General features: G+C 38.1%; 1 non-coding gene across 1 annotated transcript; it reads left to right on the top strand.

The window, feature by feature from the left end:
• Positions 1–104,634: 104,634 nt before the first annotated feature.
• On the top strand, positions 104,635–104,740 carry LOC122033175. The gene has a single exon (XR_006126423.1). It is a non-coding gene; the product is annotated as a small nucleolar RNA R71 (small nucleolar RNA).
• Positions 104,741–144,179: the final 39,439 nt, after the last annotated feature.

Raw genomic sequence — 144,179 nt, 5'->3', positions numbered from 1 at the left:
TCTTCATGATTAGAATTGCCCCCACGGTTTGAAACTTTTTCTCCTTCAAGTCGGTCCATCCTTTCATGTATTTCTTCAAGTTGTCTTTGAAGTATTCTCTCAAATTGTTGAGTAAGTGCCTCCATTTGAAGCCTATTAAGATCTCGCCTAGGGGAATTAGGTGATTTTCCCCCACTCATGCTTGCAACAAAAAAAATAGAAGATGACAAGGAAAATTACAAAAGAAATGTTAGACGGACCTCACCACTCTACTCACGTGGTTGCACTCAAATTTATCCACTCAGCTTCCTTTATAAGCTCTTAAGGAAAGAACCTTATCAATATCTTTCTCAAGACAACAAGTAGACAATCAAGTGAATAAGAAACCAACAAAAGAATTATGAGTAGAATAGAGAATTAAACGGATAAAACGAGAAATTCAGCAATGATCAAGAGCAATGAAAGGAATATATCTTTGAATTCAGATTTCACAAAGAAAGAATATTGAGTCCTTTCAATTCACAAATCCTCCTCCTTTTTTTTTTCTTTTTTTTTTTCAATCAGAAATCAATGACTCTAATGATTCTTTTTTTTTTCTTTTTGTTTTTTTTTGAATTTTCCTTCTTTTTTTTTCTAAGTTGAGGACCCAAATAGTGAATAGAAATTTGCGACAGATAGGGATGGAGAGATCAACAAAGATGGACAAGAACAAAGATTAAAACAAAACACAAACCTGAAAAATCAAGGAGCCAAGGCTCTAATACCAAATGATAAAGAAACCTTGTAAATGGATTACCTTGAAATTCAGTTTGGGGAAGGGTATTGACGCCACACTCAAGCAAGATGAGAAGGTGAGTGATAAGTCATGAAGTTTTGATCGCCACAAGTTGCCTTGATAAGATCGAAATTAGTTCTTTGCCTAAGAACAAGAAGGAAACTCTCACAAAAGAGGAACTCAAATTTTTATTCAAACTTACATGATTTGTCATACAAGAGTTTCTCCTATTTAATATCCCTTAAGATCCCCTATGTACTAATTATGCAATAAATATCATGCTTGCATGCATGGGTTTTATTATCCACTAATGTAACCACTAATCCCTAATACTAGCTTAATGCAACCATGCATGCATGGTATTTGTTATACTAGCTTAGGAACTCTCAAAAATGCATTAAAACCCCACAAATGACATCAAAAGTCACTTTAGAAAAACCCCCCCATGCATGCACACGAAAATGGTCCTCATGTTGGTCCAATTTCACTTTCAAATTGAAGGAATGTGATCCACTTAGTTGTTGCCTCCATTGTGCATTGATCATCCTTTTCCTTGAGCCTCATTATTAAGCCTTCCAAAGCTTGCTTCATTCTCTTAGTCTTGGACCTTGTCATGGGTCCCCCAATTCCCTTCAATGCTTCTTCTTGGCTCACATCAGTTCCCCTGCTGATTCATCAGAGCATTAATTACTTACTGCTGTTCTGTAACCTGACGCTAGAGTTCAGTAACTACATGCATCAGATCAGGTGGGGCTACTTTCTCATCGACTCGGTTATTGCATCTCTTAGCCATGCTTATCTTCATATATGACAACAAACTAGCATAAGTTATCATCATTCCTAACAAGGCTAGCATAAGATTATTATCATTCCTACTTACATTCATGCATACTTAGACTAAAAACATTTCTTTATCATACATAAAAGAAATAAAGTAGGCATAGAAGTTCTTACTTGGAGCGGCAGGATGGAGGCTCGATGTGTGTATAGTGGAAAGGCAGACCTGCTCTGATACCAAATTGTAACACCCGCCCTTCCTCTTGCCCTGGCACGACAAGGGCGGTGCTACGCGAACATACATACATGCATATGAAATCATTGCAGCGGAAGAAAAATTTCTATTTTAATTTTAAAACTTAATCATATAAACAAAACATGTGAACATGCTAGCATTCAGGCATATAAAATTTGACTTTTACTATCTATTACTTGAAACATGATACATGCTCGTTTAACTAGATCATAAAGCTTACTAAATAAGGGGAAAACTAAACATGTATATTGTTCTCTAGAGTTCATGATAACTAACAATTCTCTAATTAAACAAGTATTTAACATTTCAAGATTTCATGGAACAAAAGAGAGTATAAGTTTACATTAAGCATTCAACTATCCAAACAAGTTCAAGTTAATATCAAGTGGCAACCATCAAAAAGTATCAAATAGGAAAAATAAGTTAACATGCAAAACTTAGAATATGCATAAGTTCTGAAACGCAAAACAGATCTCTTCCACCATGACACTGCCACACACATCTTTGCCCTTCCTGCTGCTCCCTTTAGTTTAGCCATGCTTTATCCTTTTCTGCAGTACAAGGAAAATAAAACTATAAGTACATAGGCTTAGTAAGATCCTTTCCTACTCACAAAAGCCATAAATCATGAATTAAACATGGAGTAATGATATATTCATTTAACCACATCTAGATTTCACCATTCATGTTAGCATGAGGTAGTGTCATATTCATTAAGGCAAAATCATAACATAGTATAAGAGAGCATAAGCATAAAGTAGTAGTATGTTTTTTTAGGTATCATAGACATATCTCAAGAGAGCATCTTCCTAAAGCATAATAATCACATAACATGAAATCACATATATATGCAAGATGTTATTTTGAAAACATATATTATATAAATACTTAAACATAAATCTCAACATGAGGGCCCGACATTGTACCACATACATGAATTGCGCGCATCCTAAATAAATCCGAGGTAGCTAATCTCGAACCTACTAGGAACTAGGCCCGTGCTTTGACCTACGGGCAACTTAGGAGCCCATCCCATGGACCATTCTTAGGGTCCGGTACAAGCCATACAAAAGTAAAATAGTATATCATGTTTCTTGTCATATCATGAAGAGTGCTCTTAATCCCAACTTATAGGGATGTTACTTGTCATATCATGAAGAGTGCTCTTAATTCCAACTTATAGGGAAGCAACCCTTAGGCATTTCCTCATACATAAGCCTTGCATAAGCATAACATGGTAACATAAAGTCCACATATCACATAACATATCATAAAGAGTCATTATCATGCATAATTGGGGTTTTGATCTTTCTACAAACTCTAATTCCCTGTCTTGGCCGAAACCTATAAGCATGATTCTAGGGTTCTTATAAGCAACTTTAAGCATGAAACATTAAATTAATATCACATGATACATGGCATAACAAGTGAGACTCTAAACAAGCATACATAAAATTTCCAACCCTAATTCCAAGTCTTGGCCGAAACCTATAGAGCATGAATCTAGGTTTTCTTTTAAGCAACTTCAAGCATGAACTCTTAAACTAATGGCATATGATACATAGCATGACATAGAAGAAAACCTAAGCAAGTCTAGTTGAAGTTCAACTTCCCTAAGCCTTTTCATTTTCTTCTTGGCCGAAACTTACAAGGCTTGTTCCTAGGTTTTTAAGCAACATAAATCATGAATAACATCTTAATAGCATCACATAACTTATTAGGTATCATGAGAAAAAGCATAAACAAATCTAATTGGAGCTTAACTTTCCTAGGCCTTTTCATTTTCTTCTTGGCTGAAACTTCAAAGCATGATTTCTTGGTTTTTAAGCAACATAACTCATGAATAACATCTTAATAACATCACCTAACTTATTAGGCATTATAAGAAAATACATAAGCAAACCTAAATGGAGTTTAAACTTTCCTAAGCCCTTTATCTCTTCTTGGCCGAAACTACTAGGCATGATTTCTAGTTTTTTTTTAAGTAACATAAATCATGAATAATATCTTAATAACATCACCTAACTTATTAGGAATCATAAGAAAATACATAAGCAAACCTAAATGGAGTTTAAACTTTCCTAGGACCCTTATATCTTCTTGGCCGAAACTTCAAAGCATGATTTCTAGGTTTTTAAGCAACATAAATCATGAATAACATCTTAATAACATCACCTAACTTATTAGGCATCATAAGAAAATACATAAGTAAACCTAAATGGAGTTTAACTTTCCTAAGCCCTTTATCTCTTCTTGGCCGAAACTACTAGGCATGATTTCTAGGTTTTTAAGCAACATAAATCATGAATAGCATCTTAATAACATCACCTAACTTATTAGACATCATAAGAAAATACATAAGCAAACCTAAATGGAGTTTAAACTTTCCTAGGCCCCTTATCTCTTCTTGGCCACAACTTCAAAGCATGATTTCTAGGTTTTTAAGCAACATAAATCATGAATAACATCTTAATAACATCACCTAACTTATTAGACATCATAAGAAAATGCATAAGCAAACCTAAATGGAGTTTAAACTTTCCTAGGCCCCTTATCTCTTCTTGGATGAAACTTCAAAGCATGATTTCTAGGTTTTTAAGCAACATAAATCATGGATAACATCTTAATAACATCACCTAACTTATTAGGCATCATAAGAAAATACATAAGCAAACCTAAATGGAGTTTAAACTTTCCTAAGCCCTTTATCTCTTCTTGGCCGAAACTACTAGGCATGATTTCTAGATTCTTAAGCAACATCAAACATGGAAAACACTCGTAAACTACTTGTACTGCAGGTGACGGAGATACTTACATCCTCTCGCTTAGTTTACTAAGAAAATACCCTTGGTGGAGAAGAAGAAGAAGACCCTTTTCGTTTCTAGAATTCCCTTTCCCTTATTTTTTCTTGTAATAAGAAGTATGTTTCAAGAACTTCCCTTTGTGAAGTTTCCTTAGGAAGAAAAACCCTTAGCTTGAATTCAGCAATGGGAGAGAGGAAGTTGGGTTTCGGTGGAGGACGAAGAAGAAGAAGAAAAGAGAAACTAAATTCCCTTGCCCTTTTCTTCCTTCTTATTCTACATGAAAAGGAAGAAGAAAGAATGAACTTTTCTTTCTCTTACCCTTTTTATTTCTATTTATTTCTAAAAAGGAAGAAGTAAAATGAATTTTTCCACTCTAAGTGGTGGGAGAAAGAAAAGATAAACTTTTCTTCAAAGTGAAAGGCGTCCCTTCACCCTCCCTACCCTTAACTACAACTTCCCTTTCCTTCCTAACAATACTTCCTCTTGGGCTATTGGTTATTCCATTCTACTTAAAGCTTTGTCACTTACTAAAAGGTTCAAGGTTCGAATGAACCTTGGCCATGCTTCTTTTTGGTTCTATTTTTTTTTTATAAGGAACCCACATAAAACCCATTCTAATCATGCAAAAACTACATAAAATTTACTAGAGACTTTATGGGTGTTACAAAAACTTCTAGACCCTTTCTAGAAGATCCATGCGAAGGTAAATACAAATACATATACTAAGTTTCATGATAGGCATACCTTTGATGTGTGCACTCGAACTCCCGACAACTTGGATCTCAACATGATCATGTGTCCGTGCCTCTAGCGGTATCCACACCAACAGGCGTCTCATCCGTCTCATAAACTCAAGAAGTGGAGAAGAAAACTACCTAAGGTTGTGGTAGCAACCAAGCAAGGTAATTTAGGTGGAGAAAGGAAGAGAGGAAGAAGACAATGAACACCTTACAATCAATGGCCAAAATTCCTTCTTTTGTATTCCCATGGAATACCAAAAGTCCATTTGGCTCTTGATCGCCCTTTTGCCTCTTGATCTTCTTCATGAATTGACAAGGTCATCTTTCATGAAGAGTTTTTTGGTCAAGTCAAAATTGACCTTTCCCCTTCCCTTTTTTGGTCAAGTCAAAATTGATCTTTCCAATTCTTTGGTGAATTCAAGTGTTGGGTTATTCGAGCAGCAAAAACCTCATTTTGCGTTGCAGAAACCCCGAATCCCATGCCACCGGATCCGTACGAAGTTATAAAATTTCGTAAAAACTTCGAATACGAGTTTCTAGCCTAGATCTAAACTAGATCCACAAAGGAGAAGAGCTTTACCCTTGATGCGATGCCCTTCACTAATCCCGCTCGTCCAAGGTTCGCCGGATCTCGAGAGTATCAAAGTAGATGCTCCTCTATGTGTATCCACACAAGCAAGAGATGGAGAAACTAAACAAAAGGTGTGCTAGCACCTTTGAAAGGTTCGGGCAAGGTGGAGGAGAGGGAGAGAAGAGACAAGGAAGAAGATGGAGGTTACACACACAAAATGAAACTCCCATAATCACTAAAGTGGCCGACCACTTCCAAGAAAGGCTTTTAAACCTCCATGGTGTTGGGTTTTTCGGGCAGCGAAAATCACTTTTCGCGTCACGGAAACCCCAAAACCCCCAGCCACGGATCCGTGCGAAGTAAAAACTTTCGAAAACAAAATTACGAGTACGAGTTTACCTTCCTATAGATCTACACTAGAACTCTATGTTAAGAGATTTTACCCTTGATGCATGCCTTTCGCGAATCCCGCTCGTCCAAGGTGCCGGATCTCAAGTTGTCAAGGTAGACAACTTTCTATGCGTATCCACACGAACATAATAGGTAGAGAAACCAAACAAAGGTATGCTAGCACCTAGAGTGTTCGGCCAAGAAAGGAGGAGAGGGAGAGAAGAATTGGAGCAAGGAAGAAGATGAAGGAATGAATGAGAATTACTCACAAAATGAAACATATTCATCCATTGATGTGGCCGACCACATTAAGAGATGTAGTAACCTCCATGGAATACCAAGAGTCACAACTCTTGGTAACTCCCATGAGGTGGCATCCCAATTAAGCAACCATGATGATGTGGAGCATCATCATTGGCCCACTCAATGCCAAATCACCAATGAGGTGGCATAAAGTCAAGTCAAACTTGACTCTTCATTTTCCTCTCAAGTCAAGTCAAACTTGACTTAATCTCTCTCATGGTGATCTAATCCAACCATTTAATTCAAGCCAATTTAATATAATGAATCTAATTCATTTAATTAAATTGATTCAATGAGTCATAATCTAAATTAGACTCATTGAACACATGAATCAACTTGAGTCCAACTCAATTAGCCCAATTAGGATTACTCTTAATCCAATTTGATTCATCAAATGAATCTAATCCTCTTGGTTCATCATATGAACCTAATCTCCATATAATTGTCCTTAGTGTGTGACCCTATAGGTTCTTGTAACGTTGGCAATGCCCCTCAACCCATTTAGTGGTATAAGTAATGAGCGGTATCTAGCAATACATCATTACTACCCAAGTTACAAGAATGTTGAGATCCAACATCACCTTGTGACTACTAATTGTGACTCCTCACAATAAATGACAAGTGACCTTCTATTCTAGACATCTAAATTGATCAATGTGAGGCATAGACTGTGTCATCCTCTGACCAATCTAAATCTTGAACTCCAAGTAGACTCACTAAATCAAATGAGCTGAATATCTCATATTGACTCATTTGGGCATGGCCATGCACTTCGTGGTCTCACTCTATCAAGAATATCGATGTCTCTCCTGTCATATAGGAGGGATAGATCCCATCTACATCACTCACATCCCTCTGCATAATTCGTTACATACCCGGTAATCACCTTTATAGTCCACACAGTTATGGGTGACGTTTGACGAAACTAAAGTACATAACTCCTTATGTAGGGATCCATGGTGACTTCAGGTCTAAGGACTAGTAGTCATACTAATAGCCACATGAGAAAGGATATGACACTCATATAACGATCCATGATACTTTCTCATGGCGGGTCATTCAGTATACATTCTCTAATGCATACCCATGTGTCAACTTGATATCTCTATATCCATGACTTGTGAGATCAAGTCATCGAGTTGACCTACATGCTAGTCTTATTGCATTAATATTGTCCCTGAATGTTAATACTCGACTAGAAATGATTAAGAGTAGTGTTCCCTATATCATCTCACTATCGGTTCATCTAACCGATTGATATAGGTGAGAACCTTCTATTCAAGGACGCTATTATACTTAGTTTATTTGGCACCAATACAAGTAAGTATAATAACCAAAACAAATGCCTTTATTTATATATAAGATTATGATACAATAAGTCCATAATACAATCATCAAATGATTGACTGTAGGGCTCTAACTAACAATCTCCCACTAGCACTAGTGCCAATCAGTATAAGCTCTAAGCCCCAATGACCTAGTGTGACCATCATGCTGCCTCTGTGCCAAAGCCTTGGTCAAGGGATCTGCGATGTTAGCCTCTGTAGGTACTTTGCAAATCTTCACATCTCCTCTCTCGATAATTTCTCGAATGAGATGGAAGCATCGTAGTTTGTGTTTGGTCCGCTGGTGTGAGCGAAGTTCCTTCGCCTGTGCTATAGCTCCATTGTTGTCACAATAGAGCTCAATAGGGTCAGCGATATTGGGAACCACCCCAAGTTCAGTGATGAGCTTGCGGATCCAAACTGCTTCTTTTGCTGCCTCTGATGCAGCAATGTACTCGGCCTCTGTCGTAGAATTAGCTACTGTGTCCTGCTTCGAACTCTTCCAGCTCACAGCACCACCATTTATGCAAAATACAAACCCTGACTGCGATCAATAATCATCCTGATCGGTCTGGAAGCTGGCATCACTGTAACCCTTTACAGCTAGCTCATCATTGCCTCCATATATCAAGAAATATTCTTTAGTCCTTCTTAAGTACTTAAGAATATTCTTGACAGCTATCCAGTGACTTTCACCTGGATCTGACTGGTATCTGCTCGTCATGCTCAAAGCATACGAGACATCAGGTCGAGTACATAGCATGACGTACATGATAGATCATACTAAGGCATAATGGATCTGATCTATGCGGTCTCTCTCCTCTCTAGAAGAGGGACATTGAGTCTTCGAAAGACTCACGCCATGTGACATCGGCAGAAATCCCTTCTTGGATTTCTGCATGGTAAACCGAAGGAGTACCTTGTCAATGTATGTACTTTGACTTAGGCCAAGCAATCTCTTAGATCTATCTCCATAGATCTGTATCCCTAGAATGCGGGATGCCTCACCTAAGTCCTTTATTGAGAAGCAACTCCATAGCCAGGTCTTGACAGACTGAAGCAAAGGGATGTCCTTCTCAATGAGTAGTATGTCATCCACATACAATATGAGGAAGACAACTATATCCCCTACAATCTTCTTGTAGACACAAGGCTCATCTTCGTTCTTGATGAAACCAAACTATTTGATTGCATCATCGAATCGAAGATTCCAGCTCCGAGAAGCTTGCTTTAGTCCATAAATGGACCTATGTAGCTTGCATACTCTGCTAGTATGCTGTGGATCTACAAAACCCTCAGGTTGTGTCATGTACACATCCTCGAGTAGGTTTCCATTCAGAAATGTGGTCTTGACATCCATCTGCCATATCTCATAGTCATGGTATGCTGCAATAGCAAGCATGATCCGAATGGACTTAAACATCGCTACTGGAGAAAAGGTTTCATCATAGTCAATACCATGAATCTGCTTGAAACCTTTAGCTACCAAGCGACCCTTAAAGATAAGTCCACCATGTCAGTCTTTCTCTTAGAGACCCACTTACACCATATGGGTTTTATCCCTTCAGGTGGATCAACTAAAGTCCATACTTGGTTGGTGTACATGGATTCCATTTTGGATCTCATGGCCTCTAGCCATTTCTCGGAATCTGATCTCATCACAGCTTCCTGATAGGTGATAGGCTCATCCTCTTGGAGCATAACATCATCATGGTCAGATAAGAGAAATGAGTATCTCTCAGGCTGACGACGTACCCTATCAGACCTGCGAAGAGGTAGGTCTACTTGAACTGGTTGTTGTTCCTCAACTCCTTGTGGAACAACATCATCCACAACACTTTGTGGTTCCAGTTCTACTTCCATCGAGGCTTCAATGCTATGGTCCGCATCTTGAACTTCTTCAAGATCAAACTTACTCCCACTAGTCTTTCTAGAAACAAAGTCCCTTTCTAAAAAGACCCCAGTCTTTGCCACAACTACCTTGTGCTGACTGGGAATGTAGAAGTAATATCCCTTAGTTTCCTTGGGATATCCAATAAAGTAGCACTTGTCAGATTTGGGTCCGAACTTGTCTGAGACTTGATGTCGAACGTAAGCCTCACAACCCCAAATCCTCATGAAAGACACCTGGGCATCTCTCCCAGTCCATATCCTATATGGTGTCTTTATCACGGCCTTGGATGGAAGTCGGTTGAGTATAAAAGCTGTCGTGTCTAGAGTATAGCCCCAAAGGTATGTCGAAAGATCTGTGTGACTCATCATAGATCGTACCATATTAATAGAGTACGATTCCTCATTTCGGATACACCATTCCACTGTGGTGTTCCAAGAGGAGTGAGTTGGGATAGAATCCCACACTCAGCTAGGTAGTCACGAAACTCATGGCTAAGGTATTCTCCACCTCGATCTGATTGAAGTATCTTAATACTCTTGCCAAGCTGGTTCTGTACTTCATTCTTGAATTCTTTGAACTTTTCAAAGGATTCTGACTTATGTGTCATCAAGTACAGGTAACCATATCTACTGAAGTCATCAGTAAATGTGATGAAGTACCTATAACCACCTCTAGCAGCGACATTGAAAGGGCCACATATATCACTATGTATGAGTGCTAACAAATCAGTCACTCTTTCGCTGTGCCCACTAAAGGGAGTCTTGGTCATCTTGCCTAGTAGGCATGACTCGCACGTCTCATAAGATTCAAAATCAAATGAGTCCAATAAACCATCCTTATGGAGCTGGGATAAGCGCTTGTCATTTATATGACCTAAGCGAAAGTGCCAGAGATAGGTTTGGTTCAGGTCATTTGACTTGAACCTCTTGGTATTTATGTTATAGATAGGGGTTTCAAGGTCTAGAATGTAGAGTCCGTTCATCAGAGGTGCACTACAATAGAACATATCTTTTAAATAAATAGAACAACATTTGTCCTTAATTATAAAAGAGAAACCTTTCTTGTCCAAAAAAGAAACTGAAATTATGTTCTTAGTTAATGTAAGCACATAACAACAATCATCCAACTCTAATACAAGCCCAGAGGGAAGAGATAGAAAATAAGTCCCTACAGCAACAGCAGGAACCCGTGCTCCATTGCCTACGCGTAGGTCCACCTCGCCCTTCGCCAATGCCCAGCACCTGCACATTAGTACAAATGTGAGATGCACATCCGGTATCTAATACCCATGATAAAGAAATAGATAGATTGATTTCTATAACATATATACCTGAAGTGGAAGTCTCACTTCGCTTCTTCTTAAGATCTTCCTCTTCCAGTGCCCGGTCTGACCGCAGTGGAAGCAGGTAGCATCCTTAGCGACCCCTCCTTTAGGCTTAAGTGCCTTGCCTTTGCCCTTGGCTTGGGACTTTCCTTTGCCTTTGGGCTTCCCCTTGCCCTTATGTTTCTGAACCATCAGAACAGAGTGGGGCTTTGCCTTCTTAAGGTTCAGCTCAACAATTCTTAATATGCTAAGCAACTCGGGCAGTGACTTGTCAATTTCATTCATATTGTAGTTTAGAACTAACTGACTATAGCTATCTAGAAAGGATTGCAAGATCAGGTCAGTGATCAGCTCTTGGCCAAGCGGGAATCCCAGTCTCTGTAGGTTTTCTATGTACCCAATCTTTTTGAGTATATATGGGCCTACGGGAGCCCCATCTGACATCTTGCACTAAAACAGTGCCCTTGAGATCTCAAATCTCTCATGCCTCACATGTCCTTGATACAGTTGACGAAGTTGTTCAACCATATCGTCAGCACCCATTAACTCGTGTTGCTTCTGAAGCTCAGAGTTCATGGTCGTGAGCATTAGACAGGACACATCTAATGCGTCATCTTGATGCTTCTTGTAAGCATCTTTATCTGCTCGCGTGGCAATGGTAGGAGGAGCCTCCGAAATAGGCTCCTCTAGAACGTACAGTTTACGTTCCTGGGTGAGAACTATTCTCAAGTTTCTGTACCAGTCCAGGAAAATTTGCTCCGTTGAGCTTGTCCTTCTCAAGGACTGAACGCAGGGAGAAGGAGTTCGTATTCGACGTCATGGTTATCTACAACAGAAAAATGCAGAAAATAAATATCATATTCTTTTAAATCATTTAATTAGGCCTTTAACTAAATGATGCTCCCACTGAATTCTATAATTCATGTGGGACAAGATCCACATCATACTAACCCTTGAGTTAGCTTTGGCTAATACGCACAAGAATTAATATAAATGTGATTTATGTCCTATCTTTCCAACCATTGGAAGAATGCCTATAGTTGTACTCGATCCAACCGAGTTAACTAGGAATACTCAATCTAATTGAGTTTGTATTCGCCCATGCGTTGATAAGCGGGACCAAGATTGTCCCTCTGTACCCTACCAAGATAATATGTGTTGCTCTGCTTTGGCAGATTCAACAACACATGTGATCGAGGTAGTGATAGGTATCACGACACGGTAGGCATTAGAGTTGATGTGATTTAGATCTAATCTAAACGATGATGCGTATCATATACTCGATAGATCTAATCTAATCGAAAGGGTGCATCATGTGCATGACTTATATCTAATCTAATCGTTAGGCACTAATTAATTACTTAATCATGCATCACATATACACAAGTAATTAATTAAATTAATTTGTGATTTGTCATGGCCCTACTACGATCTTCTCAAGTCAATGAGAAGATCGGATGGTCAACCTTGGGTCAACAGCTTTTCAAGCTCCTCCCTTTGACCACCTTGTGTTGCTCGTGCCCTCCTCGTAACTCCGTCTCGAGTGGACCTTCCACGGCTCCAATTTTGTACATTACAATTTTGAAACTCGAGTTACATTCGAGTCTAAACTAATTTACAACAAGAATAAATAGAGAAAGGCACGACGCGCAGGTCGCGTATCAAACAATACAGCACACACAATCACATGACGACACGTAGGCTGTATTATGAATTACAACACAAAATATACCAATCCAATTAGTTCTTTTAGGCCATGACTATCAAAAATTATACATAATTCTAAATTATGTAATTTTCATAATTTTCTGTAATTTTAATACTAATTTTTTACAATTTTTGCGAGTAAAATTTCTCGGCGGTCCCGTTTAGCGGTTTTCAGGCGCAATCGCGGACCGAATCCCCTTGCGGGGCCAGGGGCAGCACCCCTACCCGAGATCTAACCATCGCGAGCGTCCCTAAGCGATCCTACAGCACCTTAGTCCACTGTCCCAAAAAGTTTTGGGGCGAAACCTTGCCGTTTCGGAAAAATCTTCTTGGTAGTCGAAGCCTACAAGTGTCGAAACACTTGTGCTTCGCTTCTACGAGAAAAATACCCATAAAAACTCTAAAAATCAGAAATTTATAGAATGTTACAGTACTAAATTTTTGTCATAAAAATAAAAACTAAACTCGTACAAGCTTCGTACGTGGCTCTGATACCACTATTGGGTTTTTTCGGGCCACGAAAATCCCTTTTCGTGTCACGGAAACCCCGAAACCCCCAGCCACGGATCCGTGCGAAGTAAAAAACTTTCGAAAACAAAATTATGAGTACGAGTTTACCTTCCTATAGATCTACACTAGAACTATATGTTAAGAGATTTTACCCTTGATGCGTGCCTTTCGTGAATCCCGCTCGTCCAAGGTGCCGGATCTCAAGTTGTCAAGGTAGACAACTCTCTATGTGTATCCACACGAACACAATAGGTGGAGAAGCCAAACAAAGGTATGCTAGCACCTAGAGTGTTCAGCCAAGAAAGGAGGAGAGGGAGAGAAGAATTGGAGCAAGGAAGAAGATGAAGGAATGAATGAGAATTACTCACAAAATGAAACATATTCATCCATTGATGTGGCCGGCCACATTAAGAGACGTAGTAACCTCCATGGAATACCAAGAGTCACAACTCTTGGTAACTCCCATGAGGTGGCATCCCACTTAAGCAACCATGATGATGTGGAGCATCATCATTGGCCCACTCAATGCCAACTCACCAATGAGGTGGCATAAAGTCAAGTCAAACTTGACTCTTCATCTTCCTCTCAAGTCAAGTCAAACTTGACTTAATCTCTCTCATGGTTGATCTAATCCAACCATTTGATTCAAGCCAATTTAATATAATGAATCTAATTTATTTAATTAAATTGATTCAATGAGTCATAATCTAAATTAGACTCATTGAACACATGAATCAACTTGAGTCCAACTCACTTAGCCCAATTAGGATTACTCTTAATCCAATTTGATTCATCAAATGAATCTAATCCTCTTAGTTCATCATATGAACCTAATATCCATCTAATTGTCTTTAGTGTGTGACCCTATAGGTTCTTGTAATGTTGGAAATGCCCCTCAACCCATTTAGGAGCATAAGTAATGAGCGGTATCTAGCAATACATCATTACTACCCAAGTTACAAGAATGTTGAGATCCAACATCACCTTGTGACTACTAATTGTGACTCATCACAATATATGACAAGTGTCCTTCTATCCTAAACATCTAGATTGATCAATGTGAGGCATAGACCGTGTCATCCTCTGACCAATCTAAATCTTGAACTCCAAGTAGACTCACTAAATCAAATGAGCTCAATATCTAATATTGACTCATTTGGGCATGGCCATGCACTTCGTGGTCTCACTCTATCAAGAATATCGATGTCTCTCTTGTCATATAGGAGGGATAGATCCCATCTACATCACTCACATCCCTCTGCATAATTCGTTACATACCCGGTAATCGCCTTTATAGTCCACCCAGTTACGGGTGATGTTTGACGAAACCAAAGTACATAACTCCTTATGTAGGGATCCATGGTGACTTCAGGTCTAAGGACTAGTATTCATACTAATAGCCACATGAGAAAGTATATGACACTCATATAACGATCCATGATACTTTCTCATGGCTGGTCATTCAGTATACATTCTCTAATGCATACCCATGTGTCAACTTGATATCTCTATATCCATGACTTGTGAGATCAAGTCATCGAGTTGACCTACATGCTTGTCTTATTGCATTAACATTGTCCCTGAATGTTAATACTTCACTAGGAATGATTAAGAGTAGTGTTCCCTATATCATCTCACTATCGGTTCAACTAACCGATTGATATAGGTGAGAACCTTCTACTAAAGGACGCTATTATACTTAGTTTATTTGGCACCAATACAAGTAAGTATAATAACCAAAACAAATGCCTTTATTTATATATAAGAATATGATACAATAAGTTCATAATACAATCTTCAAATGATTGGCTCTAGGGCTCTAACTAACACATGGGATATCAAGAGTCACAACTCTTGATCTCCCTCATGAGGTGGCACACACATGTGCTAGCCTTGATGAAGTGGCACATCATAATTGGCCCACTTAATGCCAACTCACATATGAGGTGGAAAATGGTCAAGTCAAACTTGACCCTTCATCTTCCTCTCAAGTCAAGTCAAACTTGACTTATATTCTCCCATTGGTTGATCAAATCTAACCATTGATTCAAGCCAATTTAATATAATGAATCTTTATTCATTGATTAAATTGATTCAATGAAATATAATCTAAATTAGATCCATTGAACACATGAATCAAATCGAGTCCAAGTCAATTAGTTTAATTTGGATTACTCTTAATCCAATTTGGTTCATCAAATGAACCTAACCCTCTTTGTTCATCAAATGAACCTAATCTCCATCTAATTGCCCTTTGTGTGTGACCCTATAAGTTCTTATAATGTTGGCAATGCTCCTAAACCCATTTAGAAGCATAAGTAATGAGTGGTATCTAGCAACCCATCATTACTACCCAAGTTATAAGAATGTTGATATCCAACATCACCTTGTGACTACTAATTGTGACTCTTCACAATATATGACAAGTGTCCTTCTATCCTAGACATCTAGATTGATCAATGTGAGGTATAAAACGTGTCATCCTCTAATCAATCTAAATCTTGAATCCCAAGTAGACTCACTCAATCAAATGAGCTCAACATCTCATATTGACTCATTTGGACATGACCATGCACTTAGTGGTCTCACTCTATCAAGAATAATGATGACACTCCCGTCATAAGGGAGGGATAGATCCCATCTACATCACTCACATCCCTCCGCATAATTTGTTACATACCCAGTAATCACCTTTATAGTCCACCCAGTTACGAGTGACGTTTGATGAAGCCAAAGTATGTAACTCCTTATGTAAGGAACCATGGTGACTTCAGGTGCAATGACTAATAGTCATACTAATAGTCACATGAGAAAGTATATGACACTCATATAACGATCCATGATACTTTCACATGGCGGGTCATTCAGTATACATTCTCCAATGCATACCCATGTGTCAACTTGATATCTCCATATCCATGACTTGTGAGATCAAGTCATCGAGTTGACCTACATGCTAGTCTCATCGCATTAACATTGTCCTTGAATGCTAATACTTGACTAGGAATGATTAAGAGTAGTGTTCCCTATATCATCTCACTATCGATTCAACTAACCGATTGATATAGTTAAGAACCTTCTACTCAAGGACATTATTATACTTAGTTTATTTGGCACCAATACAAGTAAGTATAATAACCAAAGACCAAATGCCTTTATTTATATAGAATATGATACAACAAGTCCAAAATACAATCATCAAATGATTGGCTCTAGGGCTCTAACTAACAATCTCCCTCTAGCACTAGTGCCAATGAATATAGGCTCTAAGGCCCAATGACTTAGTGTGACCATCATACTTTCTCTGTGCCAAAGCCTTGGTCAGGGGATCTGCGATGTTAGCCATAGTGGGTACTTTGTAAATCTTCACATCTCCTCTATCGATGATCTCTCGAATGAGATGGAAGCGCCGTAGTATGTGTTTGGTCCGCTGGTGTGAGTGAGGTTCCTTAGCCTGTGCTATTGCTTCATTGTTGTCACAATAGAGCTCTATGGGATCAGCTACGGTATGAACCACCCCAAGCTTAGTAATGAACTTGCGGATCCAAACTGCCTCCTTTGCTGCTTCTGATGCAGCAATATACTCGGCCTCTGTTGTAGAATCAGCTACTGTGTCCTGCTTCGAACTCTTCCAGCTCACAGCACCACCATTTATGCAAAACACGAACCCTGACTACGATCGATAATCATCCTGATCAGTTTGGAAGCTACCATCACTGTAACCCTTTACAGCTAGCTCGTCATCGCCTCCATATATCAAGAAATATTCTTTAGTCCTTCTCAAGTACTTAAGAATATTCTTGTATCTGCTCGTCATGCTCAAAGCATACGAGACATCAGGACGAGTACATAGCATGGCGTACATGATTGATCCTATGGCTGAAGCATAAGGGATCTGATCCATGCGATCTCTCTCCTCTCTAGAAGAGGGACTTTGAGTCTTCGTAAGACTCATACCATGTGACATTGGCAGAAATCGCTTCTTAGAGTTCTGCATGGCAAACTGAAGTAATACCTTGTCAATGTATGTACTCTGACTTAGGCCAAGCAATCTCTTAGATCTATCTCTATAGATCTGTATGCCTAGAATGCGGGATGCTTCATCTAAGTCCTTCATTGAGAAACAGGTCCCTAGCCAAGTCTTGACAGACTGCAGCACAGGGATGTCTTTCCCAATGAGTAGTATGTCATCCACATACAATATAAGGAAGACAACTGTGCTCCCTACAACCTTCTTGTAGACACAAGGTTCATCTTCATTCTTGATGAAACCAAACTGTTTGATTGCATCATTGAATCGAAGATTCCAGCTCCGAGAAACTTGCTTTAGTCCATAAATGGACCTATGCAGCTTGCATACTCTGCCAGTATGCTGTGGATCTACAAAACTCTCAAGTTGTGTCATGTACACATCCTAGAGCAGGTTTTCATTCAGAAATGCGGTTTTGACATCCATCTGCCAGATCTCATAATCGTGGTACGCTGCAATAGCAAGCATGATCCGAATGGACTTAAACATCGCTACTGGAGAAAAGGTTTCATCATAGTCAATACCATGAATTTACTTAAAACCTTTAGCTACCAAGCGATCCTTATAAATAAGTCCATCTATCTCAGTCTTTCTCTTAAAGACCCACTTACACCCAATGGGTTTGATCCCTTCAGGTGGATCAACCAAATTCCATACTTGGTTAGTGTACATGGATTCCATCTCGGATCTCATGACCTCTAGCCATTTCTTAAAATCTGGTCTCATCACAGCTTCCTGATAGGAGGTAGGCTCATCCTCAATGAGCACAATGTCATCATGGTCAGACAAGAGAAATGAGTATCTCTCAGGCTGACGACGTACCCTATCAGATCTGCGAAGAGGTAGGTCTACTTGAACAACATCATCCACAACACTTTGTGGTTCCAGTTCAACTTCCATCGAGGCTTTAATGCTATTGTCCACATCTTGAACTTTTTCAAGATCGAACATACTCTCACTAGTCTTTCTAGAAACAAAGTCCCTTTCTAGAAATACCCCAGTCTTAGCCAAAACTATCTTGTGTTGACTGGGAATGTAGAAGTAATATCCCTTTGTTTCCTTGGGATATCTAATAAAATAGCACTTATCGGATTTGGGTCTCAATTTGTCCGAGACTTGACGTCAAACGTATGCCTCACAACCCCAATCCTCATAAAAGACACCTGGGCATCTCTCCTAGTCCATATCCTATATAGTGTCTTTATTACAACCTAAGATGGAACTCGATTGAGAATGAAGGCTGCTGTGTCTAGAGCATAGCCCTAAAGATACATGGGAAGATCTGTGTGACTCATCATAGACCGTACCATATCTAATAAGGTACGATTCATCCTTTCGGATACACCATTCCACTGTGGTGTTCCAGGAGGAGTGAGTTGAGATAGAATCCCACATTTAGCTAGATAGTCACGAAACTCATGGCTAAGGTATTCACCACCTCGATCTGATTGAAGTATCTTAATACTCTTGCCAAGATGCTTTAAACTTTTCAAAGGATTCTGACTTATGTGTCAGCATATACACATAACCATATCTACTGAAATCATCAGTAAATGTAATGAAGTACCTATAACCACCCCTAGCAGCGACATTGAAAGGTCCACATACATCATTATGTATAAGTCCTAACAAGTCAGTCGTTCTCTCGCTGTGTCTACTAAAGTGAATCTTGGTCATCTTGCCCAGTAGGCATGACTCGCATGTCTCATATGATTCAAAATCAAATGAGTCCAGCAAACCATCTTTATGGAGCTGGGATAAGCGTTTATCATTTATATGACCTAAGCGACAGTGCCATATATAGGTTTGGTTCATGTCATTTGACTTGAACCTATTGGTACTTATGTTATAGATAGGGTTCTCAAGGTCTAGAATATAGAGTCCGTTCATCAGAAGTGCACTACAATAGAACATATCATTTAAATAAACTGAACAACATTTGTTCTTTATTTTAAATGAAAAACCTTTCTTGTCCAAATAAGAAACTGAAATTATGTTCTTAGTTAAAGCAGACATATAACAACATTCATCTAATTCTAATACAAGCCCAGAAGGCAGAGATAGATGATAAGTTCCTACAACAACAGCAGCAACCCATGCTCCATTGCCTACTCGTAGGTCCACCTTGCCCTTCGTCAATGCCCTACAATTTCTCAGCGCCTGCACATTAGTACAAATGTGAGAAGCACATCCGGTATCTAATACCCATGATGAAGAAATAGATAGATTGACTTCTATAACATAGATACCTGAAGTGGAAGTCTCACTTCTCTTCTTCTTAAGATCTTCCAGGTAAACTTGCAGTTCCTCTTCCAGTGCCCGGTCTGACTGCAGTGGAAGCAGGTAGCATCCTTGGCAACCCCTCCTTTGGGTTTCAATGCCTTGCCTTTGCCCTTAGCTTGGGACTTTCCCTTGCCTTTGGGCTTTCCCTTGTACTTGTGTTTCTGAACCATCAGAATAGATTTGGGCTTAACCTTCTTAAGGTTGAGCTCAGCAGTTCTTAACATGCTAAGCAGCTCAGGCAATGGCTTGTCAATTTCATTCATGTTGTAGTTCATGACAAACTGACTATACCTCTCTGGCAAGGACTGTAAGATCAAGTCAGTGGCCAACTCTTGGCCAAGGGGAAATCCCAACCTCTGTAGGTTTTCTATGTACCTAATCATCTTGAGTACATATGGGCCTACGGGAGTCCCATCTTGCATCTTGCATTGAAACAGTGCCTTAGAGATCTCGAATCTCTTGTGCCTCGCTTGTCCTTGATATAATTGACGCAGATGTTCAACCATATCATAAGCACTCATCAACTCATGTTGCTTCTGAATCTCAGAGTTCATGGTCGTGAGCATTAGACAGGACACATCTAATATGTCATCTTGATGCTTCTTGTAAGCATCTCGATCAGCTCGCATGGCAGTGGCAGGAGGTGCCTCGGGAATGGGCTGCTATAGAACGTACAATTTTCGTTTCTGTGTGAGAACGATTCTCAGGTTCTTGTACCAGTCCAGGAAGTTAGCTCTATTGAGCTTGTCCTTATCGAGGACAGAATGCAGGGAGGAGTTCGTGTTTGACGACATGATAATATATAACAAAAAAATACAGAAAATAAATATCATATTCCAATTAATCATCTAATTAGACCTTTAATTAAATGATGCTCCTACTGAATTTTATAATTCATGTGGGACAAGATCCACATCATACTATGCCCTGATTTAGCTTTGGCTAAATCGCCCAAGACTTAGTATGATTGGTAGGTAACTAATTACCAATTACATCTCTATGCAACTCTTATATATAGGATCAAGATCCGCATTTATATTAAAACTCGAGTTAGCTTAGGCTAATATGCCCAAGAGTTAATATAAACTTGATTTTGTCCCATCTTCCAACTATTGGATAAATACCTACAGTTAAACTTGATTTAACTAGTTGTACTCAATCTAATTGAGTTTTTACTCACCCATACGTTGATAGGCGGGACCAAGATTGTCCCTCCGTACCCTACCAAGATAATATGTGTTGCTTTGCTTTGGCAGATTCAACAACAACATGTGATCGAGGTAGTGATAGGTATCACGGAATGGTAGGCATTTCGAGTTGACGCAATTGAGATCTAATCTAATCGACAATGTGTATCATATACTCGATTTAGATCTAATCTAATCGTTGAGGTGCATCATGTGCGTGACTTAGATCTAATCTAATCATTAAGGCACTAATTAATTACTAATCTAGCATGCATCACATATACACACACAAGCAATTAATTAATTTTGTGATTAGTCATGACCCTACTACGATCTTCTCAAGCCAATGAGAAGATCGGAGGGTCAACCTAAGGTTAACAGCTTCTCAAGCTCCTTCCTTTGACCACCTTATGTTGCTCGCACCCTCCTCGTAACTCCGTCTCAAGTGAACCTTCCATCGCCTCATCTTGTATATTACAAAAGGTGAAACTCGAGTTACATTCGAGTCTAAACTATTTACAACAGGAATAAATAAATAGAAAGGCACAACGCATAGGTCGCGTATCAAATATACAACACGCACAATCACATGATGGTACGCAGGCCATATTATGAATTACAACACAATTTCCAATCAAATTGGGGTCTTTTGGGCCATGACCATCACAAAATAATACACAATTCTAAATTATGTAATTTTCATAAATTTTTGTAATTTTTGTCTAATATTTTTATGATTTTATGAGTAAACAATTTCTGGCGGTTCAGTTTAGCGATTTTCGGGCGCAATCGCGGAACGAAGCCCCTTGCAGGGTTAGGGGCAGCACCCCTACCCGCGATATAACCATCGCGAGTGTTCCTAAGCGATCCTACAATGTCTTAGCCCGCTGTCCCAAAATGATTTGGGGCGAAATCTTACCGTTTCGGAAAAATTTTCTCGGTAGTCGAAGCCTACAAGTGTCTAAATTCTTGTGCTTCACTTCTACGAGAAAAATACCCATAAAATCTATAAAAATAGTAAATTTACAGAATATTACAGAACTGATATTTTTCATAAAAATACTAACAAAAACTCGTACGCACTTCTCACATGGCTCTGATACCACTGTTGGGTTATTAGGGCCGCAAAAACCGCTTTTTGCGTTGCAGAAACCCCGAATCCCATGCCACCGGATCCGTGCGAAGTTATAAAATTTCGTAAAAACTTCGAGTATGAGTTTCTAGCCTAGATCTAAACTAGATCTACAATGGAGAAGAGCTTTACCCTTGATGCGATGCCCTTCGCTAATCCCGCTCGTCCATGGTTCGCCGGATCTCGAGAGTATCAAAGTAGATACTCCTCTATGTGTATCCATACAAGCAAGAGATGGAGAAACCAAATAAAAGGTGTGCTAGCACCTTTGAAAGGTTCGGCCAAGGTGGAGGAGAGGGAGAGAAGAGACAAGGAAGAAGATGGAGGTTACACACACAAAATGAAACTCCCACAATCACTAAAGTGGCCGGCCACTTCGAAGAAAGGCTTTTAAACCTCCATGGGATATCAAGAGTCACAACTCTTGATCTCCCTCATGAGGTGGCACACACATGTGCTAGCCTTGATGAAGTGGCACATCATAATTGGCCCACTTAATGCCAACTCACAAATGAGGTGGCAAATGGTCAAGTCAAACTTGACCCTTCAACTTCCTCTCAAGTCAAGTCAAACTTGACTTAAATTCTCCCATTGGTTGATCAAATCTAACCATTGATTCAAGCCAATTTAATATAATGAATCTCTATTCATTGATTAAATTGATTCAATGAAACATAATCTAAATTAGATCCATTGAACACATGAATCAAATCGAGCCCAACTCAATTAGTTTAATTTGGATTACTCTTAATCCAATTTGGTTCATCATATGAACCTAACCCTCTTGGTTCATCAAATGAACCTAATCTCCATCTAATTGCCCTTTGTGTGTGACCCTATAGGTTCTTATAACATTGGCAATGCTCCTAAACTCATTTAGAAGCATAAGTAATGAGAAGTATCTAGCAACACATCATTACTACCCAAGTTATAAGAATGTTGAGATCCAACATCACCTTGTGACTACTAATTATGACTCTTCACAATATATGACAAGTGCCCTTCTATCCTTGACATCTAGATTGATCAATGTGAGGCATAGACCGTGTCATCCTCTAATCAATCTAAATCTTGAATCCCAAGTAGACTCACTCAATCAAATGAGCTCAACATCTCATATTGACTCATTTGGGCATGGCCATGTACTTAGTGGTCTCACTCTATCTAGAATATCGATGTCACTCCTGTCATATAAGAGGGATAGATCCCATCTACATCACTCACATCCCTCCACATAATTTGTTACATACCGAGTAATTGCCTTTATAGTCCACCCAGTTACGGGTGATGTTTGACGAAGCCAAAGTATGTAACTCCTTATGTAGGGAGCCATGGTGACTTCAGGCCCAAGGACTAATAGTCATACTAATAGCCATATGAGAAAGTATATGACATTCATATAATGATCCATGATACTTTCTCTTGGCGGGTCATTCAGTATACATTCTCCAATGCATACCCATGTGTCAACTTGATATCTCCATATCCATGACTTGTGAGATCAAGTCATCGTGTTAACCTACATGCTAGTCTCGTCACATTAACATTGTCCTTGAATGCTAATACTTGACTAGGAATGATTAAGAGTTGTGTTCCCTATATCATCTCACTATCGATTCAACTAACCGATTGATATAGGTAAGAACCTTTTACTCAAGGACGCTATTATACTTAGTTATTTGACACCAATACAAATAAGCATAATAACCATAAACAAATGCCTTTATATATATAAGAATCTGATACAATGAGTCCATACAACAATCATCAAATGATTGGCTCTAGGGCTCTAACTAACATCAAGTTCACCCAATGAGTCTAACGCATTGATTCTCATGAAATTTTGAATTCAATGAAACACCATTTCATTAATTCGAATTAACTCCATGAGTCTAGTTTGAATTAGACTTAATCCAATAATTAGATCCAATTGGGTCTAACACAATAAGTCCAATTCGGATTAAACTTAATCTAATGATTCATCATATGATCCCATCTCTAAATCTACTTGTTCTTTGTGTGTGACCCAATAGGTTCTTGTAACATTGGCAATATATCCAAATCAACATTTAGATACATAAGCAATGAGTTGCATCTGGCAAGACATCATTGCTACCCAAGTGATGAGAAAGTCGAGATTCGACCTAACCTCTCTGTGGCTATTATCTTGTATGACTTGGTCCTTCTATCCTTGATATCTTGATTGATCAATGAGGCATAGATTGTGTTATCCTCTTATCAATCTTTGTGTTTCTTGCACGCACCAACCAAAGAGTCAGATTCTTTATATCCCCCTTACTAATAGATCGAGTTGAACTAGAATATTATATCTCAGCAAAGCGGTTTATTTGTTCATAGTGATTCTTTTCACTTCTCTTTTCGACTTCGCATTGGGATTTGATTGGGACCTATGAAGGGGGAGCTGACCAACTCAATTTATTCCACTTGCGTATGCCTTGGTTGAAGATTCTAGTGCCACTGACTCAGAGTTAGAGAAGGAGGTCTAAGACGAAGAGAAGGTGTGGAGAACCCCAAAGAGTTCAGGGTCGTGCTCCTTTAGTTCTCTTCCGGGTAGGGTCTTCCTGACTATATTAATAGCATGAATAATAGCATCTGGTGCGGCTAAGAGGGAAAAGATGAAGAAAATATTAGCGCGAACTATGGTGCTTCATTCAATTATTGTCAACAAAGATCAATTTGTGCGTGCGCCTAGCCCATTGAAAGGTTCCGAGTGGGAGAGAAAGAAAGCATCTCTTCAATCAAGGAGGGGGCCTGAAAGAGTATAGCATTGTCTGTACCGAACTCTAGAACAGAAAGAGAAGTCTCAAACTATGTGGTAGCTACAGGAAGACGAAATGAGGAATTCCCCAAGAGTATAGGTACCTTCCTAGGTCTCCCTGGCTTCTTCATCCAGCTTAAGTCAGAACTCCTGGAATGATCTTAGCAATGAGGGCTGGGATGGAAGGGTGGGAAGAGGCAGGCTGGACACTTGAACCTGAAAGAGAGTACTGAACCCTTGTTGTGGGCATCTTCTTAAAGCTTCAAGCCGAAGCGGATCTCTTCTGAATAAGAGAGGTCGAGCAATATCCATAGGTATAGAGAGAGGAAGGGCTCACTGAGGAGGAGTGATTTGTTAGAGTGTATACTAAAAGCCTAACTTTTTGTAAACATTTATTTTGAAATAAAGAATCACATTGGTCAAATGTCTAAATTTATACTAAGTGTAGTTGTTCAATTAATTTATATTGTAGATAACATGGTGTGTGGTGTCACACACAGAAGATCATGTTATCAATTCCTTATAAATTATAAACAGTAGCTCACGACTAAGATAGAAAGGAACAAACTATTGAAATAGTCATAGTGTAATTTGGTATTAGTTTATCTTAACTATAAAATTACACGAGTACACTCTGAGTGTATTGAGCAGGACCATTTAAGGTAAGTTTTTTTATACTAACTGAATAAAAGAATAAGACCTTGTTATTGTGGAAGTGTGTGCTCTTAATCCTGATATAATTGTTAGAGTGTATACTAAAAGCCTAGCTTTTTGTATAAATAATTATTTAGAAATAAGAATCACATTAGTCAAATATCTACATTTATATGCTAAGAGTAGTTGTTCAATTAATTTATATTGTAGATAACATAGTGTGTAGTGTCACACATAGAAGATCATGTTATCAATTCCTTATAAATTATAAACAGTAGCTCACAACTAAGATGGAAAGGAGCAAACTATTGGAATAGTCGTAGTGTAATTTGGTATTAGTTTATCTTAACTATAAAATTACACTAGTAGACTCTGAGTGTATTGAGCAGGACCATTTAAGGTAAGTTCTTTTTATACTGACTACATAAAAGAATAAGACCTTTGTTATTATAGAAGTGTATGCTCTTAATACTGATATAATAACAAGCACATATATCTAGTATTTATTTCATGACTTATCAAAGGGTGTGATTTTGTTCGATAAATCAATAGGCCCGATAAGTTGGGAAATGATATTATTTATAGTGTGTGTTGTTAATTATAGAAGAAAACTGTGTCCTAGTAATCTAGGTTGATGATGTCCCCAAGAGGAGCTCATAAGGATTGTCATGTAAACCCTGCAGGTGGACTTAGTTCGACATGACGATAAAGTTGAGTGGTACTACTCTTGGAGCTAGATATCAATTAAGTGAGTTGTCAGTAACTCATTTAATTAGTGGGCATTCTATATCTTAAACAGAAGGAGACTAACACACTCATGATAAGAAGGAGCCCATATAGTAATATGGGATTGGTGCGGTAGTTCAATAATAACTCTTTAGTGGTATGAGTTATTATTGATGAACTCGAGTTGTGTGTTCAGGGCGAACACGGGAACCTCAAGTTCATTGGGAGACCAAAACCAATTCCTCCTCCCGGTCCCTGTCGTAGCCTCTTATTTATAAAGTATTATACCCACTCATACCCACCTTCTTACCCACCTTAAGGTGGCCGGCCAAGCCTAGCTTGGAGCCCAAGCTAGGGTCGGCCAAACCAAGGTGAGTTGGCTCCATTGGGTGGCTGACCCTACTTGAACCCAAGGCCGACCAAAATAAAATAAAAGGGATTTTATTTTTTAAATTTTTTCTTATGTGGAAGGCATGGTTTTAAAAGAGAGTTTAAAATTTAAAATTTTCATTTTATAACTTTCTACAAAAGATTAAGAGAAAGGTTTGATATCTTTCCTTATTTGTAGTTAAAAGGAAGATTTTAATTTTTGATAAAACTTTCCTTTTTTGTAACCATCTTCATGATTTAAAAGAGAGTTTTAAAATTAAATCTTTCCTATTATAATTTCTACAAAAGATTAAGAAAAGATTTGATATCTTTCCTTATTTATAAATTGAGAGGAAGATTTTAATTTTAGAGAAACCTTTCCTTTTTGGAAATGATCCACATGTTTTAATAGAGAGATTTTAATTTATAAAAGTTTCCTTTTATGACCAACCATGAAGGGAATTTTCAAAAGAGAAATTTTTATTTAAAAATTTCTGGAAACAAATTAGGAAGTTTTAATTTTGTGTTTCAAGCTTTCCTTGTTTGGAGGGATTAAGGTGGCCGGCCATTAGAGGTTTAATAAGGAGATTTTAATTAAATTTTCCTTCTTAAACAATGGCAAGGAATATAAGGAAGTTTTTATTTATAAAACTTTCCTTATTTACTAAGACCAAGGAATATAAAAGAGAAGGTAGAGGTGCCTCACCTCATAACATATCTTCTATTATTCCTCTCTCTTTTCTTCCTTAGTGTGGCTGACCCTATTCCTCTTCTCCTTTTTTCTTCTTGTGGCCAAGCCACATAATCTCTTGGAGCTCTTATGGTGGCCGGATTTTGCTTGGAGAAGGAGAGAAAGGAGGCTTTGTTTCTAGCATCCCTTAGAGCTTGGTGGTGGTGGCCGAACCTCATCCTTTCTTGGAGTTATTGAGGTGGTTGAATCTTGCTTCGAGAGGAAGGTAGCTTGGTTGGATTCTCGTCTCGGTATATGGTCGCCTACACGACGTCTGAGATAAGAAAAGGAATACGACAGAAGATCGTGAGGTCTATAAGCTATAAAAGGTATAACTAGTTATTAGTGTAACACCCACGAATTTTTATAAATACATGAGTATTATTCTCATTAAGAGCATGGAAATAAATAAAAAGGATAAGAGAAAAAGAAGAGTAAGAAACAAAATAAAAATAAGAGGTAAGAGGTGGAGGCCAAGGATTGAACCTCGAACCTCCCACCAATAATAGGGAAAGATTAATGACATGATCACCACTAGGATAGAGAGTAACATATGAATAGGAAGGAATAAAAATGTTAGTTAAAGGAGAGAAGAAAAAAAAATAAAGCAAAGAGCAAGAGAAAACCAAATTGCTCACCTCTTCACCCTCTTGGTTAAGAGAAGGAACAAGAAGAAGGCAAGTTGTCTTCCTCACCCTTCCCTCTCCTCATTTTCGTGGGAATCAAGAGAGGAGTAATGGATGAATTAAGGGAAAGATTAATGAAGGCATAAATTCCTCTCAGGATGAATAAATAGAAAAATGAGAAGTAAATCTCTCATTTTCCTCATTCTTCCTCCTCCTTCCTCCCTTTCTTTTCTTCACCGAGACTAGGAGATCCTCCCACTCTTTGATCCGAGCACTAAGTCAAGTTCTTCTCCAAGGAAGCTAATTTCCAAGAAGAAATCTTCAAGTTCTAGCCCTCCCAAGCAAAGGAAATCAAAGGAGGCACAAGAAGAAGAACCTTCTTCCTTCCTTAACAACTAGAACACTTTCCTCCTTAAGAAAAAAAAACCACAAGCGAAAGGATGTAAGTTCCCCTCACCTGTGGTACAATAGCTATGTGATTTTTATGTAAAAATATTGCTTAAAAACCTATGGTTGTTTCATGATGGTTTCGTCCAAACAAAAAGAAAGAGTTTAAAGAACCTTGAAAACCAACTAAGATATGTTCATGATGTTGCTTATGTTATGTACCTTATGGTAGGAGGGTTAAACTAATATTTTCATGCTAGAATGTTTGGTTAGAACATAAATTTATGAACTTAGATTTTCGGCATAGAAGGAACAAAAGAACTAGAAGAGCTCTAAACCTAAACCAAGCATGTTCCCTTGTTCTTATGATGTGTACCTCATGATAAATGCTGTTGTTAATGTTTTTACACCTTGTATGTCAATTTAAACTGGATTCCATATTCATGTACATTCGGCCATGATAGAGTTGGGGGCCTAGAAGGGTTTTAACCTAAAAATTTAAGCATGCTATGATTCTCATAAGACAAGATATGAAGCTAATATGACATGCCATGATCTTAGGTTAAGTTGAACAATATTTCTTATGTATATGATGGTTCGGCCATTTTAAGACTTGAACCCTAGGAAAGTTTAAATCAAGTCTAAGATACTTATGATCTACTTGATGAAGAGATATGAAATAAATTAATGTTCACATGTTGCTTGAAACTTGAATCCTTGTTCTTTAGCATTCGGCCACAATTGTTTTTAAGACCTAGGATGCTTAAATTTCTAAACTAAGTGGTCCATGTTATTCTTTGAAATGAATGCTGGGAAAGATCTTATGGTCTTCATGCTAATATGCCACTAGAAACTTAATTCCCATGCTTACAAGATTCGGCCACATTAGGTTAAAAGGCTTGAGAAGCTTGAAACTTAGACTAAAAGTACTTATGGTGATTCTCATGATATGTATTGATATGTTAGTATAAAGATCAACCTTTTCATGTTGCTTGTAACCTAGAAACATTTTGCTAGGGTTTCGGCCATGTTAGGGTTGAAGGCTTAGAGAACTTGGAACCTAAATCAAATATGCTCAAGTGGTTTCTTATGGAATATGATATGAAAATTGTTAGGGTTGTTCATGCTTGTATGTTGTTAATAACCCAAAAGGAGGCTTAATGAGTTTCGGCCAGGTTATGAAAAGGGACCTAGAAAGCTTGGAACCTATACCTAACATGCTTAAGATGCCTCTTATGTCATAAGAAATGATAGATGTTTAGGGTTCACATGTTCTTTTGTTGCTTGATAACCTAAACCATCTCTACATGTTTCGGCCACCACTTGTTACTAGGGTTAGAGACCTAATTGTGTTCTTCCATGAACTTCACATGCAATGCTTTATGATATGTGGAGAGTATGACATGCTGTGATGTTCATTTATATATGTTAGGTCCTATTCATGACATGCTGTGTGCTTGATTTCATGATATGTTATATGCTCATTTTCATGATATGCTGTGTGCTAAATTTCATGATATGCTATGTGCTTATTTTCATGATATGTTGTGTGCTCAATTTCATGATATGCTATGTGCTCAAGTTCATGATATGCTGTGTGCTTAAACTCATGATATGCTATGTGCTCAAATTCATGATATGCTATGTGCCTAAACTCATGATATGCTATGTGCTCAAATTCATGATATGCTGTGTGCTTAAACTCATGATAGGTTGTATGCTTAATTATGCATGTGTTCATGATATACTGTGTGCTCAAAATCATGATATGCTGTGTGCTCAAATATACATGCTTTAAGCTATGCCTAAAAGAGTTGCTTCCCTATAAGTGGGATCAAGAGCACTCTTCATGACATGAATATGACATGAGTGATATGGACTATGTAAATATGACATGCTATTTTACTTTTAAGGCTTGTACCAAGGGTGGGCTCCATAAGTGCCCCGGGGTCGATGGACTAAGAAACGAGCCTCGTTAGGGATGAACTCCTAAGTGCCCCTAGGTCGATAGACTAAGAAACGAGCCTAGTATATGCCTTGTAGGGTTCAAGACTTGCTACCTTGGACCTACTAGGATGTGCGTATTTATGTACGTGGTACAAGCCGGGATCCCCTCTTATGTTGAGATTATGTTTAAGTATCTATACTATACGTTTTAAACAAGACATGATGCATGTTTTAAAAGTTCACCTTGCATATACTTTATGAATATGCCATGATGAGTATGATGATCATGTTATGTTATGCCATGCTACCTTGTGTTTATGCCATGCTACCTTGTGTTTATGCCATGATATCTATGATTGTGCTCATGATACGTATGATGATCCTGTATGATATGCTATGATGCTTTATGCTTTGATATATGCTTTGTGATTGTTGACATGCTATATGGATTTTGTGAGTAGGAAAGGAACTTACTGAGCCATGAGTGCTCACAGCTTACTTTCTTGTACCACAGATAAGGGCAAAGGTTGGATGAACTAGGGGAGCAGCAGGAGGGGCTAGCAAGATGTGTGGGGTAGTGACTGGCTAAAGAAGAAAAGACCTGCTTTCATTAAATATGAATTGTGCTTAGTTGATATTTATTTTATGATTTTAACTCCATGACATTTTATAATGTTAATTCCTATATGTCTTGAAATAATGTAAAGTATGACATATGGATTCTATGTTTCAAAAATTTACAAGTAAGACTTTCGCTGTAATAAGTTAATAAGTTGTTAAGTAGGGTAAAGTAACCCCCGTGGCCTTAGCAAAATTAGTTTCTGCATCATAACTAGTTCATCCTTTTATTTAGAATTTGAAATACCAAACACAAGAGGCTAATGAATCTAGGTAATCAAATTTATGTTTTCGATTTTGTGTTTCTTTTATTTTTTTTTTCAAATTTATGATTCGATTGTTCTTTTTTGTTAAACCTAGGGTTACTATAAGGAAATTAAATATTAAATTTCTTTAAAAGGCTTTGACTATGCAATGGTGGATGATCCCATACCCAAGAAGGTCTAGTACCTCGCCATGTAGTCCTGGAAGCTAATTTTAGAAATTATATTTAATTGAATTTGTAACATGGGTGGGTTTGGATCAATAATGTTAAGCATCATTTGCGAACCAAGTCTAAACCACTAAGAACAGATAAGTTAAATTTTAAATCAATGATGTTAAGTTCCGTTTGCGATTCCTAATTTAATTTCTAAAGAACACAATAGGTTGTTAGTAAAGGTTCAGGACTTGTACAAAATTTTTGTACAGGGAACCGGCATGATATTCCGCATAGCAACCAACAATAGGTATTACCTCTGTGTGTTTGGTTTTCAGTTTAATTATGCACATGTCATATATAATTTAGGCAGGATAAAAGTAGGATGTGCTAACTCTGTGGTTGTAGGCTCCTACTATTATGGCTTATAGATATTGTGTGTGATTGGACCCTTGGACATGTCAAGGGTATTTTTGTGTATGCATGATTGTATGTATTAAATACAGCAGGAGCTGTATTAGTTTTAGGATTTTACATTTTTGTTCCGATCTAGATTACATGTATATTCCTTTGTGTAATATAGGATCGATATATGTAAAATTCTATTTTTGTCGCGGATTGCGAGGTGTGGTATTATTTGTAGACCAGAGGCACAACGGAAAAGAAACAAGATAGATGCAGCGACTAGATCCGATTGCGCTGGCTAAATATGGCAGCAGTTAGGGTTGGCAGCACACGTAGGATAATGATGGAAAAATCCATAATAGTTGGAAAATTAATTTCCATATTTATTTCTTTTATTTACTATGATGTGTGTGTGCATGTGATGTATGCTTGCATAGTTTAACATTCCTCACCTTAAATAACTAAGTGGGAGAGGGATTAGTATATAAATTCTACGGTCTCCATTACTGGTTTGTAAGTGATGCAACAAACTTGCGTGTTGGCTCTGAGTTCCTCCCTCCCCATCGGATGAGTTTGTTTGCAGATCACTAGATCAAACTTCCTTTATGGATGGTTATAGGAAATTATTTAGGAGCGTGTGATCTTCTCCATCTGAAGGGGCATAATCCTATTTAATGGACTAAGTATCAAGTAATGGTATACACTTAGGAACATTTAATAGTATCATCCCCATCGGAGTCACTGCTATTATTTGTGCGACCAAAGGAAAAACCAACTATTAATTTTATTTTGTCATAAAGTTAGGTTGACAAGAATAAAATTAATGGGTAAAACCTCCTCTTATAAATGTTTGATTTTGTATTCGTCCACACTATCGTGGCATGCAAATTTCACGGTGTTTGAGGTGTTAATAAATTTAAATAATATTGTCTGAGAAATCAATATTATTCTAAATTTAGAGTCTGACCAAAGTTTATTTTGTGATTCTTAGGATGACTTTCAACCCACTGGCCATTATACTGAAAGAGAACAAACTTACTGGTCCCAGCTACATAGATTGGAAAAGAAACTAGACATTGTCCTAACTGCTGAAGGCTATAAGTTTGTACTATTAGAGGTCTGCTCTAATGTGCCTAATAGCAATTCTAGTGAAGAGGAGATTGAGTATCATAGGAAATGGGTCAAGGCAGATGAGATGGCGCGGAGTTACATTTGGCTTTTATATCAAATTTGCTGCAACATCAGCATCAGACCATGCCTATTGGCCAAGACATGATATACAATCTCAAAGAACTCTTCAGATATTAGAATCGGGCTAACATGCAAGAATTTATGATCTCTAGGTACTGGACTAAAAGCAGGAATGAAGAAGTCGAAAGGCAAGTTCTTCATTTACAAGCAGTCTGGACATTTGTAGGCAGACTGTCCTCGTAGGAAGATAACAATATAGGTATATCTTATTCTCTGGTATTTGGAACATGATTAGTGGTGTTATCTACCAGTACCTAGCGTGTAGATATGATAACCACTGATCATGTCAGCAAATCATTGCAGGGGTTCCAAGAAACCCGACAACTACACGAAGGAGAAATCACTATTTACATGGGCAATGTTACAAAGGTAGCAGCTGTTGCAGTGGGAGATGTTTATAGGAATAAAATATTGATTTTAAGAAATTGTCTTTACGTACCAAGTTTTAGAAAGAACTTGATTTCAGTTTCTAAACAATATAAGGATGGATATTTTGTCTATTTATGATAGCAAAGGTGTTATCAAGATAAATAGGGAAGTTATCTATTCTGGTATGTTGGTTGACAATTTATAATCCAATAACTCCCACGATGCAACAAATGGAAATTAATAACACATCCTCCAACTCTATTAAGAGAAATAAACCTTCAGAAATGAACCAACATATCTTTGGCATATAAGGCTAGGTTATATTAACTTGAGTAGGATTCAAAGGATAATAGCCGATGAACTTTTGGGTTCATTGGTAGTGAAAAACTTTTCAACCTACGAGTCTTACTTTGAAGGAAAAATAACCAAGAAGCTTTTTAAGTCGAAGGGGTATGGAGCCAAAGATGTGCTGGAACTAGTTCATTCTGATTTATGTGGTCCTATGTCTGTCCAGGTAAGAGGTGATTTCGAATATTTTGTCTCTTTTATAGATGACTATTCGAGATATGAGAACATTTACTTGATGCGCCACAAGTCTAAGTTCTTTGATAAGTTCAAAGAGTACAAGACTAATGTGGAAAAACATCAAGGTAAAAGTATCAAGACTCTACTGTGAGATCGTAGTAGCAAGTACCTCTTAGGAGAGTTTAGGAGTCACTTATCAGAAGGCGAGATTCAATCCCAACTGACTGCAGCTGATACACCCCAACATAATGGTGTGGCAGAACAAAGGTATATGACTCTTATGGAAATAGTTAGATAAATGATGAGTTATTCAGAATTACCAAATTCGTTTTGGAGATATGCTCTGAAACAGCAATGTACATTCTGAATATGGCACCTTCTAGGCCAGTACCCTCTAGTCCCATAGAATTATGGAATGGGCATAAGCCTAGTCTGAGTCATATTCAGATATGGGGTAGTCCAGCACATGTGCTGAAGGGAGATACTGACAAGTTAGAATCACGTACAGAAGTTTGTCTGTTTGTAGGATATCCTAAGGGAACGAAAGGTGGTTTGTTTTATAATCATAAAAATCAGAAGATCATTGTTAGCACCAATGCTCTATTTTTAGAGGAAAATTATGTAATAAACCATAAACCCATGAGTAAAATTGTTCTAAAAGAGATGCGAGAGGACACACCTACTTTAGTACCAATAGTGCAAGATGAAATATCACAAGAAACTGCAACACGTATCACAAATGATACACAACCACAGACAGTGCCTCATCGTAGTGGGAGGGTTGTAAGGCAACCTGAGAGATTCATGTTTTTGGGAGAGTTGTCGGACTTGGTCCCAGGTAAACATGAACCTGATCCCCGAACATATGACGAGACACTCCAAGATATAGATGTAGAATCTTGGCAAAGAGCAATGAAATCAGAAATAGAATTTATGTATTCTAATAAAGTCTGGGAGCTTGTAGAACCACCAAATGGTGTAAAAGCCATTGAGTTTAAATAGGTCTACAATAGAAAAAGAAGGACAGACGGGAAGGTGGAAACTTTCAAAGCAAGGCTTGTTGAAAAGGGTATCAATTATAAGGAAACCTTTTTACCGGTAGCCATGCTTAAGTCTATCCGAATTCTTTATTTTTCGCTACTTATATGGATTATGAGATTTGGCAAGTGGATGTCAAGACAGCTTTCCTTAATGGAAGTCTTGAAGAAAACATCCATATAAAGCAACCAGAGGGGTTCATTGCAAAGGGTAAAGAGCATCTAATATGTAAGCTCAATCGGTTTATTTATGGACTGAAGGAAAGCTTCAAGGTCTTGGAACATCCGGTTGTAATATAGTCTTATGGATTTATTCAATGTCCGGATAAATCTTGTGTATACAAGAAGGGTGATGGAAACGTGGTGGTATTTCTTGTACTATATGTAGATGACATTTTTGATAGTTGAAAACAATATCAAAGTGTTGTCGGAAGTAAGGGTATGGTTGTCTAAGCAATTTGATGAGAATGCGCACAAATTCATAGGATCAAAGTAAAGAAAAGGATGTTGTGCTTGTCCCAAGCTTTATATATCGATACAATCCTTGCTCGTTTTAGCATGCAAGACACCAAGAAAGGTTTTCTACTTTTTAGGCATGGAGTAGCTTTATCTAAATAGATGTCTCCGAAGACATCAAAGTAGATAGAAGACATGAAGGCAGTTTCTTATGCTTCGGTTGTCGGAAGCCTAATGTATGCTATGTTATGTACAAGATCGGATATCTATTTTGCCATGGGCATGGATAGCAGATATCAAAGTAACCCAACATAGGGACACTGGACTACCGTAATGTTAGTTAGAGCTCTAGAGCCAATCATATGATGATTGTTGTATGAACTCGATGTATCATATTCCTATATACTTATAAAGACATTTCTTCATGGTTATTATACTTACTTGTATTGGTGCCAAATAACTAAGTATAATAGCGTCCTTGAGTAGAAGGTTCTTATCTATATCAATAGATTCAGGATATAGAGAACACTACTCTTAATCATTCCTAGTCAAGTATTAATATTCAGGAACAATGTTAATGCGATGAGACTAGTATGTAGGTTAACTCGATGACTTAATCTCACAAGTCATGGATATAGAGATATCAAGTTGACATATGGGTATGCATTGGAGAATGTATACTGAATGACCCACCATGTGAAAGTATCATGGATCGTTATATGAGTGTCATATACTTTCTCTTGTGACTATTAGTATGACTATCAGTCCTTGGACCTGTAGTCACCATGGTTCCCTACATAAGGAGTTGCATACTTTGGCTTCGTCAAATGTCACCCGTAACTGGGTGGACTATAAAGGTGATTACTGGGTATGTAACAAATTATGCGGAGGGGTGTGAGTAATGTATATGGGATCTATCCCTCCTATATGACGGGAGTGACATTATGATTCTTGATAGAGTGAGACCACTAAGTGCATGGTCATGCCCAAATGAGTCAATATGAGATATTGAGCTCATTTGTTTAGAGTGAGTCTACTTGGAGTTCAAGATATAGATTGATTAGAGGATGACACGGTCTATGCCTCAATTGATCAATCTAGATGTCAAGGATAGAAAGACATTGTCACATATTGTGAGAGTCACAATTAGTAGTCACAAAGGTGATGTTGGATCTCAACATTCTTATAACTTGGGTAGTAATAATGTGTTGCTAGATACCGCTCATTACTTATGCTTCTAATGGATTTAGGAGCATTGCCAACGTTACAAGAACCTATAGGGTCACACACAAAGGGCAATTAGATGGAGATTAGGTTCATATGATGAACCAAATTAGATTAAGAGTAATCCAAATTAAACTATTTGAGTTGGACTCAATTCGATTCATGTGTCAAATGAGTCTAATTTAGACTTGGATTCATTGAGTCAATTTAATTCAATGAATAGAGATTCATTAAATTAAATTGACTTGAATCAAATGTTAGATTTGATCAACCATGGGAGATAAAATGTCAAGTTTGACTTGACTTGAGAGGGAAGATGAAGGGTCAAGTTTGACTTGACCAAATGCCACATCATTTGTGACTTGGCATGGGGCTGGCCAATGATGATGTTCCACATCATCAAGGCTACATCAAGTGTGTGCCACCTCATGAGGAAGACCAAGAGCCATGACTCTTGGTATTCCATGAGTGGTCGACAACTTAAAAGAGGAATAAGTGCAAGTGTGTGCTAACTTTAATTCTCTCTTCTTCTTCCTCTCTACTCCTCTCTCCCTCTCCTCCATTGCCGTGACAATCCAAGAGTGCTAGCACACTCTAAGTGGTTTTTCTCGATCTCTTGTCAGTTTGGATACGTGTATAGGAGTGTACGCTTGACACTCTACGAGATCCGGCTACCATTTGGACGAGCGGGATAAGTGAAGGGCATCACTACAAAGGTATAACTTCTATCATGTATATCTAGTGTAGATCTAGTAGAAAACTATGTATATGTAAATTTTTATCTTCGCACGGATCCATGGCAAGAACTTCGAGGTTTTTTGCAATGCAAAAGGTGGTTTTTGCGGCTCGAAAGTTCCAACAGTGGTATCAGAGCCAGGTGCGAAGCATATAGTAGTTTTATTTGCAATTTTATCTAAAATTTACAAATCTATAAATTTCTATAGATTTACTAAATTTTAACATTTTTATGAGTATTTTTCTCTTGGGAGCGAAACAACAAGTGTATAGTCACTTGGAGGTTTTCGACCACTAAGTAAAATTTTTCGCAACGAGTTGGTCTCGGCTAAATCGGTGATCTAATTGATTTTAGGTGCTGTAAGGTCTATGTAACACCCACAAAAATTAATTTTTGTGAGTAGGGGCGCTGCCCCTAACCCCGCAAGGGGAATTGTTACTTGACCTCGGTTGAAAAATCAACAAGCGAGATCGCCGCGAAGTTACGGCTCATAAAGGATTGTTAGAATGGTAGTAAATTTATGAAAATTTATATAAAATGCATATTTTGAATATGTGTGTGATGTGTTCATGGTTATGGCCCAAAAGACCCAATATGATTAGAAATTATGTGTTGTAATTCATAATACGGCCTGTGAGCCGTTATTTGGTTGTGAGTGTTGTATTTTGTTACACGACCTGTGTGTCGTGCCCTCCTTCTTTTAATATTCTCGTTGTAAAAGAATTTTAGACTTGAATGTAACTCGAGTTTCACTTTTGTAATGTACAATTGAAGATGGAATTACAAGAAGGAAGCCGACGACACAAGGTGAACAAAGGAAGACCTTAAAGAAGGTGCTATCCCTTGGTTGATCATTCGATCTTCTCATTGGCTTGAGAGGATCGTAGAAGGGCCATAACCATGTCACGTTATCTTTGTATATTGATATATTCTTTGTGTGTATGTGATGCATGCTAATGTAGGGTAATTAGTGCCTTAATGCGTATATGATACGAATTCATGATTAGATTAGATCTTAATCAAGTCAACTCGATATGCCTACCAAGTTTTGATACCCATCACAACCTCGATCATTTGTAGTTGTTGAATCTGCCAAAGCAAAGCAACGCATATTATCTTGGTAGGGTGTGGAGGGACAATCTTGGTCCCACCTATCAAAGCTTGGGTGAGTACAAACTCAATTAGATGGAGTATAACTAGTTAACTCAATTGGATCGGGTATAACTATAGGCATTTCCCAACGGTTGGAAGATAGGATAAAAAATCACGTTTATACTAAATCTTGGGTGATTTAGCCAAAGCTAACTGAAGTTTTAATATAAATGAGGATCTTGATCCTATATACAAGAGTTGCATAGAGATGTAATTGATAATTGGTTATCTACCGATCATACTAAGTCTTGGGCGATTTAGCCAAAGCTAACTCAAGGCGTATTATGATATGGATCTTGTCCCACGAGAATTATAGCTAGTTGGTATGAATCTAGTAGTGTGGTTTGATCACATCCATGACTTGATTCTATAAAATTCCTATAATTTAGTAGGAGCATCATTTAGTTAAAGGGCTAATTAAATGATAAATGAAATATGATATTTACTTTTTGCATTATTTCTGTTGTAGATTGCCATGTCAACAAACACGAACACTTTCTCCCTGTGTTCTGTCCTTGACAAGGACAAGCTCAATGGAGCTAATTTCCTAGACTGGTACAGGAATCTGAGAATTGTTCTCACATAAAAAAGAAAATTGTACATCCTGGAGCAATCCATTCTGGAGGCACCTCCTGCCACTGCCACGCGAGCCGACCAAGATGCTTATAAGAAGCATCAAGATGATGCATTAGATGTGTCATGCCTCATGCTCGCGACCATGAACTCTGAGCTTCAGAAGCAACACGAGTTGATGTCTGCTTATGATATGGTTGAACATTTTCATCAACTATATCAAGGACAAGCGAGGCACGAGAGATTCGAGATCTCCAAGGCACTATTTCAGTGCAAGATGCAAGATGGGACTCCCGTAGGTCCATATGTGCTCAAGATGATTGGGTACATAGAAAACCTACAGAGGTTGGGATTCCCACTTGGCCAAGAACTAGCTACTGACTTGATCTTGCAATCCTTGCTAGAGAACTACAATCAATTTATCATGAATTACAACATGAATGAAATTGACAAGCCACTGCCTGAGCTACTAAGCATGTTGAGAACTGCTGAGCTCAACCTTAAGAAGGTAAAGCCCAACTCCATTTTGATGGTGCAAAAGCATAAAGGCAAGGGCAAGCCTAAAGGTAAGGGAAAGTCCCAAGCCAAGGGCAAAGGCAAGATAATGAAACCTAAAGGAGGGGTTACCAAGGATGCTACCTGCTTCCATTGTGGTCAGACCGGGCACTGGAAGAGGAATTGCAAAGGATACCTGGAAGATCTTAAGAAGAAGAGAAGTGAAACTTTTACTTCAGGTATATATGTTATAGAAGTCAATCTATCTATTTCTGCATCGTGGGTATTGGATACCGGATGTGCTTCTCACATTTGTACTAATGTGCAGGCGCTGAGAAATAATAAGGCATTGACGAAGAGCGAGGTGGACCTACGAGTAGGCAATGGAGCACGGGTTGCTGCTGTTGCTGTAGGATCTTATTTTCTATCTCTGCCCTCTAGGCTTGTACTGGAATTAGATGAATGTTGTTATGTGCCTGCTCTCACAAAGAACATCATTTCAGTTTCTTGTTTAGACAAAAAGGCTTTTCGTTTATAATAAAGAACAAATGTTGTTCCATTTACTTAAACGATATGTACTATTGTAGTGCACCTCTGATGAACGGACTCTACATTCTAGACTTAGAGAACCCCATCTATAACATAAGTACCAAAAGGTTCAAGTCAAATGATATGAACCGAACCTATCTCTGGCATTGTCGCTTAGGTCATATAAATGAGAATCGCTTATCCCAACTCCATAAAGATGGTTTGCTGGACTCATTTGATTTCAAATCATAAGAGACATGTGAGTTATGCCTACTGGACAAGATGACCAAGACTCCCTTTAGTGGACACAGCGAAAGAGCGACTGACTTGTTAGGACTTATACATAGTGATGTATGTGGCCCTTTCACTGTCGCTGCCAGAAGTGGTTATAGGTACTTCATCACATTTATTGATGATTTCAGTAGATATGGTTATGTGTATCTGATGACACATAAGTCACAATCCTTTGAAAAGTTCAAAGAATTCAAGAATGAAGTACAAAACCAGCTAAGCAAGAGTATTAAGATACTTCGATCAGATTGAGGCGGTGAATACCTTAATTAGTCATGAGTTTCGTGACTATCTAGTTGAGTGTGGGATTCTATCCCAACTCACTCCTCCTGGAATGCTACAGTGGAATGGTGTATCCGAATGGAGGAATCGTACCCTATTAGATATGGTATGGTCGATGATGAGTCACACAGATCTTCCTATATCTTTTTGGGGATATGCTCTAGACACAGCGGCCTTCACACTTAACCGTGTTCCATCCAAAGCTATGATAAAGACACCATATAACATATTGACTGGGAAATATGCCCAGATGTCTTTTACGAGGATTTGGGGTTGTGAGGCTTACATTCCACGTCAAGTCTCGGACAAACTAGGACCCAAATCCGATAAGTGCTATTTTATTGGATATCCCTAGGAAACGAATGTTAGTTAGAGCCCTAGAGCCAATCATTTGATGATTGTATTATGGACTTGTTGTATCATATTCTTATATAAATAAAGGCATTTTGTTTTGGTTATTATACTTACTTGTATTGGTGCCAAATAAACTAAGTATAATAGCGTCCTTGAGTAGAAGGTTCTCACCTATATCAATCGGTTAGTTGGACCGATAGTGAGATAATATAGGGAACACTACTCTTAATCATTCCTAGTCGAGTATTAACATTCAGGGACAATGTTAATACGACAAGACTAGCATGTAGGTCAACACGATGACCTGATCTCACAAGTCATAGATACAGAGATATCAAGTTGACACATGGGTATGCATTGGAGAATGTATACTAAATGACCCGCCATGAGAAAGTATCATGGATCGTTATATGAGTGTCATATACTTTCTTATGTGGCTATTAGTATGACTACTAGTCCTTGGACCTGAAGTCACCATGGATCCCTACATAAGGAGTAATGTACTTTGGTTTCGTCAAACGTCACCCGTAACTGGGTGGACTATAAAGGCGATTACTAGGTATATAACGAATTATGCAGAGGGATGTGAGTGATGTAGATGGGATCTATCCCTCCTATATGATGGGAGAGACATCGATATTCTTGATAGAGTGAGACCACGAAGTGCATGGCCATGCCCAAATGAGTCAATATGAGATATTGAGCTCATTTGATTTAGTGAGTCTACTTAGAGATCAAGATTTAGATTGGTCAGAGGATGACACGGTCTATGCCTCACATTGATCAATCTAGATGTCTAGAATAGAAGGACACTTGTCATATATTGTGAGGAGTCACAATTAGTAGTCACAAGGTGATGTTGGATCTCAACATTCTTATAACTTGGGTAGTAATGATGTGTTGCTAGATACCGCTCATTACTTATGCTTCTAAAAGTGTTTATTAGCATTGCCAACGTTATAAGAACCTATAGGGTCACACACAAAGGGAAATTAGATGGAGATTAGGTTCATTTGATGAACCTAAAGGATTAGGTTCATGTGATGAACCAAATTGGATTAAGAGTAATCCAAATTAGGCTAATTGAGTTGGACTCAATTTGGTTCATGTATTAGATGAGTCTAATTTGGACTTAGACTCATTGAAATAATTTAATTCAATGTATAGAGATTCATTAAATTAAAATTGACTTGAACCAATTGTTAGATTAGATCAACCAAGAGAGAGAAGTGGTCAAGTTTGACTTGACTTGAGAGGAAGATGAAAGGTCAAGTTTGACTTGACCATTTGCCACCTCATTGGTGAGTTGACATTGAGTGGGCCAATGATGATGCTCCACATCATCATGGTTGCTTATGTGGGATGCCACCTCATGGGAGTTACCAAGAGTTGTGACTCTTGGCCTTCCATGGAGGTTACAACTCCACCTAAAGTGGCCGGCCACTTTTATTCAAGTAGGGAGTTTTATTTTTCTTGTGTAACTCCATCTTCTTCTTCCTCTAGAGTTTTCTTCTTGCTCTCCCTCTCCTCCATTACTGATCTCTAAGGTTGCTAGCACATCCTTAGAGATTCTTCTCCATCTCTTGCTTGTGTGGATACACATAGAGAAGTGTCTACTTTGACACTTTCGAGATCCAGCGAACCGAGGACAAGCGGGATTGCGAAGGGCTTCGCATCAAGGGTATATTCCTTCTCCTTTGTAGATCTACTATAGATCGAGGTTTAGAAACTCGTACTCATAGTTTTTCGAAAGTTTTATTCTTCGCACGGATCCGGTGGCAGGGTTTCGGGATTTTCGCGACGCGAAAAGCGGTTTTCGTGGCCCGAAAAACCCAACAGTGGTATCAGAGCCACGTGCGAAGACTTGTACGAGTTTAATTTTGATTTTTATGAAAAATATAGCTTCTGTGATTTTCTGTAAATTTAAGTTTTTATGGATTTTTATGAGTAATTTTCTCGTAGAAGCGAAACACAAGTGTTTCGACACTTATAGGCTTCGACTACCGAGAAGATTTTTCCGAAACGACAAGGTTTCGCCCCAAAACTTTTTGGGACAGTGGGCTAAGGCGCTGTAGGATTGTTAAGGAACCCTCGCGATGGTTAGATTGCCGGTAGGGGCGCTGCCCCTGACCCCGCAAGGGGATTCGTTCCGTGATTGCGCCCGAAAATCGCTAAACGGGGCCGCCGGGAATTTTTACTCGTAAAAATTATAAAAATTGGTATTAAAATTACAGAAAATTATAGAAAATACATAATTTAGAATTATGTATAATTTGTGATAGTCATGGGCCAAAAAGACCCAATTGGATTGATATATTTTGTGTTGTAATTCATAATACGGCCTGCGTGCCGTCATGTGATTGTGTGTGCTGTATTTTTGATACGGGACCTGCGTGTCGTGCCCTTCTGTATTTATTCTTGTTGTAAATTAGTTTAGACTCGAATGTAACTCGAGTTTCAAAATTGTAATGTACAAAATTGGAGCCGTGGAAGGTCCACTCGAGACGGAGTACGAGGAGGGCTTGAGAAGCTGTTGACCCTAGGATGACCATCCGATCTTCTCATTGGCTTGAGAAGATCGTAGTAGGGCCATGACTAATCACAAATTAATTTAATTAATTGCTTGTGTATATGTGATGCATGATTAAGTAATTAATTAGTGCCTAACGATTAGATTAGATCTAAGTCGTGCACATGATGCACCCCACGATTAGATTAGATCTAAATCGAGTATATAATACACATCATCGTTTAGATTAGATCTAAATCACGTCAACTCTAATGCCTACCATGCCGTGATACCTATCACTACCTCGATCACATGTGTTGTTGAATCTGCCAAAGCAGAGCAACACATATTATCTTGGTAGGGTACGGAGGGACAATCTTGGTCCCGCTTATCAACGTATGGGCGAATACAAACTCAATTAGATTGAGTATTCCTAGTTAACTCGGTTGGATCGAGTACAACTATAGGCATTCTTCTAATGGTTGGAAAGATAGGACATAAATCACATTTATATTAATTCTTGGGCGTATTAGCCAAAGCTAACTCAAGTCTTAATATAACTGTGGATAATGATCCTATAAACAAGAGTTGCATAGAGATGTAATTGGTAAATCGTTACCTACCGATCATACTAAATCTTGGGCGTATTAGCTAAAGCTAACTCAAGGGTTAGTATGATGTGGATCTTGTCCCACATGAATTATAGAATTTAGTGGAAGCATCATTTAGTTAAAGGCCTAATTAAATGATTTAAAAGAATATGATATTTATTTTCTGCATTTTTCTATTGTAGATAACCATGACGTCAAATACGAACTCCTTCTCCCTGCGTTCTGTCCTTGAGAAGGACAAGCTCAACGGAGCAAATTTCCTGGACTGGTACAGGAACTTGAGAATAGTTCTCACCCAGGAACGTAAACTGTACGTTCTGGAGCAGCCCATTCCGGATGCTCCTCCTGCCAATGCCCCGCGAGCTGACAAAGATACTTACAAGAAGCATCAAGATGACGCATTAGATGTGTCCTGTTTAATGCTCGCGACCATGAACTCTGAGCTTCAGAAGCAACACGAGTTAATGGGCGCTTACGATATGGTTGAACATCTTCGTCAACTGTATCAAGGACTAGCGCGACATGAGAGATTTGAGATCTCAAGGGCATTGTTTCAGTGCAAGATGTCAGATGGGGCTCCCGTAGACCCATATGTACTCAAAATGATTGGGTACATAGAAAACCTACAGAGGTTAGGATTTCCGCTTGGCCAAGAGCTGGCCACTGACCTGATCTTGCAATCCTTGCCGGATAGCTATAGTCAGTTCGTTCTAAACTACAATATGAATGAAATTGACAAGCCACTGCTCGAGCTTCTTAGCATGTTAAGAACTGCTGAGCTGAACCTTAAGAAGGCTAAGCCCCACTCTGTTCTGATGGTTCAGAAACACAAGGGCAAGGACAAGCCCAAAGGCAAGGGAAAGTTCCAAGCCAAGGGCAAAGGCAAGACACTGAAGCCTAAAGGAGGGGCCACCAAGGATGCTACCTACTTCCACTGCGGTCAGATCGGGCACTAGAAGAGGAACTACAAGGTGTACCTGGAAGATCATAAGAAGAAGTGAAGTGAGACTTCCACTTCAGGTATATATGTTATAGAAGTTAATCTATCTATTTCTTCATCATGGGTATTAGATACCGAATGTGCATCTCACATTTGTACTAATGTGCAGGCACTGAGAAATAGCAGGGCATTGGCGAAGGGCAAGGTGGACCTACGCGTAGGCAATGGAGCACGGGTTGCTGCTGTTGCTGTAGGGACTTATTTTCTATCTCTGTCCTCTGAGCTTGTATTAGAGTTGGATGATTGTTGTTATGTGCCTGCATTAACTAAGAACATAATTTCAGTTTCTTGTTTGGACAAGAAAGGTTTCTCTTTTATAATTAAGGACAATTGTTGTTCTATTTATTTAAAAGATATGTTCTATTGTAGTGCACCTATGATGAACGGACTCTACATTTTAGACCTTGATAGCCCTATCTATAACATAAATACCAAGAGGTTCAAGTCAAATCACCTGAACCAAACCTATCTCTGGCACTGTCGCTTAGGTCATATAAATGACAAGCGCTTATCCCAGCTCCATAAGGATGGTTTGCTGGACTCATTTGATTTTGAATCTTATGAGACGTGCGAGTCATGCCTACTAGGCAAGATGACCAAGACTCCCTTTAGTAGGTACAGCGAAAAAGTGACTGATTTGTTAGGACTCATACATAGTGATGTATGTGGCCCTTTCAATGTCGCTGCTAGAGGCGGTTATAGGTACTTCATCACATTTACTGATGACTTCTGTAGATATGATTATGTGTACTTGATGACACATAAGTCAGAATCCTTTGACAAGTTCAAAGAATTCAAGAATGAAGTACAGAACCAGCTTGGCAAGAGTATTAAGATACTTCGATTAGATCGAGGTGGAGAATACCTTAGCCATGAGTTTCGTGACTACCTAGCTCAGTGTGGGATTCTATTCCAACTCACTCCTCCTGGAACACCACAGTGGAATGGTGTATCCGAAAGGAGAAATCGTACCCTATTAGATATGGTACGATCTATGATGAGTCACACAGATCTTTCGACATACCTTTGGGGCTATGCTCTAGACACGGCAGCTTTTATACTCAACCGAGTTCCATCCAAGGCCGTGATAGAGACACCATATAGGATATGGACTGGGAGAGATGCCCAGGTGTCTTTTATAAGGATTTGGGGTTGTGAGACTTACGTTAGATGTCAAGTCTCAGACAAGTAAGGCCCCAAATATGACAAGTGCTATTTCATTGGATATCCCAAGGAAACTAAGGGATATTACTTCTACATTCCTAGTCAATACAAGGTAGTTGTGGGAAAGACTGGAGTCTTTCTAGAAAGGGACTTTGTTTCTACAAAGACTAGTGGGAGCACGTTCGATCTTGAAGAAGTTCAAGATGCGATCAATAGTACTGAAGTCTCGATGGAAGTTGAACTGGAACCACAAAGTGTTGTGGATGATGTTGTTCCACAAGGAGTTGAGGAACAACAACCAGTTCAAGTAGACATACCTCTTCGCAGGTCTGATAGTGTACGTCGTCAGCTTGAGAGATACTCATTTCTCTTGTCTGACCATGATGACGTTGTGCTCATAGATGATGAGCCTACCACCTATCAGGAAGCTGTGATGAGACCAGATTCCGAGAAATGGCTAGTGGCCATAAGATCCGAGATGGAATCCATGTACACCAACCAAGTATGAACTTTGGTTGATCCACCTGAATGGGTAAATCCCATTGGGTGTAAGTGGGTCTTTAAGAGAAAGACTGACATGGATGGACTTATCTATACGGGTCGCTTGGTAGCTAAAGGTTTCAAGCAGATTCATGGTATTGACTATGATGAAACATTTTCTCCAGTAGCTATGTTTAAGTCCATTCGGATCATGCTTGCTATTGCAGCTTACCATGACTATGAGATATGGCAGATGGATGTCAAAACTGCGTTTTTGAATGGAAACCTACTCGAGGATGTGTACATGACACAACCTGAGGGTTTTGTAGATCTACAGCATACTAGCAGAGTATGCAAGCTGCATAGGTCCATTTATGGACTAAAGCAAGCTTCTCGGAGCTGGAATCTCCGATTCGATGATGCAATCAAATAGTTTGGTTTCATCAAGAATGAAGATGAGCCTTGTGTCTACAAGAAGGTTGTAGGGGATATAGTTGTCTTCCTTATCTTGTATGTGGATGACATACTACTCATTGGGAAGGACATCCCTATGCTTCAGTCTTTCAAGACCTGGCTAGGGAGTTACTTCTCAATAAAGGACTTAGGTGAGGCATCCCGCATTCTAGGAATACAGATCTATAGAGATAGATCTAAGAGATTGCTTGGCCTAAGTCAGAGTACATATATTGACAAGGTACTCCTTCGGTTTGCCATGCAGAACTCCAAGAAGGGATTTCTGCCAATGTCACATGGCGTGAGTCTTTCGAAGACTCAAGGTCCCTCTTCTAGAGAGGAGAGAGACCGCATGGATCAGATCCCTTATGCCTCAGCCATAGGATCTATCACGTACGCCATGCTATGTACTCGACCTGATGTCTCGTATGCTTTGAGCATGACGAGCAGATACTAGTCAGATCCAGGTGAAAATCACTGGATAGCGGTCAAGAATATTCTTAAGTACTTAAGAAGGACTAAAGGATATTTCTTGATATATGGAGGCAATGATGAGCTAGCTGTAAAGGGTTATAGTGATGCCAGCTTCCAGACCGACCAGGATGATTATCGATCGCAGTCAGGGTTCATGTTTTGCATGAATGGCGGTGCTGTGAGTTGGAAGAGTTCGAAGCAGGACACAGTAGCTAATTCTACAACAGAGGCCGAGTACATTGCTGCATCAGAGGCAGCAAAGGAGGCAGTTTGGATCCACAAGTTCATCACTGAACTTGGGGTGGTTCCCAATATCGCTGACCCTATTGGGCTCTATTGTGACAACAATGGAGCTATAGCAAAGGCGAAGGAACCTCGCTCACACCAGCGGACCAAACACATACTACGGCGCTTCCATCTTATTTGAGAGATTATCGAGAGAGGAGATGTGAAGATATGCAGAGTACCAACAGAGGCTAACATCGCAGATCCCTTGACCAAGGCTTTGGCACAGAGGAAGCATGATGGTCACACTAGGTCATTGGGGCTTAGAGCCTACACTGATTGGCACTAGTGCTAGTGAGAGATTGTTAGTTAGAGCCCTAGAGCTAATCATTTGATGATTGTATTATGGACTTGTTGTATCATATTTTTATATAAATAAAGGCATTTTGTTTTAGTTATTATACTTACTTGTATTGGTACCAAATAAACTAAGTATAATAGCATCCATGAGTAGAAGGTTCTCACCTATATCAATCAGTTAGTTGAACCGATAGTGAGATGATATAGGGAACACTACTCTTAGTCATTCCTAGTCAAGTATTAACATTCAGGGACAATGTTAATACGACGAGACTAGCATGTAGGTCAACACAATGACTTGATCTCACAAGTCATAGATATAGAGATATCAAGTTGACACATGGGTATGCATTGGAGAATGTATACTAAATGACCCGCCATGAGAAAGTATCATGGATCGTTATATGAGTGTCATATACTTTCTCATGTGGCTATTAGTATGACTACTAGTCCTTGGACCTGAAGTCACCATGGATCCCTACATAAGGAGTTATGTACTTTGGTTTCGTCAAACGTCACCCGTAATTGGGTGGTCTATAAAGGCGATTACTGGGTATATAACGAATTATGTATATGGATGTGAGTGATGTAGATGAGATCTATCTCTCCTATATGACGGGAGCAACATCGATATTCTTGATAGAGTGAGACCACGAAGTGCATGGCCATGCCCAAATGAGTCAATATGAGATATTGAGCTCATTTGATTTAGTGAGTCTACTTGGAGATCAAGATTTAGATTGGTCAGAGGATATGGTTTATGCCTCACATTGATCAATCTAGATGTCTAGGATAGAAGGACACTTGTCATATATTGTGAGGAGTCACAATTAGTAGTCACAAGGTGATGTTGGATCTCAACATTCTTATAACTTGGGTAGTAATGATGTGTTGCTAGATACCGCTCATTACTTATGCTTCTAAAAGCATTTAGGAGCATTGCCAACGTTATAAGAACCTATAGGGTCACACACAAAGGGCAATTAGATGGAGATTAGGTTCATTTGATGAACCTAAAGGATTAGGTTCATGTGATGAACCAAATTGGATTAAGAGTAATCCAAAGTAGGCTAATTGAGTTGGACTCAATTTGGTTCATGTATTAGATGAGTCTAATTTGGACTTAGACTCATTGAATTAATTTAATTCAATGAATAGAGATTCATTAAATTAAAATTGACTTGAACCAAAGGTTAGATTAGATCAACCAAGAGAGAGAAGTGGTCAAGTTTGACTTGACTTGAAAGGAAGATGAAAGGTCAAGTTTGACTTGACCATTTGCCACCTCATTGGGGAGTTGGCATTGAGTGGGCCAATGATGATGCTCCACATCATCATGGTTGCTTAAGTGGGATGCCACCTCATTAGAGTTACCAAGAGTTGTGACTCTTGGCCTTCCATGGATGTTACAACTCCACCTAAAGGTGCCGGCCACTTTTATTCAAGTAGGGAGTTTTATTTTTCTTGTGTAACTCCATCTTCTTCTTCCTCTAGAGTTTTCTTCTTGCTCTCCCTCTCCTCCATTACTGATCTCTAAGGTTGCTAGCACATCCTTAGAGATTCTTCTCCATCTCTTGCTTGTGTGGATACACATAGAGAAGTGTCTACTTTGACACTTTCGAGATCCGGCGAACCGAGGACAAGCGGGATTGCGAAGGGCTTCGCATCAAGGGTATATTGCTTCTCCTTTGTAGATCTACTGTAGATCGAGGTTTAGAAACTCATACTCGTAGTTTTTTGAAAGTTTTATTCTTCGCACGGATCTGGTGGCAGGGTTTCGGGGTTTCCGCGAAGGGAAAAAGCGGTTTTCGCGACGCGAAAAAGCGGTTTTCGCTGCCCAAAAACCCAACAACGAAGGGATATTTCTTCTACATTCCCAGTTAGCACAAAGTGTTTGTGGCTAAGACTAGGGTATTTCTAGAAAAACTAGTGGGAGTACGTTCTATCTTGAAGAAGTTCAAGATATGGAGCATAGCACTGAAGCCTTGATGGAAGTTGAACTGGAACCACAAAATGTTGTGGATGATGAGATTGTTCCACAAGGTATTGAGGAACAACAACCAGTTCAAGTAGGCCTACCTCTTCACAGGTCTGATAGGGTACGTCGTCAGCATGAGAGATACTCATTTCTCTTGTCTGACCATGATAACGTTATGCTCGTTGAGAATGAGCCTACCTCCTATCAGGAAGCTGTGATGAAACCAGATTCTAAGAAATTGCTAAAGGCCATGAGATCCGAGATGGAATCCATGTACACCAACCAAGTATGGACTTTGGTTGATCCACCTAAAGGTGTCAAACCCATTGGGTGTAAGTGGGTCTTTAGGAGAAAGACTGACATGGATGGACTTATTACCTATAAGGGTCGCTTGGTAGCTAAATGTTTCAAGCAAATTCATGGTATTGACTATGATGAAACTCTTTCTCCAGTAGTGATGTTTAAGTCCATTCGGATCTTGCTTGCTATTGCAGCATACCACGATTATGAGATCTAGCAGATGGATGTCAAAACCGCGTTTCCGAATGGAAACTTGCTCGAGGATGTGTACATGACATAACCTGAGAGTTTTGTAGAACCATTGCATTCTGGCAGAGTATGCAAGCTACATAAGTCCATTTTGTTAGCTAGAGCCCTAGAGACAATCATTTGATGATTGTATTTTGGACTTGTTGTATCATATTCTATATAAATCAAGGCATTTGGTCTTTGGTTATTATACTTACTTGTATTGGTGCCAAATAAACTAAGTATAATAACGTCCTTGAGTAGAAGGTTCTTAACTATATCAATCGGTTAGCTGAACCGATAGTGAGATGATATAGGGAACACTACTCTTAATCATTCCTAGTCGAGTATTAACATTCAGGGATAATGCTAATGCAATAAGACTAGCATGTAGGTCAACTCGATGACTTGATCTCACAAGTCATGGATATAGAGATATCAAGTTGACACATGGGTATGCATTAGAGAATGTATACTGAATGACCCGCCATGAGAAAGTATCATGGATCGTTATATGAGTGTCATATACTTTCTCATGTGGCTATTAATATGACTACTAGTCCTTAGACCTGAAGTCACCATGGATCCCTACATAAGGAGTTATGTACTTTGGTTTCGTCAAACGTCACCCGTAACTGGGTGGACTATAAAGGCGATTACTGGGTATGTAACGAATTATGCAGAGGGATGTGAGTGATGTAGATGGGATCTATCCCTCCTATATGATGGGAGAGACATCGGTATTGTTGATAGAGTGAGACCACGAAGTGCATGGCCATGCCCAAATGAGTCAATATAGGATATTGAGCTCATTTGATTTAGTGAGTCTACTTGGAGTTCAAGATTTAGATTGATCAGAGGATGACACGGTCTATACCTCACATTGATCAATCTAGATGTCTAGGATAGAAGGACACCTGTCATATTTTGTGAGAGTCACAACTAGTAGTCACAAGGTGATGTCGGATCTCGACATTCTTGTAACTTGGGTAGTAATGATGTATTGCTAGATACCGCTCATTACTTATGCTTCTAAATAAGTTTAGGGGCATTGCCAACGTTACAAGAACCTATTGGGTCACACACAAAGAACAAGTGGATGGAGATTAGGTTCATAGGATGAACCAATTGGATTAGGTTCATATGATGCACCAAGGATTGGATTCGAAATTAGACTTATTGAGTTAAACTCAATTAGATTCAATTGTTAAATAAGTCTAATTTAAATTTGATTCATTGAGTCAATTTATATTAATGAATTGATATTCATTAAATTCAAATTGGCTTGAATCAAAGGTTGGATTTAACTCAACAAGGAAGAAAATTTGGTCAATTTTGACTTGACCAAAAAGGGAAGTTGAAACATCAAGTTTGACTTGATGAATTGCCACTTCATGGAGGATGACTCATCCTACATGGCAGCCACATCATCACCACCTCATGAGGTGTGCCACCTCATGGAGGTTACACCTCCCATTCCATTTAATGTGGTCGGCCACATTAAATGGGGAGGTTACAATGGTGTGGCCGGCCACACTAATGCAAAATGAGTTTTGGTTTTGTGGCAATTGATGTGTGCATTCATTCCATCTTCTTCCTTGGTTTTTCCTCTTGGTTTGCTGCTGTTGCCGTGAGATTTCAAGGGAGGAGAAGGTGGTTGAGTGAATTCCAAGAGTAAAGGGTGAAGTGAAGGTCACAAAGGAGGGTACCTAGAGGATTATGTGAGATCCCTTTTTCCTTCTCTCCTTTCTCCCCTTTTAAATCCTACCCGAGAGCCCTAGAAAGTGCTAGCACACTTGGGTGCTCTCTTCTCCATCCTTGAGTGTTAGAGAACACCTATTGTTCGTGTGGATATCGCTAGAGAGTTGTCTACGTTGACAACTTCAAGATCCTGTGTACCGTTGGACGAGCGGGATATGCGAGGGCACGCTTCAAAGGTATAAGGCTTTCCCTTATGTAGATCTACTGTAGATCAACCTTTAAACTCGTACTCGTGTTTTTAAAATTTTTCTTCGCACGAGATCCAATGGCTAGGGTGATTCGGGGTTTCCGCAACGCGAAAAAGCGGTTTTTACGGCCCGAAAAATCCAACAGTGGTATCAGAGCCACGTGCGAAGCTTGTACGAGTTTAGTTTTTATTTTTATGAAAAATAAACATTCTGTGAATTTCTATAAATTTATGATTTTATGGTTTTTTATGGGTATTTTTCTCGTAGAAGCGAAGCACAAGTGTCTCGGCACTTGTAGGCTTCAGCTACCGGGAAGGATTTTCAAAAACGGCTTTGTTTCGACCCAAAACTTTTTGGGACAGCGGGCTAAGGAGCTCTTGGATCGCTTAGGAGCAACTTGCGATGGTTAGATCGTGGGTAGGGGTACTACCCCTAACCCCGCAAGGGGATTTGCTCCGCGATTGCGCCCGAAATCGCTAATCGGGACTGTCGGGAAAAATTTACTCATAAAATCTGTAAAATTATGAAAAAATTACAGAAAATTATAGAAATATATAATTTTGAATTATATATTAATTTTGTAATAGTCATGGCCCAAAAACCCAATTTGATTGGATAAAATGTGTTGTAATTCATAATACGGCCTGCGCGCCGTGATGTGATGTGCATGTTGTATCTTTATTTTATTATTTTTTTCTCGTGACCTGCGCATTGTGCCTTTCTTTTATTCTGGTTGTAAATTAGATTTAGACTCGAATGTAACTCGAGTTTCAAAATTGTAATGTACAAAATTGGAGCTGTGGAAGGTCCACTCGAGACGGAGTTACGAGGAAGGCGCGAGCAACACAAGGTGGTCAAAAGGAAGACGCTTGAGAAGTTGACCTTAGGTTGACCATCCAATTTTCTCATTGGCTTGAGAAGATCGTAGTAGGGCCATGGCATAATCACAAAATAATTTAATTAATTGCTTATATGTATGTGATGCATGTTTAATTAAGTAGTTAATTAGTGCCTAGCGATTAGATTAGATCTAAGTCGTGCACATGATGCACCCTTCGATTAGATTAGATCTATCGAGTATATGATACGCATCATCTATTAGATTAGATCTAAATCACGTCAACTCATAATGCCTACCGTGCCGTGATACCTACCACTACCTCGATCGCATGTTGTTGTTGAATCTGCCAAAGCAGAGCAACACATACTATCTTGGTAGGTCCCGCCTATCAACGCATGGGCGAGTACAAACTCAATTAGATTGAGTATTCCTAGTTTACTCGGTTGGATCGAGTACAACTATAGGCATTCTTCCAACGGTTGGAAAGATAGGTCAAAATCACATTTATATTAACTCTCGGGCGTATTAGCCAAAGCTAACTCGAGTTTTAATATCAATGCGGAGCTTGATCCTATAAAGAAGAGTTGCATAGAGATGTAATTGGTAATCGTTACCTACCAATCATACTAAATCTTGGGCGTATTAGCCAAAGCTAACTCAAGGGTAAGTATGATGTGGATCTTGTCCCACGTGAATTATAGAATTCAGTGGGAGCATCATTTAATTAAAGGCCTAATTAAATGATTTTAAAGAATATGATATTTATTTCTGTAAATTTTTTCTGTTGTAGATAACCATGACGTCAAATATGAACATTTTCTCTCTGCGATCTGTCCTTAAGAAGGACAAGCTCAACGGAGCAAATTTCCTGGACTGGTACAGGAACCTGAGAATAGTTCTCACGAATGGAGCAGCCCATTCCGGAGGCTCCTCCTGCCACTGCCACGCGAGCAGACCAAGATGCTTACAAGAAGCATCAAGATGACGCATTAGATGTGTCCTGTCTTATGCTCGCAACCATGAACTCAGAGCTTCAGAAGCAACATGAGTTGATGAGCGCTTATGATATGGTTGAACATCTTTGTCACCTATATCAAGGACAAGCAAGGCACTGGAAGAGGAACTCCAAAGAATACCTGGAAGATCTTAAGAAGAAGAGAAATAAGATTTCTACTTCAGGTATACATGTTATTGAAGTCAACCTCTCTATTACTTCATCGTGGGTATTAGATATCGGATGTGCTTCGCACATTTGTACTAATGTACCAGCGTTGAGAAATAGCAGGGCATTGACGAAGGGTGAGATAGACCTACGAGTAGGCAATGGAGCACGGGTTGCTGCTATTACTGTAGGAACTTACCATCTATCTCTGCCCTCTGGGCTAGTACTAGAATTAGATAATTGTTGTTATGTGCCTGCCTTGACTAAGAACATAATTTCAGTTTCTTGTTTGGACAAGAAAGGATTCTCGTTTATAATAAAGAACAAATGTTGTTCCGTCTATTTAAACGATATGTTCTATTGTAGTGCACCTCTGATAAACGGACTCTATTTTCTAGACCTTGAGAGCCCTATCTATAAAATAAATACCAAGAGGTTCAAGTCAAATGACCTGAACCAAACCTATCTCTGGCATTGTCACTTAGGTCATATAAATGACAAGCGCTTATCCCAGCTCCATAAGGATGGTTTGCTGGACTCATTTGATTTAGAATCATATGAGATATACGAGTCATGCCTACGAGGCAAGATGACCAAGACTCCCTTTAGTGGGCACAGCGAAAGGGCGACTGATTTGTTAGGACTCATACATAGTGATGTATGTGGCCCTTTCAATGTCACTGCTAGAGACAGTTATAGGTACTTCATCACGTTTACTGATGACTTCAGTAGATATGGTTATGTGTAATTGATGACACATAAGTCAGAATCCTTTGAAAAGTTCAAAGAATTCTAGAATGAAGTACAGAACTAGCTTGGCTAGAGTATTAAGATACTTCGATCCGACCGAGGTGGAGAATACCTTTGCCATGAATTCCGTGACTATCTAGCTGAGTGTGGGATTCTATCCCAACTCACTCCTCCTGGAACACCACAGTGGAATGGTGTGTCCGAAAGGAGGAATCGTACCTTATTAGATATGGTACGGTCTATGATGAGTCACACAGATCTTCCGACATTCCTTTGGGGCTATGCTCTAGACACGGCAGCTTTCATACTCAACCGAGTTCCATCCAAGGCCGTGATAAAGACACCATATAGGATATGGACTGGGAGAGATGCCCAGGTGTCTTTCATGAGGATTTGGGGTTGTGAGGCTTACGTTAGACGTCAAGTCTCTGACAAATTAGGACCCAAATCTGACAAGTGCTATTTCATTGGATATCCCAAGGAAACTAAGGGATATTCCTTCTACATTCCACGTCAGCACAAGGTAGTTGTGGCAAAGACTGGGGTCTTTCTAGAAAGAGACTTTGTTTCTAGAAAGACTAGTGGGAGTGCGTTCGATCTTGAAGAAGTTCAAGATGCGAACAATAGCACTGATGCCTCGATGGAAATTGAACTGGAACCACAAAGTGTTGTGGATGATGTTGTTCCACAAAGAGTTGAGGAACAACAACCAGTTCAAGTCGCAGGTCTGATAGGGTACGTCGTCAGCCTGAGAGATATTCATTTCTCTTGTCTGACCATGATGACGTTGTGCTCATAGAGGATGAGTCTACCACCTATTAGGAAGCTGTGATGAGACCAGATTCCAAGAAATGGCTAGAAGCCATGAGATCCGAAATGGAATCAATGTACACCAACCAAGTATGGACTTTGGTTGATCCACCTGAAGGGGTAAAACCCATTGGGTGCAAGTGGGTCTTTAAGAGAAATACTGACATGGATGGACTTATCTATAAGGGTCGCTTGGTAGCTAAAGGTTTCAAGAAGATTCATGGTATTGACTATGATGAAACCTTTTCTCCAGTAGCGATGTTTAAGTCCATTCGGATCATGCTTGCTATTGCAGCCTACCATGACTATGAGATATGGCAGATGGATGTCAAAACCGCGTTTCTGAATGGAAACCTACTCAAGGATGTGTACATGACACAACCTGAGGGTTTTGTACATCCACAGCATACTAGCAGAGTATGCAAGCTGCATAGGTCCATTTATGGACTAAAGCAAGCATCTCGGAGCTGGAATCTTCGTTTCGATGCTGCAATCAAACAGTTTGGTTTCATCAAGAACGAAGATGAACCTTGTGTCTACAAGAAGGTTGTAGGGGACATAGTTATCTTCCTCATATTGTATATGGATGACATACTACTCATTGGGAAGGACATCCCTATGCTTCAATCTGTCAAGACTTGGCTAGGGAGTTGCTTCTCAATGAAGGACTTAGGTGAGGCATCCCGCATTCTAGGGATACAGATCTATAGAGATAGATCTAAGAGATTGCTTGGCCTAAGTCAGAGTACATATATTGACAAGGTACTCCTTCGGTTTGCCATGCAGAACTCCAAGAAGGGATTTCTGCCGATGTCACATGGCGTGAGTCTTTCGAAGACTCAAGGTCCTTCTTTTAGAGAGGAGAGAGACCGCATGGATCAAATCCCTTATGCCTCAGCCATAGGATCGATCATGTATGCCATGCTATGTACTCGTCCTGATGTCTCATATGCTTTGAGCATGACGAGCAGATACTAGTCCGATCCAGGTGAAAGTCACTGGATAGCGGTCAAGACTATTCTTAAGTACTTAAGAAGGACTAAAGAATATTTCTTGATATATGGAGGCAATGATGAGCTAGCTGTAAAGGGTTACAGTGATGCTAGCTTCCAGACCGACCAGGATGACTATAGATCGCAGTCGGGGTTCATATTTTGCATTAATGGTGGTGCTGTGAGCTGGAAGAGTTCGAAGCAGGACATAGTAGCTGATTCTATGACAGAGGCCGAGTATATTGCTGCATCAGAGGTAGCAAAGGAGGCAGTTTGGATTCGCAAGTTCATCACTGAACATGGGGTGGTTCCTAGCATTGCTGACCCTATTGAGCTCTATTGTGACTGTTGGGTTTTTTGGGCCGCGAAAACCGCTTTTCGCCTCGCGGAAGCCCCGAATCACCCAAAGTCGTAGATCCGTGCAAGGAAAAAACCGAATGAAATACAAGTACGAGTTTCAAAAAGTTTAGATCTTCTCCTAGATCTACATGTTAAGAATTTTACCCTTGAAGCGTGCCCTCGCAAATCCCGCTCGTCCAACGGTACGCCGGATCTCGAGAGTGTCAACGTAGACACTCCTCTAATGATATCCACACGAACAAGGAGTGTCTCTCACACTCAGAGGATGGAGAAGAGAGCCCCAAGTGTGCTAGCACTTTCTAGAGCTCTCGGATGGGATTGGAAAGGAAGAAAAGAAGAAGATACAAAAGGAAATCTTATACACTCACTAGTAGTATCATCCTTTGTGCTCTTCACTTTCCTTTATTCTCTTGGAACACAACTCATACACCTTCTCCTCACCATGGAAGTCACGGCAACAGCAAGGAGAAGCAAGCATCCAAGGAAGAAGAAGCTAGAATGAATACAAATCAATTGCATTCACCCATCATCAAGTGTGTGGCCGGCCACACAAATGTAACGCCCTCATTTAATGTGGCCGGCCACATTAAAAGGAATGGGTGTGTAACCTCCATGAGGTGGCACACCATTATGAGGTGGTGATGATGTGGCAAGGATGTGTCATGCCATGTAGGATCAGTCAACCTACATGATGTGGCAATGCATGAAGTCAAACTTGATGTTTCAACTTCCATTTGGTAAAGTCAAAATTGACCAATTTCTTCCTTGTTAAGTTAAATCCAACCTTTGATTCAAGTCAATTTCAATTTAATGAATCTCAATTCATTAATATAAATTGACTCAATGAATCAAATTTAAATTAGACTCATTCAACAATTGAATCTAATTGAGTCTAACTCAATAAGTCTAATTTGAATCCAATCTTTGGTGCATCATATGAACCTAATCCAATTGGTTCATCATATGAACCTAATCTCCATCCACTTATTCTTTGTGTGTGATCCAATAGGTTCTTGTAACGTTGGCAATGTTTCTAAACCCCTTTAGAAATATAAGCAATGAGCGGCATCTAGCAATACATCATTGCTACCCAAGTTACAAGAATGTTGAGATCCAACATCACCTTGTGACTACTAATTATGACTCCTCACAATATGTGACATTGTCCTTCTATCTTAGACATCTAGATTGATCAATATGAGGCATAGACCGTGTCATCCTCTAATCAATCTAAATCTTGAACTCCAAGTAGACTCACTCGATCAAATGAGCTCAACATCTAATGTTGACTCATGCACTTGGTGGTCTCACTCTATCAAGAATACCGATGTCTCTCCCGTCATATGGGAGGATATATCCCATCTACATCACTCATCCCTACATACCGTTATATACCCACTTTATAGTCCACCCGATTCTGGTGGCGTTTGTGAAACCACATAACTCCTTAGGGATCCATGGTGACTTCAGGTCTGGACTAATAGTCATACTAATAGCCACGAGTATATGACACTCATATAACGATCCATGATACTTTCTCATGGCGGGTCATTCAGTATACATTCTCCAATGCATACCCATGTGTCAACTTGATATCTCCATATCCATGACTTGTGAGATCAAGTCATCGAGTTGACCTACATGCTAGTTTTATTGCATTAACATTTCCATGAATGTTAATACTCGACTAGGAATGATTTAGAGTAGTGTTCCCTATATCATCTCACTATCGGTTCAACTAACCGATTGATATAGGTGAGAACCATCTACTCAAGGACATTATTATACTTAGTTTATTTGGCACCAATACAAGTAAGTATAATAACCAAACAAATGCCTTTATTAATATAAAAATATGATACAATAATTCCATAATACAATCATCAAATGATTGGCTCTAGGGCTCTAGCTAACAGTGACAACAATGGAGCTATATCACAGGCGAAGGAACCTCGCTCACACCAGCAGACCAAATATATACTACGGCGCTTCCATCTCAATCGAGAGATCATCGAGAGAGGAGATGTGAAGATTTGCAGAGTACCTATAGAGGCTAACATCGCAGATCCCTTGACCAAGGCTTTGACATAGAGGAAGCATGATGGTCACACTAGGTCATTTGGGCTTAGAGCCTATACTGATTGGTACTAGTGTTAGTGGGAGATTGTTAGCTAGAGCCCTAGAGCCAATCATTTGATGATTGTATTTTGGACTTGTTGTATCATATTCTATATAAATAAAGGCATTTGGTATTTGGTTATTATACTTACTTGTATTGGTGCCAAATAAACTAAGTATAATAACGTCCTTGAGTAGAAGGTTCTTAACTATATCAATCGGTTAGCTAAATCGATAGTGAGATGATATAGGGAACACTACTCTTAATCATTCCTAGTCGAGTATTAACATTCAGGGACAATGTTAATGCAATAAGACTAGCATGTAGGTCAACTCGATGACTTGATCTCACAAGTCATGGATATAGAGATATCAAGTTGACACATGGGTATGCATTAGAGAATGTATACTGAATGACCCGCCATGAGAAAGTATTATGGATTGTTATATGAGTGTCATATACTTTCTCATGTGGCTATTAGTATGACTACTAGTCCTTAGACCTGAAGTCACCATGGATCCCTACATAAGGAGTTAGGTACTTTGGTTTCGTCAAACGTCACCCGTAACTGAGTGGACTATAAAGGCGATTACTGGGTATGTAACGAATTATGCAGAGGGATGTGAGTGATGTAGATGGGATCTATCCCTCCTATATGACGGGAGAGACATCGGTATTCTTGATAGAGTGAGACCACGAAGTGCATGGCCATGCCCAAATAAGTCAATATAGGATATTGATCTCATTTGATTTAGTGAGTCTACTTGGAGTTCAAGATTTAGATTGATCAGAGGATGACACGGTCTATGCCTCACATTGATCAATCTAGATGTCTAGGATAGAAGGACACTTGTCATATTTTGTGAGGAGTCACAACTAGTAGTCACAAGGTGATGTCGGATCTTGACATTCTTGTAACTTGGGTAGTAATGATGTATTGCTAGATACCGCTCATTACTTATGCTTCTAAATGTGTTTAGGGGCATTGCCAACGTTACAAGAACCTATTGGGTCACACACAAAGAACAAGTGGATGGAGATTAGGTTCATAGGATGAACCAATTGGATTAGGTTCATATGATGCACCAAGGATTGGATTCGAAATTAGACTTGTTGGGTTAGACTCAATTAGATTCAATTAGATTCAATTGTTGAATAAGTCTAATTTAAATTTATTTCATTGAGTCAATTTGTATTAATGAATTGAGATTCATTAAATTCAAATTGGCTTGAATCAAAGGTTGGATTTAACTCAACAAGGAAGAAAATTTGGTCAATTTTGACTTGACCAAAAAGGGAAGTTGAAACATCAAGTTTGACTTGATGAATTGCCACTTCATGGAGGATCACTCATCCTACATGGCAGTCAAATCATCACCACCTCATGAGGTGTGCCACCTCATGGAGGTTACTCCTCCCATTCCATTTATTGTGGCCGACCACATTAAATGGGGAGGTTATAATGGTGTGGCCGGCCACACTAATGCAAAATGAGTTTTGGTTTTGTGGCAATTGATGTGTGCATTCATTCCATCTTCTTCCTTGGTCTTTCCTCTTGGTTTGCTGCTGTTGCCGTGAGCTTTCAAGGGAGGAGAAGGTGGTTGAGTGAATTCCAAGAGTAAAGGGTGAAGTGAAGGTCACAAAGGAGGGTACCTAGAGGATTATGTGAGATCCCTTTTTCCTTCTCTCCTTTCTCCCCTTTTAAATCCTACCCGAGAGCCCTAGAAAGTGCTAGCACACTTGGGTGCTCTCTTCTCCATTCTTGAGTGTTAAAGAACACCTATTGTTCGTGTGGATATCGCTAGAGAGTTGTCTACGTTGACAACTTCGAGATTCGGCGTACCGTTGGACGAGCAGGATTTACGAGGGCACGCTTCAAAGGTATAAGGCTTTCCCTTATGTAGATCTACTGTAGATCAATGTTTAAACTCGTACTCATGTTTTTGAAATTTTTCTTCGCACTAGATCCAATGGCTAGGGTGATTCGGGGTTTCCGCGACGCGAAAAAGCGGTTTTCGCAGCCCGAAAAACCCAACACATTTATGGACTAAAGCAAGCTTCTCGGAGCTGGAATCTTCGATTCGATGATGCGATCAAATAGTTTGGTTTCATCAAGAATGAAAATGAGCCCTGTGTCTACAAGAAGGTTGTTGGGGACACAGTTATCTTCCTTGTATTGTATGTGGATGACATACTACTCATTGAAAATGACATCCCTTTGCTGCAGTCTATAAATACTTGGCTGGGGATTGTTTCTCAATGAAGGACTTAGGTGAAGCAGCCTGTATTCTAGGCATAAAGATCTATAGAGATAGATTTAAGAGATTACTTGGCCTAAGTCAAAGTACATATATTGACACGGTATTACTACGGTTTGCCATGCAGAATTCCAAGAAAGGATTTCTGCTGATGTCACATGGTGTGAGTCTTTCGAAGTCTCAAAGTCCCTCTTCTAGAGAGGAGAGAGACCGCATGGATAAGATCCCTTATGCTTCAGCCATAGGATCTATCATGTACGCCATGTTATGTACTCGTCTTGATGTTTCGTATGCTTTGAGCATGATGAGTAGAAACCAGTCAGATCCAGGTGAGTGTCACTGGATAGCGGTCAAGAATATTCTTAAGTACTTGAGAAGGACTAAAGAATATTTCTTGATATTTGGAGGCAATGGTGAGCTAGCTGTAAAGGGTTACAATGATGCCAGCTTCCAAACTGACGAGGATGATTATAGATCGCAATCTGGGTTCGTGTTTTGCTTGAATGGTTGTGCTGTGAGTTGGAAGAGTTTGAACCAACACAGAGTTGCTGATTCTACAACAGAGGCCGAGTATATTGCTTCATCAGAAGAAGCAAAGGAGGCAGTTTAGATCCACAAGTTCATTACTGAGCTTGGGGTGGTTCCTAGCATAGCCGATCCTATAGATCTCTATTGTGACAATAATGGAGCAATTGCGTAGGCTAAGGAAGCTCACTCACACTAGCAGACCAAGCACATACTACGACGCTTCCATCTTATTCGAGAGATCATCGATAGAGGAGATGTGAAGATTTGCAGAGTACCCACAGAGGCTAACGTCGTTGATCCCTTGACCAATGCTTTGGCACAGAGAAAGCATGATGGTCACACTAGGTCATTGGGTCTTAGGGCCTACACTGATTGGCACTAGTGCTAGTGGGAGATTGTTAGTTATAGCCCTAGAGCCAATCATATGATGATTGTTGTATGGACTCGATGTATCATATGCCTATATACTTATAAAGGCATTTCTTTATGGTTATTATACTTACTTGTATTGGTGCCAAATAACTAAGTATAATAGCGTCCTTGAGTAGAAGGTTCTTATCAATATCAATCAATTGGTTAAACTGATAGTGAGATGATATAGAGAACACTACTCTTAATCATTTCTAGTCAAGTATTAACATTCAGGGATAATGTTAATGCGATGAGACTAGCATGTAGGTCAACTCGATGACTTGATCTCACAAGTCATGGATATAGAGATATCAAGTTGACACATGGGTATGTATTGGAGAATGTATACTGAATGACCCGCTATGAGAAAGGATCATGGATCATTATATGAGTGTCATTTATTTTCTCATGTGACTATTAGTATGACTATCAGTCCATGGACCTGAAGTCACCATGGTTCCCTACATAAAGAGTTGCATAATTTGGCTTCGTCAAACGTCACCCATAATTGGGTGGACTATAAAGGCAATTACTGGGTATGTAATAAATTATGTGGAGGGATGTGAGTGATGTCGATGGGATCTATCCCTCCTATATGACGGGAGTGACATTATGATTTTTGATAGAGTGAAACCACTAAGTGCATGGCCATGCCCAAATGAGTCAATATGAGATATTGAGCTCATTTGTTTAGAGTGAGTCTACTTGGAGTTCAAGATATAGATTGATTAGAGGATCGCACGGTCTATGCCTCAATTGATCAATCTAGATGTCAAGGATAGAAGGACATTGTCACATATTGTGAGAGTCACAATTAGTAGTCACAAAGGTGATGTTGGATCTCAACATTCTTGTAACTTGGGTAGTAATGATGTGTTGCTAGATACCGCTCATTACTTATGCTTCTAATGGATTTAGGAGCATTGCCAACGTTACAAGAACCTATAGGGTCACACACAAAGGGCAATTAGATGGAGATTAAGTTCATATGATGAACCAAGAGGATTAGGTTCATGTGATGAACCAAATTGGATTAAGAGTTATCCAAATTAAACTAATTGAGTTGGACTCAATTCGATTCATGTGTCAAATGAGTCTAATTTAGACTTGGATTCATTGAGTCAATTTAATTCATGAATAGAGATTCATTAAATTAAATTGACTTGAATCAAATGTTAGATTTGATCAATCATGGGAGATAAGAGGTCAAGTTTGACTTGACTTGAGAGGGAAGATGAAGGGTCAAGTTTGACTTGACCAAATGCCACATCATTTGTGACTTGGCATGGGGCCGGCCAATGATGATGTTCCACATCATCAAGGTTACATCAAGTGTGTGCCACCTCATGAGGAAGACCAAGAGCCATGACTCTTGGTATTCCATGAGTGGCCGACCACTTAAAAGGGAAATAAGTGCAAGTGTGTGCTAACTTTAATTCTCTCTTCTTCTTCCTCTCTACTCCTCTCTCCCTCTCCTCCATTGCCGTGACCATCCAAGAGTGCTAGCACACTCTAAGTGATTTTTCTCCATCTCTTGTCCGTGTGGATACATGTAGAGGAGTGTACGCTTAACATTCTACGAGATCCGTCTACCATTTGGACGAACGGGATAAGCGAAGGGCATCGCTACAATGGTATAACTTCTATCATGTGGATCTAATGTAGATCTAGGAGAAAACTATGTATATGTAAATTTTTATCTTCGCGCGGATCCGTGGCAAGAACTTCGAGGTTTTCCGCAACGCAAAAAGTGATTTTTGCGGCTCTAAAGTTCCAACACGTAAAGCATATATTAAAGTACCTTAGAGGCACTAGAGGTTATATGCTAGTTTACAAGGCAGATGATTTTCTCCCTATGGGATACACGGATTTTGACTTCCAATCAGATAGGGACAATAGTAAGTCGACCTCAGGGTTTTTTGTTTACTTTAAGGAGGTGAAGCCATAACAATGAAGGAGGCTTAAGCATAGATGCTTTCGAGACTCCACCATGGAAGCCGAGTATGTGGCAGCCTCTGAGGTAGCCATAGAAGTTGTATGGCTTAGAAACTTCATGATGGACTTAGATGTGATTCCTAGTTTGCCCAAAATTATTACAGTGTATTGTGATAATAAGTGGTGCAGTAGCAAACTCGAAGGAACCACAAGCCCATAAAGCAAGTAAACACATAGAGCGCAAGTACCACCCAATACGAGACATTGTATAACAAGGAGAAGTTGTTGCCACCTAGATTGCATCAGATGATAACCTAGGAGATCCTTTCACTAAGGCCCTTAAGGCAAGAACTTTTGATGGGCATATTGAAGGGTTGGGAATCAGATGTATGGCAGGGAATATGACAACATAGTCTTTTAGTATAAGTGGGAGATTGTTAGAGTGTATACTAAAAGCCTAGCTTTTTGTATAAACATTTATTTAGAAATAAGAATCACATTTGTCAAATATCTACATTTATATGCTAAGTGTAGTTATTCAATTAATTTATATTGTAGATAACATGGTGTGTGGTGTCACACACAGAAGATCATGTTATCAATTCCTTATAAATTATAAACAGTAGCTCACGACTACAATGGAAAGGAGCAAAGCATTGGAATAGTCGTAGTATAATTTGGTATTAGTTTATCTTAACTATAAAATTACAATAGTACACTCTGAGTGTATTGAGTAGGATCATTTAAAGTAAGTTCTTTTTAAACTGACTACATAAAAGAACAAAATCTTTGTTATTATGGAAGTATGTGCTCTTAATCCTGATATAATAACAAACACATATATTTAGTATTTATTTTTTTGACTTATCAAAGGGTGCGATTTAGTTCGATAAAGCAATAAGCTCGATAAGTTGAGAAATGATATTATTTATAGTGTGTATTGTTGATTATATAAGGAAACTGTATCCTAGTAATCTAGGTTGATGATGTCCACAAGAGGAGCTCATAAGGATTGTCATGTAAACCCTATAGGTGGACTTAGTCCGACATGACGATAAAGTTGAGTGGTACTACTCTTGGAGCTAGATATCAATTAAGTGAGTTGTCAATAACTCATTTAATTAGTGGGCATTCTATATCTTAAACATAGGGAGACTAACACACTCATGATAAGAAGGAGCCCAAAATGTAATTTGGGATTGGTGCGATAGTTCAATAATAACTCTTTAGCGGTATGAGTTATTATTGATGAACTCAAGTTGTGTGTTCGGGGTGAACATGGGAAGCTCAAGTTCATCGGGAGACCAAAACCAATTTCTCCACCCGATCCATGTCGTAGCCTCTTATTTATAAAGTATTATACCCACTCATACCCACCTTCTTACCCACCATAAGGTGGCCGGCCAAGCCTAGCTTGGAGCCCAAGCTAGGGCCGACCAAACCAAGGTGAGTTGGATCCATTGGGTGGCCGACCCTTGCTTGAACCCAAGCTTAGGTGGCCGGCCAAAACAAAATAAAAGGGATTTTATTTTTTAAAAAATTTGTTATGTGGAAGTCATGGTTTTAAATGAGAGTTTAAAATTCTAATCTTTCCTTTTATAGCTTTCTACAAAAGATTAAGAGAAAGTTTTGATATCTTTTCTTATTTGTAGTTAAAAGGAAGATTTTAATTTTTGATAAAACTTTCTTTTTTTGTAACCATCTTCATGATTTAATGAGAGTTTTAAAATTAAATCTTTCCTATTATAGTTTCTACGAAAGATTAAGAAAAGATTTGATATCTTTCCTTATTTATAGATTGAGAGGAAAATTTTAATTTTAAAGAAAACTTTCCTTTTTGGAAATCATCCACATGTTTTAATAGAGAGATTTTAATTTATAAAAGTTTCCTTTTATTACCAACCATAAAGGGAATTTTCAAAAGGGAAATTTTTACTTAAAAATTTTCGGAAACAAATTAGGAAGTTTTAATTTTGTGTTTAAAACTTTCCTTATTTGAAGGGATTAAGGTGCCCGACCATTGGAGGTTTAATAACAAGATTTTAATTAAATTTTCCTTCTTAAACAATGGCAAGGAATATAAGGAAGCTTATTTATTAAACTTTCATTATTTGCCAAGACCAAGGAATATAAAAGAGAAAGTAGAGGTGCCTCACCTCATAACATATCTTCTATTATTCCTCTCTCTTTTCTTCCTTGGTGTGGCCAGCCCTATTCCTCTTCTCCTTTCTTCTTCTTGTGGCCGAACCACATAATCTCTTGGAGCTCTTGTGGTGGCCGGATTTTGCTTGGAGAAGGAGAGAAAGGAGGCTTTGTTTCGAGCATCCTTGGAGCTTGGTGGTGGTGGTCGAACCTCAAATGTACGTCAAAACATTACACTATAATCTCTAATATTATAGCACAATCCCCAACAACGACGCCAAAAACTTGTTGACCTTCGTAAGTATACGAAAATATCGTAAGTAATAATAAAAGATATTGTATCCACAGGGATTGGAATAAGCACCAATGATGTCGCAACGCGAGTTAGCTAAACAACTAATCAATGGGTTGACAAGTGTAAAGTAAAACTATGAAAAGTAAGATAGAAAATGAAAGAATAAGAAACAAGAATAAGGCGACGATAATGGGAATGTTCTAGGAGTTTTGGTTTCTTTGTAAGGATTGTTCCATGTAAATGATCAACCAAATCTTATTTCTCAATTGTCCATCATTTGTAGAAGATTGTCGGTTCTCTCTTGCAATAGACAACCGGCCTAGGATTGAAATCTATACCTAAATGTGATCGATTAGGAATGAACCTATATTGTCCTTATGTAACACCCACTAAGCTCTTAAGATAAATATGAGAATGATGAACTTGCCTTAGAAAAATATTAGTAGAATGTTAAACCAAAAAGAAATAAAAAAAAAAAAAAAATAGGGAGTGGTCAAGGATTGAACCTTGAACCTCTCATGATGTAAATGATAGGATTAATGGGTAATAACCAGTTGGGATAGGAATAATATATTTATAGCAAAGGAGGGAAACTCATGATAAGGGTGAGAGTAAAAGCTAGCCAAAAGAAAACAAGAAAAGAGCAAGAGAAAGGCAACTTGCCTTCCTTCCTTTCCCTCCCTCTTCTTCATCTTTTGTCGTGACGTAAAGAGGGGAATTAAGGGGATTCATGTTGGAGTGTATACTGAAAGCCTAAGCTTTGTAAACATTCATTATGAATAAAGAATCACATTTGGTCTAATTATCTACATTTGTTCATTTAATTTATATTGTAGATAACATAGTATGTGGTGTCACATACAGAAGATGATGTTATCAGTACCTTATAAATTATAAACAGTAACTCACGACCAGAATGGAAAGGAACAAACCATTAGAAGGTCGTAGTGTAATTAGGTATTAGTTTATCTTGACTATATAATTACACTAGTACACTCAGAGTGTATTGAGTAGGACCATTTGAGGTCGTTTCTTTTATACTGACTTTATAGAGGAACAAAGACCTCGGTTATTATGGAAGTGTGTGCTCTTAATCCTAATATAATAACAAGCACATATATTTGATATTTATTTCTTTAATTTATCAATGGGTGAAATTTAGTTCGATGAATCAATAAGCCCGATAAATTGGGAAATGATATCACTTATAGTGTGTGTTGTTGATTATAGAAGGAAACTGTGTCCTAGAGATACTAGGTTGATAATGTCCCCAAGAGGAGCTCATAAGAATTGTCATGTTAAACCCTGTAGGTGGACTTAGTCCGACATGACGATAAGGTTGAGTGGTACTACTCTTGGACTTAGACATTAATTAAATGAGTTGTCAGTAACTCACTTAATTAGTGGACATTCGATATCTTAAACACAGGGAGACTAACACACTCATAATAAGAAGGAGCCCAAAAATGTAATTTGGGATTGGTGCGGTAGTTCAATGATAGTTCTCTAGTGGAATGAATTATCATTGATAAAATTAAGTTGTGTGTTCGGGGCGAACACGGGATGCTTAATTTTATCGGGAGACCAAAACCAATTCCTCCTCTCGGTCCCTATCGTAGCCTCTTATTTATAGAGTTCTATACCCACCTATACCCACCTTCTATACCCACCCAATAGGGGCCGGCCAAGCTAGCTTGGGATCAAGCTAGGGCCGGCCTAGGTATGAGATTGGGTGGCCGGCCCTAGCTTGAACCCAAGCTAAGTAGGGCCGGCCAAATAAATTTAAAAGGAGATTTAATTTTAATTTTTATTATTATGTGGAAGATATATTTTAAAGAGAATTAAAATTAAAATATCACTCTTGTAAAAGATCTACAAAAGATTAAAGAAAGAGATTAGATCTCTTTCCTTATTTGTAGATTGGAGAGATGTTTTATTTTTTTCTTTAAAAATTATTCACATGTTGATAAAATTAAAATTATAGAAATTTCCTTTTATCAACCATGAAGAGATTTTAAAGAGAAATTTTATTTTTAAAATTTCCGAAAACAAATTAGGAAGTTTTAATTGTTGATTAAAACTTGTCCTCTTTTGTTTTCCAATGATGTGGCCGGCCACTTGAAATTAATTGGGAAATTTTATTTTATTTCTCTCAATTAAATCATGTCAAGGAAATTAAGGAAAATTTATTGTAATTAAATTTCCTAATTTGCCTAGGCCAAGGAATATAAAAGAAGGGGTGAGGGTGCCTTCACAAGACACAACATCTATTATTCCTCTCCCTCTTTTGTTCCTTGGTGTGGCCGGCCAACCTCTCCCTCTCTTCCTCTTGTGGTGGCCGAACCCTACCCTTCTATTGGAGCTCTTGTGGTGGCCGGATACTACTCGGAGAAGAAGAAGAAGAAGGAGAGAAAGCTAGCATCTCTTGGAGCTTGGTTAGTATTTTGTTTTCTTCCTTGGTGAAGCTTCCTCTTTGTTGGCGAACCTAGCTAGGAGGAGAAGAAGGTGATTGGTGGTTTCTCATCTCGGAAGATCGTTGCCCACACAACGTCCGAGGTTAGAAGAGGAATACGGTAGAAGATCAAGAGGTTTTTCTACAAGGTATAACTAGTAAATTTTATTTCCGCATCATGCTAGTTATTTATGGAAATAATACCAAATACAAGAGGCTTACGTTCTAGTATTTCGAATATGTTTTTTTTCGAAGTTGTGTTCTTTTGTTTCTTTCTTTTCCTTGTGATTTGATTGTTCTCTTTGGTTAACCTAAAGTTATTTTAGGAAATTAAATATTATCTTTCTATTAAAGGTTTTGTCTAGTCGGTGGTGGTTGCTCCCATATCCAAGAAGGCCATGTGCCTCGCCACGTCAGTACTGGGAACCTTTTATGGAAATTAATATTTAATGGAATTAGTAACTTAAGGAGACTTGGGTCGAACGTGTTAAGTTCCGCAGGAGATCCAAGTCAAAACCTAAAAGAACAAATAGGTTAAGTTTTGGATCAAACGTGTTAAGTTCCGCAGGCGATCCAAAATTTAATTTAAAAGAACACATGGTAGCTAGGAAAAGGTTCAGACCTTTGTACAAAATTTTTGTACAGTGGAACCTATAGGTTTTCCGAGTAGCAACCAACAATATGAGAATGATGAACTTGCCTTAGAAAAATATTAGTAGAATGTTGAACCAAAAAGAAATAAAAATAAAAAAAATAAAAATAGGGAGTGGTCAAGGATTGAACCTTGAACCTCTCATGATGTAAATGATAGGATTAATGGGTAATAACCAGTTGGGATAGGAATAATATATTTATAGCAAAGGAGGGAAACTCATGATAAGGGTAAGAGTAAAAGCTAGCCAAAAGAAAACAAGAAAAGAGCAAGAGAAAGGCAACTTGCCTTCCTTCCTTTCCCTCCCTCTTCTTCATCTTTTGCCGTGACTTAAAGAGGGGAATTAAGGGGATTCATGTTGGAGTGTATACTGAAAGCCTAAGCTTTGTAAACATTCATTTTGAATAAAGAATCACATTCTCTCCTCTCCATCACCGAGAACCTCAGCCCCCTCTCCTCCATTTTCGGCCCCCAAAAAACAAGGTTCCTCCTAGAATACAAGGAAGGCTACCAAGGGAAATCAAAGGAGGAGAACAAGAAGAAGAGACATCTTCTTCCATCACCACACTTTAGAACCACAAGAGAAAAGGATGTAAGCTTCCCCTCACCTGTGGTACAAGGGATTTTAATGTATTTTTGGATTTTATGAGGATTTTAAAACCTAGAAACAAAGTTGTGAAAACTTATCCAAAGAAAGGACTTGTTGATCCTAGGAATGTTTAATATAAGCTTTGATTCATGATAATTTTTCTATGCTTTGTAGGAAGGTTTTCTCTCATATTTTTATATATATGTGATGTTGGATTAGGGATGTATCTAACCCTAGAGTTTCGGCCAAAAAGGTTTTGTAAGGGCTAGGGAATTTAATTGTTTACCTAACTTGCACAAAACCCTCTAAATAAATGGTTAAGGATCCATTATCGTTTTTCATACTTGAAGGTTACTTGGAACCAAAAGTATCCCACTCACAAGTTTCAACCAAGGAAGGGTTTAGGGTTAGGAAGACTTGAATTTAAACTCACCATGTTTATATGATAGAATATAGAGTTTCTTAAAGAGTTGCATGCTTGTATGTTGATAGAAACTCATGAACATCACTTTTAATGTTTCGGCCATGGTAAGGTGGATGGTTTAGAATAGCTTAAACAGATTTTTAACATGCTCAAAACCTCCATGACAATAAGATATGAAAGTTGTTTGATGCTCCCATGCTTAATTAGAGTATAGGAAAATTGGTTGCATGATATATGTTAATTAAGACCACAAGGGTCCTAGCTTGTTTGTGAACCAAACTTGTATGTATAGTTTCTTTGATATTTTTGCCATAAAACATGTTTAGGTTTTCCATACTTTAGGCCACCTAAAACCTAGTTTAAAGACTTGGAAGGTTTCGGCCAAACATATGCTATGAGATAAAGAAAGGAAAAACCTAGGAAACCTAAGACACAACTTGAATGTATGCTTATAGTGCTTGACTTTTATACATGTTATGAAATGTGTTATGACTTTCTATGCTTTTATACCATTTGAACAAATTCCATGCTTGATGAGGTTCGGCCATGTAGGGTTTAAAGACCTAGAAACCTTAAAATTTAGACCTCATGTGTTAAAGATGCTTATTATGAAATTGGGATAACATGTTGATTGTGTTCACATGCTTATATATTTAACTATGATTCAAATGGACACCTTTAAGTCTCGGCCATGAAGGGAATACATGCTTTAGAAACCCTAGAACTTACATTGAATATGCTCATGTCACTCTCCATGAAATATGAAATGTAGAAAGCTAAAATTTACATGCTATATGTTGTTAGTGACCTAAATTGATGCTAAGGGAAGTTTCGGCCATGACCACTTGTATGAGGCCACTTATGAATTTATACATGATGTTAGAGTAAGTTCACATTCTTGTATGCTTGCTTGAAAACCTAAATGAGTACCTGTAAGTTTCGGCCATGACATAATTTTAAGGGCTTAAAGGATTTAGGAACTAACTCAATTGTGCTTACCATATTCCTTGAAACAAATGCTATAAATATGGTTAAGGTTTCCATGCTTTATGTCATTTAGAACCTTGTTTCACACTTGTTAAGGTTCGGCCAAATGAGGTTTAAGGACTTGGAGAACTTAGAGTCCAAGTAAAACTTGTTTATAATACTTCCTATGAGAATGATATGTGGATGAATTAGGTTCTACATGCTTGGATGTTGTTAAAACCTAAATTGACACCTAAGAGGGTTTCGGCCAAGATAAGAACCCAAGGGATTAGGAAGCTTAGTACCCAAATTAATCATGATACATTGTTCCTTATTATTGGATAAGCACATGATACACTTTTATGCTTAGACTTGTATGCTTGTGAGCTATACAAGATGAGAATTTCTATGATATGTTATGGGTTCAAAATATGCATGTTTTATGTTATGATATGTGGGTAAATTTTACATGCTTTGATGATATGATATGAGCTGAAAATATGCATGCTTATGTTTTGATATGTGGTTAAATTATGCATGCTTTGATGCTATGTTTAGTGCTTAAAATATGCATGCTTTCATGATATGCTATGTGGTTAAATTATGCGTGCTTTGATGCTATGTTTAGTGCTTAAAATATGCATGCTTTCATGATATGCTATGTGGTTAAATTATGCATGCTTGATGATATGCTTTATGCTTAAAATATGCATGTTTTTATGATCCATGCCTAAGTGATGCATATTGTTATGATAGGATGTATGCCTAAGTGATGCATATTGTTATGATATGATGTATGCCTAAGTGATGCATACTTTTATGGTATGATGTATGCCTAAGTGATGCATACCTTTATGACATGATGTATGCCTAAGTGATGCATACCTTTATGATATGATGTATACCTAAGGGATGCATACTTTTATGACATGATGTATGCCTAAGTGATGCATACTTTTATGATATGATGTGTGCCTAAGTGATGCATGCTTTTATGATGTATGATATGTATAAGTATGACATGTACTTTACTTTATGTGGCTTGTACCAAGGGTGGGCTCCATAAGTACCCCGGGGTCGATGAAATAAGACTCGGGCCTCGTTAGGGATGGGCTCCTAAGTGCCCCTAGGTCGATGGAGTAAGACTCGAGACTAGTATGTTTGCCTTGTAGGGTTCAAGACTTGCTACCTTGGACCTACATAGGTTGCGCGCAATATGTAAGTGGTACATAGCCGGGATCCCCTTTAAGTTGAGATTATGTTCAAGTATATATATATGTAAGAAGAAATGGTTTAAAGATCATGAGACATACATATGTTTTTCGGATACATGTTTTTCAAAATCATATGCATATACCTTATGATGATTTATATGCCATGGTTAGATATGATTATGTTATGTTCCATGATATGTTCATGTGTATGATATGCCATGACTCCTTATGATGATATGCCATGATTAGATACGATTATGTTATGCTTCATGCTATGCTTTACGCTATGATATGCCATGACTAGTTATGATTTCTTCATGTTGCATGATATGCTTAAAAGAGTATGTTACATTATGTCATGACTAGTTGAAGTGATGCCATGTTGAGACATTCTTTGATTATACTATGATTTTCGGTTTTAGTGAGTAGGAAAGGAACTTACTGAGCCATGAGTGCTCACAGCTTACTGTCCTTGTACCACAGATAAAGGAAAAAGCTGGATGAGCTAGAGGAGCAGCAGGAGAGGCAAGGAGATGTGTGTGGCGGTGGCTAGGCAACCAAATAAGAACCTGCTTTAAAACTTTTAAAGAACTACGCTTTGGTATCATGAATTGTAGTACCATATGTGTGACTTGATGTTATGTTTCTACTAAATTTGTTATCATGTTATTGAGGCACTGATAGTGTAGTTCGGATTTGATAAAAAGGAAAACAAAAGAAAAGTTTTTATTAAACTAAAAAAATTATTTTAAGTCTTCCGCTATTATTTGTACATAGAGTATCGTAGCCCCGTCCCTTAGGGTTAGCAGGGAGGGCGGGCGTTACACCTTACACGGGCTTGCCTGTCACGTGTGTCCCTCTAATAATCAACATACGAATTCATCACTCATCAACTGCATCAAGATATAAAGATTAATGCACACAATCTATTCTACCTCCTTGAATTATCCTATTTCACCCTCAAGATCGTTCCTCAAACGTCCTTACACGGGCATGCTCCTATCACGAACATCCCTCGGAAAATCGAATGAGATACAATCTCTACAAGATCCACAAGATATCCAAACATCCAATCAAGCATGATAATTAAACCCTAATCACAACAATCCATATAAGATAGAATGAATACAAACAGGGCAAAATCATAGAAATAGGAAATTGGCACATCCACAAGAGTTTTACATCAAATCATCCTTACAATTACTCTCTCCAACCTAGAACAAGAAATCTACTCCATAAAACAAGGAAAGAAACCCGAAGAAAAGAAAATTACAAGCATTCTTAATCCCCTCAAATCCAAGAAAAGAGAGAAAGAAAACTTATCTACAAAGAAGAACGTCTTCAGATCCAATCCTTGCTTTCCTGGAGTCGATTCGGTGAAGATCCGCCCTTAGATCGCCAGAAATCCCTCTAAGAATGGTAAGGAATGCCCCAAATCTTATTTTCCCCCCAAAAGAGGGAAGATCCCCTCTCAAATCATAAAGGAGGCTTTATATAGAGATGAGGTTTGGGCGCCACACAACCCCGAGGCACGACCGTGTGAGGTTCACATGACCAAAGTCATTCCCTTCTCTGCCAACCTTACACGACCATGTGTGGTACATGGCCTTGACATGCATCTTCCATGACCCCCTTGCATGTCCATGTAGATCTACACGGCCTGGACTGCTTCTGCCTCTGGAAACCTGGCACGGTCGTGTGGTGTACACGGCCAAAGCCATCTTGCTCACTGGAAACCCTCCACAACCATGTGGTGTACACGGCCAGGGCTTCCATGGTCTCTGGAAATCTTACATGGTTGTGTGGTGTACACGGCCTGAGTCCATTTGGCTTCAAATCTTGGCACGGTCGTGTGAGGTTCACACGACCAAGCCATCTTCCTTTCCTACTGCAGCTACACGACCAAGATCTCCACACGGCCTGGGCAACTCCCCATGGCTGGGCCATGTGAGGTTCAGGAATGATTCCTTCCTCCTTTGCTTCACTTGTAGATTTGGCCTTTGAACATGAAACCTTCACCAAATTCGACTCCTGTGTATAGAAAATGCACAAAAGCAGATCTCCGAACAAAAAGAGTAAATATGCTAAAAGGAAAGTTGGAAGTACGAAAATACGTAGACAAAGTATGTGCAAAGTATGTGAATGTGCATCAAAACATGCTAAACAAAGGTATATAATCTACTCACATCACATTTCTAGACTTAAACCTTTGCTTGTCCTCAAGCAAAATGCTGCAATCTAAATTCATATGTTTTACAATGCTTTCATATCCCTAATGCATTCTCCTAACTCTATCAAAAAGTTTCATTAACAAGCATGATCATGGGAACAAGTTAAGTATGGCTCAAGCATAAGTCTCTTGTGCACAATGCAAGATAACTCAAAACTCTTCAAGTTTCAATTTATGTCCAAGTCAAGTCGTCATCAAGTTTGAATTCCTAATATTTCCAGTGATAGACAAGTAACTAGTGATAGACACTTACTTGCCACACACTTGGTTCATCTTTCTCAATCAACCCAAGGTCTCAAAAGCATGCTCAATCTCAACAGAAGCTAAGCAGTTATTTCCCCAGTAACCTAACTCGGTTTCAAAGGGGTGACTTGCTAGATTTCACTCACGACAACTGTTGTTTATATCTCTTATTCACTTTTTATTTGTTTTTGACACTTTTTTTCATAAGTATTTGCATTGTGCAACACTTATTCACAAATGTACTTTTAGTATAAATGTTGGGATATTTTGATTTATCCTAATGAGCTTACATGATTTGAGCCTCATCCAGTAACCAAAATGAAGTTTGAGAAATCACCATGGAAACCAAGTACTAAATAAACAAGATGAATCATGACTATTTCAATGATATCAACTACCCTAGCTCAAGTATAGTGAAGTGAAGGTAAGATCCTTAAGGTCAAGCGAAAACTAAAACCTATCTCCATATGATACTTAGCTTATGTCATGCTACCCAAGATAGAGAAAAGAGGTACATTAAGCATACTACTAGCATCACTTAAAACATCATGAATCTAGATATTGAACGTGCTAACATTTAATCTTGAAGACAAGAAAGCATATAGGTGATGTTTTGATGTTCTCAAGATGTATGCCACAAAATTTTCAAAAGATAGTCAAGTGACTATCAAAAATCAAGCAATCAAAGCAAGACAATCAAAATAAAATGCAGAACAAAACTAAACATGCAGAAAACAAGCAAAAACTGAAAACTAGAATGCATAAAGAAAAATCAGGTTCGACACCCCCCTAGACTTAAACTTTTTATCGTCTCGATGAAATCAATATGGTGGAGGAGATGGAGGTGGACGAGGGAAAGGAGGCCTATGACGTGGTTGGCCAATGGGAAAACTTGGAGTTTCGCTCAGGATTATATGATACTCAAACAAAGCATCTACTTGTTGGCAAGTGACACTCATGTTCTACATAAAATCTCTCATTCTAGCTTGATCCGTATTGTAATCCTGGACAAATTCAACCACTTGACCTTGAAAATTCCTTGTGAACTGAAAGTGATTTTGTACCTCTCTAAACTGGTTGTTTGATAAAGAGAAGCGACATTCCAACATTTCTCGTTGGGCATTTTGCTTCTCATGAAGTGATTCTAGACATGCACGAAAATCTGAGAAGTCAAATTTGGAGGGACTCGTACCATAGGCAAAAGAATGCCTAGCTGGATCCGAATGACCAGAAGGTGCGAGTATCCAGATGTCGAGGGCTCAATGTGTGGCTTTGTGTCTCCGGATATGGAAGGGACATTTCCGGGTTCTAAATCAGTGATTACCCAATTAGCTAGGTTGTGAACTAAAGTTCGATCAGGACAAGGAAGAGGTAAAGGAAACCCATTCGACCTTGGAAATGCAAAACCATTCTCATCTCGATTGATTATTTTCATAGCAAGACATGCATCAATGTCTATCATGTCATTGCCATGAATAACTTCCAACCCATCTAAATTGAGTTCCAAGTTAATGGCTATTTGAATAATCAAACCACCAAGAACTATTGATCCCGAAGATGCCCTCGCAGCTCTCACTAAGATTTGCAAAAAATGAAAACCAGAATCAAAATAAACCTTATGTAACATAGCCCATAGAGAATAAAGTTCTACTTTCTTAACGATTCCATCACTTTCCCCTCTACCAAAAATAGTTTTGGTCATAACTCGATGTAGATATCTAAAAACAGGGTTTTGTATGTGAGAAACCTTAGCTCTAGAGGGCTTATTGGGTTGATCTAATTCGGTGATCGAATTCTAAAAATTATTCCAATTAAACCTAGAATCGAACCTCCGAGAGCTACCGGAAGACAATCCAAAACAAGTGTTAAAGTCACTAAATGTCCATTGAAATTCTTGACTCATTAATCTAAAATTTATCTTGCCAACATAATCATCCTCATTGGCAAAATAGACATCTAGTGAACTTAGAAACTCCAAAACAAGGCGAGGATAAGTAGGTAGATATGTGTACAAGATATCAATCCAATCTAGGAAACCAATCAACCAATCTATATCATCTCTAATTCTAAGTATATCTAAAATGGTTGGGTCCATATACCTAGCATACACGATCTTTCTATTGACAAGAATTGCAAATCTAGTTATTTGATCATCATTTCTAAACACAATATTGAATTTGTTGTCATTACCTTCGTCGCATGAGGTCCTCTTTCCTTTGCCTTTCACTGGTTGTTTCCCCTTATCTTTGGTTGGCTCCTTCCCTTTGTCTCCACTGGATCCACCACCTCCCTTGCGAAGTATCTTCAGAAGGTTTTGTTGGTGCGGTTAGCACTAACGATTTAACCCAGGTTTTGATGAATGACAAATCAGGTTAAGTTAGTCTGTTGTTGTCTAACACTCTGATCGAGTATGCAGGAGAAGTCCAGACAGGTCGACGGGCTGACCGGATGTCTGGCACGAAGCCCAGCTAGGTCGACGGGCTGACCGGATAGCTGGCGAGAAGTCCAAGCGGGTCGACAGGCTGACCAGACGCTTGGCGAGAAGTCCAGCTAGGTCGACGGGCTGACCGGATAGCTGGCGAGAAGTCCAGACGGGTCGAAGGGCTGACTGGACGTCTGGCAGGTGAGTAAAGGTAAGTCACTGGAAGGGAGTGACTGTGAGGACGCATTCCCGGGAAGGGAACATTAGGCGTCGATCCACCTTAGATCCATTTCGGATGTCTAAGTCGAGATCGTGACTAGATTCCGGTCTCGGAAAGACGGAATCTAAGTCATACTTTTTCATGTCAAACTCATGAACTGTGCTAACACTTTGTTTTGCAGGAAATTTATTATACCTGCCTCGGACTAACCTTGTCTTGCAGGAGAAAGACCTGTTCTGGAGAAAGGTGGTCCGGGCGCCCGGAAGGGATCCGGGCGCCTGGGAGGCAAGTTTTATCCCGATTGCGCGTCGCCACATGGAGCTCACTGGTTGGACCTGCCACGTCTCACCAGGGCACCTGGAAGGGATCCGGGGCGCCCTGAGCTTCATATAAAAGAAGGGGCAAGGGTAGAGCTTCGATATGAACTTAGAATCCAAGATCTGCTGCTCTGTGCTCTTGCGATGCCACGAAAAGCTCTCCGACTCAGTGCTGGTTTTGTTTTAATTCTATTGTCGGTATTTTCTCTATCTGTCAATTCTTGTACTTAACTCTGTAATATTCGAATTGATAGTGATTGCCCAACGAAAGTACTCACGGAGTACGGGCCTTCGAGTAGGAGTCGTCACAGGCTCCGAACGAAGTAAAAACACTGTGTTCATTTGTCTAAGTTTTTATTCCGCTGCGCTTAACTCTTATTAACGCGATTTTTTTTCGAATCAATATTCACCCCCCCTCTATCGACGTTTCACGATCCAACAAGTGGTATCAGAGCAGGTATCGCTCTGATTTGGTGCAACCACCAATCAAGCAAAGGGGGGTCGTTTTAAAGAAAAAATTAGATATTGTTTGTCTTTTAAATAAAACCTTACGCCTTTCGTTTTTTCCCTCCAAAAGAGTTTTTGAAAAATACATCGCCATCTTTTCACCATTATTTAGTATTTAAAAAATATTACATTCTCAAAATTTTGAAATAATATTATTTTCAAATATTTTATTAATATTTTAATAATATTTTATTATTTTTTTTCCGAAAATAGTGAAATATTATTTTTTTCAGCACTGCTAATCCAAGACCAAGTCTTGGGATTTTTTTGTTTCTCTGTGTGCAAGAATAATGACTCTTCAAGAAGGACGGAACCCCCACGAACCACCACCATATGATCATGAAGACTTCAACTACTAGAAGCGATTAATGGAATGCTTCTTAGGAAGCGTAGACATCGATTATATGTTAATTTTGAGGAAACCTTCTCAAAACTCGGAACTGAATAAAAAGGTAAGTAATATTATTTGTAATGTTTTACCTAACAATATTTTATGCAGATTAGAAAAGTACAAGAATGCATATGAGCTGTGGACCCAGTTGATCAAGCTTCATGAGACGCCGATTGAGCTAGAAGATCAAGCTAAAGTCAAATATGGACTCGAGTCAAATCCAATGGAGAAGCCTACTGAATTAGGGGTTGCGCTCAAGGTTAGTAAGTTTTACCAAAATACTCCTGCTAATAGTAGTTTAAATAATCAACATGATGATAAGTATGAAATTAATCCAAGTATGGTGCATGATAATCTAGATTTAAATGATTTAAATTCAAAATCACAAAATAATCTAGACTCTGATCAATTTGGCATCAACCTTGACTTGGTCAAATAGAACAATGACCAAATCAATTCAAATAATTTAATTAATTCAGAAAATTTAAAATTAGGTGAGCATTTAGACATAAATAAGTCAAATATTAAAATAAATTTGAATTTAAATGATAAAAATAAGAAACTGGATAAATACCTTGATAAAATATTTAATAATCAAGATAAAATTAGTCTAGAAAATGCTATCCAAAATCAAGATAATTTAATTAACAAAAAATTAAACTTTAAAGATATAACTAATCTAATAAATTCAATTAACCATATCAATTTAAAAGACAGAAAATATAAGGATAAAATCAAAACGAAATTTAAAAAACTTAAAATTAAATGTTAAAGCTAACATATTAAACAAAAATTATCTAGAAATTTCAAAATTAACAATTAATAAAAAGCTAAAAGATAAACCGTTAAGAAAATATAATTCAAACAATTTAGTTAATTCAAATTTAAAAATAAATAAAAACTTAAACTTTAAAAATAAGCTATTAAATAAAGATAATTCAATTAACCCAATAAAATTAAAATTGAAAGAAAATTCAAATATTAAATACACTCTCTTAAAGAAAGATAATTTGACCAATTTAATTAATTCAAAATTAAAAACTTAAACTTAAATTTAAATTACAAATTAAACATTAAAACTTAACTAAAACCAACTCTAATTATACAAAAATCTTAAAATTAAATACCAATGATTCAGGGGGAGGCTCCAGAATAGCTGGTACCTCCAAAACTAACTTACCCGACAGGGTAACCCAAACAAACTAACCCGGCAGGGTGATTAGGATTATTTAAAAAGAGACCACGTCTAACTTGAATCCTGGTACTGGTGAAGTTTTTGGATGATAGTACGTTAGGGAAGTTTGGGCATCGCATGTCTAGAAAGATATGGCTTCGATCTGGTGCATTTGGCCAAGTGGAACTGACCGAAGCTACCCTTAAATGGATCCTAACTAGTTAGACCAAGGTTTAGTACTAAGCTCCGTGGATAGGACTATTCGGAAAACCTCGAAAGGTTGGTTACTTCTAATGACGTCCAATTGACTCACCAAGCTTAGAAGTTTATCCGAAGAATGCTTATTTGTTGAGACCAAAGCTAAACCTGAATCTAACACAAGTTAAACCAAACTCTACAATTAAATCTAATTCATCTCACAAAATTATAGGATTCCCTGATTGAAAACTTAGATCGGGTGAGATGACTAAGGATTAAAACTAAATTTCGAATTAAATTAATTAAATTAAATTTCAAATTAAATTAATTAAATTTAGAATCAAATTAATTAAATTAAATTTCGAATTAAATTAATTAAATTTTGAATTAAATTAATTAAATTAAAATTTGAATTAAGTTAATTAAATTAAATTTCGAATTAAATTAATTAAATTAAATTTCGAATTAAATTAATTAAATTAAACTTCAAATTAAAGTGAACTACGAATAATTTATGTTAAATTTTAATTTAACTTTAAAAATTATTTTAATTAAATTAACTTTAAAAATTATTTTAAAATTAAATTAACTTTAAAAATTATTTGAAAATTATTTTAACTTTAAAAATTATTTTAAATATCAAATTAACTCTAAAACTATTTTAAAATTAAATTAACTTTAAAAATTATTTTAAAATTAAATTAACTTTAAAAATTATTTTAAATATTAAATTAACTTTAAAAATCATTTTAAAAATTAAAAATTACTTTAATTAAATTAACTTTAAAAATTATTTTAAAATTAAATTAACTTTAAAAATTATCTTTAAAAATTAAATTATCTTTAAAAATTAAATTAACTTTAAAAATTATTTTTGAAAATTAAATTAACTTTAAAAATTATTTTAAAATTAAATTAACTTTAAACATTATTTTAAAAATTAATTTAACTTTAAAAATTTTATTCTAAACTTAAAAATTATTTACAAATTCTTTAAAAACTATTTTAAAAATTGTTTTAAAAAATTCTTTTAAAAATTATTTAAAAAAAAATTTAAAAATTCTTTTAAAGACTTTTTAAACAATTACTTTAAAAACTATTTTAAAACTCCTTTAAAAACTATTTTTTTTAAAACTATTTTTAAAATTATTTTAATTATTTCAAAATTATTTTTTTTAAAAAAAAATATTTTAAAAATTATTTCAAAATTTTAAAAATCAATTTTAAATTATTATGTTAATACTAAGGCACTTAAAACTTTAATTTAAAACTTAAATTTAAGACTTAATATAACTTAGAATTAAAACTTTAAATTCATACCTAAGATAAAACTTAAAACTAAAAATTTTGACTTTAAACTTAATCAAGTAATTAATAAGTAAATAACTAATTCTTTAAATCTAACCTTATTTGAGAACTAAGCTTGATTTGATTAGAACCTAAGTTTAACCTTATTAAAAATATTAAAATTACTCTAAGTCATTTTTTTAATCAACCTTTAAAATATTAATTATTTTTATTAAAACATAATTAAAGTTTGACTTAAATTGAACCTTACTTAACCTTGTTTAATAACGAGTTTAACTTCAAATTACCACCAACTTTAAACTAAGTTAATCCAACTTAAAAGGAAGTAAATGAAAAGTTAAATTATAACTAAGACCTTCATCAATTAATACAAAATTTAGATTATAGCAAAATTTTATCAATAAATTATTAATATTGATTAATTATTGAATTAATAACAACTTATCTTACTTAACATTACAATAAAGTTTATCTTATTAAACCTTAAACTGAAGCTTAAGCGCCTGAATCTAATATTAATTATTGATTAATCAAACTCAAATAAACAATTATATCCAGGATACAGAGATAAATATGTAAATAATATAAGTGTTATCAAATCCCCTAGAACACTTAGGTAGACAAATGTGTTAGGGCTTGAAATTTAACACACTCAAACCTTAGCATTATATTAAGGGGGAGTAATAAATAAGGAGGATTAATAAATTAAAGGAGTATCAAATTAAGGGGGAGGTTTATTTTTTAATTATCTCCTTAAGTGTTATTTTTTAATCTTCTCTTTAAAATCGCTCTAGAAAATTCTACCTTAATTTAAAAAAAAAAAATTCTACTTTGAATATTTTTAGTAAATATTTTCAAAATTTAATGTCAGGTTCAGGGGGAGAAATAAAACTAATTCAGTTTTTCAAATTGAATTTTAAAACATAATTTTGAAAATCAAAATTTAAAAACAACTTGTTTAAAGTTGTGAAAAAAATTTTCACAAACTTTTTATCCTTTTTACTTAGTCTTTGAAAACTGAACTTTTCAAGTATTTTAAACCATGGTTTTGAAACTATTACTCTTGAACTTTGAAAATTTGATTTTGGAAAACGAATTTTACAAAAACATTTTAAAAATATGATCTTACTTTTACCAAACTCCTTTGAAAACTAAAAGTAAAGTTTAAATTTAATTTAACTTTACTTTGAAAATTGTCCTGAATCTAATTCTTAAAATTTGATTTTACTTAATTTTGATAATTTGAATGTTAAATTTTAGTTTTCAAAATTGCTTTGAAAATTGTGGAAATTAAAGTTTTTCAAAACCTAAGTTTCTCAAAATCATTTTTTTAATTGAACCTTTTACAAACTTAGTGTTGAAAAATAAATTTCTTAGCATTTCAAATTAGGTTTCAAAATTGAGTTTCAAAAACTTATTTGAAAAGCATTTCATAATTGAAACTAGTTTTGAAATTTTGATCTTGAAATTTAGAACTTATACACTTGTGTTTGAGATTTTGTCTATTTAGACTTAGCTATTTTTCTAAAATCTAAAAGCTAATGCTTTAAACAAGTTTTTCAAAAGTTTAAACTCCCCCAGATTATCTTGACATTATTTCTCTTTATCTGCTTATCTTGACATTTAAAAAAATCTATGCTTATTTAATCAATGCTTATTTTTGATGAATGCCAAAGGGGGAGGGTTAGGTGGTTAAGTTAGCTAAACCAGAGTTGAAAATACAAACTAACTTAAAAACCCTTTAAATGCTTGTCTTTTAGTGCATATGTCTTCACTAACTTAACCAGGTTGTCATTCCATCAAAAAGGGGGAGATTGTTGGTGCAGTTAGCACTAACAATTTAACCCAGGTTTTGATGAATGACAAATCATGTTAAGTTAGTATGTTGTTGTCTAACACTCTGATTGAGTATGCAGGAGAAGTCCAGACAGGTCGACGGGCTGACCGGATGTCTGGCACGAAACCCAGCTAGGTCTACGGGCTGACCGGATAGCTGGCGAGAAGTCCAAGCGGGTCAACGGGCTAACCGGACGCTTGGCGAGAAGTCCAGCTAGGTCGACGGGCTCTCCGGATAGCTGGCGAGAAGTCCAGACGGGTCGAAGGGCTGACCGGATGTCTAGCAGGTGAGTAAAGGTAAGTCACTGGAAGGGAGTGACTGTGAGGACGCGTTCCCGGGAAGGGTACATTAGGCGTCGATCCGGCTTAGATCCATTTCGGATGTCTAAGTCGAGATCGTGACTAGATTCTGATCTCGGAAAGACGGAATCTAAGTCATACTTTTTCATGTCAAACTCATGAACTGTGCTAACACTTTGTTTTGCAGGAAATTTATTATACCTGCCTCGGACTAACCTTGTCTTGCAGGAGAAGGACCTGTTCTGGAGAAAGGTGGTCCAGGTGCCCGGAGGGGATCCGGGCGCCCGGAGGTCCGGGCGCCCGGAAGGGATCCCGGCGCCCGGGAGGCAAGTTTTATCCCGATTGCGCGTCGCCACGTGGAGCTCACTGGTTGGACCTGCCACGTCTCACCAGGGCGCCTGGAAGGGATCCGATGCGCCCTGAGCTTCATATAAAAGAAAGGGCAAGGGTAGAGCTTCGATATGAACTTAGAATCCAAGATCTGCTGCTTTGTGCTCTTGCGACGCCACGAAAAGTTCTCCGACTCAGTGCTGGTTTTGTTTTAATTCTATTGTCTGTATTTTCTCTATATGTCAATTCTTGTACTTAACTCTGTAATATTCGAATTGATAGTGATTGCCCAACGAAAGTACTCACGGAGTACGGGCCTTCAAGTAGGAGTCGTCACAGGCTCCGAACGAAGTAACAACACCGTGTTCATTTGTCTAAGTTTTTATTCCGCTTTGCTTAACTCTTATTAACGCTATTTTTTTTGAATCGATATTCACCCCCCCCTCTATCGACGTTTCACGATCCAACAGGTTGGACATTTTGTCAAGTTTGAGTGGGGAAGGGTACTGTTTGTGATTAGAGAAGCTAGATCTTGAAGAAATAGATCTTAGGGTTATGAAAGTGGAGATCTTGAGTCTAGGAGAAGAGAAGAATCTAGATCTAGATGAAGTTTGTGGAAAAGAAAGAGTTTTTGACCTAGATCTAAGAAGATTTGGAGAGAAGGTTGAAGAAGAAAGGAGTTTTGGAGAGAAGAGGCTGTTGAGATGAGGAGGGTGTGTAGGGGGTGTTGAGTTTTTCGGGCCGCGAAAACCGCTTTTTCGCGTCGCGGAAACCCCGAATCACCCTAGCCAACGGATCTCGTGCGAAGAAAAATTCGAAGACATACGAGTACGAGTTACAAAAACTTCTAGATCTACATGATGAAGATCTTTACCTTCGATGAGTGCCCTTTTCGTATCCCGCTCGTTCAAGATTCGTCGGATCTCGAAAGTATCAAGGATAGATACTTCTCTATATGTATCCACATGAACACACTAGGTGGAGATGACCAAAACAAGGTGTGCTAGCACCTATGTGGTTCGGCCAAGGAAGGAGGAGAGGGAGAGCTTGAGAGGAAGAAGGAAGAAAATACACACTTTTATGAAAAATGAATTCTCATTAAAAACAAAAGTTGTCGGCCACTTTTCCATGTGTAACCCCAAATTAATTGCATTAATTGCAATTAATGTGAAGCCATTAAAGAGAATGGCTTTGTAACTTCCATGAGGTGGCACCCATGATGATGTGGAGTAACATCATTGGTCCACATCAATGCCAACTCACCAATGAGGTGGCATAAAGTCAAGTCAAACTTGACTTTTAATCTTCCTCTCAAGTCAAGTCAAACATGACCAAATCACTTCCATAGTTGATCAAATCCAACCATTTGATTCAAGCCAACTTAATATAATGAATCTAATTCATTTAATTAAATTGATTCAATGAGTCAAAATCTAAATTAGATTCATTGAACACATGAATCAACTTGAGTCGAACTCAAGTTAGCCCAATTAGGATTACTCTTAATCCAATTTGATTCATCAAATGAATCTAATCCTCTTGGTTCATCATATGAACCTAATCTCCATCTAATTGTCCTAAGTGTGTGACCCTATAGGTTTTTGTAATGTTGGCAATGTCCTAAACCCATTTAGGAGCATAAGTAATGAGCGGTATCTAGCAACACATCATTACTACCCAAGTTACAAGAAATGTCGAGATCCAACATCACCTTGTGACTACTAATTGTTGTTGGTCCCTTTGGAGGCCGCCAAGAGGGGAGGGGTGAATTGCCCTACAAGATAAAACAAAAAAAACCTTTCTCGGATATTCAACTAACTTAAAAGAACTTGTAATTAAAAGGGCAGAGACTAATTAAAACAGAAAATAGACACAGAGGAATTACTTGGTTTGCAATCAGAGGATTCTAATCCAAGGCAAAGAAGGCGCACTAATTGATTCTCCTCTGGGCGGAGTAGCCTCTTACAGCGTTGAAAGCACAGAAAGAAATAACAAATGAAAGCACTGGATTACAAGTAGTTGTTCTTGATTAATTGATTTGCTTCTGGACCAAGGCTATATTTATAGCCTTGGTCGGGGCGCCTGGAAGGGTTCCGGGCGCCCTGGGGGGATAAAACTTTATCCCCCAACGTTCAGATCGAGTTTGACTCGATCTGGTCAAAAACCTCATTCCGGGCGCCCCGGATGGTTCCGGGCGCCCCGGACCCCAAAAGTCAACTCTGGTTGACTTTTTCCGTCTGGTCGCTCCGCTTCGGTTCAGCTCGTCTCGGTCCGGGTCTTCTGTTCCGGCTCCACTAGCTTGGGTGATCTCGGCCATCCGGAATAGGGCTCACCCGAACCCATGTTCCGGCCTTCTCCTCGAGCAGCCTTCCTTCCCGGTTTCTCGTCCCTCGAACGCCGCGCACGTTCTTCTCGTCCACCGGTGTACTCTTCCGCGGACACCTCGTCCCTCGGACGCACCGAGCCCGTCGGCTCTCTCCCGTGCCGTCCTTCTCGCTAGCCGCGTCTTCCGCTCGACTTCCTGTGTTCCTAAGTTCCTGCACACTTAGACACAAGGGTTAAACTACGCAGGACCTAGCTTAACTTGTTTGATCACATCAAAACACCTCGGGGTTCCAACAATCTCCCCCTTTTTGATGTGAGCAACCCAAGTTAAGCTAGGGTAATACAGATGCAGTACAAACAATTTATTTACAATTAAGTCCAAAGATATTTCAATTTAATAAGTGTATACTTCCCCCTAGACTTAACATACTTCTCCCCCTTTGATCACATAAAAAATAGGGGTTCTCTAAACAAGTCTACGGTTAAAAAAAATTTAAGTGAAAAAAAAAATTCTAAGGCAATTAATATTTATTTCTAAGGCAATGTTTCAAAAGAGAATATCTAGTTTAAAAAAATTCTAAGTCAATATTCAGAAAATTTTTAAGTGAATTTTTATAAAAGATTTCTAAGGCAATTTTCAAAGGAAAATGTCTAAGACAATATTCATAGAAAAAATTCCTAAGTTAAAAAAAATATCTAAGTTAATTTAAAAAGATTTAAGTCAATTTCCAAAAAGAATTTCTAAGTCAATTTTCAGAAAATTTCTAAGTCAATAATTTTCAGAAATTTTCTAAGTCAATTAAAAAAAATTTAATTTTCAAAAAAAATTATTATAAATTAATTTTAAATATATAAATTGAATAACTCTTTTAAAGCATTAGGTAAATTAAATTAATGCTTTTTCAGTTAGTCAATTAAACTTTTCATTTCGATACTTGGCTTCCAGGTCGTGGCGAAGCACTAGGCCTTCTTGGTTATTAGAGCAACAACCACTTCCTTAGACAAAGTCTCATAATGAAATTAGTCGTTTTAATTTCCTTGCTGAAAATGCTAAGTTAAATTAAACAGGTTTTTGGAACCCAGTAGAGGTTCCTACCTACAGGGTTAACCAAGTATTTCCTAGGTACATAGATTTTTGATATATTTCTAATTTGACTTTGACGAAATCTATAATACCAATTTAAACCTCTATAATTTCTAAAAGTAGAAATATTTGAACTTTTATATTTTTTCAGTCTTTCTATTTCTTCTTTTAGTTTTTCATTGTGAATTTTCAATTTATCAAAATCCTCTATTAGACATGATTTTGCTAAAATTCTTTTTGTTTCCAGAATTTCATTTTTTAATTTGGTATTTTCATTTTCTAATCTATACATGGATTTAGTCATTGCCTTAATGCCAGAGTAAAGTTGATCAGGGGGTAAGAGGCATACCTCACTTACCATATCAGACTTGAAGTCTGAATCTCCCCCTGCTTCGCTGCTCTCATCTGAGGTCGCTCCCCCTTCATCGATGCTAGGTTTTGACGAGCTTTGCCCTTCGTAACTTGCCATCAGCGCTATCCCAGCATATTCTTGAGCTTCTGATTCGGATGAAGAAGTGTCGTCCCAAGTTGCTTTTAGGTTGTGTTTCTTGGGTGTCTTCATTTTGACCTTCTTGAGTTCTGGGCAGTCTTCCCTTAGGTGTCCCTCCTTCTGACACTGGTAGCACCGCACCTTTCTTCTACCTTTTTGATTCTTTTGATTCTGCATTTTAAATTTATTAGATCTAAAAAACTTTTTAAAGTTTCTTACCATGTATGCTTCTTTGTCATCTTCGGAGTCTGACTCGGGTTCATCCTTGTTGGTTGCGTTTAGCGCCATAGTGTGGGTTGTGTCCTTTGATGTCTCTGCACATCTAGTTTCATGTAATTCAAGGGTAGAAAAACATTCCTCTAATGTACTTACCTCCAAATCTTTTGAGATGTAGTAGGCGTCGATGATTGAAGTCCACTCCGGAGTTCGAGGAAATGCGTTGAGCGCATAGCGTATTGTATCCCGATTTGATACCTTTTCTCCGAGGTTCTTGAGACTAGTAATTAGTTCTTTTACCTTCGCGTGTAGACTGGCTACTTTCTCACCTTTTTCCAGACGGATGTTCATCAGTTTGTTACGGAGGATGTCCCTTCTAGCGAGCTTTGCTTCGGACGTGCCTTCGTGGAGTTCCAAGAACTTCTCCCAAAGTTCTTTAGCAGACACATAGTTTCCGATGCGATTGACCTCTTGAGGTGGTAACACACTCAGCAGGTGATGTTCCGCACGGCTGTTTGATACCGACTCATTCTGCTCCTTCTTTGTCCAATCGCTCTCTTCTTTTTCTTTTCCATCTTTATCTACTGGAGCTATAAAACCATATTTCATAATAAACCGAATTTCAAAATCTGTTTTTAGGAATACCTCCATACGACGCTTCCAGTCTGCGAAGTTCCCCTCGAATTTTGGTGGGACGATACTTGGTCCGGCCATCTTGTTGCTTCGATCGGCGGTTAGTCCTCCTGAAGCGTCCTTGCTCTGATACCACTTGTTGGTCCCTTTGGAGGCCGGCAAGAGGGGAGGGGTGAATTGCCCTACAAGATAAAACAAAAAAAAGATTTCTCGGATATTCAACTAACTTAAAAGAACTTGTAATTAAAAGGGCAGAGACTAATTAAAGCAAAAACATGCAGGAATTACTTGGTTTGCAATCAGAGGATTGCTAATCCAAGGCAAAGAAGGCGCACTAATTGATTCTCCTCTGGGCGGAGTAGCCTCTTACAGCGTTGAAAGCATAGAAAGAAATAACAAATGAAAGCACTGGATTACAAGTAGTTGTTCTTGATTAATTGATTTGCTTCTGGACCAAGGCTATATTTATAGCCTTGGTCGGGGCGCCTGGAAGGGTCCGGGCGCCCTGGGGGGATAAAACTTTATCCCCCAACGTTCAGATCGAGTTTGACTCGATCTGGTCAAAAACCACATTCCGGGCGCCCCGGACCCCAAAAGTCAACTCTGGTTGACTTTTTCCATCCGGTCGCTCCGCTTCGGTTCAGCTCATCTCAGTCCGGGTCTTCTGTTCCGGCTCCACTAGTTTGGGTGATCTCGGCCATCCGGAATAGGGCTCACCCGAACCCATATTCCGGCCTTCTCCTCGAGCAGCCTTCCTTCCCGGTTTCTCGTCCCTCGAACGCCGCACACGTTCTTCTCGTCCACCGGTGTACTCTTCCGCGGACACCTCGTCCCTCGGACGCACCGAGCCCGTCGGCTCTCTCCTGTGCCGTCCTTCTCGCTAGCCACGTCTTCCGCTCGACTTCCTGTGTTCCTAAGTTCCTGCACACTTAGACACAAGGGTCAAACTACGCAGGACCTAGCTTAACTTGTTTGATCACATCAAAACACCTCGGGGTTCCAACAATTGTGACTCCTCACAATATATGACAAGTGTCCTTCTATCCTAGACATCTAGATTGGTCAATGTGAGGCATAGACCGTGTCATCCTCTGACCAATCTAAATCTTGAACTCCAAGTAGACTCACTAAATCAAATGAACTCAATATCCTATATTGACTCATTTGGGCATGGCCATGCACTTCGTGGTCTCACTCTATCAAGAATACCGATGTCTCTCCCGTCATATAGCACGGATAGATCCCATCTACATCACTCACATCCCTTTGCATAATTTGTTATATACCCAGTAATCGCCTTTATAGTCCACCCAGTTACGGGTGACGTTTGACGAAACCAAAGTACATAACTCCTTATGTAGGGATCTATGGTGACTTCAGGTCTAAGGACTAGTAGTCATACTAATAGCCACATGAGAAAGTATATGACACTCATATAACGATCCATGATACTTTCTCATGGCGGGTCATTCAGTATACATTCTCTAATGTATACTCATGTGTCAACTTGATATCTCTATATCCATAACTTGTGAGATCAAGTCATCGAGTTGACCTACATGTTAGTCTTATTGCATTAACATTGTCCCTGAATGTTAATACTCGAATAGGAATGATTAAGAGTAGTGTTCCCTATATCATCTCACTATCGGTTCAACTAACCGATTGATATAGGTGAGAACCGTCTACTCAAGGACATTATTATACTTAGTTTATTTGGCACCAATACAAGTAAGTATAATAACCAAAATCCAAATGCCTTTATTTATATAGAGTATGATACAATAAGTCCAAAATACAATCATCAAATGATTGACTCTAGGGCTCTAGCTAACAATCTCCCACTAGCACTAATGTCAATCAGTGTTGGCTCTAAGCCCAAATGACCTAGTGTGACCATCATGCTTCCTCTGTGCCAAAGCCTTGGTCAAGGGATCTACGTTGTTAGCCTCTGTAGGTACTCTGCAAATCTTCACATCTCCTCTCTCGATAATCTCTCGAATGAGATGGAAGCACCGTAGTATGTGTTTGGTCCGCTGGTGTGAGCGAGGTTCCTTCGCCTGTGCTATAGCTCCATTGTTATCACAATAGAGCTCAATGGGGTCAGCAATGCTAGGAACCACCCCAAGTTCAGTGATGAACTTGCGGATCGAAACTGCCTCCTTTGCTGCCTCTGATGCAGCAATGTACTCGGCTTCTGTCGTAGAATCAGCTACTGTATCCTGCTTCGAACTCTTCCAGCTGACAGCACCACCATTAATGCAAAATACGAACCCCGACAGCGATCTATAGTCATCCTAGTCGGTCTGGAAGCTAGCATCACTGTAACCCTTTACAGCTAGCTCATCATTGCCTCCATATATCAAGAAATATTCTTTAGTCCTTCTTAAGTACTTAAGAATATTCTTGACCGCTATCCAGTGACTTTCACCTGGATCTGACTGGTATCTTGTAACGCCTGCCCTCCCTGCTAACCCTAAGGGACGGGGCTACGATACTCTATGTACAAATTTTTTTTTTTTAAAACAGCGGAAGACTTAAAATAATTATCTTAGTTTAATAAAAACTTTTCTTTTGTTTTCCCTTTCATCAAATCCGAACTACACTATCTTGGCCTCAATAACATGATATCAAAATTAGTAGAAACATAACATCAAGTCACACATATGGTACTACAATTCATGATACCAAAGCATAGTTCTTTAAAAGTTTTTTTTTTTAAAGCAGGTTCTTATTTGGTTGCCTAGCCACTGCCACACACATCAACTTGCCTCTCCTGCTGCTCCTCTAGCTCATCCAGCTTTTTCCTTTATCTGTGGTACAAGGACAGTAAGCTGTGAGCACTCATGGCTCAGTAAGTTCCTTTCCTACTCACTAAAACCGAAAATCATAGTATAATCAAAGAATGTCTCAACATGACATCATTTCAACTAGTCATGACATAATGTAACATACTCTTTTAAGCATATCATGCAACATGAAGAAATCATAACTAGTCATGACATATCATAGCATAAAGCATAGCATGAAGCATAACATAATCGTATCTAATCATGGCATATCGTCATAAGGAGTCATGGCATATCCTACACATGGACATATCATGGAACATAACATAATCATATCTAACCATGGCATATCATAAATCATCATAAGGTATATGCAATATGATTTTGAAAAACATGTATCCGAAAAACATGTGTATGTCTCATGATCTTTAAAACCATTTCTTCTTACATATATACTTGAACATAATCTCAACTTAAAGGGGATCCCGGCTATGTACCACTTACATATTGCGCGCAACCTATGTAGGTCCAAGGTAGCAAGTCTTGCACCCTACAAGGCAACATACTAGGCTCGAGGCTTACTCCATCGACCTAGGGGCACTTAGGAGTCCATCCCTAACGAGGCCCGAGTCTTATTCCATCGACCCCGGGGCGCTTATGGAGCCCACCCTTGGTACAAGCCATATAAAGTAAAGTACATGTCATACTTATACATATCATACATCATAAAAGCATGCATCACTTAGGCACACATCATATCATAAAAGTATGCATCACTTAGGCATACATCATGTCATAAAAGTATGCATCACTTAGGCATACATCATATCATAAAGGTATGCATCACTTAGGCATACATCATGTCATAAAGGTATGCATCACTTAGGTATACATCATACCATAAAAGTATGCATCACTTAGGTATACATCATACCATAAAAGTATGCATCACTTAGACATACATCATATCATAACAATATGCATCACTTAGGCATAGATCATAAAAACATGCATATCTTAAGCATAAAGCATATCATCAAGCATGCATAATTTTACCACATAGCATATCATGAAAGCATGCATATTTTAAGCACTAAACATAGAATCAAAGCATGCATAATTTAACCATATATCATAACATAAGCATGCATATTTTCAGCTCATATCATATCATCAAAGCATGTAAAATTTACCCACATATCATAACATAAAGCATGCATATTTTGAACTCATAACATATCGTAGAAATTCTCATCTTGTATAGCTCACAAGCATACATGTCTAAGCATAAAAGTGTATCATGTGCTCATCCAATCATAAGGAACAATGTAACATGATTAATTTGGGTACTAAGCTTCCTAGTCCTTTGGGTTCTTATCTTGGCCGAAACCCTCTTAGGTGCCAATTTAGGTTTTAAACAAAATCCAAGCATGTAGAACCTAATTCATCCACATATCATTTTCATAGGAAGTATTATAAACAAGATTTACTTGGACTCTAAGTTCTCCAAGTCCTTAAACCTCATTTGGCCGAACCTTAACAAGTGTGAAACAAGGTTCTAAATGACATAAAGCATGGAAACCTTAACCATATTTATAGCATTTGTTTCAAGGAATATGGTAAGCACAATTGAGTTAGTTCCTAAATCCTTTAAGCCCTTAAAATTATGTCATGGCCGAAACTTACAAGTAATCATTTAGGTTTTCAAGCAAGCATACAAGCATGTGAACTTACTCTAACATCATGTATAAATTTATAAATGGCATCATACGAGTTGTCATGGCCGAAACTTCCCTTAGCATCAATTTAGGTCACTAACAACATATAGCATGTGAATTTTTAGCTTTCTACATTTCATATTTCATGGAGAGTGGCATGAGCATGTTCAATGTAAGTTCTAGGGTTTCTAAGGCATGTATCCCTTCATGGCCAAGACTTTAAAGTGTCCATTTGAATCATAGTTAAATATATAAGCATGTGAACACAATCAACATGTTATCTCAATTTCATAAGAAGCATCTTTAACACATGAGGTCTAAATTTTAAGGTTTCTAGGTCTTTAAACCCTACATGGCCGAACCTCATCAAGCATGGAATTTGTTCAAATGGCATAAAAGCATAGAAAGTCATAACACATTTCATAACATGTATAAAAGTCAAGCACTATAAGCATACATTTAAATTGTGTCTTAGGTTTCCTAGATTTTTCCTTTCTTTATCTCATAGCATATGTTTGGCCGAAACCTTCCAAGTCTTTAAACTAGGTTTTAGGTGGCCTAAAGTATGGAAAACCTAAACAAGTTTTATGGCAAAAATATCAAAGAAACTATGCATATAAGTTTGGTTCACAAACAAGCTAGGACCCTTGTGGTCATAATTATCATATATCATGCAACCAATTTTCCTATACTATAATTAAGCATGGGAGCATCAAACAACTTTCATATCTTATTGTCATGGAGGTTTTGAGCATGTTAAAAAAAATCTGTTTAAGCTATTCTAAACCATCCACCTTACCATGGCCGAAACATTAAAAGTGATGTTCATGAGTTTCTATCAACATACAAGCATGCAACTCTTTAAGAAACTCTATATTCTATCATATAAACATGGTGAGTTTAAATTCAAAGTCTTCCTAACCCTAAACCCTTCTTTGCCGAAACTTGTGAGTGGGGTACTTTTGGTTCCAAGTAACCTTCAAGTATGAAAACAATAATGGATCCTTAACCATTTATTTAGAGGGTTTTGTGCAAGTTAGGTAAACAAATAAATTCCCTAGCCCTTATAAAACATTTTTGGCCGAAACTCTAGGGTTAGGTACATCTCTAATCCAGCATCACATATATATAAAAATATGAGAGAAAACCTTCTTACAAAGCATAGAAAAATTATCATGAATCAAGGCTTATATTAAACATTCCTATGATCAACAAGTTCTTTCTTTGGCCGAATTTTCACAACTTTGTTTCTAGGTTTTAAAATCCTCATAAAATCCAAAAACACATTAAAACCACTTGTACCACAGGTGAGGGGATACTTACTTCCTTTTCGCTTGTGGTTCTAAAGTGTGGTGATGGAAGAAAGGGTCTCTTCTTCTTGTTCTCCTCCTTTGATTTCCCTTGGTAGCCTTCCTTGTATCCTAGGAGGAACCTTGTTTTGGGGGCCGAAAATGGAGGAGAGGGGGCTGAGGTTCTCGGTGGTGGAGAGGAGAGAATGAGAGAAATGAGAGAAAAATAAAATCTTCTCTTTACATGCTCCCTTTTATGTAAAGGGGGAAGAGGTAGAAAAATTGGTTTTTGCTTTCCTTCTCCCTTAGCCCCTTTTTTTATTTTATTTTATTTATTTATTTGTTCTCATCATTCATGATGAAAAAAGGGGGAATGAATCCCCTTAATTGTCCTCTTTAAGTCACGGCAAGGGGAGAGGAAGAGGGAGAGAAAAGAAGGAAGGCAAGTTGCCTTTCTCTTGCTCTTTTCTTGCTTTCTTTTGGCTAGCTTTTACTCTCATCCTTATCATGAGTTTCCCTCCTTTGCTATCAATATATCATTCCTATCCCAACTGGTTATTACCCATTAATCCTATCATTTACATCATGAGAGGTTCAAGGTTCAATCCTTGACCACTCCCTATTTTTATTTCTTTTTATTTCTTTTTGGTTCAACATTCTACTAATATTTTTCTAAGGCAAATTCATCATTCTCATATTTATCTTAAAAGCTTAGTGGGTGTTACATATCTGCTCGTCATGCTCAAAGCATACGAGACATCAGGTCGAGTACATAGCATGGCATACATGATCGATCCTATGGCTGAGGCATAAGGGATTTGATCCATACGGTCTCTCTCCTCTCTAGAAGAGGGACCTTGAGTCTTCGAAAGACTCACGCCATGTGACATCGGCAGAAATCCCTTCTTGGAGTTCTGCATGGCAAACCGAAGGAGTACCTTGTCAATATATGTACTCTGAATTAGGCCAAGCAATCTCTTAGATCTATCTCTATAGATCTGTATCACTCGAATGCGGGATGCCTCACCTAAGTCCTTCATTGAGAAGCAACTCCCTAGCCAGGTCTTGACAGACTGAAGCATAGGGATGTCCTTCCCAATGAGCAGTATGTCATCCACATACAATATGAGGAAGACAACTATGTCTCCTACAACCTTCTTGTAGACACAAGGTTCATCTTCGTTCTTGATGAAACCAAACTGTTTGATTGCATCATCGAATCGAAGATTCCACCCAGAAGCTTGCTTTAGTCCATAAATGGACCTATGCACCACTCTGCTAGTATCTTGTGGATCTACAAAACCCTCGGGTTGTGTTATGTACACATCCTCGAGTAGGTTTCCATTCAAACGCGTTGACATCCATCTGCCATATCTCATAGTCATGGTAGGCTGCAATAGCAAGCATGATCCGAATGGACTTAAACATCGCTACTGGAGAAAAGGTTTCATCATAGTCAATACCATGAATCTGCTTGAAACCTTTAGCTACCAAGCGACCCTTATAGATAAGTCCATCCATGTCAGTCTTTCTCTTAAAGACCCACTTGCACCCTATGGGTTTTACCCCTTCAGGTGGATCAACCAAAGTCCATACTTGGTTGGTGTACATGGATTCCATCTCGGATCTCATGGCTTCTAGCCATTTCTCGGAATCTGGTCTCATCACAGCTTCCTGATAGGTGGTAGGCTTATCCTCTATGAGCACAACGTCATCATGGTCAGACAAGAGAAATGAGTATCTCTAAGGCTGACGACGTACCCTATCAGACCTGCGAAGAGGTATGTCTACTTGAACTGGTTGTTGTTCCTCAACTCTTTGTGGAACAACATCATCCACAACACTTTGTGGTTCCAGTTCAACTTCCATCGAGGCATCAATGCTATTGTTCGTATCTTGAACTTCTTTAAGATCGAACGCACTCCAAAGTCCCTTTCTAGAAAGACCCCAGTCTTTGCCACAACTACCTTGTGCTGACAGGGAATGTAGAAGTAATATCCCTTAGTTTCCTTGGGATATCCAATGAAATAGCACTTGTCGGATTTGGGTCCTAATTTGTCTGAGACTTGACGTCGTACATAAGCCTCACAACCCTAAATCCTCATGAAAGACACCTGGGCATCTCTCCCAGTCCATATCCTATATGGTGTCTTTATCATGGCCTTTGATGGAACTCGGTTGAGTATGAAAGCTACCGTGTCTAGAGCATATCCCCATAGATATGTCGGAAGATCTATGTGACTCATCATAGATTGTACCATATCTAATAAGGTACGATTCCTCCGTTCGGATACACCATTCCACTGTGGTGTTCCAGGAGGAGTGAGTTGGGATAGAATACCACACTCAGCTAGATAGTCACAGAACTCATGGCTAAGGTATTCTCCACCTCGATCGGATCGAAGTATCTTAATACTCTTGCCAAGCTGGTTCTATACTTCATTCTTGAATTCTTTGAACTTTTCAAAGGATTCGGACTTATGTGTCATCAAGTACACATAACCGTATCTACTGAAGTCATCAGTAAATGTGATGAAGTACCTATAACCGCCTCTAGAAGCGACATTGAAAGGGCCACATACATCACTATGTATGAGTTCTAACAAATCAGTCGCTCTCTCGCTGTGCCCACTAAAGGGAGTCTTGGTCATCTTGCCTCGTAGGCATGACTCGCATACTTCATATGATTCAAAATCAAATGAGTCCAACATACCATACTTATGGAGCTGGGATAAGCGCTTGTCATTTATATGACCTAAGCGACAGTGCCAGAGGTAGGTTTGGTTCATGTCATTTGACTTGAACCTCTTGGTATTTATGTTATAGATAGGACTCTCAAGGTCTAGAATATAGAGTCCATTTATCAGAGGTGCACTACAATAGAACATATCATTTAAAAAGACGGAACAACATTTGTTCTTTATTGTAAACGAGAAACCTTTCTTGTCCAAACAAGAAATTGATATAATGTTCTTAGTTAATGCAGACACATAACAACAATCGACTAACTCTAGTACAAGCCCAGAGGGTAGAGATAGAAAGTAAGTCCCTACAGCAACAGCAGCAACCCGTGCTCCATTGCCTACTCGTAGGTCCACCTTGCCCTTGCCCTGCTATTTCTCAGCGCCTGCACATCAGTTCAAATGTGAGAAGCACATCCAGTATCTAATACCCATGATGTAGAAATAGATAGATTGACTTCTATAAAATATATACCTGAAGTGGAAGTCTCACTTCACTTCTTCTTAAGATCCTCCAAGTATACCTTGCAGTTCCTCTTCCAGTGCCCGGTCTGACCGCAGTGGAAGCAGGTAGCATCCTTGGCGATCCCTCCTTTAGGCTTCAGTGCCTTGCCTTTGTCCTTGGCTTGGGACTTTCCTTTGCCTTTGGGCTTGCCCTTGCCCTTATGTTTCTGAACCATCAGAACAATGTTGGGCTTAGCCTTCTTAAGGTTTAGCTCAGCAGTTTTTAACATGCTAAGCAGCTCGGGCAGTGGCTTGTTAATCTCGTTCATATTGTAGTTTAGAACGAATTGACTGTAGCTATCCGGCAAGGATTGCAAGATCAGGTCAGTGGCCAGCTCTTGGCCAAGTGGGAACCCCAACCTTTGTAGGTTCTCTATGTACCCAATCATTTTGAGTACATATGGGCCTACTGTGCACTGAAACAGTGCCTTTGAGATCTCAAATCTCTCATGCCTCGCTTGTCCTTGATATAGTTGACGAAGATGTTCAACCATATCGTAAGCGCCCATTAACTCGTGTTGCTTCTGAAGCTCAGAGTTCATGGTCGTGAGCATTAGACAGGACACATCTAATGCGTCATCTTGATGCTTCTTGAAAGCATCTCGGAGGAGCCTCCGGAATGGGCTGCTCCAGAACGTACAGTTTACGTTCCTGAGTGAGAACTATTCTCAGGTTCCTGTACCAGTCCAGGAAGTTTGCTCCGTTGAGCTTGTCCTTCTCAAGGACAGATCGCAGGGAGAAGGTGTTCGTATTTGACGTCATGGTTATCTACAACAGAATAAAAGCAGAAATAAATATCATATTCTTAATCATTTAATTAGGCCTTTAACTAAATGATGCTCCCACTAAATTCTATAATTCATGTGGGACAAGATCCACATCATACTAACCCTTGAGTTAGCTTTGGCTAATACGCCCAAGACTTAGTATGATCGGTAGGTAACGATTACTAATTACATCTCTATGCAACTCTTGTTTATAGGATGAAATCCGCATTTATATTAAAACTTGAGTTAGCTTTGGCTAATACGCCCGAGAATTAATATAAACGTGATTTTGTCCTACCTTTCCAACCATTGGAAGAATGTCTATAGTTGTACTCGATCCAACCGAGTAAACTAGGAATACTCAATCTAATTGAGTTTGTACTCGCCCATGCGTTGATAGGCGGGACCAAGATTGTCCCTCCGTACCCTACCAAGATAGTATGTGTTGCTCTGCTTTGGCAGATTAAACAACATCATGCGATCGAGGTAGTGGTAGGTATCACGGCATGGTAGGCATTTTGAGCTGTCGTGATTTAGATCTAATCTAAATGATGTTGTATCATATACACGAAATAGATCTAATCTAATCGATAGAGTGCATCTTGTACACGATGTAGATCTAATCTAATCGTAAGGGTGCATCTTGTGCACGATTTAGATCTAATCTTAATCGCTAGGCGCTAATTAATTACTTAATGAAACATGCATCATATACACAAGTAATTAACTAAGTTTTGTGATTAGTCATGGCCCTACTACGATCTTCTCAAGTCAATGAGAAGATCGGATGGTCAACCTAAGGTCAACTTCTCAAGCGCCTTCCTTTTGACCACCTTGTGTTGCTCGTGCCTTCTAGATCTACATGTTGAAGATCTTTACCTTCGATGCATGCCCTTTTCGTATCCCGCTCGTCCAAGATTCGTCGGATCTCGAAAGTATCAAGGATAGATACTTCTCTATATGTATCCATAGGAACACACTAGGTGGAGATGACCAAAACAAGGTGTGCTAGCACCTATGTGGTTCGGCCAAGGAAGGAGGAGAGGGAGAGCTTGAGAGGAAGAAGGAAGAAAATACACACTTTTATGAAAAATGAATTCTCATTCAAAACAAAAGTGGCCGGCCACTTCTCCATGTGTAACCCCAAATTAATTGCATTAATTGCAATTAATGTGAAGCCATTAAAGAGAATGGCTTTGTAACTTCCATAAGGTGGCACCCATGATGATGTGGAGTAACATCATTGGTCCACATCAATGCCAACTCACCAATGAGGTGGCAAAAAGTCAAGTCAAACTTGACTTTTAATCTTCCTCTCAAGTCAAGTCAAACTTGACCAAATCACTTCCATGGTTGAACGAATCCAACCACTTGATTCAAGCCAACTTAATATAATGAATCTAATTCATTTAATTAAATTGATTCAATGAGTCAAAATCTAAATTAGACTCATTGAACACATGAATCAACTTGAGTCGAACTCAAGTTAGCCCAATTAGGATTACTCTTAATCCAATTTGATTCATCAAATGAATCTAATCCTCTTGGTTCATCATATGAACCTAATCTCCATCTAATTGTCCTAAGTGTGTGACCCTATAGGTTCTTGTAACGTTGGCAATGCCCTAAACCCATTTAGGAGCATAAGTAATGAGCGGTATCTAGCAACACATCATTACTACCCAAGTTACAAGAAATGTCGAGATCCAACATCACCTTGTGACTACTAATTGTGACTCCTCACAATATATGACAAGTGTCCTTCTATCCTAGACATCTAGATTGGTCAATGTGAGGCATAGACCGTGTCATCCTCTGACCAATCTAAATCTTGAACTCTAAGTAGACTCACTAAATCAAATGAAATCAATATCCTATATTGACTCATTTGGGCATGGTCATGCACTTCGTGGTCTCACTCTATCAAGAATACCAATGTCTCTCCCATCATATAGGAGGGATAGATCCCATCTATATCACTCACATCCCTCTGCATAATTTGTTATATACCCAGTAATCGCCTTTATAGTCCACCCAGTTACGGGTGACGTTTGACGAAACCAAAGTACATAACTCCTTATGTAGGGATCTATGGTGACTTCAGGTCTAAGGACTAGTAGTCATACTAATAGCCACATGAGAAAGTATATGACACTCATATAACGATCCATGATACTTTCTCATGGTGAGTCAGTCAGTATACATTCTCTAATGTATACCCATGTGTCAACTTGATATCTCTATATCCATGACTTGTGAGATCAAGTCATCGAGTTGACCTACATGCTAGTCTTATTGCATTAACATTGTCCCTGAATGTTAATACTCGACTAGGAATGATTAAGAGTAGTGTTTCCTATATCATCTCACTATCGGTACAACTAACCAATTGATATAGGTGAGAACCGTCTACTCAAGGACATTATTATACTTAGTTTATTTGGCACCAATACAAGTAAGTATAATAACCAAAATCCAAATGCTTTTATTTATATAGAATATGATACAATAAGTCCAAAATACAATCATCAAATGATTGGCTTTAGGGCTCTAGCTAACAGGGGGCACGGCTTGAATCTGGCCGTGTATAGGAGACACGACCTAATCAGATTTCTCCTCACGGGCCGTGTAGATCTACACGTCCTTTCCCTTGTTCCTCTTCGGGTTGAGTCACACGGGCATGCCAATTGGCACAGCCATATCCTTCTTCTTCTCGGCTATCCTTGCATGGTCGTGTCTGGGACACGGCCTCACCCATTTTCTCCTCCAGAATTAGCACACGGCCATGTTGGATGACACGGCTAGTGCAGGCTTCTGTACTTGTTTCTTCACACGGCTGTGTGTGACACAGCCGAGCACCTTTTCTTCTCTGGATTCTTCACACGGCCATGTGTGAGGCATGGCCGAGCACCTTTTCTTCTCTGGAGACTCTACACGACCGTGTCATGTAGATACGACCCAAGCATCTCCCTTCTCTGCAACATATGCCTGGCCGTGTATAGCACACGACCATGCTTTGTTTTGCTCCACTTGATGATTTTTCTCCTTTCTTGCTTCTCCATTACTTCCATGCCCATGAAGCAATCATGGCCAGCTCATGGAAGTGAAATTTAACCTAAAAACCAAAGTGAAAACAAAGTAAAAACACTACTAATGAAAAAAAATGAAAACATAAAATGCACTAACTAAAAGAACCCTTGGGTTGCCTCCCAAGAAGCGCTTGTTTAGGGTCTTTAGCTCGGCCAATCTTGATCACTCTTCTCTTTTCCTTGCCCTTAGAGGGCAGATATATTTGTCATTTTTGTTGGGAGGTCTTCTCCCAACATCTTCCACCACAAAATTTTCTTCATTTGGTGGCCTCCCATGAGGATGGAAGTTCCATTCCTCAAGTTTGTAAATGCTTGCCCTGCTACAAGCATTTAAAAGAGAAGAAACATGGTTAGAGACATTAGATAAATCATATTCCAACTGTTCCTTTCTAATTACCAAAGAAAGTTTATGATTTTTAACATCAATAATAGCTCCCGCTATAGCAAGGAATGGTCTTCCCAATATGATAGGAATTTTTGGGTCCTCCTCCATGTCTAACACCACAGAATCGGTGGGAATTATACTCCCACCTACTTCTACCGGCACCTCTTCTACGATACCCATAGGGTACCTGCAGGAATGATTAGCAAGTTGCAGTGCCATACTAGTAAGTTTAAAGTTTTTGAGACCTAATTTATTACAAATAGAATAAGGAATGAGGCTAATACTTGCTCCCAAATCACAAAAAGCTTTCTCAATAAATTCAGTTCCTATATTGCAAGGAATATAGAAGCTTCCAGGATCTTTTAACTTTGGGGAAGTGTTCTTTTCCAAAAGAGCACTGCATTCCTCTGTAAGCGCTATGGTCTCTGTATCTCCTCTCCTTCTTTTGTTTGACATGATGTCCTTCAAGAATTTGGCAAACTTAGGCATTTGAAGAATTGCATCAATAAGTGGCACTTCAGCACAAATATCTTTAACTTTCTCCAAGAATTTGCCAAACTCTTCATCCTTCTTGAGCATTACAAGTCTTTGAGGAAAAGGGACAACTCTACTTTGTTGGTTAAGTGGAAGAGTCTCTTCAACCTTAGTGGTACTCTCCTCATCATCTTGAATCTGGTTTGGCTTTTGAGGAGAGAGCTCTTCTTCAATTTGCATTCCTTTTGGAGCAGTCACTTGGGGATCTCCCAAGGCCCGTCCGCTCCTAAGCTCAATTCTATTGCAGTGCTCCATAGGATTAACATCAGGTTTACCAGGTAGTTGTCCTGGTGCTCTAGAAGATGAGGAAGCTAACTGGGCAATCTGGCTATCCTGAATCTTTTGATGTCTTTCAGAATTATCCATTCTCTGAGTAAACTTCAATATATCCTACTTCATTTCATTCTGATTAGAGATAATTTCTTCAAACATCTTTTTAATTTTAGACATAGGAAAGCCTTGAGAAGATTGTTGCTGAAATTCTGCTGCCCAGGCTGAAAATTAGGTCTTGCCCCTATGGATGGTCCTTGATCTTGATTATTTCTATAGGAAAAATTAGGATGACTTTTCCACCCAGGGTTGTAGGTATTTGAGTATGGGTTGTTCTGCCTTTGATTAAAACCCATGATTGCATCACATTGTTCCAATTGATTAATTTGTCCAGTGATAGCCCCCAATGGACATGAGTCATTAGAATGTTCAGAACTTCAACATACTTCACAAGAAGAAACAATGGCATTGACCGTATTTGAAATAACTCCCATGCTTTCAAATCTCTTTGTAAGAGCACCCAGTTTTGCAGCCAATAAAGTCACTGCATCAACATCAAATTTCCCTGATGCTTTTGTTGTTGGGTTCACACAAGAATAGCCACCACTTCTTTCATTAGCCCATTGATGGTGATTTTGTGCTACACTTTCAATTATCTCTTCGGCTTCATCCAATCTCTTATTCATAAGTGCCTCTCTAGCAGCTGAATCAAGGGACACCTTTGTATGATAATTGATGTCGTTATAAAATGTATGTAACACTAACCACTTCTCTAAACCATGATGTGGGCATTGTCTGAGCATACTATTATATCTATCCCAAGCTTCAAATAGAGATTCTGAATCAACTTGTTTGAAACTTGCAATAAGATTCCTCATATGAGCCATTTTACTTGGAGGATAGAATTTATCAAGAAATTGTTGCTCACATTGCTCCCATGTGGTGATGCTATTTGGAGCTAAAGAATTCAACCATTGCTTAGCTATATCTCTCAAAGAAAACTCAAACAATTATAGGCGTATTGCCTCAGAAGGGACACCATTCATCTTCATTGTGCCACATATCTCATAGAAGACCTCCAAGTGTTGATTCGGGTCTTTATGCTGTCCTCCACCAAACTGATTTTGCTGCACCATAGAAATAATTACAGGTTTGATCTCAAAATTGTTTGCTTCAACAGAAGGCCTTGAAATACTAGATTGAAAACCCCTAGCATAAGGTGTTGCATAATCCTTTAGTGGTCTATTAGCCATGATAGAATGTTCTTGTTCTTCTAAATGTCTTTGCAGAATTTTTCTTCTATGAAATGTTCTGTCTATCTCAGGGTCTAGAGGAAGAAGTTCTCTAGCAAAGTTAAATCTTCGCATACACAAGAACAAGATTGCAAAATGATAGTTGCTCACACAAGAAAAAGAAGAAAGAAAATAAATCAAAAGAAAAATAGAGAAAAGTTAGACTAAAATGTTAGAAACAAGAATGCAGAATTAGAATTACAACAAAAAGAATTGACAAGAATGTTATACAAGAAAGGAAAAACTTATGAAAACAGGATTCTAAAGATTAGTTTCAACTATGCAAATGAAAAGAAAAGTTATATTTAGTCTAACTCAATTGATAATCTCTAATGTTATAGTGCAGTCCCCGGCAACGACGCCAAAAACTTGTTGACCTCCGCAAGTGTACAGAAATGTCGTAAGTAATAATAAAAGATATCGTATCCACAGGAACTGGAATAAGCACTAAAGGTGTCTCAATGCGAGTTAGCTAAACAACTAATCAATGGGTTGACAAGTGTAAAGTAAAACTATGAAAAGTAAGATAGAAAATGAAAGAATAAGAAACAAGAATAAGGGCGACGATAATTTGAATGTTCTAAGAGTTTTGGTTTCTTTGTAAGGATTGTTCCATGTAAATGATCTACAAAATCTTATTTCTCAATTGTCCATCATTTGTAGAAGGTTGTCGGTTCTCTCTTGCAATAGACAACTGGCCTAGGATTGAAATCTATACCTAAATGTGATCAATTAGTAATGAATCTATGTTATCCTTACACTGGCTTGCCTATCACGTGCGTCCCTCGGATAATCAACATACGAATTCATCACTCATCAACCGCATCAAGATATAAAGATTAATGTACACAATCTATCCTACCTCCTTGAATTATCCTATTTCACCCTCAAGATCATTCCTCAAACATCCTTACACAGGCATGTTCCTATCACTAACGTCCGTCGGAAAATTGAATGAGATACAATCTCTACAAGATCCACAAGATATCCAAACATCCAATCAAGTATGGTAATTAAACCCTAATCACAACAATCCATACAAGATAGAATGAATACAAACAGGGCAAAACCATAGAAATAGGAAATTGACACATCCACAAGAGTTTTACATTAAATTATCCTTACAATTACTCCCTCCATCCTAGAACAAGAAATCTACTCCATAAAAAAAGGAAAGAAACTCGAAGAAAAGAAGATTACAAGCATTCTTAATCCCCTTAAATCCAAGAAAAGAGAGAAAGAAAACTTATCTACAAAGAAGAACGTCTTCGGATCCAATCCTTGCTTTCCCGGAGTCGATTAGGTGAAGATCCGCCCTTAGATCGCTGGAAATCGCTCCAAGAATGGTAAGGAATGCCCAAATCTTGTTTTCCCCCCAAAAGGGGGAAGATCCCCTCTCAAATCATGAAGGAGGCTTTATATAGAGGTGAGGTTTGGGCGCCACACGACCCCGAGGCACGACCATGTGAGGTTCACACGACCATAGCCATTCCCTTCTCTGCCAACCTTACACGACCATGTGTGTTACACGGCTGTGACATGCATCTTCCATGACTCCCCTTGCATGGCTGTGTAGATCTACACGGCCTGGACTGCTTCTGCCTCTAGAAACTTGGCACGGTCATGTGGTGTACACGGCCAAAGGCCTCTTGCTCACTGGAAACCTTGCACGACCGTGTGGTGTACACGGCCAGGGCTTCCCTGGTCTTTGGTAATCTTACATGACCGTGTGGTGTACACGGCCTGGCTCCATTTGGCTTCAAATCTTGGCACGAGCGTGTAAGGTTCACACGACCAAGCCATCTTCCTTTCCTGCTGCAGCTACACGGCCAAGACCTCCACACGACCTGGGCAACTCCCCATGGTTGGGTCGTGTGAGGTTCAGGAATGATGCCTTCCTCCTTTGCTTCGCTTACAGATTTGACCTTTGAACATGAAATCTTCACCAAATTCGACTCCTATGTACAGAAAATGCACAAAAGCAGATCTTGGAACAAAAAGAGTAAATATGCTAAAAGGAAAGCTAGAAGTATGAAAATACATAGAAAAAGCATGTGCAAAGTATGTGAATGTGGGTCAAAACATGCTAAACAAAGGTATATAATCTATGCACATCAGTAGAGGTGCCTCACCTAATAACATTTCTTCTATTATTCCTCTCTCTTTTCTTCCTTGGTGTGGCCGACCCTATTCCTCTTCTCCTTTCTTCTTCTTCTGGTTGAACCACATAATCTCTTGGAGGTCTTGTGGTGGCCGGATTTTTCTTGGAGAAGGAGAGAAAGGATGCTTTGTTTCTAGCATCCCTTGGAGCTTGGTGGTGGTGGTCGAACCTCATCCTTTCTTGGAGTTATTGAGGTGGTCGAATCTTGCTTGGAGAGGAAGGTAGCTTGGGTGGATTTTCGTCTCCGTAGATCGTCGGCCACACGACGTCCGAGATAAGAAGAAGAATATGACAGAAGATCATGAGGTCAATAAGCTATAAAAGATATAACTAGTTATTAATTTCCGCATCATAACTAGTTCATCCTTTTATTTAGATTTTGAAATACCAAACACAAGAGGCTAATAAATCTAGGTAATCGAATTTATGTTTTTGATTTTGTGTTTCTTTTGTTTTTTTTTTGAATTTGTGATTCGATTGTTCTTTTTGGTTAAACCTAGGGTTACTATAAGGAAATTAAATATTAAATTTCTTTAAAAGGCTTTGACTAGGCGGTGGTGGATGATCTCATACCCAAGAAGGTCTAGTACCTCGTCATGCAGTCCTGGAAGTCAATTTTAGAAATTAATATTTAATTGAATTTGTAACATGGGTAGATTTGGATCAATAATGTTAAGCATCAGTTGCGATCCAAGTCTAAACCACTAAGAACAGATAAACTAAATTTGGAATCAATAATGTTAAGTTCCGTTTCCGATTCCTAATTTAATTTCTAAAGAACACAATAGGTTGTTAGTAAAGGTTCAGGACTTGTACAAAATTTTTGTACAGGGGAACCGGTATGGTATTCTGCATAGCAACCAACAATAATAATAAGCACATATATCTAGTATTTATTTCTTTGACTTATCAATGGGTGAGATTTAGTTCGATAAATCAAGAGGCCCGATAAGTTGGGAAATGATATTATTTATAGTGTGTGTTGTTGATTATTGAAGGAAACTGTGTCCTAGTAATCTAGGTTAATAATGTCCCCAAGAGGAGCTCATAAGGATTGTCATGTAAACCCTACAGGTGGCCTTAGTCCGACATGACGATAAGGTTGAGTGGTACTACTCTTAGACTAAGTTATTAATTAAAGCGAGTTGTCAGTAACTCATTTAATTAGTGGGCATTTGACATCTTAAACACAGGGAGATTAACACACTCATGATAAGAAGGAGCCCAAAATGTAATTTGGGATTGGTGCGGTAGTTCAATAATAATTCTTTAGTGGTATGAATTATTATTGATGAAATTAAGTTGGGTGTTCGGGGCGAACATGGGAAGCTTAATTTCATCGAGAGACCAAAATCAATTCCTCCTCTCGGTCCCTATCATAGCCTCTTATTTATAGAGAATTATATCCACCAAATACCCACTTCCTACCCACCCTTAGGTGGCCGGCCAAGCAAGCTTGGAGCCCAAGCTTGGGACGGCCAAGCCAAAGGCTTGAGCTAAGTAGAATGGCCGGCCATAGCTTGGAGCCTAAGCTTGGTGTGGCCGGCCATATAAAATAAAAGGATTTTTTTTTTAATAAAATCTTTTCTTATGTGGAAGCCATGGTTTTAAAAGAGAGTTTAAAATTTAAATCTTTCCTTTTATTATTTTCTACAAAATATTAAGAGAAAGGTTTGATATCTTTCCTTATTTGTAGTTAAAAGGAATATTTTAATTTTTGAGAAAACTTTCCTTTTATGTAACCATCCTCATGATTTTAAAAGAGAGTTTTAAAATTAAATCTTTTCTTTTATAGTTTCTACAAAAAATTAAGAAAAAATATTTGATATATTTCCTTATTTGTAGATTGAAAGGAAGATTTTAATTTTGAGAAAAAAATTCCTTTTTGTAATCAACCACATGTTTTAATAGAGAGATTTTAATTTATAAAAGTTTCCATTTATAACCAACCATGAAGGGAATTTTTAAAGAGAAATTTTATTTTTAAAATTTCTGGAAACAAATAAGGATGTTTTAATTTTATGTTTAAAACTTGCCTTATTTGGAGCACTTGTAGGGGCCGGCCATGAGAAGGGTTAAAATGAATTTTTAATTAAATTTTCCTTATTAACCAATAGCAAGGAAAATAAGGGAATTTTAATAATAATTAAATTTCCTTATTTGCCAAGACCAAGGAATATAAAAGAGAGGGTAGATGTGCCTCACCTCACAACATATCTTCTATTGTTTTTCCCTTCTCTTCCTTGGTGTGGCCGGCCCTATACTCTTCCTTTTCTCTTCTTCTTTAGTGGCCGGTGCATCCCTCTCTTGGAGTTCTTGTGGTGGCCGGTTCTTGCTAGGAGAAGAAGGAGAGAAAAGAGGCTTTGTTCTAGCATCCCTTGGAGCTTGAAGGTTGGTGGTCGAAACTTGCAAGAAGGAAGGTGTCTTGGTGGTTCTCATCTCGGTAGATCGTTGCCCACACAATGTCTTAGATAAGAATAGGAATACGATATAAGATCAAGAGGTTGTTGTTTACAAAGAAAGGTATAACTAGTAATTCTATTCCGCATCATACTAGTTTTCTTTGTATGGATTTTGAAATACCAAACACAAGAGGCTAGTGATTCTAGATTTTCGGATTTGAGATTAAAAATTGTGTTTCTTTTGTTTTTTTCATTCTTGTGATTTGATTGTTCTTTTTGGTTAAACCTAGGGTTACTATAAGGAAATTAAATATTGAATTTCGTTGAGAGGCTTTGTCGAGAAAGTGATGGATGCTTCCATACCCAAGAAGGTCTAGTGTCTCGCCATATTTAACCTGGAAGCCAATCTCTGAAATTAATATTTAATTGAATTTGTAACATAGGTAGATTTGGATTAATAACGTTAAGCATCGTTTGCGATCCAAGTCTAAACCACTAAGAACATTTAAGTTGAATTTGGAATCAATAATGTTAAGTTCCGTTTGCGATTCCAAATTTAATTTCTAAAGAACACAATAGGTTGTTAGGAATGGTTCAGAACTTGTACAAAATTTTTTTACAGGGGAACCGGTACAATATTCCTAGTAGCAACCAACAATTGGTATCAGAGCTAGGGTTTACCTCTGTGTGTTTGGTTTTTAGTTTAATTATGCACATGTCATACATAATTTAGGTAGGATAATAGTAGGACATGCTAATTCTGTGGTTGCAGGCTCCAACAATTATAGCTTATAGAGATTGTGTGTGATTGGACTCTTGGACATGTCAAGGGCATTTTATGTGTGTGCATGATTGTATGTATTAAATACAGCAGGAGCTGTATTAGCCCTAGGATTTTACTTTTTTGTTCGATCTAGACTTTATGTACATTCCCTTGTAGAATATAGGATCGATATATGTAAAGTTCTATTTTTGTCGCGGATTGTATCCTTGGAAGGCGTGGTACTATTGGAGTACCAGAGGCGCAGTAGAAAAGGAAGCTCGATGGACCCGACGACATGGACCCTAGGGCTGGCAGCACATAGAGGACAGTGATGGAAGAAGCCATAATAGTTAGAAAATTAATTTCCATATTTATTGCTTAATTTACTGTGATGTGTGTGTGCATCTGATGTATGCTTGCATAGTCAAAAATCCTCATCTTAAAAAACTAAGTGAGAGAGGGATTAGTAAATAAATTCCACGGTCTCCATTACTGGCTTGTAAGTGATGCAACAAACTTGCGTGTTGGCTCTGAGTGCCTCCCTCCACAACGGATGAGTTTGTTTGCGGTTTACTAGATCAAACTTCCTTTATGGATTATTAAAGGAAATTATTTAGGAGCGTGTGATCTTCTCCAACTGAAGGGGCACAATCCTATTTAATGGACTAAGTATCAAGTAATGGTATACACTTAGACGCATTCAATAGTATCCTCCCCAACGGAATCACTGCTATTGTTTTATGTGACCAAAGGAAAACCAACTATTAATTTTATTTGTCATAAAGTTAGGATGACAAGATAATAAAATTAATGAGTAAAACCTCCTCTTACAAATGTTGAATTTGTATACATCCACACTAACGTGGCATGCATAATTCCTGATGTTTAGAGGTGTTGGTAAATTTAAATAGTATTATTTGAAGAATCAATATTATTTTAAATTTAGAGTCTTGACCAAAAGTTTATTTTGTGATTCTTAGGATGACTTTCAACCCACTGGCTATTATAATGAAAGAGAACAAACTTACTGGTCCAAACTACATAGATTGGAAAAGAAACATAGACATTGTCCTAACTGCTGAAGGCTATAAGTTTGTACTGTTAGAGACCTACCCTGAAGTGCCTAATAGTGATTCTAGTGAAGAGGAGATTGAGTATCATAAGAAATCGGTAAAGACAGATGAGATGGCACGGTGTTACATTTTGGCTTCAATGTCAAATGTGCTACAACATTAGTACCAGGACTTTCCAACTGCTTATGATATGATGAACAATCTCAAGAAACTCTTCGGACACCAGAGTCGGGCTGCTAGGCAAGAGGCAATGAGAAAATTAATGATAGCCACCATGTAAGAAGGGAGACCCGTAAGGGATCATATCCTAAAAATGATGGCATACTTGAATGAGATAAAAATCCTTGGAGATGAAATTGATGGGGAAACCCAGGTCGATATTATTCTCCAAACGCTATCTAGAAGTTTTGAGCAGTTCCTCTGAACTATAATATGAATAAAAGGATGTATTCATTGGCAGAACTACTGGCATAACTTCAGGCAGCAGAAGGGTTATTTCGTCATAATTCTTAAATTCACTTTGCTGAAAATGTTTCTACTTCTAAGTCGAAAGGCAAGAAGAAGAACAAGAAACAAGCTAGCTCAGTAAAGAAGGTAAATAGATCTCTAGGTATTGGACCGAAAGCTAGAGTAAAGAAGCTGAAAGGCAAGTGTATTATTTGCAAGCAGACTGGACATTGGAAGGCGAACTGTCCTCGTAAAAGAGAGAACAATAAAGGTATAACTTATTCTCTAGTAGTTGAAACATGTTTAGCGGTGTTATCTACCAGCACCTGGTATGTAGATACATGAGCCACTGATCATGTTTGCAATACATTACAGGGGTTCCAGGAAACCCGGCGACTATATGAGGGAGAGATAACCGTCTACATGGGCAATGCCACAAAAGTGGCGGCTGTTGTAGTGGGAGACGTCTACTTATCATTCGATAGGAATAGAAATTTGATTTTGAGAAATTATCTTTATGTACCAGAAAAATTTAATTTTAGTTTCTAAATTATTTGTGAATGGATATTCTGTTTCTTTTGATGACAAAGTAGTTATCAAGAAAAATAGGGTTATTATCTGTTCTGGTACATTAGTAGGCAACTTGTATACTCTAAATCCAATCTCTTCCACAAAGCAACAAATGGAAATTAATAACACATCTTCTAATTCTTATAAGAGAAAGAAACATTCAGAAATGAACCAAACATATCTTTGACATCTAAGGCTTGGTCATATTAACTTAAGTAGGATTCAAAAGCTAATAGCCGATGGACTCTTGGGTTCATTAGTGTTGGAAACTTTCCAACTTGCGAATCTTGTTTAAAAGGTAAAATGACCAAGAGACCTTTTAAGGCCAAGGGGTATAGAGCCAAAGATGCGTTAGAACTGGTTCATTCTGATTTGTGTGGTCCTATGTCTATCCAGGCAAGAGGTGGTTATGAATATTTTGTCACATTTATAGATGATTATTCAAGATACGGATACATTTACTTGATGCACCGCAAGTCTGAGTGCTTTGATAAGTTCAAAGAGTACATGGATGATGTGGAGAAACGTCATGGTAAAAGTATCAAGACATTACGGTCTGATCGTGGTGGTGAATATCTCTTTGGAGAGTTTAGGAATTACTTATCATAGGCTGGGATTCAATCTCAATTGTCTACACCTGGTACACCCCAACAGAATGGTGTGGCAGAACGAAGGAATATGACTCTTATGGAAATGGTTAGATTGATGATGAGTTATTCAGAATTACCAAATTCATTTTGGGGATATGCTCTGGAAACAGCAGTGTACATTCTGAATATGGTGCCTTCTAAATCAGTACCCTCTACTCCCATGGAATTGTGGAATGGGCTTAAGGGAGATACTGACAAGTTGGAATCACGTACAGAAGTTTGTCTATTTGTGGGATATCCTAAGGGAACGAAAGGTGGTTTGTTTTATAATCCTAAAAATCAGAAGATCATTGTAAGCACCAATGCTCGATTTTTATAAGAAGATTATGTAATGAACCATAACCCCATGAGTGAAATTATTCTAGAAGAAATTAGAGAGAACACGTCTACTTTAATACCAATAGTACAAGATGAAATATCACAAGAAGCTGGAACATATATCACAAATGATACACAACCACAGATAGTGCTTCGTCGTAGTGGGAGGGTTGTAAGGCAACCAGAGAGATTCATGTTTAGGGAGAGTCTTCGGACTTGATCCCTGGTGTTATGCAACTGCAAGTGTATGGTTTCGTCGTCAGTAATAAAAATATCGAATCCACAAGGACTGTTGATTAAGCACTAGAGATGTCGCAAGGTAAGTTATCTAGACGGTCGAAAGCTGGATTTGGCATTTACAAACTAACGAGGGTGATTGAAAAGGGAAAGAGAAGGATGAGAGAAAGAGAAAGAGCTGATCTTGGATGGAATGAGCTTCGGGAGATGGATTCTAGGATTTCGGTTTCATTGTAATACTAGGAGATACTATATAGATTGCTTAGTTTCTGCCCTCTATGTCCATGCTCTTGTAGGAAGTTAGATTAGTCAATATCCCTAAGTATCGAATAGAGATGATCCCTGTGAAATCCTGTAACGGTTAACCCCCCTGCCATGAGGGCACCTCGGTAGATCACTAAGATACACATCTAGTAAATAACAATAAGGATAAGGGTTACCCTTGTCACTAGGACCGCTCGGGTATATGATCTAGATCACTCTCTCTACGAGAGCAGCAATTCCTATGAGATTGTTTCTCCTTTTAAGGGAACGTCTTAGACGTCCGGAAAGGGTTACCCCTGTCACGAGGGTATCTTGGTCAATACGCTCTAGGGCATCCCCTTGCGTGATCAATAATCCTCCACATCAATTAACAAAGCGTGCAAGAAACATAACTACGTCACACACACAACTTCATCAAGTATGAACAAGGCATAAACAATTCATTGAATAGAAATAAGGTGAATCAACATAGTTCTACACCTCCATCGTATTACAAATACTTCCTAATCCTAGAAGAGGATGTCTACTCCATTGTGGGGGAAGAACAACCCCAAAATATAAAGAAGAACATACTTACAACCCTTGATATGAGAAGGAAGGGAAGAAGCGATGCTTGCCAATGTTTTCGATGTCTTGGAGATGCCACCTTGCTCTAGAGATGGATGGAACATCGAGAGATGACGGTGGATGAAGCTCTAGGGTTTCCCCCAAAGGAGAAAACCCTTTCCCAAGGAGAGGGACGAAGTCCCCAAACCCAAGATAATCAAAGAATAGGGTTCTTGACCCTTTTATACCTCCTCCAAGCCGCCCAGGAAAACCAGGATTACGGGGCGTCTGGTAAACCGAGTTTTTCACCCATTAAAACAGGTTTTCTCGTGATCTCCCCTGAACCTAAGTTGTATCTCTTGAAATTATCTTCAATCTGATACTTGGATCGAGCCCTGGCTCTAACCGACCCGAAAGTTATGGCGGTTCGAAGTTTGGTCTGCGGTCTGGGCGGAGGTCCAGTTGAACCCTCGGTTGGGAGGCACGGTCATGCCATTTAGCACGGGTAAAAAATTATTTCTCTCTGTTGGATCTGAAGAAAAGTTGTAGATCTTGAAGTCAGCTACGTTTTAGTATAAATAACAGCCAGAAACTCCAATGGAGCACAAAGTTATAGCCAAATTATGATCGGTCTACAATCTACCCTGAATTTAGCACAACTCTGTTTTGGCGTGGCACGGCCTGCGTTCTTCATTGCACGGTCGTGTGGAATCCACACAGCCTCATACGGCTTCCTCTCGGGTTGAGTCACACGGTCGTGCGAGGTTGCACGACCATGGCCTTCTTCGTCTCTGCCGAGGTCACACGACCGTGTGTATTCACACGGCCGTGACCTTTCTCTCCACTGGAATGTTGGCACGGCCGTGCCATTTGGCATGACCATGTGTTGCTTAGCCACTATCATGGGGGCATGGCTATGCATGGTTGCACGGCCATACCTTGCTTGGTTGCTGGTGGTGAGGCACGGTCGTGCAGGTTTGCACGGTCATGCTCTCTGCTTTGTCCTGGTACGTCGACAATTACCGTTTTCGCTCCAAAAGTTATCCCTATCAACACAACCAAACAAAGAGTAGATATCCGAACAAAAGAGTATATATGGTGAATACATGCTAAAAGAGGTGATCATGCAAGGAATATATACGTATAAAGCAAGTGAATGTGCATCAAAACATGCATAAACGATCATACTATTTACGCACATCACACCCCCAGACTTAAACCTTTTCTTGTCCTCAAGCAAAACCCGCAATCTAGATTCATGTGGTTAAACAGTGCATCATAATCTCTAGTGAGTCAATCTAATTCTATCAAATGATTTCATTAGTGAACAAGATACAAAAGTAGTTTGAGTATGATCTAAGTAGTAGTCCTCCGTGCTCAGTGCGAAGATGGCCTAGATTTATCAAGTTTCAATCCCTAAGTCTAGTCAAGTCGTCATAAAATTATGTTCCTTATGCTTCCGGTGATAGACACTTACCTGCCACACGCAAGGTTCGTTCCCCTTAAAAATACTATGCATCGTTTTCACAAGGTCTCAAAGGAATACTCCGTATCAAGAGAAACATAACATTCATTTCCCCAGTAACCTAACTCAGACTCAAAGGGGTGAATTGCTAGTTTCCACTCACGACAACTAATTTTTTATCCCTTTTTTTCCATTTTTTTCTTTGAATGTTTGCAAAGTATCAAACTTGAACAAACCTTCATTTTTTTTCCATTTTTTTTTATTTTTTTTTTTATTTTTTTGGGATTGATTTTTCCAAATGAGCTTACATGATCTGAGTTTATCTAGTAACCAAAATGTAGTTGAGAGGTCACCATAGAAACACAAGTACTAGTCCAATTCTATGAATCATGACTATTTTAGAGTTATCAGCCATAAAAAATAGGCATAGTGTATAGAGATCCTAAAACAAGGCCAATACTTAAACTCTTATAGTAAAAACATCACTTCATGCTATCATAGATAGAAAAAGATAGATCATTAAACATACTACCACATGAACAACATAAAATCTAGAATAAACGTGCTAGTATTTTGCAATAAGGAACAAACAATCATAATATGATGTAGAATGCAACTACTAAGTAAAAAGAAATAAGTAAAAACTGAACTAAACTAAATGCATCTAATGCATCCCCCCAGACTTAAACTTTTCATTGTCCCAATGAAAACTAAAAACAATGTGGAGGATATTTAAAGTAAGAGAAGTTACAAAGTGATGAGACATTCATGTTTTTGAAGATACTCCTCTATCCAATGCTCACATTCCTCCACAACTTTGAAATCTACAAAAATAAGATAGACAAGAAAAATTAAGTAGAGGGTATGATTTAATATCAATGAAGTAAAAACGAACTGAAAATAAAATAAGGAAAATAAACTTGGGTTGCCTTCCAAGAAGCGCTTGTTTAAGGTCATTAGCTCGACCACTTCATTGGATTCATCGAAATCTCGCTCTTGGAGGGGTAAGATATTTCAACATTCTCCTACCAAGGGCTCTTATTATGGAGGGAGCTTTCAATGTAGGAGTTGAAAAATGAGGTATCGTTCTCTCCATCTTTGTCTTCTTGAAGTTCTTTCAGGTGGTCGAAGACGGTTCAGATTGAACTTCCAATTAGCAGCCCAAGTGAAATCTGCACAAGCAAAAGAAATACAAATCTCCCACAAATGTGTTAGATAAGATGGAAACATAACCATATTAAAATAAGCCGAATAAGAAATAAAAACTGAATCACATCCAATATAGTCAATGATGGGTACCTCTATAATGTTTTCCAAAGGATCACAAAAAATACTAACCTTGCTTTGCTAAGTTATACCTGAAACTACTAAACCTGTGGATGTGACTTCCTCTGAAGCAAATGATGGTTCTGGCTCTGGCTCAGGTGTTGATGCTATAAAAGGTGGTGATTCTTGGGACTTCGCTTCCATTGCAAAAGTCCCTACACATTTATCATCAACCAATTCCATTCTTACAAATTCCATATCAACAATTGGTTGTGTGATCGAAGGAGGTGATTCTTGAGATGCTGCTTCCAAAATACAGCTCCCTACACATTCTTCAATATTATCATCATCAACAAAAGCATCAAAAAATAAACCAACATCAATATCCTCAGTGGGAGAATCATCTATAGGAGGATCACTGATAATGAGCATTTTTATTGGTTATTTTGGTACTTATTATTGACATTTTGACCTTCTCACATGCTTAATTTGATGTTTATACTATGTGTTGTGAGTGGAACTTATTGTTGGATCGAGACGCGCTAGAGGGGGGGGGGGTGAATAGCGCTCGTGGCTAAATCGTTCGTATCGGAAAACTATCGGAGTTAAATACGCAGCGGAATAAAAGAAATAATCACACAGAGATAGGTCGATTTTACTTCGTTCGGAGCCTTGATCGACTCCTACTCGAAGGCCCGCGATCCTTGATCGCTTCCGGTGGGCAACAACTATAAGCTCGATAATAATTACAATTTGAAGTACAATAAATGACAACAATTAATTATACCGACGACAATATCGTAATCTGAAAATTCGGAGCTCCGGGTCGTCGGTATCTCGTAGCAGCACTTCGGAATAGTCTCATGAGCAGCTTGTAGCAGAAAGATCGCTTGTAAGTTATTGATACAAGAAGCTGCTCGAAGTCCCCTTATAAAGGGCATCCAAGGCGCCTTGAAAGCCATCCAAGGCGCCTCCACCGCTCCGATTCCATCGTGCAGATAAGCGCTGACCATTCTGCGCTTATCAGAGTTGAAGGCGCCTCCATCACCACTCAAGGCACCTTCAACAGGTCCAAGGCGCCTCCATCACCACTCAAGGTGCCTTGAACACTGTTTCGCAGCCAGCTCTTCCTTTGTACCCGAGGCGCCTCCAAGCTCCATGGAGGCGCCTCGGACACTGTTCATCCGAGGCTAATGTTGCTCTTTTGTCCCTGCACAATGTGTTAGTCCACAAAATACACACATATCCTGCAAGACAAAGTTAGCACATATAATATCATAAATATGAATGAAAGTTCGACAGTCTCCGAACTGTCCGAGTATGACTTCGGGTTTCCATCCGGAAACCCTAGGTCGACCCGACGCCTACTGTTCCCTCTACGGGGAACACGTCCTCACCTACTCCACTCAGGAGATTTACCTGTTGCCAGTTGATCCTCCAAACTGACTGGACTTTCCGCCTAGGGTTACCACCCCATAGGACCTAGGGTTACCGCCCCCTTGGACCTAAGGTTGCCGCCCCTTAGGGTTTTCCTCCACCTAGGGTTACCGCCCCTAGGACCTAAGGTTGCCGCCCCTTAGGGTTTTCCTTCACCTAGGGTTACCACCCCCTAGGACCTAAGGTTGCCGCCCCTTAGGGTTTTCCTTCACCTAGGGTTACCACCCCCTAGGACCTAAGGTTGCCCCCCCTTAGGATTTTCCTTCACCTAGGGTTACCACCCCCTAGGACCTAAGGTTGCCCCCCCTTAGGATTTTCCCTTACCTAACCGCAGTTAGGACTTATGCCTAAGTTCCACTTAGGACTTTCCTGCAAACTTGTTCAACATATTAGAAACAAAACACCTTAACTTTGAACCCTTTGACATAATCAAAACACAGGTTTGATCGTCGGATGCTTCCCGCACCAACAATCTCCCCCTTTTTGATTATGGCAATACAGTTCAAAGTTAAGTAACAAATAAGACAGTAAGTACAGAAACTTAAACAAAAAACTTTATTATGCTTTCCCATTGATTATGTTTAAGTTTACTCTTTACTTAACTTTTCTCTCTCCCCCTTTGACATAGATCAAAAAGAAACCTAGGAAAAGAGAAAAATAGTCTATGTAACTTCCTCTCTCCCCCTTTGCTCTATGAATCGCCTTTTGCAAATATTGAATTTTGAAGATATAACTTAAGTGAAAAGGGACTTAGCTTAATTTTGAATAAAATAATACTTATTTTTGAAAGAGAACTTGTTAGTTTTTGCCTCCACCAAAAATAATCTAAAATTTTAATTTAGATTATTTATTCAGTTGGTCTTTAAGTCCAAGTATGAGTCAAGTTTAAATAGTAATCAAATTATCTAATTGGTGTTGATCAGGTATCAGAGCCCTAAAGTACAGGTAATCTTAATCTTAATATTTCCATTTCCTTTAGTTTGAGAGATACTTTTAGCTAAGATAAGATTATTTTTGTCTTTAACAAGTGACTCAGCAAATTTTTGTGATATCACAAAAATGATTAAGTACTTAGCTAAATTTGAAAATACTTAGCTATATATTCAGCTTAAAAATGATTGTCTTGAGAAAACTTCTTGCCAAATAGCTAAGTTTAGAATATAATCTAACTAAGCTTAGTTAAAGAAGACTTGATTAAGTACTTAGCTTAAAGAGGTTTTACGTAAAGGTTTAGCTTTGAAAACATTCTAGAAGAGTTGTAATTTAACAGCCAGGTCATAAATAATTTTAATTTTAAAGTTAAGTTAAAAATAACCTGAATTTGAAGATAAGTAAAAATAGTTTTTAATTTTAAAGTCAAGTTAAAAATTTTAAAGAAAAACTAATTTTAAAACCGACTCAAAATCACTCCCCCTTAATTAATGCCTTAATAAATTTTTGAGTTCAGGAGTCCAAGCATGAGAGGTAAAAGAAATATTTTCCTATCTTTCCATCTCACTCATTCTAGATTAACAAGCATGTTTAGCATATGATTGAGCGTGAGATGGAGTTGTCTTTGCAATTGATATAAAACATAAGTTTTGAATTTCAAATAATTTTGAAATGAAGTTTTAACAGATTTTAGGATGATTTTTGAAATTTAGTTTTGAAAAGATTTTTAAAGTAATTTTTGAAATTTAGTTTTGAAATTTTAAAATGATTTTGAAAAGATTTTGAAATTAAGTTTTGAAAAGATTTTAAAATGATTTTTGAAATTTAGTTTTGAAAAGATTTTAAAATAATTTTTGAAATTAAGTTTTGAAAGGATTTTAAAATAAATTTGAAATTAATTTTGAAATATTTTTAAAATAATTTTTGAAATTTAGTTTTGAAAAGATTTTAAAATGATTTTTGAAATTAAGTTTTGAAAGGATTTTAAAATAATTTTGAAATTAATTTTGAAAGATTTTAAAAATAATTTTGAAATTGAGTTTAAAAGATTTTTGAAATAATTTTGAAATAATTTTGAAATTGAGTTTAAAAGAATTTTGAAATAATTTTGAAATTAAGTTTAAAAGATTTTTGAAATAATTTTGAAATTGAGTTTGAAAGAATTTTGAAATAATTTTGAAATTGAGTTTAAAAGAATTTTCAAATAATTTTGAAGTTAAGTTTAAAAGATTTTTGAAATAATTTTGAAATTAAGTTTAAAAGAGTTTTGAAATAATTTTGAAATTGAGGTTAAAAGAATTTTGAAATAATTTTGAAATTAAGTTTAAAAGATTTTTGAAATAATTTTGAAATTAAGTTTAAAAGAGTTTTGAAATAATTTTGAAATTGAGTTTGAAAGAATTTTGAAATAATTTTGAAATTGAGTTTAAAAGAATTTTCAAATAATTTTGAAGTTAAGTTTAAAAGATTTTTTGAAATAATTTTGAAATTGAGTTTAAAAGATTTTTGAAATAATTTTGAAATTGAAATTGAGTTTAAAAGATTTTTGAAATAATTTTGAAATTGATTTTGAAAGATTTTTCAAATAATTTTGAAATTGATTTTGAAAGGTTTTTCAAATAATGAAATTAAGTGTTATTTGAAAAAGTAATATGAATTATGAATCTATTTTTGAATTAATTATAGATACGAGTTTAATTCTGAATTTGAATTTTAAATTCCTTAGTCATCTCACCCGATCTAAATCTTCAATCAGGTAATCCTACGATTGTTGTGAGATGAATTGAGGTTCAATTTACAGGTTTAGTTTAACTTTGTGTTAGATTCAGGTTTAGCTTTGGGTTCAACAAGTAAGCATTCTTTGGATAAACTTCTGGGCTATGGTGAGTCACAAGGAACTCATTAAAGTAACCATGCCTTCGAGGTTTTCCAAATAGTCCTACCCATTGAACTTAATACTAAACCTTGGTCTAACTAGTTAGGATCCATTTAAGGGTAGCTTCGGTCAGTTCCACTTGGCCAAATGCACCAGGTCGAAGCCATATCTTCCTAGACATGCGATGCCCAAGCTTCCCTAACGTACTATCATCCAAAAACTTCACCAGTACCGTTGGTTAAGTTAAACCTAATCCATTTTAATCTAACCTAAATTACCCTGCTGGGTAATCTACTCTTGTTTACCCTTATCGGGTGGATTAATTTCGGAGGTGCCAGCTATTCTGGAGCCTCCTCCTATGTTATTGATTTACGTTTTATTAAGTTAAGTAAATAAAAGGTACTTGATTATAACTTGGTTTGTACTGTTTAAGTTTTACTTTAGATTTATAACCCAAGTCTAGATTTCGTGATTTGACTAAATTATTAACAATCTTCTCTAATTTATCAACTTTATCTTTTAAAATATTATTTTGTATTTCTACTTTTCTAAGAGTTAATTTCTTATTTTTATTTGAATTAATTTTATTCATTACATTATTAGCATGTATATCTAATTTTGAAGAGAAATCTATACTAGAGCAAGTAGGATTAGTTAAGCTAGTGCGATCATGTGTTGCAAAAACTGGATTTTCATATAATGTAAATGTACTAACCTTGATTTCTCCCTCTGGATTTTTGGGTCTTCTTTCTGGGCATTGTCTTTTGCAGTGACCCATTAGTTTGCATTTGGAGCATTTGATGTATTTCTTCCCTCTCCTGATCATTTTCTCCTTCTCCTCCGATTGTGTCGGTCGAGTCTTACGAGTGGGGCAGTCGTTTTTATAGTGCCCTCTCTCCCTACACTTAAAACAGATTATGAGAGATTTACAATTTGAATTTACAATTTTACCTTTTAGATCCGTGATAGGATCCTCCCCCTTGACTGTTGCCATTTCAAATTCTGACTCAGATTCAGATATCTCGTCTTTGGCCATCAGTGCTATGATATCGGTTTGCTCTGATTTTTCTAAGTCTGGTTCGGAGGTTGACTCTAAGGATTCAATTTCAAATTCGGACTCAGGTTCTATTCGATCTTCTAACTCTGAAGGGAGCTCATAAAGCTTGAGCACTTTCTCCCAAAGCTCCTTAGCATTGTTGAACTTTCCAACTCGATCAAGATCTGAATTTGTTAGTCCGTATAGGAGAATGTAAGTTGCTTTTGCATTTGCCTCGAATGTCCTTATTGTTTGTGCATCCCACTTGTCACAGGTGATGGGTACACCTTCTTTAATGGGAAGAGTGAATCCAATATGGACTATGGTCCATATTTCTGCTTCGGTCTTTAATTGATGCTCCACCTGGTCTTTCCAGTATCTGAGGTTCTCGTTAGACAGCAGTGGTAGGTATGTTGAGTTGTACCCATCTTCGTAGGCCATTAGAAGGAATCTCGCAAAATAAACACAATAAAATTTGTTCCAAGACTTGGTCTTGGATTAGTAGTGCGGGAGAGAAATAAAAATAGTAATTCAGGAATTTCGAGAGAAAATAAAAATATTGTTAAAATATTATTAAAATATTAAAAAAAAATATTACTACAAATTTTTGAAAACACGATATTTCACTAATTCTAATCAATGGTGAAAATTTGAAAATGGATTTTTTGAAAACAGTTTTGGAGGGAAAAAAAACGAAAGGCGTAAGGTTATATTTTCAACCTATACAAACGACAAAGCCACGAAAAATGCTTGAATGGTGGTTGCACCAGTTCAAAGCGACCCCGCTCTGATACCAATTGTTGGATCGAGACGCGCTAGAGGGGGGGGGGTGAATAGCGCTCGTGGCTAAATCGTTCGTATCGGAAAACTATCGGAGTTAAATACGCAGCGGAATAAAAGAAATAATCACACAGAGACAGGTCGATTTTACTTCGTTCGGAGCCTTGATCGACTCCTACTCGAAGGCCCGCGATCCTTGATCGCTTCCGGTGGGCAACAACTATAAGCTCGATAATAATTACAATTTGAATTACAATAAATGACAACAATTAATTATACCGACGACAATATCGTAATCTGAAAATTCGGAGCTCCGGGTCGTCGGTGTCTCGTAGCAGCACTTCGGAATCGTCTCGTGAGCAGCTTGTAGCAGAAAGATCGCTTGTAAGTTATTGATACAAGAAGCTGCTCGAAGTCCCCTTATAAAGGGCATCCAAGGCGCCTCCACCGCTCCGATTCCATCGTGCAGATAAGCGCTGACCATTCTGCGCTTATCAGAGTTGAAGGCGCCTCCATCACCACTCAAGGCGCCTTCAACAGGTCCAAGGCGCCTCCATCACCACTCAAGGCGCCTTGAACACTGTTTCGCAGCCAGCTCTTCCTTTGTACCCGAGGCGCCTCCAAGCTCCATGGAGGCGCCTCGGACACTGTTCATCCGAGGCTAATGTTGCTCTTTTGTCCCTGCACAATGTGTTAGTCCACAAAATACACACATATCCTGCAAGACAAAGTTAGCACATATAATATCATAAATATGAATGAAAGTTCGACAGTCTCTGAACTGTCCGAGTCTGACTTCGGGTTTCCATCCGGAAACCCTAGGTCGACCCGACGCCTACTGTTCCCTCTACGGGGAACACGTCCTCACCTACTCCACTCAGGAGATTTCCCTGTTGCCAGTTGATCCTCCAAACCGACTGGACTTTCCGCCTAGGGTTACCACCCCCTAGGACCTAGGGTTACCGCCCCCTTGGACCTAAGGTTGCCGCCCCTTAGGGTTTTCCTCCACCTAGGGTTACCGCCCCTAGGACCTAAGGTTGCCGCCCCTTAGGGTTTTCCTTCACCTAGGGTTACCACCCCCTAGGACCTAAGGTTGCCGCCCCTTAGGGTTTTCCTTCACCTAGGGTTACCACCCCCTAGGACCTAAGGTTGCCCCCCCTTAGGATTTTCCTTCACCTAGGGTTACCACCCCCTATGACCTTAGGTTGCCCCCCCTTAGGATTTTCCCTTACCTAACCGCAGTTAGGACTTATGCCTAAGTTCCACTTAGGACTTTCCTGCAAACTTGTTCAACATATTAGAAACAAAACACCTTAACTTTGAACCCTTTGACATAATCAAAACACAGGTTCGATCGTCGGATGCTTCCCGCACCAACACTTATTTTGGACTTAATTGTAAATTCTCTACAAATTATGGAATTTAATTTCATGTTTTTATGTTGTTTTGTAGGAAATCTAAAGAGTCATGGATTATGGTCTGATCGGATCAAATTTTACTTGATTTGGAGATCAAATGAGTGAGATCTAGCAGAATCAGTATCAACCGTTGATCCGGATCTGGAACAATCTGAACCTTTGCTTCATTATGTAACGACCCAAATTTCCTCATTTTGAGCCCCAAAAATAATTCAAAAATATTTAGAAATACTATAGAAAAATTCTAGAGATTTTTAGAAATTTTTAGACTATTTTTATGCAAATTTTGGAGTTCGTTTGGTATTTTACCAAGGAGAATAAGTTTTAAAAATAAACTAAAATAAAAAAAAAAGGGTTGTAGAAGCTTGGTTTCGAACCCAGCACCCCGGACCCAAGCAAAACCGGCCCAACCAACCGAGCTGCGCTCGATTTGTTAATCATATAAGGAGCGATATATATTTAAGTAGTAGTTAAGAACAGTAAAATAAATTGGAAATAAAAGTGCGCGGCTGAGGAATCGAAGCCAAGATCTTTGACTTGGTTAAAATCTGGCTAACCAAGTGTGCTGCGGGCGGTTTTGTTTAAGAATAGATAGTAAAATTATTTAAAGAAGTGAACCGAATATTGAGTTATAAGAGAGAACTTAGGGATTTATTTTTCCCGTGACCTAAAATCTTGTTTCCTTCTTTCTCTTCTGCGTGTGCGACGGCGGGCTCGGGCAAAAACGAAGCCGAGAAGGGATTAAGGTTTTCTCTTCGGCGGCCGGCTAAAGGGGACTTCTCCACGAGCTCTTCTCGGATTCGAGCTCCTCTCGTCAAGAAGGAACAGTAGGCACGAGGAAGAGGGCGAGTTTCGAGATCCTCCGCAAGCCCTAGAAGCATTGGAAGCTTTCTTCTCCGGCTGTAAGTCCAAGAAAAGCCTAATGTAAGTCGCTACTCACCTGCAGTAGGATATTTCCGGATTTCGATTCATTTTGGTGTTCTTTTCCTTTTGTTTCGAATTTTTTTGTGAAGAATGTGGTTTAGGGCTTACTGCCGTGAGTTGTTAAGGAAGAGGGAAAGAGATTTTTGATTGGATTAGATTCTAAACTTTGCTTTTCCTGTTTTCAAATTATTCTGTGAAAGATATGGTGATGGGTTGCTGCCGTGAACCCTAAAGAAAGAAAGATAATGATAGGTTTGGTTTAAGCATGTGGATTGGTTTTCTTTCAAGCCTTGTAGTTGGTATTTTCATATTCCAGTTTAAATCCTGTCTGTTTGTTATCTTAATAGACATGTTTGGTTTATACAGAGCATGATAAGTCTCAGATTTTGTTGCTAGGTAGTGAACCTAGAATGGGTTAGATTAGTTTTGAGCATGTAGTTAGTTTTCTTCCTTACCGTTAGCTTTTGGTTGGGTGTTCTGAAATGAAGATGAACAACTTTACCTGGAATGTGTTGTAAGATACCGTAAAATTAAATAATAAACGTTATTGGACGAAAAATTTTATTAGATTTTTCTAGAATTTTTAGGGATTTTTCGGGATTTAAATAGAGTCCGTACGACTCATTTTGAGGAGATGAATTCGGGGTACAGTGAAAGCCTATTTTGGAATATCCATTTAAGTGGGAATTAATTGAGGAATTAACTTAGCGTTTAATTAAACTAACCTAAGTTTTAATTAACCTAGGTTTATATACCTAACCGATTTCTTCTCCTTCCATCCCGATTCTTTCTCTCCCGATCTCCACCGCGCCTCTCTTCTCATCGGCACCCGACGACGGCGATCCATCACCACCTCTCATCGTCGACGCTGTGAGCTTCGGATCCGAGCCATTTTTGCTCAGCGGGCCGCTTTGTGCGCAATTCACCGTCGCCTTCTTCCCTGATTCCTCTCCATCTCTGCTCGGTTTTCCCTGAGGCCGGCGCTTTTCTTCCCCGACAATGGTAACGTCGACGCACCACCTCCGAGCTTCCCTCCCCTCTCTCCCACTTGTGCTGCTGCGAACAGTCGACCCACGGGACGCCGGAGCCTTTCTTGGAGTTGTGCCTTAGCTTTGGGCAGCACCACCATCTCCTTTCAATCGAGCCCTAGCTTCCCTCTTTTAGGCCGGTTTCCACGGTGAGTATGAGTCGGTAGCCACCAATCTTCTCTGATCGCCGGGACATTTGATCCCAGCCATTCTATGACGTGAGAAGGGGTTTCTGCCACAAGAAGGTATGGTTGCCTCCTTACCACTTCTTGTTCTGTTGTGGTTCCGTTTATATTATATTGGATCGATTCTTGAAGAAATGGATTCTTGGCTAGGGTTGATATCAGCAGAGCAAAGTTTGACTAGGGGAAGGCATTGGAACAGCTCCTAGATGGAATTTCTTCGGGCAGATTACTATCCTCTACATTTTTGTGGTTAAGCAAGGTTTCGGATGAAGGATTGGAGTTCTATTAAGGTGAGTAATGCCTCTATTTGTTAGAGTTCTAGCAAATTCATGGTTGTGTAATTGTTTCCTGGACTGATCTTGGGCAGAATTGATGTAGGCATTCTTGGTGGTTGTGTGCAGAGGTTAGTAGAGGGCTGTTGAGCTATTGGATTTGTTGCCTCCTTTAAGGTAAGTGTGTTTCTTCTGATCTATTATTGATCTGTTTTGTTAGGATTGCAAATGGTTATTTGATTTTGTCTAATTTAGATTACAAAGAAGCATGTGGAAGGATTGTGAATAGGGATGATGGTGTTAGGTTTAGTAGTAAATGAGTTACTAATTATAGATGAATTGGTGGAGTGTTGATGATGGTATTGGGTTAATATAGCATGTATCGGATTTCCTTTAAGGTTGTAATATGTGTAGTTTGGTTGATGAGTGTTTGATTGTGCGAAGTCATGGATTAAATGATGGATTAAGTAGAGATGGATTGTAGAAATTTAAATTAAGTTGGATTGGATTAATGCATAAGGAGATTTGATTGGTGTGATGATTGTGGATTATGTTGGGATCTGGAAGGAGTGTGATTGAGGATTATTTGGAGGATTAATCAGAGATTAGATTTGAGTGGATTTATTCTGATTGGGTGGGGATTTTATTTAGCTATTTTAATTCATATGAATTTAGCTAAATAATATATATATATATTGATTGATGCAGGACATTGATATGAGACGATTATCACGACGTGAGATTTATTTTGGACACGATCTACAGATAAAGGCGGGTATTTCTTCCTTTGCCTCTATGTAGATTTTCTTTGAGCTTAGTGCATGGTTGTTATTTGACGGATTAGGTTACTTTACCCTATATCGTGTTCAGTTGCTGTTTTTCCTGCTTGTTTCTTTTGCTTGAGCTTAGAGATGATCTATTTAATTCATATACAGTCTCTACTCTTGGTATCTACTCTGTTGTGATTACACGTGTAGAGTATGTCTTGTAGGGTTTGTCGGGTTGTTAGTATTACCATGCTGATTGGGTATATGATGTGGACTGTACATAGGTGGGTATGTGTTATAGGAGTCATCCTGTTGACCTGCATTTACATGTGGTGTGTACATACGTATTTGTCATGTACTTTTGGAGGAGTTGGGTTGATTGTATGTTCGGAGTATATACACATGTCCGTTGTGTTTTTATTGGAGGATACCTGTTGACTGTACTTATATTTTTGTGTACATGTGTCTGGTGGGATTATTGGAGTTTTGGTTGATTATACATGTGTAGTGGGTACATATGTTTGGTGGGATACATGGAGGTATCATGACGATTATACTCTTGTTGGAGGCATTTATGAGGTTTGGGGTTGTTGCATGGATGATGATTATATATATATATCATGTTCATCATTCATTGCATCTGATGACCATTATCTCCCTTGTGGTGAGAGAGTTATCAGTTGGTTTGGTTTAGCACCGCCCACTCGGCCACTCATGGGTAGTGGTAATTGGAGCAGTTGCTGCTAGTCCTGTCGTGCCACCCGGTCACGAGGTTTAGTGAGATCCGGTGTTGTGAGCAGTCAGGGACCCTGATGCTATGTAGTTAGATAGCTACTAGCGGACTGTCCGCCTCGACCACTATATAGTGGGCTGGAGGGTAGTACAGTCGTCACAGACCCAAGCCTCTCGGCCATACAGGGGTCGTGGTGTCTAGAGAGGTGGCGGGGGTGACCATGGAGCATGCATACGCAGTTATTATTCTTGCATTTGATGCGCGGTGCATCTGCATTTGCATACATGCCTAGTAGATACTAGTTGCATGTGATTGTCGTTGTTGCACTTGATTGAGATATGGTTGTTGCATTTGGTTGCCATGCTGCATACATGTCATTTATTTTACATGTATATGCAGTCGTACTTATATTGCACAGGTGTCACGGGTATATCTGTTGCAGATCCAGTGAGTTTACCGATCTTTGTACCTTGCGTTGATTTCAGATTGGGTATGTATTTACCATTATGTCAACAGCGATTTGTGCAGTTTGTAGGTTAGTTATGATTATGTCTGGTTATTACGTCAGGTAAGTTCAGATGCATTGATTATGATAGTATAATCATGTTCTTTATTCCCTACTGAGACTGTATACTTGTGATCTCCATGTTTTATGTATAGACCATGCACTATCTTTTCTATTACCCGCTGGGTTACCTATACTCACCACCGCATGTATATATTTATGTTTTCAGGTAGATGGTTGGAGTGTCGCTCGGAGTATCCTGTCTGCCGGGTCCTACGTCACATCCGAAGATCGTGATTGTTTTCTTTTGTATATTCTTTTCTTATTTTTGGCATTGTATTTGTGTATAGCCGTGTGGCTATCTTATGGTTTTGGGTGTTGTATTTGTTGTATAAGCCTAGCCGGCTAGCAGTGTGTCGATTGTGTTGTATTGGGCTTTCCGTTTTCGTTTTTCCGCTGTGTTGGTTTTTAGTACAGCCGTGTGGGCTGTTTTATATATAACTGCGTGGTTGTGATTGTTTCATTCCAGCCGTGTGGGCTGTTATTATACCTGCGTGGTTGTGTATAAAAATATTCCAGCCGCATGTGGCTGATGTATTTTGCTTGTAGTGATGCTTCAGATTGTCACCGGTACAGGGGAGGTTCTGCCGGATTTTTGTCTGACAGGAACTCCTTTGGGGGCGTGACATGTGTGCACCTTGATTCCTTTTAGTACAGATGTAGAAGATACATAAGTAGGTTACTAGTAGTCTGAAATACCAGGTGTAGATCAAAACAAAGATTTCGGTCAGGAATTTATGTACTTATTCAGAAGAGTTATAATGGAAAAAAAAATAATGTATCCTCTTTCCTGGATAGTTATCTTAACTAGGAAAGTGATATTATTTAAGTAGTTTGGTGCCCTATTAGTTTCTTTTAGAGGCTTATGGGTAATTGCAAGTAAAGTAAGATTAAGTTTTTCATAGGTTTTAAGCTTCAACAAATTTTAGTTTTGTTTGTGCTATGCATTTGACATGATCAGTTAGTTTAAGAATAGTTAGGATTTGCATGGATGCAGATTTCTGTTGAGCAAGTGCAGATTTTTATTAAGCTAGTATGCAGACTTCTGATAGGTTAGTATGCAGATTTTTATTAAGCTAGTATGCAGATTTCTGTTAAGCAAGTGTAGATTTTGTTAAGCTAGTATGCAGATTTCTGTTAAGATATATGTAGATTCTTATTGAGCTAGTATGCAGATTTCTGTTAAGTATTAGTGCAGATTTTTGATAACTATTGTATGTGCAGATTTCTTTTGTATTCTATGCATGATTATGTGTTACATAATTAGTTTCATTCATAGATGCATACGAAAGATACCCTAACAGTATTTTGGGTTTGAGAAAAGTATAAGAAAGATAAAGAAAAGTATAAGAAAGATAAAGAAAAGAAAGAAAAGGCCAAGGCCTTAAGTAGGATCCCAAAGTCAAGACTTTAGGGATTTTTGGCACACAAGGTGCCTATTAAAATGCCAAGGCATTTAAAGAAGAAGTAATTAAGATTATAAGTATTTTACTTTTAAGAAGAGGCTAGTACCCGACTTCCAAGGTTGTCGTTAAACAAATTCAGGTGTCCAATTCCGAGGTCTTGGCCCTGGTAGACCGAGGTCTGCTCTTTTAGGATTGGTGGCTCGCTACCCCAACCTGTTAGGAAAGGCGCATAAGATGGTACTATGCCTGGGCCCAAGAGAAGTTGATTATTATTTTCAAGTATTAAAGTATAAATTTTAAACAAGTGAAATAAAAGAATAAGTTTAGAGTAAATGAAGTAAGTTTCACTTTGTTTTAAAGATTAGCAAGTTTAGCTTTCTTTTATGTTAGCAGCTTTTACATGTTTAGTTTCTTACATGTTATTTATTTGCTAGTTGATGAGCATGTTTAGCTTTATATGTTAGCTTTTCAGTTAGTTGATTTCTTTGCTTTTTATGAGCATGAGTAGCTTTACATGTTAGCATTCAGTTTTAGCATGTTTTTATTTATATACATGCATATCGAGATTTTGTGAGTTAAATAGCGCTTACTAAGCAAATTTTCTTACTGCAGATACAGGAAAGGAAAAGATATAGAAAGGAAGGCGACAAGGAGGTGTTTGAAGGATGTGTGATGCCAGGACTATGGAAGCCTTGGGACTAGGAAAGAAGTTTTAATTTTAGTTTCCGCATTTTAGTTATTGTAAACATTTGAGTTGTATTTTAAGTTCATGTCATTTGAGATTATTCTGTTTAGATTGCATGTAGGATGAGTTCAGTTTAGTAAGTAGATATTTGTGTGTTTGATACTTATTTAACTGCGTGGTTGATTGATATGTGTTCCAGCCGCTTGTGGCTGAGTATATATATTGCATGTATTGTTGAATATGGTCACCGGTACAGGGGAGACTCTGTCGAAATTTTTCGGTAGGGTTTCCATGTGATTTTTAATCATACCGGTTAAGTAGAGTTAGTAGTTAAGTAACAGTCATCCTTAGAGAGTAGTAGTAGTAAGAAGGGTGGTCGTTACAGTTGGTATCAGAGCAGTTCCCATTCTCCAGCATCACACATCAGCACCATCCTTGCCGTCTTCAAGTAAGAAAGTATTTAATTTTCTTTTATGCTTTCTTTATTATTTGCAGTATAGAGTATCTGCTTATATGTGCTTAGGAAAGAAGAAAATTCATGTTTTAATTTTCTATGTTGTGATACATATGCTTAGAAAGAATAGAGACAATTTTAGTTTTGTTTCTCTTATATTCATATATACATAAGTATGTTTAGAAAGGATAGAGAAGATATCAGGTATTATTCTTGGCATAACTAGATGTTAAGATAGAGGACAAGACAGTGGGGAGTCAAAAGCCCCAGTTAAGTAATTAGAACTAGAAGGACAATGATAACAAGAAAGACCCAAGCAGGAAGACATTCGGGTAGTCTGTGAATATTCAGAGATATTTCTAGAAGACCTACATGGACTACCTCCCAATAGAGAAGTAAAGTTTGAAATTGAGTTATTTCCTGACACCAGCCTAATTTCAAAAGCTCTGTATTGAATTTCTCTAGCAGAGCTAAGAGAGTTACAAGAAGAAATTCAGGAGCTACTTGACAAGGGTTTCATCCGCCCTAGTCATTCATCCCGGGGAGCTCCAGAGTTGTTCGTTAAGGAGAAAGACGGATCTATGCGGATGTACATAGATTTTAGAGCACTGAGCAAAGTAGCAGTTAAGGACATGTACCCTCTTCCCAGAATAGATGATCTATTGGATCAGCTAAAGAGGGCAATAATGTTCTCTAAAACAGACCTGCGTTTTGGGGAACCATCAGTTGAAAGTGAAAGGAAGTGATGCACCCAGAACAGTTTCCAGGACCATAAATGGACACTACGAATTTGTAGTCATGCTATTTGGTGTGACTAATGCACCTATGGTCTTCAGAGACCTTATAATAAGCCTTCCAAGGACCACTAATGAGTACGATTCGATATGAATGATAGAGGACCGAGAAGTTAAGAGACTAAGGAATAAACAGTACCATTAGTGAAAGTTATTTGGAACCAGAAGCATGAGGGAAGTTACTTAGAAGCGTGAGGACAGTATGAGATAGAGATATCTAGAATTATTCTAAGTTCGAGGATGAACTTTTTATAAGGTATGGGGAATTGTAACGACCCAAATTTCCTCATTTTGAGCCCCAAAAATAATTCAAAAATATTTAGAAATACTATAGAAAAATTCTAGAGATTTTTATAAATTTTTAGAGTATTTTTATGTAATTTTTGGAGTTCGTTTGGTATTTTACCAAGGAGAATAAGTTTTAAAAATAAACTAAAATAAAAAAAAAAGGGTTGTAGAAGCTGGGTTTCGAACCCAGCACCCCGGACCCAAGCAAAACCGGCCCAACCAACCGAGCTGCGCTTGATTTGTTAATCATATAAGGAGCGATATATATTTAAGTAGTAGTTAAGAAGAATAAAATAAATAGGAAATAAAAGTGAGCGGCTGAGGAATCGAAGCCAAGATCTCTGACTTGGTTAAAATCTGGCTAACCAAGTGTGCTATGGGCGGTTTTGTTTAAGAATAGAAAAATTATTTAAAGAAGTGAACCGAATATTGAGTTATAAGAGAGAACTTAGGGATTTATTTTTCCCGTGACCTAAAATCTTGTTTCCTTCTTTCTCTTCTGCATGTACGACGGCGGGCTCGGGCGAAAACGAAGCCGAGAAGGGATTAAGGTTTTCTCTTCGGCGGCCGGCCAAAGGGGACTTCTCCACGTGCTCTTCTCGGATTCGAGCTCCTCTCGTCAAGAAGGAACAGTAGGCTCGAGGAAGAGGGCGAGTTTGCGAGATCCTCCGCAAGCCCTAGAAGCATTGGAAGCTTTCTTCTCCGGCTGTAAGTCCAAGAAAAGCCTAATGTAAGTCGCTACTCACCTGCAGTAGGATAGTTCCGGATTTCGATTCATTTTGGTGTTCTTTTCCTTTTGTTTCGAATTTTTTTTGTGAATAATGTGGTTTAGGGCTTACTGCCGTGAGTTGTTAAGGAAGAGGGAAAGAGATTTTTGATTGGATTAGATTCTGAACTTTGCTTTTCCTGTTTTCAAATTATTCTGTGAAAGATATGGTGATGGGTTGCTGCCGTGAACCCTAAAGAAAGAAAGAAAATGATAGGTTTGGTTTAAGCATGTGGATTGGTTTTCTTTCAAGCCATGTAGTTGGTATTTTCATATTCCAGTTTAAATCCTGTCTGTTTGTTATTTTAATAGACATGTTTGGTTTATACAGAGCATGATAAGTCTCAGATTTTGTTGCTAGGCAGTGAACCTAGAATGGGTTAGATTAGTTTTGAGCATGTAGTTAGTTTTCTTCCTTACCGTTAGCTTTTGGTTGGGTGTTCTGAAATGAAGATGAACAACTTTACCTGGAATATGTGGACCTTGATTCCTTTTAGTACAGATATAGAAGATACATAAGTAGGTTATTAGTAGTCTGAAATACCAGGTGTAGATCAAAACAAAGATTTCGGTCAGGAATTTATGTACTTATTCAGAAGAGCTATAATGGAAAAAAAAAAATAATGTATCCTCTTTCCTGGATAGTTATCTTAACTAGGAAAGTGATATTATTTAAGTAGTTTGGTGCCCTATTAGTTTCTTTTAGAGGCTTATGGGTAATTGCAAGTAAAGTAAGATTAAGTTTTTCATAGGTTTTAAGCTTCAGCAAATTTTAGTTTTGTTTGTGCTATGCATTTGACATGATCAGTTAGTTTAAGAATAGTTAGGATTAGCATGGATGCAGATTTCTGTTAAGCAAGTGCAGATTTTTATTAAGCTAGTATGCAGACTTCTGATAAGTTAGTATGCAGATTTTTATTAAGCTAGTATGTAGATTTCTGTTAAGCAAGTGCAGATTTTGTTAAGCTAGTATGCAGATTTCTGTTAAGCTATTATGTAGATTTTTATTGAGCTAGTATGCAGATTTCTGTTAAGTATTAGTGCAGATTTTTGATAGCTATTGTATGTGCAGATTTCTTTTGTATTCTATGCATGATTATGTGTTACATAGTTAGTTTCATTCATAGATGCATACGAAAGATACCCTAACAGTATTTTGGGTTTGAGAAAAGTATAAGAAAGATAAAGAAAAGAAAGAAAAGGCCAAGGCCTTAAGTAGGATCCCAAAGTCAAGACTTTAGGGATTTTTGGCACACAAGGTGCCTATTAAAATGCCAAGGCATTTAAAGAAGAAGTAATTAAGATTATAAGTATTTTACTTTTAAGAAGAGGCTAGTACCCGACTTCCGAGGTCGTCGTTAAACAAATCCAGGTGTCCAATTCCGAGGTCTTGGCCCTGGTAGACCGAGGTATGCTCTTTTAGGATTGGTGGCTCGCTACCCCAACCTATTAGGTAACGCGCATAAGATGGTACTATGCCTGGGCCCAAGAGAAGTTGATTATTATTTTCAAGTATTAAAGTATAAAATTTAAACAAGTGAAATAAAAGAATAAGTTTAGAGTAAATAAAGTAAGTATCACTTTGTTTTAAAGATTAGCAAGTTTAGCTTTCTTTTATGTTAGCAGCTTTTACATGTTTAGTTTCTTACATGTTATTTATTTGCTAGTTGATGAGCATGTTTAGCTTTATATGTTAGCTTTTCAGTTAGTTGATTTCTTTGCTTTTTATGAGCATGAGTAGTTTTACATGTTAGCATTCAGTTTTAGCATATTTTTATTTATATACATGCATATCGAGATTTTGTGAGTTAGATAGCGCTTACTAAGTAAATTTTGCTTATAGACTACACTTCCTCTTACTGCAGATACAGGAAAGGAAAAGATATAGAAAGGAAGGCAACAAGGAGGTGTTTGAAGGATGTGTGATGCCAGGACTATGGAAGCCTTGGGACTAGGAAAGAAGTTTTAATTTTAGTTTCCGCATTTTAGTTATTGTAAACATTTGAGTTGTATTTTAAGTTCATGTCATTTGAGATTATTCTGTTTAGATTGCATGTAGGATGAGTTCAGTTTAGTAAGTAGATATTTGTGTGTTTGATACTTATTTAACTGCGTGGTTGATTGATATGTGTTCCAGCCGCTTGTGGCTGAGTATATATTGCATGTATTGTTGAATATGGTCACCGGTACAGGGGAGACTCTGGCGAAATTTTTCGGTAGGGTTTCCATGTGATTTTTAATCATACCGGTTAAGTAGAGTTAGTAGTTAAGTAATGATCATCCTTAAAGAGTAGTAGTAGTAAGAAGGGTGGTCGTTACACATTAAGTAGAAGATCCAGCCGCCCATCATCTTGATCATCAAATTGGCACCTCTCTTCCACTTCTTCTTTCTTGTCCCCGGCAACGACGCCAATTTGATTACGCCCATTTTTGTCGCGAATTGGGCATCAAACAATGAAGTACCAAACCCCTCCTACGCTAATGTAGCATAGGAATGACTCCTATTGAATGGACGGACTAGATCAGATGAGAGGAAATCCTCTCTTAAGCACTTCACGCAGCGCTACAGTACGGGAACGCACCTTCTCTGTTCGGGATTTGCAGGGCGCGGCTAGGGCATCGACTTCTCCTCAGCTTCCTCCTTTCTTTCTTCTCTCCGGCCGGTGGATTCTCCTTTGCTTTCACTACCACCGGCCGGCCAGCCACAGCCCACATTCCTCTACTTGATTCCAGCGGCAATGGCAGAAAACACTCGACGGCGGCAGCAAGCTTCGGCAGCAGCCATCTTCACCTCGTCGGAGAGGGTTTCTCCGGTGAGACCTCCACCTTCAGGCAACCTTCTGACAGCTTACCAATTGGGGTTCAGGCGGCAGCAAGAAGAAGGCAGCAACGACAAGATCTCCATCACAGTTCGGTCAACTTCATTCCAAGGGGTTCCTCGGTGGAAGATTCGCATTCATCCCATTGTTGTCGCAGCTAGTAGCATTCCGGTAGTGAGCTTCTGTTCACCGGCTTTGGGGGTTTCGAGCCGGGTCTCCGTGTGACGGCGGAGATAGTCGTTGGTATCGGAAGAAGTTGTGTGGATTGTAGTTGGAATTCTTGGGTTATTTCATGTTAATAACTTAGTTTAATTCTGTTCATTGCTTAAATTTTCTTGTGTTGAAGTTATTTCATTGAATGTTTGTAGCAAATTTGATCTTTCATGTTTAAATTGCATTAATTACGCTTAATTAGTTTCACGCCTACAATGTGTTCAATGAAATGCTTCAACTAAGTGTTAGGTTTATTTTGATGCATTTTAGTTCGGTTAGTTCTTGCTTTGTCTTGTTCCTTTAATTTAGTTAAGTTCTAGTTTTGATTGAATGCAATTAGGATAGATTAGTTTAGGTTTTGTTTTATGGTTTAGGTTTTGTTACATGCTTAGTTTCTTGATGCTTTACTTCATGTTATGTCCATTGATAGATAATCTTATATCGTAGCGTGACAATGCGATGTAGGAAAATCTTCAATGGTTAGTTAGGATAGATATAGTTTTCTTTACTTGCATTGTCTTTCATTATTTAGATTAGATTTTATTTGATGCTTCGCTATTTCATTCCCTAGATTAATCGTGTTGATTATTAACCCATAGCGTAGAGTGACAATGCGTTGTGGATTAATTGTTAGCACCTAGTTAGATTTTATTGCAGCATTAGATTAGTTTCTTACTTGCTTTGCTTTTTAATTTGTTAAATTTAGAATCAAAAAACCCAAACCTCATTTCAATATTGAAAACCCTAAAAAAATAGAAATAACATACGATCCTAAGTTTACCATCCTATCGTTACTTTCGTTGGTGGACGACCCGAGTCATTCCTATGCTACATTAGCGTAGGAGGGATTTGGTACTTCATTATTTGATGCCCAATTCGCGACAAAATTGGGCCAAAATCAAATTAGCGCCGTTGCAGGGGAATAAGTAGTGGTGTTTGGTAATCTTAGGATTGTTTTTCTATTTTCTCTCTTTTCTTGTTTCTATTTTTGTGGTTGCAAAAATTCAAAAATATTGTTAGGGGCTTAATTATTTCATCTCTTGTATGCATGTGTGCTATCTTGTATATTTTCCTGTGTCTTTTGATGATATTTGCGTGAGTGTTCAGGAAAGACCAGGAAATCTGTGTGTTATCAGTAGTTTCAGAGTTTTAGTGTGTTCAGAATCTCAGATTTGATGAGCAACATGGAGAACACTAAAAAGACTCTCAGAGAATTTTGGGCACTAGATTTGTCAATTGATTCATTCTGCATTCATTATCCTAATTTAGATGCAAACTTCGAGCTATGACATATTGTACATCTTTTACCAAAGTTTCATGGACTTTCTAGTGAAGATCCCAACAGACATCTGCATGATTTGGAGATGGTTTGTTCTTCATGGAATCCACTTGGAATATCAGAAGAAGATGTTAGACTTAGAGCATTTCCATTTTCAGTAGCAGATTCAGCAAAGGATTGGATGTATTGTCTCCCACCCAATTCAATTTCCAGCTGGATCGAGATGAAGAAATTATTTCTGGCGAGGTTCTTTCCTGCTTCTAGGATTGTAGCTATTCGGAGGAGTATTTGTGGAATCCAACAATTTACAGGAGAACTATTTCATGATTATTGGGATAGATTTAAAAGACTTGTTGCTAGTTGCCCTCAGCACCAGATAAGCAATCAGCTACTAATTGTATACTTCTATGAGGGATTGCTTCCCATGGACAGAAGTATGGTTGATGCGGCTAGTGGAGGGGCTCTAGTTAACAAGACATCTACTCAGGCCAGAGAACTTATTAAGATTATGGCTGCAAATTATCAGCAGTATGGGACTAGACCGATGATTACCAAAGATGTTAATTCCTTTGTCAGTGTATTCCCAACCAGAACCTAGTATCATCAGCCTGATCCTCAGTCTTATCAGATCCATCAGTAGGACAGGTATAATTTCGTTGCAGGATTCGGGTATGGGAGCACACAACAAGGGAATTCTAAGTGGTCTCAACATTATCAGTCATATCTTCAACATCAGCCTGAGTAGCATTTTTGGGGGCAGTCACAACAATAACTTGTACAACATCAAGAAACACAATTCAAGCCAAGAACACATTCATTGACACGGTTACAGTTGCATTAAGATCAACCTACTGCATCAATTCCTGAGGAGATGGATTGTAGAGTTTGTGATATTCCTGACTTTTATTCTGCTTCTCTGCATGATTCTTCTAGTTTTTTACATTGTGATGTTGTAGTTGGTCCTGATAATTTTGTTGTTGATGATATTGTTGTTCCAGATAGTCTTGATGTTACAGGTATAGAAGATGATGATGGAAGTGTAGGAGAGACCCAAAAATCGCTTCCAATGACTATTCCACCACCATTTGAGCTAGTTGAGCCTACTATTTTACTTAGTGATGATGGAAGTGTAGGGGAAACTCAAGAATCACTTCCATTGATTGAACTTGATCCAGAGCCAGTACCTTTACCTGATCGAGATGATGCCACATTCACTATACTAGAGCCTTCAGGTATCTTTCAGGATGGTAAGGATGATATTTCTTTTGAATTTTTAGGAAATACCATGGAGGTAGTTCATTTTGATTGTAGTGGATGTGACATGTCTTTTGATTCATGCTCTGTTTATATTGATATTGTTTCTGATACAACTCACACAGCATGCGTGCAGGGAATGTATCCTTTTCTTTTTAGTCTGCAGGAATTTTTTAGATAATTCATTTGTAGTCAATCACGCAAGGATGCATTCTACCACTTGAAGAAAGCTCTAACATTTTATGCAATAATGAAGCTCCTGGAGTGGACACTCCAACTGAACCGTCTTCGTCCACCGGAGAAAATTTTTGAGGAGTCAAAGGTGGAGGGAGCAGTCTTCACTTCACCTACAACTATTCCACTTCCAGAATGGCTTCTGGAATTGAATCGACTCCGACCACCAGAAATTCAGGGGAGTTGTTTCCATCTCACTTCTATTTTTCTTTCTACTTGTATATATTTCTTTGCATTGTTTGCATTGTTTGCTTTTGCATGGTAGTTCATTTTTAGTTGTCTTGTTGGTTTTCTTAATAAATTTCATATGCATTCTTTTTATCATTTTAGAAATTGTGAAAGCTAGTTAAATTTGATTGTCGAATTTGATGATTATTGTCATTATTGGATTCTTGGATTACATGTGATTACAACTTGATGATGGATTCTATGTTGATAGATTGAGATGATAATTTTTGATATACCTAGAGAAGATATTTTTTGAGCCTATTATTTCTATTGATGTGTGATGCACTTGTGGTTAATGCTACTCTAGAACTTGCTTAATTCTTTCAAGACCACATTATCATAGGTTTGCATGATTTTTATGAAGGCTACCTCACTTTCTTTCATTCATTCCTTTTGTTATCACATGTTTCTTGAATAAAATCCATATCATTTATCATATCATTATTTTCTCTATTCCATTTATTTCCATTTATTTCACTCTTACTCTCTTGGGATGTGGATATCATGATCAGTGTTTTGCCCGAGATGGACAAAAATTTAAGTGTGGGGGAGAGAAATAGCTTAGTGGAATTTAAGGAAAGCATAGGTAATCCATGCTTGATCACCATAGGTAAATCATGCTTTGTATCTATTTATTTGAGCTATTGATGATGTTGTATAATGTTGCACAACATGTTGGAAAAAAATGAAAAAAAAAACAAATCAGAAAAAAAAAAGAAAAAAAAATAAGTGAAAAAGAAAAAAAAACAGCAAAAGAAAGAAAAAAAAGGAAAAACAAATTGAAAAAAAAAGAGCTTTAACATGTTGTGCCCTTTTGTATTTGTGTGTGGTAGAATTTTTTAGAGAGATAATCTTTATTGTAGCAATATTTAGGTTTTATTGTATATCATGAGTAGTGATTTTTATTGGAAAGCTATAGTAGAGGATGCCTACATGTTTATTGGATTTGTGAGAAACGTTGACATGTACCATTTTTTTTTCATTTGTGGTAGAATTTTTGTGAGTGACAATTTTTACTTTAGTGATATTGAGATATTATTGCATATCATGTATAGATTTTTAGTGTGAAATGCTAGAGTAGAAATTGTTCACATTTTTATTGTATCAATGAAAGGTGATAGAATTTTTTGTTAGTGATAATCTTTATGGTAGCAAAATTTGGATTTTTATTGTAGATAATGTGTGCATGTTAATTGAAAAGCTATCGTAAGGATTGTTCATATTTTTATGGAGTTGTGAAAAGTTAGCTTGGGAGTTGGATGGAATATCTTTTTGGGCATTGTTCTATTGTACTCATCTATGTAATATTCTATTATATCCATGTCTTCCACCTTTATCTTGCTTAATTTTCCTCATTTCCTCTCTTATACTATCATTTACTTTGATTCATGTTTTCCTTATATTTCAAATAATATCTTCATTATTTTATTGTGCACTCTATTGTATATAGTGTTGGAGATTAGAAGTAAAGCAAGCATATGGTTGTAACGACCACCCTTCTTACTACTACTACTCTCTAAGAGTGACCGTTATTTAGCTACTAACTCTACTTAACCGGTATGATTAAAAACCACATGGAAACCCTACCGAAAAATTTTGACAGAATCTCCCCTGTACCGGTGACCTTAAACTGATATACAAACACTATATACACAGCCACAGGCGGCTGGAACAGATAACAAACTCTCACGCAGTTATATAAGTGTCAAAACTAAAAGAAAACAATACCACAAATCATCACACAAGAACACAATTCATCTACTATGTCCTAATCACATCAAAATAACATATATTGTCTCAAATACTTCTAACATAACAAAAGAAAAAGAAAACTAAAGGAAACTCTTTCCTAGTCCCAAGGCTTCCATAGTCCTGGCATCACACATCCTTCGAACACCTCCTTGTCGCCTTCCTTTCTATATCTTTTCCTTTCCTGTATCTGCAGTAAGAGGAAATGCAATCTATAAGCAAAATGCTTAGTAAATGCTATCTAACTCACAAAACACGAATGTGCATGTATACGAAAAGAACTAGAAACTGAATGTCTTAAAAGAAGACATATAAATCTGCTCATGTCAAAAGTACTGAAACTAGAAATAAAACTGCTCGTGCATAATCAATAGCAAAGCACTATAAGCTGTATACTCATGATATACAAGGATAAAACTGCATGCTAGGAATAAAGCTAAACATATGAAAGCTGCTCATCTAATAGGTAAACATGAAAACTACTCATCTACTAGATAAACATGTTAGAATAAAGAACTAAACTTGCTGATTTTTAGAACTATATGAAACTTATTTCATTTGTTCTAAACTTATTCTTTAATACTTTATACTTATGTAAAACTTGCTTTACTTGTTCAAAAACTTATACATATAATACTTCAAAATAGTAATCAACTTCTCTTGAGCCCGGCAACTGTACATGCTTTTACTTTTGTAACGACCCGACCCATTTGGCGGCCCATTTGGCGACCCTCGGGTCGTCGACCGTCGACCGTCGGCCGTGCCATTACTACTAGGTTATCTAAACCTAGGGACGACTATGGGAGCCCAACCCAAGGACAACTGAGAGTCCAGCACAGTGCCACAGATAAAAGTAAAATACTTGTTATCTTTTAATACTTCTATATAATGCCTCGACATTTTCTTTAGCACCTTGTGTGCCAAAATCCCTAAAGTCTTGACTTTGGGATCTACCTAAGGCCTTGACCTTTTTCTTTCTTTTCTTTATCTTTCTTATACTTGTTAATACTTTTAAAAGAATGCTTCTTTAAAAAGAAACTGAAATGTTTAAGCAGATTCTAACTTTGAAATGCTTAAACCAAAAATCTGCCTACTATGCTAATCAAATTCTACATATTAAGCTTAACAAAAATCTGATCTAAGATTAGAGTTCTGCAAGCGACACTTATCAAAATCTGCAAGCAATACTTATAAAAGTCTGCATATCATACAAGCGTAAACTAAATCTAAAACTTGTTGGAATTAAAACCTATACTACACAACTATTCAAAACTAACAATTTGAATTGAGTTTCATGGCAGCAAAGGAACTTCAAAAGAAATGCCACTATTCTACATCCAATAAACACTCTGCAGCATGACTCAATCAAGGCATTTAAGATAAGTAGATCAACAATAACATGGTTTAGTCATAAGATGTGTGCATAGAGGGTATATAATTCCTTATATCAACAGTCCAAAGCATAAGACCTTAAGACAGTAAAATTATCATTCACGGAAACAATTACTACACCTTCACAAATCCTGACCACACGTATAGCTACAACAGATACAAATAACAACATGAACTTAGAACTAAACTTGGGTATAAACAGTTAGAGCCTAAGGTAGATCGTATATAGGAATATGATGGACTTAAAGCTATGCATACCAGAAGCAAGAAATTCATATTAAAATAAAACCTATGTCATGCTTAAAGAATTCAAAAATCTGCATTGCTTCTATAGGCTGTTCATGTTATTCCAATAGAAAATAAATCTAGAAATCTGCTCGTGCACATTTAATAGTAAGGAAACTAGAAATAAAGGAATCAAATGCTTAAGGAAATCTAAATTTCTGCACTGCTACTGAAAGGAACTAAAACATGAATAATCATCTTGTTATGTGCCATGACTATAATGGAAAAACACAGAAAAGTGCCTCTGCTTCAATCCACGGCAGAAATGGAAGAAAACAAAACAAAAAAGTGCCTCTACTCCAATCTACGGCAAGGAAGGAAAACTACAATACCACCCATGGCCATTCATCACTAAACTAATTGTTAAATTCTAAACCTAACAATTCTGCATCAACTTCATGATAGCAACTTCAAATCTACCCGAAATTCGAGAGACTTAATAGGAGCTGATGGTACACTTTGGGCTAGCAACAAACAAAACAATCTAAACGTGAAAACTAGATCATAAAAGCTGGGGAGCCTAACTACATGATCAATTCATTCAAAATCTCTTCTCTTATTCCTTATAAAACTTACGGTAGCAGCTTCAAACTCATTAATCTTTACAGTTTATTCCGAAAATCCAAAAGAATCTCAATTCAAACTTGGATCCTTTGAATCCCATGGCAGCAGGCTTCACAAGAAATCAACACAAGAACTAACATAAATCCGAAACTACTCTTCTGCAGGTGAGGGAGCACTTACAGCGTGTTCTTGGATTCAAACCGAGGAGGAAAAGGGGTTCTAGGGTTCGGAGACGGTGAAGATCTCGGCGGCTTCTTGGTGTTTCCCAGCTCCCCTCGTCAAGGTGGTCACGCACGGGTGGAGACCGGCTGGAAAAACCCTTCGCCGGCGTCGGAGATCGAGCCCTAACGCCTGCTTCTTCGTTTCCGCCGCGAGAGAAAAAAAAAACGCCGTCGGGAAAGGAGAAAGCTTTCCGGGTTCGGGAAGAAAAGAAATCTAAGTCCTCTTTTAAACTAGGGTTTCAAATTATAACTCAAATATTATTTGGTTCGAGTTTTTCTAAGA

The sequence above is a fragment of the Zingiber officinale genome, chromosome 11A (assembly GCF_018446385.1).
Source record: "Zingiber officinale cultivar Zhangliang chromosome 11A, Zo_v1.1, whole genome shotgun sequence".
Taxonomy (NCBI): Eukaryota; Viridiplantae; Streptophyta; class Magnoliopsida; order Zingiberales; family Zingiberaceae; genus Zingiber; species Zingiber officinale.
This window is presented reverse-complemented; position numbering and strand designations above follow the sequence as displayed.